Source organism: Mus musculus, chromosome 8 (genome assembly GCF_000001635.26).
Source record: "Mus musculus strain C57BL/6J chromosome 8, GRCm38.p6 C57BL/6J".
NCBI classification, from domain to species: Eukaryota; Metazoa; Chordata; class Mammalia; order Rodentia; family Muridae; genus Mus; species Mus musculus.
Window position 1 is genome coordinate 111,152,517 of NC_000074.6, and position 107,124 is coordinate 111,259,640.

Consider the following 107,124-nt stretch of genomic DNA (forward strand, 5'->3'; position numbering starts at 1 on the left):
CCAGATGAGAAGCCACGAGCTTACAGAGGGCTGTATCCTCACACTCAGGGCTGATGCTGACAAGGTTCTGGACAGGGAATTCCTGAGGTGAGGACACACAGGCCCTCAAGTTCCTCAGCCTTTCCTCTGTCACCCTTGTCTTTTCTCAGCCCCTCGGCTCCAGTGACAGCTGATGACCTGAACAGAAGCAGGTCTGAGGAGAGGCCCTGGGCCCAGCCGACTGCTTCCACACAACCATCAAGTGACACACAGACACAGTTATGCAAGAGTTGCCTGCTACCAGATATACTCCTTAGGCTGCTAACGCTGAATACCTAGATGCTCTGAGGAGAACAGGAGGGTCAGAGGTGAGGACCCAGGAAGGACATCCAGGGACTATGGCTGGCTAGGCCAGTGAAGAGAGAGAGGGGGTTGATGAAGGGGATGACAACGGTTGAGTCGGGCAGCGGCTACAGGGCCATGCTAGGCATGTGTGGGATACCCAGGAGAGGAGGCACGCCTGTGCCCTCTCCAGGACAGAGCCTTACACACATGGGAAGAATGAGTAATTCAGGAAAAAGCAGCCCCTCTCAAGAAACCCACGATGTACCTCCCAACTTGCTGCAGATCCCTGTAAAGGGGCTGCAGGTTCCCTTCCAAGTCCTGAAGTCTCACCTTGCTGGGCCCCAAAAAGCCAGGATCCGAGGACCCCATCGGCAAGGCCTGTGTCTAAGTTGGCTCACAGCTCTATAAACTTATAAACTTGCAAGGGTAAGAGACTCCCTCCACTTATTACAGAGAATATTCGACAAATACAAACCTGCAAACTCTTTATTAAATTCTCCCATTTCATCTGTACAGAAAAAAATGCACATTATGTTCAGAATCTCAGTAACATCTCAAAATTACACAGCATGAACAGTAAAAACAAGGAACTGCAGGGGATTTATACATAGAAAGGAAATCCATTTACAAAAGAGGTTTGTTAATTGTACTTTTCTTTCAAAAAACAAAAACGAAAAGCAAAGACAGGTTAGAGGCCCAAGACCCTGCACAGCATGCTGTGCGCTCTGCCTTTCCATTGCCGCTGACCTGCTTGCTGGGAGTAGCCATCAGGAAGCGCTCGGCCACGACCGTGCTGCCAAGTGACCTGGGACCTGTTCCTGTAAGGACCCCACGCTCTGAGGTTCTCATGTCAGTGTGAGCTGGGAGAAGGTGAAACGTGACATAGAGACACGGTCTGTCTGCGCACCTCCTCACCTTGGAAGCTCTCCAGTGCCTGGTGCTCAGTGCCCAGGTGAAGATGTCAGAGAAAACCCCTTGTCACCACCTGTCTGCACAGACAACCGTATCTTTGTGTTCTGGGTGACAAGCAGCCTCTAAGCCGCCACAGCAGTCTCACTGTCTGCTCAGGGGAGTGTGTCACCCTGAGGTTTAATCTTGGTTGCTTTACAACTCACTGTTGTTTGAGGTCTGGGTAGCAAGAAGGGAAATTTGGCTTTAGACTTGGTTACTATAACAGGTGATCCAGGCCTCCGTAGTGGAGAGGCCAGGGAGAAGTGGAGCTAAACAGATGGCAAACCAAAGCTACCTGGAGGGAAGGGGAGGCGAGAGGTCAGGTACAGCCCCTTGGGAACTGAAGCCAAGTGGGGCAGAGATGGGTCAGGAGACCTGGGCCCTGAAGGTCACACTCTTCAGAACTACTAAGTGTGCCCAAAGAGCAAAAAACTCAAGGGGGTGTTCGGAGCTGTGTTGAATTTTCACACTCACAAGAAGAAACACAAACTTCCAAGAAGCATGGGATTCAAAAAGCCACACCTTCTTTTGGTTCTCTGGCCCTGTGTTAGGCTGCAGGATACCAGACTGGGCCAGTTGACTTCTGAGATACTGAACTGGGGGCAAGTGGAAAAAGCTTGTTTTGTTTTGGGGTAGGGAAAAAAGAATGGAAGGGAGGTTTCTTTCCAGAAAGTCCAGAAACGGTACCATAGCCTCTAAGGGAGGCGGGGGTTCTGGAAGTCACACTGATGCACAAGAGTGGATGCTCTCTAGGAAGGCCGAGGATACTAATCACACAACTCCACCCTCGTCCTAGTGTCTGAGAAGCAGAGCATCTTCCATCAGCTGATTTCAACAGGAAGACATAAAAAGTTGGATAACTTTCTGCCAACTCGTCTGGGACAGTGGACTGCATGCTCCTATCTAAGAACAGGAGGTGGTAGTCATGGTACCTGTACTGAACTCTTTTGTTATCACCTGATCACTAGATGTCACCTCATCAGTGGCTCTGGAGTGCCCTTGCCTATTAAGGATGCATGGCTCAGCAAGCTGGCTTGATCCACAGAACCAGGACTGGAAATGGTGGCCAGAAGTTCTCTGGGAATGCAGAGAGTTAAGGCTTTCCCAGGGTCAGACTGCTAAAATACCCCCAAGAGCAGCGACAACAGTCAAGTCCAGGGACCGGGTTAAAAGAAATGTCTTGCTCCTGGAGTCCCTTCACTAGAAGCAGCCCCATCAGAAAAGAAGTTTAGTTTGTCTGGTTCTTGGCTCATTGACAGATTTCTGACCTGGTCCACAGATGCCCTGTCCCTGGCCCAGGCCCCGGCTTTTTGAAATACCAAAGGGAAATGTACCTACCACCAGTGGTCCCCAAGACACTGGCATGAGCTGGCAAGCTAGCCCACAGTGACTTAGCAGTGCCTGAGCCTTGGCCTACACCCCCTAACTGCTATTCTTAGGCAATGAAAGCAGGACAGTGAAGGGTGAGGCTCAGACTTTGGCTCGCACTGTAGGTCTGTGTTTTGTTTTGTTTTGTTTTGTTTTTTTTTTTTTCAAGACAGGGTTTCTCTGTAACCCTGGCTGTCCTGGAACTCACTCTGTAGACCAGGCTGGTCTTGAACTCAGTAATTCGCCTACCTCTGCCTCCCAAGTCCTGGGATTAAAGGCATGTGCCACCACTGCCCGGCCAGGTTGGGGTTCTTGGCAAGTTCATGTCTATCTAATTTATACCCATGACTGACTTATGAGGGCACAGAGCCCACCCTACTAAGCCCAATGAGCTACAGAATAGACAGCACTGGGCCCCTTAGACATAGCCTAGAAAAACCTGCTTAAGACCAGGCCTAGGACCATCAAGTCATAAGAACTACTCCAAGGAATATGGTCACTTCCTTGTACTAAGCAATTTAAAACACTAGTAGCTATTTTTTTTTTCTATTCTGACCATGTCTAATGGCAAATAGTTTAAGAATCAAATTCACCAAACCCACCAAACCTCCAAATCTGCTGCAGGCAGTGTGGATTCCTGTCAGTGCAGAAGCAGCAGTGCTGAGACACACATCATATGCTAAGCACATACCGGAAGGGAGCCACAGGATCAGAGCTATGATTCTACCCCCGTCTAACTGTGGAACATCAATGTGACACGGAGACTCTCGGGGGAGGGAGGGAGGGACCTTTAGATTGGCTCAGCCAGCTAGCAGTGGAGGAGGTTGCTTACAGAGCAGGAGTTTTAAGTCTCATCAAACTCAAGAATCCCAGGACAGCTGCTGAGAATCAGGAAGACTCTAGAAGCAGTAAGTAGGGGCCCAGGAAGCTTTGCAAATTTTCCCCTGGTGACTTCTATTACCCTATGCAGGGGATACACAGCTAGCCCTGGAACTCACTGCCACCAGAAAAGGCAGCAGAAAAGAAAACCACAGTATTCAAATGAATGTCAGTCAGGTGAGACACAGAGTGATTTGGAGCAACTGACAGAGCCTGCACAGAACGCATCTCAGGAAGACACATGGCTCCAGTGCGGCAGCAGCTGTAGGTGCATATGGGAGGCAGGAGCAGGGCGGCACCGAGGGGGCCTGGGTCTGTGTGGACAGTTCTAGGCACATGATTTATAATACTCTGTGGACATCTAACAGGTTAATAAAATATATATTATATAAATATATCTCCTACTGTACATGCCACCCTCTGTACAGCCACTGTGACACCATGGCCCAAACTCGCCAAAGGGGAACTGCAGTGCCTGGGCTCCTCCCTCCTATGCTCCGGCCCTGTCATCTTCACACTGGAGGAGTGAGGGAAGATGGCTGGGGATCCTGCTCCTGTAAAGCTCAGACTATGGAAGGTTGTCAGATCACCAAAATGTAACACTGAGCCAGTGCCTACTGGAGTGGGTACACGCAGCAAATGAACAGAAAGGAGGGAAAAAAGAACGAAGAAAATCCTCCATCTTTTAATGCAATCACTTTCCACATCCCTTCATTTAGAGGCACAAAGGAGCTTGTTGGTCAGGAAGTCTGCCTGTCAGTCAGGAAGTCTGCCTGGCATGCACAGAAAGTCAGGCTTCAATGCCAGCCACGCACCCGAGATCACGCTAAATCTTCAGAAGCCATCTCTTCTGGCCTGTACTATTGTTCAGCAAACTAAGTGAAGCAAGTCCTACACCTGTTCCTTCCTGCCCTGCCACCCCCACCCTCATCTTAGAAGCCCTACACCCCAACTTAGTAACTACTTCTTGTCGAGGTAGAGAACTTCCAGGGAACCCCACATTTATGAGGGTTCATCAAGATGAGGCAGCTCTATCCCATCTTGGAGGAAGAGGATGGCTGGGCCCCTGCTGGCTGTGCACCCAGGCCTGCTTCAGACTCTGCTCCCTCCCTAGTCCGCTTCCACTGACACAGAGAGGCTCACATCTGCACTGAAGTGGGCGACACAGAAATGCCTGTTGCTATGAGACTGTGGGTCGCAGTGGCTCGTCTGGGGTAGAGGGTAGAAGGCATCACACTGCAGTAGAAGCAAACAGGCCCTAGAGCAGGCTGCTTAGTGTCCCCACTACTTGCTGAAGTCCCTGCCTTGATGTGGGCCAAAGTTGCTTCTGGGAGAGGAAACAGACATGTCAATGATCAGGCACGGGATATGCATCGCTCCTCCAAGTCCTGCTGACACCTGCTGCATTTACATGAAAGAATAATCCTACTGTTTGAGTCAAGACTGAAGGAGAAGTTCTACTATATACACTTTTTCCTTTTTAAAATTTTTTTGTCTTTTGTTTTTTTGTTTTTTTTTTTTAAAAATTTGAGTTGCAGGTCAGGTGAGTCGGTCTGGAAGTACCAGCAGTTCTGTAGGTATGACAGAATTGTCTACAGGCAGGTAAACCTTCGCCAACAAAAGCTACCACCAAAGCAGCCAGCTGCCGACGCTGCAAGGGCAGCTGGGAGGAGGAGGAGGAGGAGGACACCGAGGACATGGCCAAGTCTGGATGGGAAGATGCAGTGGGCACCTGATGCTGCTCTACTGTGGGTGTCAGTGCCACCGTTAGAGGGCGCAGTGAGAGGGTACACTATACAGGACGGCTGTACAGGCGGGCCCGGGCGGTGGCTCCTTGGTGGTCAGGCCTGCGCCTCTACCTGTCCTTCAGCTCTCGTGTCACTCTCTTGGTGATCCGTCCACACATCAGGCCAATCAGGAAGAGTATGCAGATGCTCCCGCTGATCACAGACAGGATGTAGTTCTTTGAGGGAGATGTCATCACTTGCATGGCAAGATCAGAGAAGCCATCTGCTGGAGCCACCTGAAAGGAGACAGCAATATGATCCTCTGAGGGTAAGCTGGGTGGGTAGCAGGGCCATGTCTAACTTGTCCCTTGGACACCTACTAGTTCAACTATCTTTTTTTCTTTAGTTTAAATTAGAAATATTTTTAATTTTAAAAAATACTTTGGTTTTTTGAGATGGAGTCTCTTTATGTAGTTCTGGCTGCCTGGAATTCACTATGTAGCTCAGGCTGGTGTTTAACTCAGAGGTCTACCTGCTTCTGACTCCCGAGTGCTGGGATTAATGACACACAGCATAAGACCTGGCCTTTTCTTTTCTTTTTTAATTATTACTGCTATTCTTGTTCTGTGCATGTGCTTGTATGTGTAAGATGTGAGTATGTTAGTGCACACAAGCTGTGACAACCTGCGGAGGACAGAGGACCACGCCGGGGGGTCAGTTTACTCCTGCTTCTGACTAGGTTCCAGGGATCGGCCTCTGGTCTTCAGGTGTTTACCCACTCAGCCCTCATGTACATCCTAATTCATATCTTTTAGTTCATGGGGAGAGAGAAGGAAAATCAACACAGCTGTAACACTCTGGATCATAAACTGCAGGTTTCCCTGTACAAACTGAGATGGAGGAAGACACCAGGAGGTGCCATCATCCTCATGTGCCATTGACACACCAGCAGCTCCTGAAAGGCTGAGACCATGTTTATGTTTTTCTTTCCTTCTCTTTTTCTTGTGGCTATGAAGTGTCATTTTGACATCCTTGTTGCTGTTAGACGAAGGTCCTGCAGGCTGGCCTCCGTGCAGGCTGGCCTCCGTGCAGGCTGGCCGCAGACCTGTGATGCGCTCGCCTTACCCTCCAAGCACGGGGATTACAGCCGTGCACCACACTCTGGCTGGTCTCTATCAAGTTTCTTATTTTGACTTTACTTATTAACTACCACACTGTAAGTATTTCCACATCAAAAACGTTGTATAATCATCACCTAGAATGACAGACTGCGCTTTAACATACACCAATTTTGGACATTTATAGTTTAACTGTTTTTATCCTCAATTCCCACTGTCTCCACCAATGAGTCATGTGGTAGAACCAGGATCAAAGGTTTCCTAACTGCACATAAAACTGTTCTTTTGGGTACCATTCCAGAAGCGTGGTAAAGGGAAACATGAGTGCCTCCTATGTTCATGATATATATACATACATATACATACACACATATATGAATGAGCAGCGTAGGGAGGGTGCAATTAATGAGATTTGCTAGCATACAATAGTCAGTGAGTGACTCTGTGTCACTCAGCCATAATCTAAGGAGCTCAAAGGAGAGGAAGACAACAACATGGGAAGATGGCTTAGTGTGTGCTGTTCCACATAACCTGGGGCTTCACACGCGTCTTCTTTCTGTCAGGAGGAATGAAGGGATGGCTGACAGTCATGATAGGTGATAACCTTTCAGTATTGGAGTCTGGGAAACTGAGACAATGCTTTGTAGACTTAGTCTGTTGTGAGGGAGATGGTATTTCAGGGTTCATAAACAGTCCAGATTTAGAAACAATAATTTTTTTTTCTTTTGAGACAGGATACATAGGCCTGGCTGGCCTGGAACTCACAGATATGGGCATGTACACCACCACGCCTGGCCTGATTTTTGGAATATACCTACTGCTCAATTTCTAGTCAAGATAACACCAATGACATATGCCACAGAGATAAAAACTGGCAGAAGAGGCTGCCATGTCAGAAACTCTCTTGGTCTTTACCTTGGCTGCATAACTCCACATCTCAATCCGGTCATTGAGGCGCTTTTTGCACTCTGGCTGCAATCTCACTCGCTTATCTTCCAGGGCCTCCATCAGGCAGGACATCTCTGTGGAAGCAAATGAGTAAGAAGTTTGCAACTGCACAGAAAGAATTCTATAAAATCTGGGAGAAGATCCCCAAGCATCTGAGAACTCAGCTCCTTAGGACTAACAGAGTCAGATTCTCTCTAAAAACCTTTACCAAGATCCCACAGGTGTCAGCTGCTCAAGGTCTCTAAACACCTTCCATTTTCGTTGGGTGTCCCTGGCTCAGAAACAAGCTGTGTGTCACCTGAGTTCCAGACGCTGAGGAGCTGCCACGGTGACGTTATGGCCCCTGCGATGTTCAGCGTGGGAAAGGGGGAAAGAGGGCAGGATGGTGATTGAAGACAGAGTTCTTATGTCGTTCTGGCTTTCCAGGAACTCTCTATATAGACCATGTTGGCCTTGAACTCAAAGAGATCTGCCTCTCTCTGCTTCTAAGTGCCGGGATTAAAGGTGTGCACCACTATGCCTAGCTGTACCTGAATTATTGATTCTCTAATAAATATCTCAAATTTATTTTTTCACGAAATCTCTGGCTCTGGTCAGTTCAAACCTGCACAATTGTTCCCATACCTAACACCACAAAGCCTGGCTTTACCATCGAACAGACATACAGAGATGCTGTATATGACTGGATAATAGCCACAGAACACAGTAGCTGCAACTGGTAACTCAAAGGTAGCTTTTGTTCCACTCAAGGAAGTTCAGATGGGGGCAGACTGGACAAACATTACTCACGACGCCCGCGGCCAGGGGTGATGGCTGCACAGTGGTGTTTAATGTCCAAGGCACATGCTGTGTGAAGAACGGGGTCCACAAAGATGTCTGCTTTGCTTTCCTTCAACATGTTTAACACTTCCTGAAAAGGGAAGTTCATTGTGGAGAGAGCTTTGTAGAACAAAGGTATCCAATCTGTTGTTGTAATACTCTACAGAACATGCAAACAAACAAGCCAAAATTGAAGGTGAACCAGAAACTATTCTGGGCTAGGAGGGTGGTAATATGATTCAGTATGTACAGAATGTAGACTTTTGGCATCTGATTTAATTTGCTAACTACCTCTGAGGAATCCAGGATAGTATACAGAGACTGGATCATCAGGCAGGGTTCTTGGATTCTGGCATGCCACATTAATTTAAAGTATGTATACGTTAATATTTTATTGATATAGTCTGTTACTTTTGAAAACCTGAACAATGTGAAACTCAAATATTAAATTGAGAACTTTAATATACACAGCCTGTAAGTTTATCCTTGGAGGCTGGGGCAGGTGGATCTCAGAGTTTGAGGCCAGCCTGCTCTAAAGAGAGCATTTCAAGTCAGCCAGGGATACACAGAAAAACCTTTGTCTCATTAAAAAAAAAAAAAGTATCCAATACAAAATATAAGCCTTTCTACCCAGCATTCTATGCTGTTATTCCTTTCCAAACCATAATATGGTCCTTGACCATTCTTCTATGTCTCTCTTCCAATAAATAATGTAATAGAATTAAAAGACAAAGAGAAAAGGAGGCAAGAGATGAGGCACGATGAGGGTGGCTACCTTTTTACACAGCTCTGTCTTGATCTTGAGCAGGTTGACCTTCAGGCACTCTTCCACTTGGCCTGTTTGCTCCTGGGCTGCTGCTTCTTCAGCACATAGATTGGCAATCTACTCAGGAGACAAGGAAACAGGGCTATCCTAAAGAGGAATAACCAGCCGGCTTCCAGAGAAGACCGACTCTGTCTAACCAGCCCTGAAAACACAGTGCCCGTTGCTGACTCTGAATAGGCCTGCTTCTCAGGGACAGCTGAGAGACAATGCCACTGTCTTTAGAAACACGGGCCTCTGAAGATAACCATGTTGATTCTCCCAAACATGCACCCGAGGGTCAGCTTAACAGCTTCCCAGTGGACGGCGCCCTCCCCACACCTGTACTTGATGCCGGACGCCCAAGTTCTGTTCTCCTTTCAAAGTTCACTGTCAATTCTGAAAATGAGTTACATTTTCCTCTGTGATTCCACAGAAGGAAGGTCAACTTGACATGTGTTGCATGTCATGGACTTTCCAAACAGGATCTTCAGAAAAGAGAATAAACCATTTTCTTTAGATAGCTTTAAGAGCAATCTAAACAGGGCTCCTCAGGTAGCCTTTTCTAGCTGAGTAGACCAATGATTTCTAAGGACAGGCGCTTAGAGGCATTAGAGAGCACTCTTATTTTTCTGGTAAGACTTGATGGGTTCTGAATGGCTCTCCAGAATAATCAGGGAGGCTCACAGTGCATGGAAAAGCAATTATAAAAGAATATTCTTATTCAATAGTAGAGTGTGGAAGCAGTACTGCAGTGTAACAAACTAACGCCAAGTCTGGTTCAGGGTTATGTAGAACTTGGAAGTCTTACCTACAAGACAGGCCTGTAGGTAACCCCGAGTTAGGAAGAATATATGGTATAGAACTTTCTTGTCACCTTTTGGGGGAAGCCCTCCTTTGCATGCATAGCCTACCTCATCTGAGCAGTGCAGCTGGAGCTGAGGGTCCAGGCGGTAATCCAGAGCAGACTCCTGGATGATGATACGGATCTGGTCCTCACAGTCTGAGGACAGGCGCTGGAGATGACAAAGGGAGACCAAATCAGCATACCTGAGAGCATCCGATTTTTACCTGAGCCCTCACACCCCATTTTGGGGAAGGCATAAAAATGGCAACAGGAGTATGCTAGTGATGTCCATGGAAAAATGCGCATCAACACAGCTCTATAGAGCCTGGCCAGCATACCTGGTCAGCATATCTCAGCTTGAGGCATGAGATAACTTGGCCTTCTAGCTCTGAATCGTCCTTAGCCTTGGTCAGGATGCCATGACAGAACTTAGGAATGTCAGCTTTACAGGCCTTCCTTAGCACAGGGTTTAAGCGGTAATCTAGAATAAAAACATGTTAATATATGAGAAAATGGTTCACCTGTAGATTTTCACAAATTTTTGGAAATTCATCTTTCAAAGGGGGCATATTAATTGGGGTGCAACTAGCTGGGGTGCATATTAGCAAAGAGGGAGGTGGTGGTGCAAGCCTTTAATCCCAGCACTCAGGAGGCAGAAGCAATTGGATCTCTCTGAGTCTGAGCTAGTCTGGTCTACAGTGTGAGTTCCAAGACAGCCAGAGTTACAAAGAAACCTTGTCTCAAAAAAACAAAAGAGGGGTGGGGGTGGGGGTCATAGGGGCACAGTATGTCAATAGTCAGGAATATAAATGCTGATTTGTTAAGTTAGCTAACAGCAGATGAGATATCAGGCCAGGACTGCTGTTGTTTTTAAGGAGGGACGGACTTCCTGCAGTTCAAGGAACACATCCCTTCACAGGGGAAGGTATGACAGCAGGCATGAACTTCACAATCCTCCTGCCTCAGTCTTTCATGTGCTGGATTAAGTGTGCCTGTTACCAGACCTATTCTCCCCAACACCAGCAATGTGACTCAGCTCAGGGCACCTGACTCCTTCTCAGGAAGCCCTCACCTCTGCAGGGGTCTGTGCTCCAATACTTAAAAACAAACGGTATCATTTGGACAGCAGAAACCTTGTCCGTAATAGATAATTTTGAAAGAAATATCTAACAGTTTTTGTCCACTAAGGTACAAGGTTTCCCAGGCAAGAGCTGAAATTTTCCCTCTGAAAATTATTGACTGTGCTCATGAAGTTTGAAATTCTAGAGTAAATCTCTAGAATTACTGTCCTAGGGACTCTAATGCTGATTTATTTTTTGTTTTTTAAATTCGACCCTTTCCCTTTGACCTTCATTCTATTTTTCTGGAACGCCTGCAAAGGAGGAGAGTGCACGGCTCAGATAACAACACGTCCTGCAAGTTCGACTTGGGATGCACTCAACAGAAGCAGTAGAGCTGAGCAAGACGGTACCTGTGTTCTGGGTGATCTGGCGCTTGGTTATCATCTGTTTGCATTTGGGATCCATCAATTCACTGTTCTTATTTTGTTTTAAACACTGCAACATAGTTTTAGAATCTGCTTCTGGACAGAACCGCTGCAAAGAAAATAAAATTATATGAAAATGGCTATCTCAGACTGGCAACTAATCTACCCGTGATTGCTTTTCCAGTTACCAGGGAGCTCACAGAAGCACAAGTCAAGGCATCACTTGACGTAAGCAGGGAACAGCTAAGCATCAGTAAGTGCCCAGCCCCGGTGCCCCTCTTTACTTTTTATCTCCTGCATTTCACACATTTCTCTCTGCCAACACTGGACATCAACCACACAGGATGTAAATTCTGCTCGGGCTTGGTTCCTATTACTATGGCTATGTTACAGTACAGGCCGTTTCACACATGTCATTACTTGATGAGTATGAACAGAACAGTCACCATGCCCTCGGGCCATCCCTACCCAGCCACAGAGGTAGTACTTAGGAATAACTGTTAACTAATGTGGACAGGGATTTGGGGTGAGCACTGTAATCCAAATGTGAGGTTAGCCCCTGTACACACTCTGCTCTCCTCCCTTCAATTAGAGCTCAGTCTGGGGCTGGTAATGAACTCCATCTGTACTTGTCAATCTGCACGTCTGGTCACGGCAACTCAAACTCTGCTTAGGATCCTTCCTTCACCATAAGGTCTCCCTTTCTTGTTTTAGTGTTTGTGTCCCCCCTCCCCCGCCATTCTTCTCTTTGGTATGTGCGTGCACACACACACACACACACACACACACACACACACACACACACACAAATAAACAAACATTAAATTCCCACTAACAGTTATTGGTAGAATCAGGTATTTTAAAGGAAGTGAAAATTTTATTAACATTTCTTTGCACTTCCTTAATTTTAATTTTCGTGTGTGTGTGTATGTGTGTGTGTGTGTATAGGACCATTAAGAAAATTCACTGGAAGCCATGTAGTGGTGGCACACACCTTTAAACCTAGCACTCAAGAGACAGAGGCTGGCTGATCTCTGTGAATTTGAAGCCAATCAGTTTGCAGAAAAAGTTCCAGGACAGCCAAGGCCACACAGAGAAACCCTGTCTTACAAAACCTAAACCAATAAACAGTCACTGGTAGATTATTTGAAGCAAACGAATATATAGAATACCTACACATTTTGCAGGTGAGAGATGGCTAATGGACAAGGGCATTTGCTGTAATTCTTACAGAGGATCTGGGTTCAGCTCACCACCCCCACGTGGCAGCTTATAACCACCTGTAACTTTAATTCTAAGAAACCAATGCCTTCTCCGGTCTCAGTGGGCCCCAGGCACATATACTGTATCCATTCATACACCCAGGCAAAAGACTCATACACATTAAGTAAAATGTAAAAATCTTGAACAGAAAGCAACATCTTGAGAGTGTGGGATATGATCTGAAAAAAACACTGGATTGTGGCTTTTTTAGCCCACCTTTCCTGGCAACCTATTTAGCTGAACTTTGTTCAAAGCAAGCTAGTTAGTTCAGTTCTGTAATTTTCCCAACATGAGCAGCATCCATGTTGCTTAGAGGGCTAATGGACACTCTCACTGTTCCACTCCCAGAGACTCTGGAGCTCAGGAACACACAAGTTGGCAGGTGAAGACAATGCTATTGGACTGTAGACCCACAGCCGAGGGCATCACCATGTTGGCTGTGTTTAACAGGACACAACGGGAAAGGATCACACTGCTATTGTCACTTAGGTCGCCCTTGGTCTTTTACCTTAATCATCTGCTTGCAGACTCTCATCAGAGTATAGTCTAGCTCTGGGTCCATCATCTCCGTCTCCTGCAGCTTAAATACTTTCTGGTGGCAACGGGTACTCAGCTGCTTCTTGTTTTCTTTTAGACATTCAATAATCTGCAACAGAAGAGTTCCAGCTGAGTTAGGAAATAGACGAGAAATTCACAGTTCATCTAGTAAACAAACAGTCACATGTAACACAAGAGTTATGGTTGTGTTAGGAAGTGTGTCGGGTTGAAAGTCATCGATTCTGACTGACACACTCACTGTTTTTCTAACCCAGGACCTTTTGTTTCTAATTCCAGGCAATAGGAGTAAGGATTCTCTCATTAAGGAGAATTACTCTCATGCATTTATATAACCTTAGGGCCAACAGTGAACCAAATTACAAAAATTCAGAGTGATTAGCAGGCTGTACTGGAATCTAAAAAGAACCCATTTAGGCTTTCTGATTTCTTCTGCTTTCCTGAGCCACTCCTTGTAAGGATTCCTCGTGGAGCACACAGTTGACTTCTCTGACTAGAGAGCAGGTATAAAGTCTAGAAATTTGATTAAACTCAACACATATTTTATAAGAACAGTGTTAGATGTTAAGTGTGAATTGTATCCAATGCCATCTTCAAGGCAAACTATGAGGAGCTGTGACAGCAGAGGTGGAGTGACACTATAAAGAGCGTCATGGGATGGATTTTAAGGTAAGCATATACTGAAGTAGTCTCCTTACTATACCAAATGTAAGACATGTAACCAAGGAAAGCAGGTGGGGAGCAGTGCCAAGTCAGGGCTGCAGCATGAAGTCACAATACTTCTCTGAAGGACGTTAGGCACAACTAGAAACCATTAACTTGTTAAATCACACTAACACCTTAAGAAATGATACATAAGCCAAGAACTCAAACCTGAGAGGAAAAGGTAATAGACCACTCAAAGGAGACTGCAAAAACACATGTAAATGCCCTAGAAGCAATAAGTAGAAAATGATAAACAAGAATCTAGAATATATAGTTATAAAAAGAAGCAAGCAGAGATTTAAGAACTGAAAAAGCTCAATGGTACTGTTTAAAGAATGAGAGAATTGGGCTGGAGAGATGGCTCAGCGGTTAAGAGCACTGACTGCTCTTCTGAAAGGTCCTGAGTTCAATTCCCAGCAACCACATGGTGGCTCACAATCAACTGTAATAGGATCCGATGCCCTTTTCTGGGGTGTGTCTGAAGACAGCTACAGTGTATTCGTATAAATAATAATAAATAAATAATATTAAAAAAAAAAAGCTGGACAGTGGTGGCGCACACCTTTAATCCCAGTACTTGGGAAGTTGAAGCAGGCAGATTTCTGAGTTTGAGCCAGCCTGGTCTACAGAGTAAGTTCCAGGACAGCCAGGGCTACACAGAGAAACCCTGCCTGGAAAACAAACAAAAAACCAAACAAACAAAAGAATGAGAGACCTGTCTGGCAACAGTGGCACAGGCTTCTTTCATCCCAGTGCTTGGGAGGCAGAGACAAAGGGATGGGTCTCTCTGTAAATCCAATGCCAACTTGCTCTAAATATTGAGTACCATGACAGCGTGGGTTACACAGAGAAACCCTGTCTTAAAAAGCAAACGGGGGGGGGGGGGGTTGGGAAGAGGGAAGGGAGGGAAGGAGAGGGAGAAATTGAAGAATAATTTTTTTTTTGTTTTGTTTTTTTTCGAGACACGGTTTCTCTGTATAGACCTGGCTGTCCTGGAACTCACTTTGTAGACCAGGCTGGCCTCGAACTCAGAAATCCACCTCCCGAGTGCTGGGATTAAAGGCCTGTGCCACCACGCCCCGGCACCCTGAGCAATTGTAACAAATGTAACACAAAGTAAGCAAGACTGGAAACCATTAAGAAGGAGATGGAAAAGGTCACTAGGGACAGACCTGGGTGCAACACCTGTCCACAGGATTCCGCAGGAAGGGAAAGCAAAGCTGTATCTGAAGGAATGGCACCCAGAAGAAGAATCTGTGCTGACAAGTGCCCACCGTGTTAGAGAGCAAGATCCTGCCCGATCTCATTTCCATCAAACAGAAACTAAACCTAATAGAAAGACTAACTACAAAAGCGGGGAAACGGAGAATTCAGACTTTAGACAAAGGCAAAGTATGGACAGAAGACAGGGAAGAAAGCCTCTCAGAGGCTAAAGAACCTAGCTTGGGCCTTGGTAGATGAATAAGCAAACCTTAAAAAAAAAAATCATGAAAACCTTAAGTTCAAACCCTGGTGATTCTGGGATTTGCTTCTGTGTTATTTGAAAAAGTTCATGGGTGATTTTACTTGATGTCTAATAAGGATTCTGCTGCTGGGCAAGGTGTTTTGTTTTGTTTTGTTTTGTTTTTTGTTTTTGTTTTTTTGAGACAGTGTTTCTCTGTATAGCCCTGGCTGTCCTGGAACTCACTCTGTAAACCAGGCTGGCCTCGAACTCAGAAATCCGACTGCCTCTGCCTCCCGAGTGCTGGGATTAAAGGCGTGGGCCACCATGCCCGGCTGGGCAAGGTGGTTTAAACCAGGTTGACGAGCAGGTGAAGACCACTCACCCTAAGCTACCTAGGGAGTTTGAAGCTAGCTGGGAAACATGATACCTTGTCCTAAAAATCAAACATACAGAGATTTCTGTGTGAGGTGCTATCAGAAGAGCACATACAGACCATGGGCAGGCAGTGAGAGCTGAATAAAGAAGCCAATATGATCAAGGTATATCACATGCATATAAAAGTAAAAAAAAAAAACCACTTTATTTTGAACAGGTAATATCTTCTAATTACAAAAGGGAAGAAAGGAGCAGGGACGCAGCTCAGTAGAATGCTAGCCCAGCACTCATGAGGTCCTAAAAGAGAACTGTGCAGTAGAGCCCTGGGAGACGCCGAAGTGGAGTCACTGGGAAGCTGTGTGGAGGAAACAACCAGGAGCCTACTAGGCAGACAGGCAGAGTGCATGCAGAGGAGTAGCAGGAGAAAACAGGCAAAGCACTCTGGGACAGCCCAAGTGCACAATGAAAGGAAACGGTGAGGAGCTGGGGCTGCAAGGGTGCGCTGACTTGAGATCTGTAATCAAAGACAGTACCTGAGCATTTCCATATTGCACTGTAGAACAGTAGTTCTTGATGTCACTCTTGCAGGCTTCATACAGATCTGGTTCCAAACGGATGTCCTCTGTCTACATGAGAAGGAGCCCAAGTGGAAGAGAAATGAGAGGATTTTAAGCTGGAGATGTCAATATTTTCTTAAAGGATGACTTTCATTATTTTGGGTGCTGAGAACTGACCTCGGGTCAGTTTGTAAGAGTGTTAAGTGCTCTTAACCACTAAACTATCTCTCTAGCCCCATGGAGATGTCAAATTGTTATAGACTTGTCTGTTGACTAATGGCTCGGATAGGTGACTAAGCACTAAGTGGTAAAACTTCCTTTGCGACTCTGTCTCATGCTTCACAATGGTAGCTGAAGTTGTCCCCTTATCCCCCCAACCCCCACCACCCCCCGCGCGCTCAGTTGTTTCAGATGGGCCACTTGTGCAGCAACCACAGCTCCCAAGCTGACACACTTAGATGTAAGGGAGAAGGTTTTATTTCAAGGCAAAGAGAGACTGCCCTTCCCTCCTTTCTTGCTGGAGATGAAAAGTGAAGTAGACAGTCTCATTGCTTCTCTGGCAGCCAGAGGATCAGACAAGTGATGCCAACGACAGCTGAGTGCCCAGGACAACAGCACTGATTCAGTGGCTGCAGTGACTGCACTTTGACTCTGTCCTAGTTTGGAGTCCTGTGTTGTGTGGTTAAAAAATGTTCTTTCATTTAAAACCAAACTCAAAACAGTAAAGAAGCTAGTGGCACAAGGAAAGATTGCTAACTGTTACTGCATGTCCTATGTAGTCCTGTGGTTTCTGGAGGCATTACCATCTCCAGCTCTTCCACACGAAGCTGCTTGCGGCACTTGAGTGATACTCGGTGCTCCTTGGCCTCCTGCAGAGTGTCGTTGCGCACAGTGGTGCTCAGGCAGATCACTACGTCCACCCTGCCATGGAAGGAGAAGGCTTTAGACTGTCTGCCTAAAGGGGCTGAATGCCCAAGCACTAGGCTGAAACAGGAGCTGGGGCCACACTGTTTACTAAGAGTTCATTCATAGCCGGGCAGTGGTGGCGCACGCCTTTGATCCTAGCACTTGGGAGGCAGAGGCAGGTGGATTTCTGAGTTCAAGACCAGCCTGGTCTACAGAGCGAGTTCCAGGATAGCCAGGGCTACACAGAGAAACCCTGTCTCGACCCCTCCCCCAAAGAAAAAAGAAAGAAAAAAAAAAAAAAAGAAAGAGTTCATTCATAAACATATAGCTGTGTTTTTAAATGTCTCTCTTGCAAGTCTTGCTGTTGTTTTAAATAATTCATCTGTCGCCCTTATTAACAATGGCTCAAAAAGCCCAGACCCTGGATATGGCAAATAAACACTCACAATCACACCCTTTGATTGAAAAGGTGAAGTTCTAAATTTGAAAGGGGAAAAAGTATGCCGAGATTGTTATGGATATAGCTATAGATGTTATATCTACATTCACATAATTTTTTTTTTTTTTTGAGACAGTATAAGCTTGGCTATCCTAGAATACCATATGGAGACCAGGTTGGTCTTGAGCTCAGAGATCCACCTATCTCTTCAGCCTGAGTGCGGCTGGGATTAAAGGCATGTGCCACCAGCTTCCACTATATATTCATATGACTATATAGAGTATATTGTTTTAAATTTTTCTTACAACAACAACAACAACCAGGATTTCACAATGTATCCCAGAATGCCTGGAACTCATAGTCTTCTTATTCTGTCTCCTGAGTTCTGAGATTATAGATGTGTGCCACCCTATCTGTCCATATAATTAGTACCTGTTATTTTCCTTCTGTGGCTAATTTATGTGCTAAACTTTGTCATAGGTATGCAAGTATAGGGAAAGGTTTATACAATGGTTGGTACTATCTGTAGACTTAAGCACTCACTGTGGCTTTAGAACATGGCCCCACTGCACCTTCAGAAGTCAGGCAGTAGCCTGAATGATGACTTTAGTTCTGACTGGAACAGAGGCCACACACAGCACTTGTGATAGGACAATTCAATACTTATTAATAAGAACTCCAAAATGGGAACCTGATCACACACAAAAGGGAAAATATGTCCAAGCAACATGGCTCTCCTCCCCTTACAACCTGTAAGATTTGTGCTGTCAAAGCTGAGCAGTCTCCTCATTGAGACCTAGTTCCCAAGAGAGTCAAGGTCTACTTCCTCCCCAAAGCTCTACTTCAGTGAGGCCTGTGCTGCTTCTCTGCAGAGATGACACACTAGGGTGATGCTGGGAAAAGGCTGAGCCAGCAATTGCCTTTTCCAGATGCTCCCTACACCTGACTCAGACAGGCAGTCTGAACCTAGAAAAAAAATCCAGAGCATTCCCTCCTTCCAGGAGCTTTTCTTTTGATAATACCTATGGTTATGGACAAGTGTGACTGTAGGCAGCTGTGGCAATGGTCTGGCAGACAATGCAGTTTGATTAGACTACCAAAGAGAGACACAGGAGGCCTCTGGGCCTCACACCCTACACACCCACTCTGTAGTCGAGGGAAGCTAGGGAAACAGAACAAATCACTTAAAGAGATACATACTTCTTTTTTATGTTGGGGCAAAGCTTTAACACATCCTCCTTGCAGGCCATTTTGAACTTGTAAGAGAATCGAAAATCCTTCATCTGTACCTGAAAGATGAGAAAGAAAACCAGCTCTGTGGAAGTCATGATTAAGAACAATGAGTGACATGTCAGACAAAAAGCATTCACAGGCTGAGGATGTATGCAATTGGCTAGCATGCACAAAACTGGCACGACATAAAATGCATGCCCTTGACAACAGCACTTGGGAGACAGAAACAGCACAGGAAAATTAGAGGTTCAAGGTCATTCTTGGCTATAAAGCAAGTTTGAGGCTGGTCATAAGACCTTTCATAGTCTGCTGAGATCTCACATCTCCCTGTGACAGCACACAGGTCCTCCTGTACTTCAAATCACACTTCTGAGCTCACTATGTCAATTCCTGCTGCTATCCCCCAGGGGATATCTTAGTGTGTCTTCTCGAAGTCCTTTCATTCCACAGCCCCTGTGCTGGCTTTGCTTTCCTTCCTTGAACCTGCCCTGCTCACGCAGCTACGATATAGACTACACCTGTTCTGGCATCTTTTACTAGAGTCTAGATGGCCGCAGGGCAAGAGAGCCCATTAACATAATAGAATGCAAGCATATGGGCTCCTGGCTCTGAGAAAACAGTTAATAGCCTCAGCTGACTGACAAATCGTCCTCTCTGAACAGAGTGCTTGCTATACCCCACCTCCTTAGCTGCTGCTTGTTACCAAGAGTGTAGTCAAACCATGTTATTCAAATGGTAAATCTAAGTTGAATGATTTAAAAAGAAAAAAGGTAGATATGCTGTGAAGGGATTTAGAGCAGCACACTGTGTGTGGGGGAGGGAAGAGAAGGGGGGACGACAGTAGGGACAGAAGAGAGGCGTCAGGGTCCAGTGTACTGATGTACACCCACCACACAGAGCTACAGATCCCCGTGACGTAAGTGACACTTAATGTGAGCATTACAGCCAGAGCAGGAGCTGCTGGCTCTCTTGTCTCTATCCCTTCTGTAACGAATGTTCCCTAGGACTAGGTCTCATCTCACCACATGCTAAGCTGTTGAGAAAAGCCCAGTTTATTGAGAAGCTGGGGAATAGCAGAGCTGCATGGCTGCTGTAAAGCAGGGGCAGCTATCCCACAGTCAGCACAGCAGACAAGACAGGAAGGGCACTGACCAGCTGGAAGTGAGTGACGCCAATGGCACACTTCTCGTTCATGTCCTTCTGGTGCTTGTTCTGGATCAGACACTCCATCAGGTCCCCAGAGTCGATCTGGTTGTCTGCCACATCCTGGGGGAGACAGCACACACTTACACTTTATGTGTCACAACTAACAATACAATCTAGAGTGCCATCCATGAAAATGTGAATAGGAGTGACCCTCCAAGTCTTCAAAATAAAGATATGCCATAAATTCAAAAACAAGCCTGAGAAATCAGGAACGATAGCAATTCAGCAGAATAAAATTCATGAAGCAGGAACCTTTGCCATGAGGACTATCACTATGTCCTTGTATAATGCCAGCAGCAGCTTCCGGGACCGTTCCTATCTCTCAGATCTTAACAGTTACTAATTGTACTTCCCTCCTGTGAGTAAGAAACAAGGTAAGTGATTCCCTAAGCACCAGGCGTAATGGACAGTTACTAGTTACTACCACTGCAATAGCTCCTGAGAAGCAGCTCAGCCACACCCTGGAGTTTCCCTCTTGTATCTTTTCCTATGAAATCATCTCACACACTGCTCCACTACAGAGTGCTACCAACTGCGGAATTAAGTTGGACAATCAAACAAGGTTCTCAGATGTTGGCCTCTCCCTCAATTGTGTTTATAGTTCTAAATTTTACTTCCTAAGCTGGTTATCACTCAACAGTAATGTATGCTGAAGAGAGAGACACCCTTGGGGCCCAAAGTCCCGCTGAACTTGGTTATGTTAGTAACCCTCGTTCCTACAGACATCACTTACGTGGCAAAAGTTCTGAATGATAGGCTCACAGGCTCTCATCAGCAAAGCTTCTATTTGTATATCCTGTAGAAGATAAAATAGATTAGTTACTCTGCTATGCAAAGGCCAGGGAAGGAGGAGGAGGCTATCGGTGTGTGTGTCCCTGTCTTAACTATGTAGCTGCAGTTAGAACTCAGAGATCCACTTGTCTCTGCCTGAGTGGTGGCATTAAAGTGCCTGGCAGGGAGAGCCTTCATCAACTTGAACAACTGAAGAGGCAGAATTAAGAACAGGGAGATGAAATACTTGGCAATAATATTAGAGCATGCAACTTCTCTGGAGTTTTTATGGTCTTTCTATTTCTAAACAGTATCATCTATCCTAATTGGGATTTTTAACCTCATGTTTTATATTTTAGTAGGTTTCAGGCTATAACAGGGATAAATACAGGTTCAATCTCTCATGTATAACTGGAAGTCTCAAGATTTTATTAAGCATAGAAATAGTACCAAATGACCTCACTACAGAGCTTCAGATTAAAGAGACCATGGCTACTTAGATTGCTTTTAAATGTGATTAAACCTGAAATGCAGGAGCCATGTTTTCTCAAGTGAGAAAAGCTCTAATAAATGATAATTTTGAAGAAAAAAAAAAACCTCAGAGCTAAATGTATAGACAGTTATACGGCTTCTGGAGCAGTGATAGAAGGGTCGGGCTTCAGCACAATGGGCTACTGTCTTCTTTTCCTTCTCATCTTCCTTCTTCTATAGCCTCCTCCCCCTCCCTTTTGTTTGTTTCCTTCTTTTGTTTTGTTTTGTTTCTTTCTTTTGTTTTGGTTTGGTTTTTTTGGGACAAAGTTTCTCTGTAACAATTTGGGTTGCCTTAGAACTTGCTCTGTAGATCAGCTGGTCTCAAACTCAAGAGAGCCACCTGCCTCTGCCTCCCCAGTGTTGGGATTAAATTGACAAGACAATCTGCTCTCTCAAGAGTATGGAAACAAAGGTGCTAAGTAATGCTGGCGGCCCCTCTCCTCTAGGACTACTCACTACTTACCTCGGACTCTAACTCGGTGAGGTTGCCCACGATGTCTCTGCATTCCACAGCTAAGTCATCGAGATGGTCCTGAAGGCACTCAAGCTCCTGCACATAAGAGGCAAGCCCTTCAGTCATGGGAGTGAACAGGTGAGAGGGGCTCGGTCTCTGCTTCCTTTGTACTCAGCTTCCCTTTAAAACTCCCTCACTAAACTGAACACAAAAGCTTCACGTGACTAAAACTGAGGTGTAGCATGTTTCCAATGTAACCCAGGTGAGGGCCAGGCAGTACTGTAAGCCATGCAAATTCACAAGGCCAAGTTTACAAGCCCAAAGAGAACTAACTAGTCAGCTGGCTTCAAACTATAAACCTCAGGTTATAAACTTTAGCAGGCTGTTTTTTTAAAATTACGAATGTTTTGCCTGCATGTATGTCTATGTGCCACATGTACACTAGTGCTGAAAATGATATTCAACAGCCAACACCCTTGGTAACTAATTACAGTGCTTCTTTAAAATATCCAACTCCAATGTGACAGTTTCTTGGTATCTCTGTATGTGACCCAGTAATTAGTGTTGTTTATTGAGGCGTATGTACAGGCTTATTTATAGAAGCATGGTCTATACTACTGCAAGGCCCTGAGTGGCCAGGCCCAGCTTCTGAGGACAGCCAACCACCAGGCCCACCCTCTCAGAATACAGCCAAGCCCAAATCTACCCTCAAGAAACTTCATAGAAAGCCCATTTCCAGCTCCGGTCCTTGTTGCCACCGTCCTGTGTTTTTCTCTACTAAACTTATATGGTGTGATTTTATGGTACTGCCTGGAGCCCACCTGCTAGGATACTTTAATACTACTGAATAAATTTTTCATAGCTGGATGTAGTGGCACACACTTTAAATTTCAGCACTCAGGTAAGCAGAGGCAGAAAGATCTCTGTGTGTGAGGCCAGCCTGGTCTATGTTGCAAGTTCCAGGCCAGCCAGCGCTACCTAATGAGACCATATCTCAAAAAAAAGTTAAGAAATAAATGAAGCTCTTTAAGCGCTCACCTTTTTTACTCTCCTCTCTAGCCCTCCTTCTCTCACTCCCTTCCCCCTTCTTTCCAAGTGGCCAGGACCAGTGGTCTCCCTCTTTCTACCTTCTCTCTTTCTCCCTGCCTTTCTACAATAAAGCTCTAAAACCATAAAAAATAAATAAATGAAAAAGAAAATTTTTCTTAATGGTCATTTACTGGCTATAATCTTCAGGGAATGGTAGCTAGGACCAGGACCTTCTGTCCTCTTCCTACTATATGTATGTGTAGGCATAACATACATGTATAGATATAGCATACATGTATAGGTGTGTGTGCACATGCATATGGAGACCAGAGGTCAATCTTGGGTGTTGTTTAGTAACTGTCCAACCTGTTTATGAGACAAGGTCTCTCACTGGTAATGGGTGAGAGATTAGGTTGCCAATTTGGTTCGGTTGGTTTCAGAGTGAGCTCCAGGGACCTGCCTGTTTTTCCTTCCCAGGGGCTAGTATTATAAGCAAGAGCAACCTCACACCGCTTTCACTTGAGTGCTGAGCCCCAAACCTATGTTTGTATACTAAGCACTTTACCAACTGGGCTACCGGTCTAATCCCTGTTGTTTGAAACAAAATTTCATGCATCTCAGCTGGCTCCAAATTCTCTATGTAGCCAAAGACTATCTTTTCCTGTTGTTTTAGTTTTTTGAGACAGGATCTAACGTTTAATAAAGGGCTGTCCTCAAACACAGAGTTCTACCTGCCTCTCCTCCTGAGTGCTGGGATTAATGGTGTGAACCATGGCCGGCTGCCAAAGCTATCTTTGAGCTGATCATCCTGCTTCCACTTCCCGAGAACTCTAAGACTTACTAATCTCATGTGCTAGCTCCCATATCTAGCTATATGTGACTTTGAAAATTCCAGAAGGGGTCTGTTATGGTATAAATGAAGCCCAGAGGCCTAAGTTCAGTCCTTATTCTAACATTAAGATCTTTCTAAGCAAGCACCTGCTCCTAACTGATTACCTTGCTCCATGATGAAGACACATTGCCTTGCTCATAAATTTCAGTAACACTTTCCCCAAACTAGACACACAGTCTTAGAGGCCAGTCACAGAAGGCACATAAGTATTGAGGCTACTCTTTTCTGGTTTATTCTTTGTGAAAAGGTTATAACGAAATGAATTCTTAGTTAGAATTCATCTTGAGATTTTAGTAAGGAAGATTTCTTCTCTGAGTTTCAATTTGATCAACTAAGTAGAAAAATAATTCCATTTCCATGTATCTTGTAGGGCTGCTTTAGGCCAAGCACATTATCTACTGGTATATACCAGACATGTATGAATATATTATACCTTGCTATCACAAAAGGATTTAATGTAATCTGTAAATGTTAGAAAATACATTAAAAAAAAGAAGAAGAAAAGAAAGAATTAAAAATGAGACACAGGGGTGGAAAGATGGCTCAGAGGTTAAGAGCATTGACTGCTCTTCCAAAGGACTTGAGTTAATTCCCAGCAATCACTTGGTGGCTCACAACCATCTGTAATGGGATCTGATGCCCTCTTCTGGTATGTCTGAAGATAGCTACAATGTACTCATATACATAAAATAAATAAATACTTAAAAAAAAAAGAGGACTGGTGAGATGGCTCAGCGGTTAAGAGTGCTGACTGCTCTTCCAAAGGTCCTGAGTTCAAATCCCAGCAACCACATGGTGGCTCACAACCAGCCATAACGAAATCTGATGCCCTCTTCTGGAGTGTCTGAATACAGCTACAGTGTGTTTGCATATAATAAATAAATAAATAAATAAATAAATAAAGAGAGAGAGAGAGAGAGAGAGAGAGAGAGAGAGAAAGAGAGAGAGAAGGAGGAAAGAAAAGGGAAAATGTGCTAAGGAAGATGGAATGTCTAGCACAAAATCTTATATTTTCGTCAGACCAGGACATATTTTGGCTCTAAGATTTTCATTTTAAAAAATTTTTAGATTTTCGTTTAAATATATGTGTTTTTCCTAAATTAACATGTGCAACATGTGCATGCCTAGACCTGCAAAAGTCAGAAGAGAGGAATCAGGTCCTCTGGAACTGGAGTTACGGATGACTGTGAGCCAGCATGTGAGTGCTGGGAACAGAACCTGGGTTGTTTTCCAGAGCAACAAGTATTCTTAACCTCTGAGTCATCTTAGATCCTTTTGCTTAAACTTTAAGCAAAGAGGGGAAATAATCAACTCTAAAAATACAGAAACCATAACATTAAAACGTGAAAAATGTAGTTATTCTTAGATATAAAAACAAAAAACTCTGATGGGTTTTTTTTTCTAGGAAAGAAGACTGAAAAGATAACAAACCCTACCAGCAAACACTGAGCTGGCCGCCATGGGGACTTTAGGAAAAGCATGTGGACGCTGTCACTGACCTGCCCAGTCTCCGTCTTCTCACTGCACCACTTCCCTAGGTCTATGAGGCACTTGTCCTGGAGGGCAGGATCCAGCTTAACATCCATGGCTCGCTGGTGCAGGATCCTCTGGACTTCAGCTCGACATTCTCGTGAGAGCTACAGAGAAGGAATGAGCAAGAGACTTTAGAGGTAACAGAAATAAATACATGAAGCCCCTAGGTGTAGCAAACTAATAACCAGGTCTGTAGTTACCCCTCAAACTCTATAACAAATGCTATCTAGGACAAGAACTAAATGCTTTAGGAAGCTACTAAAAGGTCAACTCTACAAGAAGTTTGTTCTGAGTCAGCATTTTCATTCCATGGTGGAAGAAGAAACAAACTTCCCCAAGTTGTCTTCTGGCTTCACACACACACACACACACACACACACACACACACACACGGAGAGGGAGGGAGAGGGGAAGAGGAGACAGAGAAAGAGAGGTAGAGAATAAAAATATACAAATTGGGGGGCCAGGCTTTTAGCTATTATGATATTTTCTAATTGTACCTCCTGGGTCTGACTCTTAGACACTTAGACTGGGCTCAGAAGGGGTAGCTGTACTCAGTATAGAAAGTACAACACCTGTAACATGCAGAAATAAGATTCAGTAAGGTCTCAACAATGAGACCCAGCAGCATGTGTAGGTGGCACCAGAAGACAAGAAGCTCACACAAGTATCTTACAGAGCAGCAACTGGGCAGGGAGACGCCAAGAAGCTTGTGTGGAAGCTTCTCCTCCACTCAGTGCATTGCCAGAGAAGTCTCATTAATATAAAGGTTTTGTGTCTGGCTGCCAAAGGTGTAGAAACCTAAAGAACCATTTGTATCCCAGCTAAAAGCTTCTAATGGATCTTTAAAGCGAAGTAAAGTTAGAACAGCAGAATTTAATTGTCCATTTGTAATTTGGATTTTGAAAATTTAAAGAGGAAACCTGGACTGTTTCCCCACATCCTTTGTTTAGAACAAAGACAGACTAACACATAGGAGAGAAGCTGGACAGACAGCTGCAACAGCAGGGATGCTCAGCCAAGGACTGCTTTTCTAGGAGTGGAGCATCCTCCCACTCTACCACATATACCTGCAAGGCTTCCTTGTGTTGACAGAAACCAGAACAACAGTAGGAAACAAATGACAGTGGGGAGAACCAAGAGTGATGGCATACCCTCCTTCCTTGCTCTTCTGTGCGGTAGGCATGTCTGTATAGGCAAGAAAACACAGCTCCAGGGGGCATAAGTTCACTGGTCTCATTCCAACCATGGGTATGGCAAAGGCGGGAAGCATCTCCCTGGCATTTTCGGTATAAAACAGGGTCCAACCTAGAAGGTTAAGGATTAAAAGAGAAGCTCTACTTTCTGTATTTTCCTTCTCATCCATTGTAAGAGTTTTTGCGGGCTTTCCCCCCACCCCTCCTTTCAGACAAGGTCCTATATAATTCAGGCTGGCTTTGGAGCTGCTGTGTAGCTGCTGGGGATGAACTCTTGATCACCTGTCTCCACTTCCTAAACTGATCTTACAGGCATTAGCAGGCACACCTCACTCTGAATGCTGCTCATAGTGACACAATAGTCAATGTATAGACATCTTCATACAGAAGACGTACTCTTCCTCAAAGACTCTAAGGTACACACTGCTACTGTAAGACTGAGTAGGCCCAGACAGCAGAAAGTAAAACTGGTTTGCCGCTAGCCTAGGCAATTCACAATGCAATGCAACCCTATCTGATATACCAGCTTCAACAAGATTAGAAAATGACAGGAACTAGTCTCCTACTCAGAACACTCAACAACAAAACTAATTTATCTATCTTCTTATGGAAGATAAAGCAGTGGTTTCTTCAATTAACCTGAAAATTGCTCATCAAGTTATAAAGCATTTCATTCCGAATCATCTGTGGACATGATGATGTACCGAACCTGCTTGTTTCTCTAAATCAGACTGAGGAACGTCTGATTCTTCTGTTCACATTCCATTGTAAACTGTAGGAGACCTATTTAATGGAAGGAGAGACGCTAATATTAAGCTTTTATGAGATTATGAAGCACATTTTGATCACAGGAGAAAGAGTAAGGGGGGAGGAGAAATCACTGCCTTGATTGGGGAGAAGTGCAGTAAACTCAAGTTATCTCAGTTCAGATAGCTTGAGGAAGCTCAGAAAAGCAATCACCCAGTTTCCTTTGATCCCTTTCCATACCTATTTATTTGTTTGAAACTTGGTCTTGCTATGTTGTTAAGGGCTGCCTTGAACTTGCAATATTCTGCTCTAGCCCTCATTATACACATATGCACTCATATGTCATAGTGCCTGACCTTCCAGACTAATCCATAAAAACACATCAAACCTCAAGTAACCTTTTTCCATTGACACATGTCAATAAAATATAAATTAATCATCAAAAAAGAGTAAAGGTCATAGGATATTGACGTAAATTAGTTAAAGAGGAAGCAGCTTATGGGAAGTAGAGGCAGCAGTGGAACCCAGTGTCAGCAGCACTAGATGGAAAAGAACAGTCCAGAAAGAGTACAGAAGAGGAGGAGGTAACACAGCCAATAAATAACAGTGACTCTGACTAAGAGCACGCTCCTAGTTCATCCTTTCTTTAGACAATCAAGCTGTCATTTGTGCAACGTTATCCTTTTAGAGTCAAAGCTGAAGATGCTCTTGCTATCTGTACAAGTACCAGGGCTGTTTCTCAATAGATATTTGTGTTATTAGAAACTGTTTTGAGTCCAGCATCCAAAGTAGTGGTGAACAGGGATGCTTGGTACAGGCTGGTAGTGGGTTGACTCTGCTTTTAGATACTGCTCTAGGAGCAGTAAGAATAGGTTTTCTGAGGGTTGGAGATAGTTAGCTATCCAAGAATTTAAAAAGAATGTGTTAATTTGTTACTTATTATCATAAACTATAAAAGTGGGGTGTGGGGACACAGCTTAGTAGAGGAGTGTACACTCTACAGTATAAAGCCCTGGGTTTAAACCTCATGTGGACTGCTGAGATGGTTCAGTGGATAAAGCACTTTATGGTTTAAGCCTGGTGACCCTAGTTTGATTCTCAGAACCTATTTAAGAGTGGAGGCAAGAGAACAGACTCTATAAAGTTGTTCTCTGACTCTCAACTGCTCGCTGAGGCAAACAGACACATAGCATGCATATGTACACACTGATAAACTATTAACTTCTTCCCCATACACACACCCATTCTTTTGATATTGACCACACAAGGGAACAGAATGAGGCAGTGCCTTCCACTATTTTTAAAATACTCACTTCCAATCCCGAGAGATAAAATACTGTAGCTCTAAGAGCCGGTGTTCACAGTCTTCCACCATCTTCTCTGTGTATAAATGCTCCATCAGACATGAGAGAATCCTGGTCATTAAAGAGGTAGATTGTAATGAAGAAGTGTTTTGACGACAGGCTTCTAAAATCATTTCAATACGCATTCCCCAGGGTGACATGATTGAGAATCACACAAATTAACTGATCTTGTCAGTAATTATTTCTTCTACCAGTTTAAAGCCATTTTGGACTTCAAACTCTGCATATGTAAGACCTATGTAGCAGCTTTATTTTTATTTAGTATGAAAACATTCCAACATATGCAAGAGTAGAGAATAGTGTACAGGCCACTTCTGTTCTCCAGAGCTTTGGTGATCCTGCAACTAAATGTGTTTTAACTCAGTGTCTTCTGCTGATATTTGAAGCATAGCTCAGTAAATACTTCAGTCTATTTCTCTAAAATTTGAGATCACTGTCATATCAATAACAACAATAAAAAGGTAAACACATCATATAAAATAAACACCTAGGGCAGGCAGTGGTGACACAGGCCTTTAATCCTAGCACTTAGAAAACATGCAGGAGGATCTCCATCAAGTTCGAGGCCAGCCTGGTCTATAGTTCGAGTGGCAGGACAGCCAGGGCTATACAGAGAAACTGTCTCAAAAAACAAACAAAGCAAGCAAGAAAGCAAGCAAACATAACCTTGTTGCCCCACATCTTAAATATTTTCAACTATCTCATGTCTTTTAAAATATTTGTTCAAATCAAAACCCAGCAAAGCGCCACATATCATATTTAATTAAAGATGCTGGGGATGGAGAGATGTGTTAGTGTTTAAGAGCACAGATTGTTCATCAACAGGATTCAACTCAATTCCCAGCACCCCCATAACTGTTCTGGTTACAGGAAATCTGACACCATTTTCTGACTACTGTGTGTTACCAGGCAAGCAAGTAGTACATAGACATGCATGCAGGGAAAACACCCATAAATGTAAAATGAATCTCCTTCCCTTCCCCTGTCCCTCTTCTGGTTGCCATGGCTACTATACTATAAACATTCTATCTATGCTCATCTACATCTATACATCATCTAAACACAAAAACTGTAAGATGCTAGGTGTAGTGCACACCTTTTATCTCAGCACTTGGGAGGCAGAGGCAGGCAGGTCTCTGAGTTTGAGTTACAGGACAGCCAGGGTTCACAGAGAAACCAAGTCTCGGAAAACAAACAAACAAACAAACAAACAAACAAGCAAGCATGAGACAGTCACAGTGCCAAGTGTTTCACTTTATCCTGATGCCCTGAGAGTCTCTGAATTACAGGAAGTTACTCAATGACTAATAGGTCCTATATGCCCAGTCACTGTCAACAACTGCCATCATAGTTCTGGGTCTGAGTGTCTCTATATCATGGGTAAGGCAGATCAGAAGTCTCAGTCTCAATATTAGTTTTAGCAAAAGTTTGGTGTGTGTCCATGTTCAACAAAATGTTAGTCAAGATATTACACTACTCAAAAGCCACTCGAGGGGAATGTTCTCTGTGTTGGCAAATAAAACACAATATGGAGAGTGAACCTACATTGGGTCTCCGGATCGTATGTGTTTGCAGGCTGTCTGTATTACAGACTCACAAGCTTCATTCAAAGCTCGATCAATGCGGTAGTCTGCACCAGGGTCAGTCTCCTGAATCAGTGTCTGAAGCTGGATTGAGGGAAAAAAAGGTAGTTTAGGCACAGAGAAGAGCAATGTCACCCAGCAGATGCTCAGTCCAACCATCATAACACAACCCAAACAAACATCTACAGATGTTACTAGCTATGTTGGAAAACACTGTTGTAACATTTTCCAATTTTTTTCTCCATTTTCCACTTGCCCTGGGTTTTCTGTTGAAGTCATTGTGGAACTTGAAGATTTACTTGGTCATCTGCAAAACAAGTCTGAAAAACATGGCTATGCAAGTTCACTCCAAAGGAAGCCAGAGTTGAAACAAGTAAAAGAAAAGACATCTCAATTAGAGAACAATTTGATCCTAAAAAGGCTGTAAATGTTGCTGCAATGACATCGGTGTCATAACAAGCATACTATGTTTTATTAAGGTAGATGTGAGAGATTTCAATTAACTCATAGCTGGAATTAGAAAACAAGACTGTGCTGGACAGTGGTAGCTCACAACTTAAATCCCAGCACTCTGGAGGCAGCAGCAGGAAGATTTCTGAGTTCAAAGGCCAACCTGATCTACAGAGGAGTTCCAGCCAGGGCGGGTACACCGAGAAATCCTATCCTAAAAAGCAGACTGACAGACTCAAGAACAAAAACGAGAAAAGAAAAGAATGCTTACAAGTTATTACCTTTTACCTACTATATTTATACCACAAGCATTAGCACAGAATGCTTGCTGTAAAATACCTAAGAATAAAAGTGCACTCTTCCCATCTACTTGCACTTGGCCCATCCCTTACTGGAGATAAAGGCAGGAAACAGGGGCCTCAGAGTGGAGGACTGAAGAGACTATGGATCAGAAGACCAAGTGCAAGTCCTGGTCTGTTCTGTGCTACCTGAGCTGTGAGAGTTGGACAGTCTCATGTGCCACTGAGTTTTTTACTCCCTCCCTCTTTTTTATTTTTATTTTTATTTTATGTGTACAAGTGTTTTGCCCACATGTATGTCTGTCTAACCTGTGCACATACAGTGCCTGTGGAGGCCAGCAGAAGGCATCAGGTTCCTTGGGACTGGAGCTACAGATGTTTTTAGTTATATGAGAATGCTGGGAACTCAACTCAGACTCTCTGGTAGAGCCACCAGTACGAATTTTAACCCCAGAACCATCTCTCCAGCTCCAAATTTTAGTTCTTTCAATTACAGATTTTAAGAAATGGCCAAGTGTGGTGATGTATGTCTTTAATCACAGCACTCAGGACGTAGAGACAGGTGAGTTCAAGGCCAGCCTGGTTTAGAGTTCCAAGACAGCTACACAGTGATATTGTATCCGAGAACGGATAGACAGACAGATGTTGATACCACATGAAACAAAGTAAGGTCAACTGCAAAGCATTTTATAGATAGAAGATCACTATTACCACAGATGGGTAGCAGATGGGGCTGTGGAGTGGGAATCTTAAATAGAGAAAGAAAAATAGAAATTACAACCCTTACTGTTTTAATTTCTTTTCTTTTTTTTTTCTCCATCCTTAAGAATTAGATACTTCAGCACGGGAGGTGGGGGCATGGGTGGGGGGGAAGAGGAGGGGAATGTGCCTTTAATCCCAGCACTCAGGAGGCAAGGCTGTTGAATCACTGAGTTCCAGGTTAGCCTGGTCTACAGAGTGAGTTTTGGGACAGCCTGAGCCACACAGAGAAACCCCGTTTTAACAAATAAACAAACAAACAAACACGTTTAGACATGCTCTGTGTCACTGGTTTACCCTTTCTTGGAGCCTTTTCTGATCTGTACACATCTGACCTGGGATCCCACAATGGTTCATAACAAAGCTCTGGCCCCTTTACATACATACAGATTTTAGATAAAATAAAGATCCCAATTCTATTATCCTAGAAAAAAATCATTAAGAGAGAAATATAGGGAAAATGTCAATATTCTGGGATAGAAAGTATTTCTATAAATTATTGTTGGTAATTTGGAAAAGCTAAAGAATATTATAGCTTGCTGGTAGAAAAATAACTTTGTGAGCAAATTTTGACACCGGATGACCAAGATCAAGATAGTAATATCTTTTTTCTAGTATCCCATGGCATCTAGTAGGCTAATAATTCAAGGAATTATTGCCATTCTAGAATTCAGTGTAGGGAGTGAGGAAAATATGCAATTGGAATACAAACTGAGCCAGGTGCAATGATGAAGGAACCCCTTTAATCTGAGGCTTTGGGAGGTAGAGGCAATTGGATCTCGGTGAATTCGAGGTTAGCTTGATCTACATAGCAAGTTCTAGGATAGTCAGGGCTACATAAAGAGACCCTATCTCAAAACAAAAACAAAAACAAAAACAAAAAAAAAAAAAAAAGGAAAAATAGACTATAAACTGATGTTATGATTGTATATACATTCTGGCCCCTGATATTAACAAAAAAACCCCGAGCAAAGCTCCGGAGAGACTTGGTCTGGAGAATGCATTATGCAGCCATCCTTGATGTGAGAAGCATAGGCTAGTCATAGCCCTGTCGTAACTGTGGTAAATCTGGAGGAGTGGACACTCATTAGGATAATAATTATCCACATACTTTACAGTTCAGCACTTGCTGATAACCATTACCAGTTCATTAAATTAATCTAGAGACAGATGTTGAAGTCTGTTGTGTCAAGGAATAAAACTTTCAAAGTAAAAAGAAACCCACCCAAATTGCTCAAAGATATTCTTCAGTTTGACTAAGGCTAGATAATATAGAAGACAAAGGACGACTCTATCCTTCTGGAAAAATTGCCTTTAGTTTTTGTGAGAAAAGGCTTTTAAAAAATAGAATCCATACAATAAAAATGAAGTGCTTCCTTCCTAAGCAGTCTTAATGCAGTCAAAACCACACAGTTCACTATTTGTGCTTGCCCTCTGGGTTTGGAAAGCACTTTCTTCTTCTGGGCACAAAGGGTGGTGTAGGCGGAACTTATTTATCTTTGAAGCTGAGTCACTAGTTCTTTTAACGAAGCTAACTTTCCAAAAACCTCATAGTGAACTATGTGCCTCAAAACAGAGTTGAGTCCAGTCTATTTTTTTCCTGAACATTTTTACAATAGGTGTAAGCTTACTATAGATAGATTCCTTTTTTCCTATCCTCCTTCCACAACCTTACTAGATGGAATTAAGGATGAAAAGCAAACACAGCAGAGGCCGTCTCCTGATTCATCCTGGACTGCAGCCAGGCATATTCACTGGCACAAAGGGCACCCGGGGCAACTGCCAACAAACAGGACTGCAGAGGAGCACAGCACACTCATCCTCACAGTCTCACTGCAGCCTCCAGAGCAGCCCTCCAGCTGATTCTGCTGTTTGAGAGAAGAGGCTGCACTGGTCTTCCCATCCCAGCACCGACATGCACAATGTAACTGCTGTTAGTATCTACTTTGGGTCATGGTTAACAAAACCTGACTCCATATCTAAAGCTCATGTAAACTTGTATTTCAGACTATAAAATTGTTATAGACTGTACAAAAAAAAATTTTTTAAAGATTTATTTCTTTATTTATTAAGTACACTGCAGCTGTCTTCAGAAACCCCAGAAGAGGGCGTCAGATCTCATTAGGGATGGTTGTGAGCCACCATGTGGTTGCTGGGATTTGAACTCAGGACCTTTGGAAGAGCAGTCAGTGCTCTTAACCGCTGAGCCATCTCTCCAGCCCAACTGTACAAATTTGATTTTACATGATTAACTAGAAAATAAAATTTGCTCTTAAGCTCTTGCTCTCTCCTTGTCTCTTACCTCTTGCTCTCCTTCTCCCCTTTCCTTCCCCCCTCCACGTGGCTGCCTTTCTACAATAAATGCCTTCAAACCATTTTAAAAAAAAGGAGAGAGAAGAAGAAAAGAAAATTCAAGTAGTATTTAGTGTTTAATAAAAATAGCCAAAACAAAGTAACAAATGAATTGTGGTTTCCTAAAGCGTGACTTAGGTTATAAAACTAAAGTATCTTTCCTGCTTTAAAAGGGAAAGTCATTGCAGAGAGTGCTATGTTGTAGAGGCTTGCACCTGGTATGCTAAACTGCAGGAGATTTAACCCATACAAATAACAAACATGGTCAAAGGCAGGAGACGATGTTCTGCATGCACTGTGCTGACTCTGTACTGTGATCTGCAGGACTGCGCTGCTCATAAACACAGGATCAAGAGTCACTTCATTTTCTCCCAGAAAAAGCAAGTCCTTTTTCTGATGTAGGGGACTGACCTCATGGTTGCATTCATGTTATATAGCAATACGAAAGCTAAGTGTTTGTGGAAAAGACTATCTTTATATTCTTGTTTGTAAAGTTTGGAGCTGGTGAAAGACAGATCTTTCTGCTTATAGTTTCCCTGATTTAATCAATAAAGACACTTGATTCTGAGGATGATCCTTCAGACTTGTGGCATATCGTAAAAAAGTAAACTGGCAGAAATTTTCCATTCATGTCAACTCTCAATTTCAACTCAATCAAACTTGTTAAGACAGGCAAGTTCTCTTCTCCTAATAGCCTCTCATTTTGAAGAAAGTGATTTGCCTTTATTCTGTCTTTCGTAATCCAAACTGGCAAGTTCTTTAGAAACAGGAAAACAATGGATTTCCTTTACCTAGCTCCACAGCAATTTTTTTTTTGTTTGTTTTTTTTTTTTGGTTTTTTGAGACAGGGCTTCTCTGTGTAGCCCTGGCTGTCCTGGAACTCACTCTGTAGACCAGGCTGGCCTCGAACTCAGTGCTGGGATTAAAAGCATGTGCCACCACACCCGGCTCAGCTCAGGGGCATCTTCTTAATTAGCAATTGAGTGCCCAGTTCACTGTGGGTGGTGCCACCTCTGGGCAGATGGTCCTGGGTTCTATAAAAAAGTAAGCTGAGCAAGCCAAAGCCAGTAAGCAGCAATCCTCTATGGCCTCCATATCAGTTCCTGCATCCAGATTCCTGCTTGAGTTCCTGCCTAGACTTCCTTCAATGATGGTGGAGTACGATGTGAAAGAACAAGCATTTAAAATAACCCTTTCTTCCCAGCTGTTTTGGTTATGGTGTTTCATCACAGCAATAGTAATCCTAAGAAAACAGTCAAGTGGCAGCAGAAATATTTTTCCTTACCGCCTGTTGGCAGTTCATTCCAAGGTTCCCCTTTTCACCCCGAACCACTTTCATCAGACAGTGGAGGGTTCGCCCTTTCCGATGTAATCCAGAACAATGGTGTTCAATCTCCCCTCGACAGCTCAGGATGATCTCGGGGCTCAGAGAGAAGTCTTCCATCAGCATGCGTCGGTAATCCAGCATCTCACCTTGGCACTCACTGCTCACCTGCCGCCCTGTGTCAGGGGTAAGTCAGACAGTTATGAAATGGGAGTCTGAGGACCAGAAAGCTCTACATGTTAAACTACGTTTCTGTCTGGAAAAGAATAACCCACAGCCTTTCCAGATGGAATTACTATCTGGACTGAAATGCTTAGAACATGGTAAAACTTTTGCAGCATAAAGAAAAAGAAAAAAAAAAAAGCTTAGACCCAGGTTTAGCCTGCAGGGTTGTGCACTATAGATCTTATCAACCATAATACAAATGTTCTGCCAAAGCAAGTCCTTTTTCTGATGCAGGGGATTGAACTCATGGTCACATTCATGCTACATAGCAATACGAAAGCTATCGGGGCAGTAAATAAACTGAGAACAATCGTTATTGCCCTATACAGCTAAAGTTTGTGGAAAAGACTATTCTTCCAAAATTCATGATGGCTCCCCATGTCTTGGAGCTATAAATGTGAACAGGGAGAACATAAAAAGCAGCAACCACCCCACTCAGTCCTCAAGTCCAAACAAAAAAAGTTACCCAGTTACTTTAGTAATAGACCCAGGATTTGAAGTCACATCACTCTGACCAAAAACTCATGTGACATTAATGTTCTCCCATTCTTCTAAAGACTGTTCCAGTAGTCATTCTAAAAATCAAAAGGTTCAAAAAATGCAGAAGAAAACTACTAATTACAGGTACAAGAAGCTTTGGAATGTGAACTGAAGAAGGAGTGAAAGGAGAAAAGGAAAAAGAACATCACCTCTGTGCACTGCTGACTCCAGGCACATCAGAAGGTAGGAGAGCCTGGCTTCCCGGGACCGAGGAAGGTTTTCCACATTGCACCGGTATTTTTTCAAGTCACTCTTACAGGATTTGGCTAATGAGTAACTGACTTTATAATCCTGGGCAATGAGCTTCTGGCGTGTAGTTAGTGCTTCTCTACACTGAGGAAAGAGGATAAGGAACGAAACCTTAAGTCTACCCTGAGACTTACTGTGGCTCAGCTATCTCTGAAAAGCAGAAACTCAGAACCAAGCAAGTTGCACTTTTTACCAAAACACCTATCTGTACGTTTGTTTTGAATCTGGCTCTAAGGTCTGGAGATATGACTCAGCAGTTAAGAGCTCTTGCATCTCTTCAGAGGACCCAGGCTCCATTCTCATCACTTACATGGTGGCTCACAGCCATCTACAATGACAGTTCCAAGGGTGCTCTATGAAGCCCTCTCCAACTTCTGCTGACACACACACAGTGTATCTACATATATGCAGGCAAAACATTCATATATGAAAAATAATAAATGAAAATAAAATGATAATAAAAAAATCTGACTCTAGTATGGAAAGAGTAAGGAGTAAATCACTGGGAAAGTGAAATCAGGCAGTAAATTAGTAGCTAACTGTTGCTAGGACATCACATAGGTTTTTGGAGGGTTCAAATATACTAAACTTGACACAAAGTATTCTTCCTTCTTCAACCATACTTCTGGTATAAATTTCACAAGAACTAATATTATATTTGGCTGTTCTATTATACAGAACTTTCTATTACTCTGAACACAGTAAATACTTTACTATATAAGAAAACAAAAGTTAGAATTACAAAACCAAAGTATTAGAAAGATTCTTGTATCCATTCAGTGACAGGACTAATAGTAATAAGAATATTTAATGAGATAATAATGAAAAATTAAACAACTGGCTATCTATGAAGGATATTGGTGTGGTTAGCCTATACTACCCGAGTATGCAGAGCTAGCATTAATGTGATCCTGGGTAAAATTTTTTCTTTGGGTTGGAGAGATAGCTCAGTGGTTAAGAGTACTGACTGCTCTTCCAGAGGTCCTGAGTTCAATTCCCACCAACCACATAGTGGCTCTCAACCATCTGTAATGGGATCTGATGCCTTCTTTTGGTATGGTTGAAAACAGCTAGAGTGTACTTACATAAATAAAATAAATAAATCTTAAATTTTTTTCTTCAATTTTACTCCCAAATAACATTTGATTATATAGGCATCATGATTAGAGGTTCTTCCCTGCCTCCCTTTTTGGTTTGAGGCAAATATATTATTTTTTACATTTATTTATTTATAGTGTGTGTGTGTGTGTGTGTGTGTGTGTGCGCGCGCGTGCGCGCGCTGGGGGTGGGTGAGTGTACTATAGCATGTGTGTGGCCAGAGGACAACCTGCAGAGATTGAGTAATCCTCCCTCCAATCATGTGGGCTCTGGGATGAACTCAAAGTCATCAGGCTTGGTGACATGTGCCTTTACCCTCTAAACAATTATGCCAGGCTTTACTTGATTTTAAGATGGAGTATGACTGTGTATTCAGACTGGCCTCAAACTTTAAATCCCCCCCCCCCCCCCCGCCTTAGCCTTCTGAGTGCCATCATGTGCTCTCACACCAGTTTATTCAAATATACTTCATGTACTTAAACAAAGGTGTCTCAATTCATCAGTCATTAATACCCAGAACGTCTCAATTCATCAGTCATTCATACCTCGATAAAGGCAATTCTGTAGAATCAGAGTTTGAAAATATTTGGGAAAAAGAAAAATGTGTTTGCATTAACTATAGACAAATGATTTTGTAACCATTATCCCCTAAACAATATAACGTAGCAATTTCGTTATAGCAGCACCTCATCTGCATTATGTGAGGTATTTTAAGAGATCTAGACACTATTTAAAATTCACAGGAGATGGGGGCTGGTGAGATGGCTCAGTGGGTAAGAGCACCCGACTGCTCTTCCGAAGGTCAGGAGTTCAAATCCCAGCAACCACATGGTGGCTCACAACCATCCGTAACGAGATCTGACGCCCTCTTCTGGAGTGTCTGAGGACAGCTATAGTGTACTTACATATAATAAATGAATAAAAAAAAAAAATAATAAAATAAAAAAAAAAAAATCACAGGAGAAATTGCTTAAGTTATACACAAACACCGTGCCATTTTATATAAGAAACACTAAGTTTCTCGGTGTTTGAGTATGTGGGTAGTGTTTTGAAATCAACCCTTTGTAAATACCACAAGAAAACTATATAAGAACATGTCTGTGAAAGCTGGGAGTGGTGGCGCATGCTAACCCCAGCACTTAGGAGGCAGAGGAAGGAGGATCAGAATTTCAAGAAATTCCTTGGTTCCATGCTGAGATTAAGGCCAATTCGGGCTATGAGACTGTATTCCAGAAACAATCACTCAAACCTAAACCAAAAAAGGAAGCAAGAGTTTGTGAAAGCTTTATGAAATTAGTAAGACTTAGTTCTTTTCAAAGAGGTACCTTTTCACTCATGGATTCTTCAAACTTATGGTTAAATAGGCATTTATACACTCTTCCTTCACCAGCTTGTGTCTATAAGATAAAACATACATATTATTACTATTAGCTAAGTAGTTTTGCTGTGATATATCCAGTCTTATACAGAACTTTTATTAAATACACTGTTAATTCAAAAACTCAAGGACATTATCAGAGGGACTCTCTTACAATTTGATACCACAGTCAATAAAACTTTATAATCAGTGGCTCTGATAGTTAATTTTAAAATTTCAAAACAGCAGGCAGAAGGGGAGGGCATACGTGAGTCAGAAAAGACAGATAGTGCTAAAGTGTATACAAAGATCAGGGATCCAGCATGTATAAGGTACTGCATTCAATCTGCAGCACAGAAAGGAAAGAAGGAAGCAAAGGAAGAAGAAAAGCAGGAAGGAAATGTAGACAGAGAAGAACTAAGAGGTGTCTAATGAATCATCAGGCTCTATCCAAGGACTTGGCTTTAACATTAGATAATTTCTCTTTCCCTTTTGTTGTTTGTTTGTTTGTTTGTTTGTTTGTTTTGAGACAGGGTTTCTCTGTGTAGCCCTAACTGTCCTGGAACTCACTCTGTAGACCAGGCTGGCCTCACAAGAGCCACCTGCCCCTGCCACCACATCCAGTCACATCTATTTTATTAACCTTAATCAAAACCATATAAAAATGTAATGTAACAGAGCTTTAGCCATAGGATATGAACAGGACTTCCTGGTAGAGTAAGGTTCCTATAGATAAAATAGAGTTTGTTTTTTCTGTTTTTCTTCAGACAAGGCCTCTGTATGTAGCCCTGGCTGTGCTGGAATCCCTTCTATAGAACAGAACTGTCAAACTCAAGATGTGATAGCCGCTGCTCCTCAGTGCTGGGGTTAAAGCGGTGTCCCACCTCTGCACCACAGATCAGTCTTCAACTGACACCAGCATGGTGGTCTACACCTTTAATCATAGCATTTAGAGAACAGAATCAGATGACTTGAGACTAGCCTGGTCTAAATAGTGAGTTCCAAGACAACCAGGGCTATACAGAGAGTATAAAAACCAACCAACCAACCAACCTAAAAAATGAAAGATGAGGGAAAGAAGAAAAAATAATGTATATACTGAGTGTCAGAAACAAATTGTTAACTTGAAGTTACATCTTCAAGACTGAGCATCAATACTATTTTTTGTATCTTGGGATTAATTCCATCTTCTGCTTCCGTTGTTTTCCTATTGGTGAAGGTTGTGCTGGTATATTTCATTCTGGAATACAATAATACAGATACACTTGAAAAGAAAGGAAAAACAGCTTTTTAGTAACTCACATTCTCGCAAAAGCGCTCCCGATCATCTCGGCAAGCAAAATACAAATGCCGGTCTAAATGAAAGTCATCCGAGGACAGCTCAGCCACCCTAAGAATGGCTTTCTTGCAGAGTTCTGAGACTTGAATCTTCGGCTCTTTTTCTTCTGCCTCTTTTACCAGGCCTTTTTCCAAACATGATACCACCTCACCTTGTGAATGTGCATCCTAAAATAGCAAAAATATTTAAAAACTTTCACCCTACAGTATTCAAATAAACATTTAGTTAAAGAAACGGGTGCAGAGAGACTGGACAGATAGCTCAACAGTTAATGAATTAGTATGGTTTAAATGTTAGGATACCTCCTCCCCCCATTAAAGCGGTAGGCTTTAAATTTTTAAATTACATCAGTTATTTAGTTTTGTACATGTATAGCTAGAAAAAATTGTTTGTTTTTTTCTTTTTTTGAGACAGAGTTTCTCTGTGTAGACCTGGCTGTTCTGCGCTTGCTTTTGGCAAGAAATTCATGAGAAAATAACCTATTGTTACAAGCACAGTTTATGTGAATACTGAAATAATACTGCAAAAGTACCTACTCATTTACCTCTAAGAGTTAGATATTTACAAGTTAAAGTGCTTTTATAGTCAAGTTTGAAAGACAACTGATGGGTCTAGTGGGTAAAGGTGATTTGCCACCAAACCTAATGTTCTATATTTAATCCCTGGTATACACATGAAGGGAGAGAAATGACTCCCCCAATTGTCCTCTGATCCTCATGTGTGCCAACACACACACACACAGACAGACAGACAGAGACAGACACTCTGTACTTAAAAACAAGCCAAGCACTGGGATTACTTCGATTATAGGTATGTGCCACTATCCCAGGCTATTGTTTTTTTTTTTCCAAAATAAAAATGTTTGCAAAGGTACCCTGAGTTTCTTCTGCCCATTTAGTAACTGAATTATATACAAATATATTTTGGTTGTGAGCCTAGCCTTTAACGGCTAAGCCATCTCTCCAGCCCATATACAAATATTTGACAACGAGAACTATATGTCTGAGGCTGAGGATGTAGCTCAATGGTAGAGTGTTTGTCTAGTATACACAGCTCATGGATTCAATCCCTAGCACTGGGAGATTGCACATGTAAGGTAACACTATAAGGCTCACTGGGCATGTTGGCACAGATTTATAATCTTTGCACTAACCTGGAGATGGAGGCAGAAGGATCAGGAGTTCAAAGCTAATCACACTTACATAGTGACCTTGAGGCCAGCCTGAAATCCTATCTATTTACAAGCAAACAATAAAGAGAGGAAGGAAGGAAGTTAGGTAGGTAGGTGTACTGAGATTGTGGCTGGATGATAGCATGCTTAGCATACAAAAGGCTCTAGGTTCCATTCCTGGGAGTATGTAAATCAAACAAGGTTGTCTATAATCAAACAGGATGAGCTATAAAATTCTATCACACTGGGAAATAGATGCAGATGAAACAGGAGTTCAAGGTCACTTTGAACTCCTCAAAAAAGTTCTATGCCTGTGCTACAGGAAGCCTGGTTAAAACAAAAAGAACAAGTCTGGGAGATGTCTTAGCAGATAAGCAGGTAATGTGCTTGCTGTGTACACATGAGGACAGAGCTCAGTGTCATCCCTAGTTCTCAATAAGGGCCAGGTGGACAGCAGCCCACATGTAATCAATCCCAGCATTATAGAGGCAGAAGAGATCTCTAGTGGCAAGCCAGACTAGACCTAACAGTAAGATTGGAGTTCAAGTCAAAGCCTGACCCAATATTTAAGGACAATGACTGCCCTACACAAATGTTCTTACACATATAACCACACACACACAAGAACAAGCATACATAACACAAACACCATCACATACACATGGGAGGAAAAAGGCTAGTTAGAATGTCACATCTATAACAAAAGAGTCAATAAAACTTTTTCACTTGTTTATCAGTTTTTAAAGCCAGGGTCTCACTATGAAGCTCTGACTGCCCCAGAACACATTATGTAGACCAGGCTGGCACTGAACTCAAAGATCTGCTGGCCTTTGCTTTTCCATGTGCTGGAATTAAAGGCGTGTACCACCACAACTAGCTATATTTTCTAATGTCTTTGGTGTTAGAAATTAAAGCAAAGCCTGTGTGTGTGTGTGTGTGTGTGTGTGTGTGTATACATTTGCTTATGTGTCATGTGAAGATCAGAGGATAACTTATGGAAGTCAGTTCTTTCTCCATGTGGATCTGGAAAATCAAACTCAGGTCAGTAAAAAGAGACTTATTCTACTTTTAAATTTTGTGTGTGTGTGTATGTGTGATGTGTGATGTGTGTGTGTGTGTGTGTGTGTGTGTGTGTGTGTTGGGGGGCATATTATACATGTGAGTGCTGAAAGTCAAACATAGGTCTTCTATAAGAGCTGCATGTCCTCTCAACTCCCAATAAATATTTATTAATTATATTGTGGTCAGAAAACGTTGGCCTGGGCTGGAGAGATTGCTCAGCCGTTAAAGGCTAGGCTCACAACCAAAATTATAAGAAAAAGTTGGCCTGAGAAATACTCATGAAGTTTGATGGTTTTATTTCTTCTCTCATTCCTTGTCCTCTAACCAACAACAATAATACTAACTCAGATGGTAAGGAAGGCTGGGCTTTTCCTTTGCATAAACCATTTTCTAGTTTGAAGTTTCTGAGGTTTTCTGTGATTCCTTCCATGGACTGAAGAACAAGACTCCACTATTCCAGGTGTTTGGTTAGAAGCAGAAACACCACACTGATAAGTCAGTAAAAGCACAGAAGCAGCTGCACAGCACAGCTCCACAACTGAGCAGTTCTGCTGGCTCATCCTACCGTCCTTCACGACATACATAACGACACATTCACTTCTAGATACCTGCCCTTTCATTTTGACATTCACTTAGAAAGCCCAAAGGGATTTGATAACATATCTTTGCTCTAAAACTCACTTTGGAAAAATAAATCACTAAGGTTGAGCGTCGTGATCTTTTACATTGTTATACAGAGTAAGGATGAGAACAGATTGACCATGAATCCTCTCCTCTCTGATCGTTGGCGGTCAGTTGCGGTGGCACCAAACTTGAAGTTTGGCTCTAAGAGGTTTTAAACATGTCTGTGGCCCTAAAGGACACGACATAGGAAGGAATATTATTTTTTCTATGAGGTAGACTGAGCCCCTATCACTGCCCTTTATGCATAAGAAAACCTGGTATGTAAAGATGGATCAGTAATGAATAGAAGTTTCACTTAATTGGTAGTTATACCAAAAATAAAAATGAACTGGGTGTGTTGATATACACCAATAACCCTGCATCTGAAAAACCCGCCTCGGCTATCTACATACAAATGCATTTGTTGTCCCCAAACAAGCAAAAACGACAAAAAGGTGAAAATGATAAAAGTAAACCAAAGGAGGTTCAAGGGAGCAGTGGTGATTTTATTAGAACGGAATAAACAAGCTGTCTTGGCTTTCAGCTGCAGCCACTGCAGACTTAGGGCCTGGAGCTAAGAGTAGGTCTTACACTGGTAATTCAGAGAGTGGGGAAGCCTATCAGCTCTTGCTCTTATGGGCAACCGACAGATCTCCCATAATAGAACTATAGTGTCACCTGGTAGTGCAAGCGCACACCTTTAATCACAGCACTTAGGAGGGAGAGCAAGGTGGGTTTCTGAGTTCAAGGCCAGCCTGGTTTACAGAGTGAGTTCCAGGACAGCCAGGGCTACACAGAGAAACCCTGTCTCAAAAAACCCAGAAAAAAAAAAGAACTATCCTGTCTGGTCACTGAACACAATGTCAAACTATCCAAGATTCCTGGGAAGTGTGTCAGCAGCACTAGTGTGGAAAGTTTTTACAAAGAGTGAGGTTGGAATCAAATGTAATCCCCAACACCCTAAACAAACTCAGGGGAACTTCCTAAATCTATCAGGGTGACTCAAATGTTTTTGTGTCATTTCTAGTCTGTTAAGAAAGACAAATACACTCTTTCCTAAAACCAGCCTTTTGTTGATTGCCTCAAATCTTCATGTCAAGATCACAAGAGCTTTTAATGTTTATGCCTTAGGACTGACCATATTCTTTGCATGTACCTAGAATGGTATAAAAGCAGACTGGAGAAAAATAAACCCCAGCCCCAGCACTGGCTGGTGTCAGGTTATGTTTCCTAAGTGTCTTTCTTTTCAATGCTCACTCCCTCAATACCCTGTTGACTGACTGAGCCAGCTTGGTCAAGGATTCATAACAATAGCAACATTGCAGTTATGAAATAGCAACAAAATAACTTTATGGTTAGAAGTCATCACAACATGAGAAACCTTGTTAAAGGCAGAGCAGTAAGAAGGTTGAGAACACTGGACTAATTAATTTTGAATGGAAGATCAGTTGTACTAAGGAAGGAGAAACTAGTTGAGTAGTTACTTCATTTCTGTCTTTATTATAAGCTTTTCTTTAGTTATTCAGTTACCAGGACATTGTTCTCCTGAGAGTGAGAAGTAGCTTTACCATTCTTAATTTCTCTTGCAGAAAACAAAGGTGATGAAGAATATTAACTGGCAGTTTGATGGGATTTTGAGTCTCTTAGGAGGTAGCCCTCTGGGCACGTTTGTGAGGGTGTTTAGCTCAAAGTACTGAAAGAAGAGCAATTTTAAAAAGTGGCAAAGGTCCTGTGCTGAATAAAAGAAGGCAGCAAGTGGAGCAGGCTATGGTCTCTCTCTCTGTTCCTCGATGTGGGTGGAATATGACCAATCGACCTGTATGGCATCTGCTCAGAAAGCCCAAATAAATCTATCCTTCCTTCCATAAGTTGCTTCTGGTAGGTATTTTGTTACAGCAACATGGGAAATAGCTAATATAAATATTGAAATATTTTGTTACAACCTCACAAAATGTTCTAAGTCAATCAGTCTTGGACTAAAGGAATTGTCTGTACAAGTTTGGGTTTTTTGGGTTTTGTTTTTTTAAAATTTGACTTTAAGATGACTTCAAGCCTAGTTTTCTCTGATGTGAGTTACATAATGGTTTTCATTTACTAAGTTCCCCAGTTCATTGGAGAAGTACATGGGTTAAATACCTTTTCCCCAAGACGAATGCTGCCACATTTCAAGAGGTTGATATCATTTTTGCAGTCATCCATGAAGCCGCAGATCAAGCGATAATCACTGAAAATGATGGCCGTCATCTTGGTAATGTATTGATGACACTGATACTCAGTGATGTTGCCTCGATGATCCACCAAGCAGGAAACCATGTAACCTTTTCCAACTGGTTCTTCCGCACATTCTTTAATCTGTTCCAAAAAAAGAAGAAAGAACGTGGCTGCTTTACGGGTGTAAAGTCAAGATATCACATTTAAGTCAAGAAACTTACTTTGCTGTTGTTACTGCTAGAAATAATTTCTTACTATGGAGACCTGCCTGGCTTGGAACACTCAATATATCAGGCTAGCTGTCAACTCAGAGATCTACCTGCTTCTGCCTCCTGAGTTCTGAGATTAAAAGCTCTTTACATAGGGGTCAAAAATGTTTAGAAAGACACTGGTTTTAAGGAACGACAGTGTCATTCCGTCATGTGGCTGTTGCCTTCTCTGAACTCCTGGTAGTAGGTCATGAGAACCCTCCAACTCCATGGAGTCATGCCAGTACTACAGAATGCTGCAAAGGCCAAGAAGAGTGCTGACAGGGCTGGCTGGATTTCTCCACCCACTTTATATTAGTTACACAATGAAGTCTCCATCTCCATAAAAATCTGGAAGAACAAGGTTTAGAAGAGTTTCTAGATCCCTAGACACAGACGCCCAGAGCATCCAGGAGCAGGGCAAAGAGCTTGAGGCCTTGCTCCTGTACCTTGACTCGTGTATTGTTTCATCTCTATCAATGATTCTCAACCTATGGGTCGCTGCCCCTTGAAGGGAATAGGGGGTCAAATGACCCTTTTACAGAGGCCACCATGACCATTGAAAAACAGATATTTATATCACGATTCATAAGAGTAGCAAAGTTACAGTTATGTAGTAGCAACAAAAATAATTTTATGGGTGGGGGTCACCACAACTAAAAGAAGTATTAAAGGTTGGCAACATTCAGAAGGTTGAGAACCACTAATCTATATTCTCTCAAATGCCATTTATAAGACAGCAGTAATTATGTTTTCCTTAGTCAACCATTCAAACAGAGAAACTGTGGAAATCCCCCATTTTGGGAGACAGGGGAGATAGCATCTCTCTATAGAGCTCTAGCTCTCTTGGAGCTCACTGCGCAGGCCAGGCTGCCTCTTCGTCCTAAGCGCTAAAATTAAAGGTGTATACCATCACACCCAGCTGAACCCCAATTTTCTCTTCCATTTATTCTTCTCTTTTGTATTACATCCTACTGCATTTCCCCTCCCTCCTCTCCTCCTAGTCCCCTAACACACACACACACACACACACACACACACACACACACACACACACACACACACACACCCTCCCTCAGATCCAAGCCTCCTCTGTTTCCCTTCAGAAAAAAAGCAGACCTCCCAGGGATATCAATCAAACATGGTATAACAAGTTACAATAAGACTATATGAGGGCTGGAGAGATGGCTCAATGATTAAGAGCACTGACTGCTCTTCCAAAGGTCCTGAGTTCAAATCCCAGCAACCACAATGGTGGCTCACAACCATCTGAAATGAGATCTGATACCTTCTTCTGGTGTGTCTGAAGACAGCTACAGTATACTTAGGTATAACAATAAATAAATCTTTAAAAAAAAGCTAGGTGAACCCCAATTTTTTTGAAGATGAGATTCCTTTATTTGTAGCTACTTGTTTGGCTTTTTTGAACCCCAATTTTTTAACCAGTCAGAAGAACTAGTGAAATCGCCAAGGAACCATGTATTGTGGTGAATGCTTATAATATCAGCACTTAGGTGCTATGGGGGATTCTGAGTTTAGAAGTGAGCCTTGACTGCATGTACAGTCATGGGGGTTAATTGTCTTGGTTTCAGTATAATCTTGCTGTTGGAAGAAGAAAAGTGTCTTTGGTACTGGGATGTTTATAACCCCACAAAAGACTACTGGGGACAAGAAGGGTAGCCAAATGCCAGGAGGGATCTCAGCTCTCTGGAGGTAGAGCCAGGCAGAGTTCTACATAGTGTGTTTCTGACCAGCCAAGGCTACACTGGGAGGCCTTATATCAAAACAAAACATCCATACAGAGACATAAAATTTCATTAACTGTTTTAGTTGTTATATTACATTTGTAGTTATATAAAATTGATAATTTTTAAATACTAATACCCATTATCTGATACATATGCTCAACAGGCCCAACTGCAGAGTCAAATCACGTAGGAAGGTTTATAGACCTCCAGGGAAATCTACTCTGATAACCTCAGTAGCTGTACTGTATATCTGGGAAACAACAAGAGCCTGATCTCACCCTACTGTGTTGGTGGGTAATCACAAAAATTAGTCTAGTTACACATCCCTGCTGAATCACAACCAAGGCAGATGAGAAAGAACTCCAAGAAAAGAAAAGCAACTGAGTCATTCATTCTCCTAACGAGGAGTGGGTCAACAGACTCTACTTTGTCCTACAAATCACAATAGCCACACAATTATTTCACACTTTACCTCGGAAATAGTTGACTTGCAAACCTCCCTGGCCACAGATTCAAATTTGGGATCAGTAGTCAGGTTCAGCTTGTAATTCCACAACAACTGGGTTCAAGGGAAGAAGAAAACAAAACAAACAAAAACCTTTTGGTTAGACCACCATGAAATTTATCATCAGTGATAAATGACAAAACTAATTATACAGTCACATAAAGCACATTGACATTTCCAGTAGCTCAAAAGTCATCACCTTCATAGACAAAAGCGCAAAATATTTACAAACATAAAGCAGCACCCAGCATTCAGGTGTTTTCTTTTTTCCTGCTAAATGACATTTTTAAAACTATGAATTTCCGGGCAGCGGTGGCGCATGCCTTTAATCCCAGCACTTGGGAGGCAGACAGAGGCAGGCGGATGTCTGAGTTTAAGGCCAGCCTGGTCTACAAAGTGAGTTCCAGGACAGCCAGGGCTACACAGAGAAACCCTGTCTCGAAAAAACAAAACAAAACAAAACAAACAAACAAACAAAAACTAAGAATTAAAATGATGTGGCACAGGGCTAGAGAAATGGTTCAGTAGCTAAGAATAGGTACTGCTCACGCAGAAGAAGTTCCCAGAACTCGGGTTCTGAGGCTTATAACTACTTAAAAATTCAGCTCCAGGGCATCTGACACTTTTTTCTGACCTCCACAGACACTGCACCCACATACACAAAACCCACAGATAGACGCATTTAATTAAAAGTAAAAATAAAAAATTAAGTGGTATTAAGAAAAACTAAACATTAAAGAAATCCCTGATAAAGTTTTGGAGAAAATATTTGCTTCCAAAAGGTCTGCCCCAAATGCTCACATGTGACAGGGTTAGTCTGAGCCTTCACAAGCTAGTGTTTTCCTTCGAGCAGCCTTAAGGAAAGCTGCTCAGATTTGAGTTTCTAGGAATATCCATCTTTACTCCTTGAAAACACCTGTCTGATCATTCACTACCTGGTTTAGGTTTTTGGTTTTGCTTTGTATTTATTTATTTAATGTATACAGGTATTCTGCCTGCTGAGATTAACCACCACGGTGGCATACCCCTCTCCTTTGAAGGTGCTATTACACAGTAGATATCTTAATGACAGTATGTTAACAAGAAGTTGTTGACTTGATAAGCAGGGAACTAATTCTTTTTATATGGCAATTGCAGTAAGGAATATCATGGGTAACTAGTATTGGCCAAGCCTAATGATTCGTACAATGAAATGGTGTTTATAAAGTTCTTTAAACAAGGCTTATTTTACTATCCACTTAAAACTAGTAGCATCAGAGAAAATATAACTCTTCCAGAAAGAAATGAAAGAGCATCCCAAAATCTGTCACCGTATTTATAAAGCACATATGGTGAGTCACTGAACATCCACACTTACATGATTGCAGTCTGAAGAAATCTCGTTCTCGGGCTAGAAGTAAAAAAAAAAAGCAAATGTTTAAAAAAACCAAACAAACACTAAAATACCCAACCCATAAAGTTTTCAAATATCACAAAAATAAAGTCAAAACCAAACTCTGAATATTTAATCAAATGTCTTTTCAGCACAGGAAGTAAACTGAAGTTGACACACCTTCCAGATCTCTGAGGGCAAATTTACCAGAAAGGTACATATGAGAAACAATCCCAGCTGGGTAGTGGTGGCGCATGCCCTTAATCCCAGCACTTGGGAGGCAGAGGCAGGCAGATTTCTGAGTTCGAGGCCAGCCTGGTCTACAGAGTGAGTTCCAGGACAGCCAGGGCTACACAGAGAAGAAACCCTGTCTCGAAAAACCAAGGGAGAAAAAAAAAGAGAGAGAGAAACAATCCCTTCTCTATCAAATGTATAATATGGAAATGGGAAAATATACTAATACAATATTTCAACAGCAACACTAGTATTCTTTAAAAAAGAAGAAGAAGAAGACATTTTCTAATTTTGAATGCTTAAGAGTAGAGTCTGGAGAGATGGCTCTGTAGTTAAGAGCACAGGCTGCTCTTCTCAAAGACCTGGGCTCAATTTCTAGCACTCACATGGCTGCCCACAACCATTTGTAACTCCAGTTCCAAGGGATCAAATGTCCTTTTCTGGATTCTATAAGCTCTGCACACATGTGGTGCACAGACATACATGTACACAAATCACAACACACATAAAAGTAAAATTAATTAAAAAAGAAACTAGAGGACCAGCTAGAGGCAGGTGCACTGACACTCACACAATGAAGGCCAGTATGGGGGTTTCTTCACTAACGAGACTTTACGTGCAGTTCCCAGCACCTCCAGCTCCATGAACCCTGATGTCATTTTTCAACCTCCAAGGGCAGCTGCACTCACATACACTCACCTATACATAGTTTTAAATAAAAATAAAGCCAAAGATGTCCGCACACAATCCAGGGTTCCTGAACTGGCAGATCACTCCTAGCACTTAGGAAGCTAAAACAAGAGAATGGCCAATTCTGAGGCCGGCTTGAGCTACATAGAGAGACTCTACCTCAGAACTACCTCCCCTAAAACCAAAGCAAGCAAACAAGAATGTCCTAGGCTTAACAGAGTACACAGGAGGCCCAACGATGATTCAAAAACTAATTTAGGACATTTTGAAACTAGGGCAAGAGGAGTGTGAATTGGAGGTGACTGGGCTATGTAATATAGCAAGACCATGTCTCAAAAAAAAATAAAGGTAGCTGAATACATCAGTTTGGGTTTGTACTCCCTGTATATATCTTTGTACTTACCCCTGACCGCTAAGACTAGAATCTGAGATAGACAGCTCAGGAAATACAAGTTACCGCCACTTAAAATGCACTTAGTTATATTTAATGACTTCATTCTTGAGTTCTTTTAAAAAAAAAAATTAAAGTAACTTTAACTTCTATTTTTGCCATTTTATTATTATAAATAACTAAATTTGTGCCAGTGGATAGATATTTGGACCCCTAATGTTTGATGTCTGTTGTCATAAATCTGACTGCTGCCTATTCTAACTCTAAGGTGTTCTCTCTCCCTCTCCCTGTCTGTCCTTGTCTCTGTCTGTCCCACTGGGAGGGAGGTTAATAGGGTCTCACTCTATATGTAGTTCTGGCTAGCCAGAAACTCAAAAGACATGTCTGCCTCTGCCAGCGTGATGGATTTAAAAGCATGCCCCTCCACTCTACCTTTTTTTTTTTTTAACTGAAGAACTAGCAATGGTGAGGTTAGGTAGCCTAGTCACACAAGTGACAGGGCCAGAATTTGCACCTACATGGTTTGAGATCAAAGTCCATTGACTTAGTTTACCCACTACGTGTGCTTGGTGTAGGGGAGGTAAAACTCTTGGTCAGGCTGCTGCTGTAGCAGTCCTGAGAGTGAGTGAGGACTCGCCCAGCTGAGCTACTGAGGAAGGCTGGCTTATTTGCTGTCCATGTCTCTGAAGGCCACACTTCTAGTTAAAGTGGAACAAAGTTCACTGTGAAGAGGTGCAGCTGAAAATCATGTAAAAATACATCTGTAATTACTACCTGACAAAATAGAGCAGTCTGTCCACAAGTGTAGTGACAGCTAGTTACTGCTAGGAGGAAAAGCTAGTTACTGCTAGGAGGAAAAGCATGGCAAAGCTCTTTGGAAAATGAAACAGCTTCACAGAAAAGCAAACACTAAACACTAGTTTAAAAGAAAACAATTTGGCCAGGCAGAGTGCTACCTGCCTTTAGTCCTAGCATCTGGGAGGAAGAGGCAGGGGGATCTCCTGAGTTCAAGGCCAGCCTGGTCTACAGAGTGGGATCCAGGACAGCCAAACCAAAGCAAATTTAATGTTACTGTAAGAAAAAGCTCTATGATGTGTACACTGAACTTCTATGTACTACTTTTTCACATTTCTTTCTTTTGGTTTTTTGAGACAGGTTTTCTCTGTGCAGCCCCGGCTGTCCTGGAACTCTGTAGACCAGGCTGGCCTCGAACTCACATACATCCTCCTACCTATGCTTCCTACTGTTGGGATTAAAAGTATGCACCAACACACTGGCTCAAATTGTTTTCTCCCCCCCCCAACCCCCCCCCCCCAGGGTTTCTCTGTGTAGCTGCAAGTTCAAGATCAAGGTGCCAGCTGATTTGGAAAATCTGAGTCCAAGACAGCCCTGGGAAAAACTTACAGGACTCTACCCGAAGAAAGGCAGAAGGGTCTAGAGAGGCATGGGCTCTTTCATGAGACTTCAGGGCCCAATCACCTCTTAAAGGTCCTGTCTCTTAATACTGTTCTGATGGCAATTGACCATAGGCTCTGAGCTCCGGCCTTCAGCCTGGGCCAGACGCTTCTGCATTTGCTATGTAGGCACTCTAGCACTGAGTTACTGTAATTGCTCTCCCCCGTGTGCCCTGGTTTTTCCAGACAGGGATTCTCTGTGTAGCCCTGGCTGTCCTGGAACTCACTCTGTAGACCAGGCTGGCCTCGAACTCAGAAATCTGCCTGCCTCTGCCTCCCATGTACTGGGATTAAAGGCGTGCGCCACCACTGCACCACTGCCCAGCTTTTTTTTTTAATTTCTCCCTCCCTCCTTCCCTCCCTCCCCTCTCTCTCAGATTTATTTATTTTATGTGCTTGTCCCCTTGTCTATCTGTGCACTCTATGCACGTGTGACCAAGGAGGCCAAAAGAACTAATGGTACCGGTGGTTGTTAACTGCCAGATGTGTAGGTGCTGGGCGACTTGAACTCCAGTTCTCTGGAAAAACAGTACCTGAATACCTGGCTCTTAATAAGCCATCTCTACAAGCACCTATTTTTCAAAATTCTTATGTCTATAGTATTGAAAACTAAAATGTTGGGTCAGCAAGACGGCTTGACAGGATAAAACCTCTAGCCCAGTGAGAAATGTCAACTTCCCCATCTTTAAAACTTTTACACAAACCTTTTAATCTTCCCAACATGCTAAACTTTTGTTTATAGAAAGCACTGGTCCCTCACTTTCTCTATAGTCCAGATGGCTTAGCAGCTGACCCTATCCTTCTTTTAAAACTAGCCAATCGGAAAGACTATGATGTTGGACCAAAGCTAGTGGGGAAGGCACAGTCCCCACCAGAATTAGAATAAAAAAAAGTAAGTGTGAGCCGGGCGTGGTGGCGCACGCCTTTAAAGTAAGTGTACTTCCTGCCCACCGTGTTCCTGCAACCTGGCTTGGACAGTGCTACACCCTTTTGCAAAAAGCAATTGGCTTGTTCAGATGTGTCACTTTGTTCCAGTGTTTCCTACATGAGACTACTCTTTCTTTGTTTCTATCACACAGAAAGATAGCAGACATCATAAATCCCATGGAAACCCTGTGGTAGAAGGCTAGAACCAACTCCAAAAGCTGTCCTCTGACTCCCACAAGTGTGCTCTAACAAATGCACACTTGCATGCACACACATATATAACTATTTTTTAATTTATAAAGGAATTATTAACAAGTCAAAGAATTACACAAAGTATTAAGAAGAAAACTACTTCTACTGAACTATTAATTCAATTCAGAATTTAATAGGAATTAACATCCATAGTTATTTATAAAACCTACTTAAAGTGGGCCTTATTAGGCTGATGGGTAATGATCAGACTATACTGCACTATTGTGAACGTTTACCTACTTGTCTCAATAAGAACAAACACTTAAATGCCTTTGAGTCCCTGAAATCAGCCTCCACACCCTGAGAATCGATTTTAACTTTGTTTTTAACTACTCAATTTCAAGTGATAATTTAAAACTTTTAACAGTTTATTAACAAGAATTTGTTCTTACCTTATTTATGTAGTATTCTACACTAATCCCTTTTAATTTATATACAAGACAATATCATAATCTTATCATTCAAATACATTTCAGACTAAAAGAGTATTTGTGGGCTGCTGAGATTGTTCAGAGGAAAAAAGTGCCAAGTCTGAAAACCTCAGTTTGATAACAGTGTCCCTAGTTATCCTCTGACTTCCATAGGAGTGAGGTGGCACATGAAATAAACAAGTAAAATGTAATTTAAAAATTAACAAAACAAAACAAAAACAAGAACAGGGATGGTGGCACATAGCTTCAATCTCAGTAGAGGCAAAAGGATCTCTCTGAGTTTGAGGCTAGCCTGGTCTTTATAGTAAATTCCAGGCTAGCCAGGGCTATATATTGAAATCCTATTTCAGACTCTAGGGACTCTATAGGAAGAGCAGCAGAGTCAACTAACCTGAAACCTTATGGTGGAGGGAAGGAGTGTCCCCCAAAGACTAAATCACTAACCAAAGAGTGAACGTGGGCTAAATCTAGCCCACCCGCCCACCCGCATATGTAGCAGATATACAACTTGGTTTTAATGCAGGTTCCCCAACAACTGGAGCAGGAGCTGCCCCTGGACCTGTTGCTTGCCTATGAATTCCGTTCCCCTAACTGGGCAGCCTCGTCTGGCCTCAGTGAGAGAGGTTGTGCCAAGTCCTTCAGTGACTTTCAGATCGTAGGCTTGAAAGCCATCTTATAGCAAAGGTGAACTAGAGTCATTCTTGTTTATGATTAAATCTGTTTTTCAAGGATTGAGCTATGCCCTATCTGTAACCTTAACTACAAATGGTTCTATACTGCCTGTTCCAAGAAATGGCAATTACACCTTTGCTTCAAGAGGCTGTTAAGACCACCTTGCAAGCAGGTCTTTGTTTCAGGATGTTGTTATAACCAAGTTGTAATGCTTATGTTCTGCTCTGTTTCTGTAACCCGACCTATTTGCTTGTCAAATCCCCCCATTTGGAAACCCCCCACTCCTGAACTATAAAAACCCTTGTCTTCTTCATGTCTATGATCTCTTCAACTCCACATTAAGGAAAGACAGCATGTGTACATTAATAAAAAGAGCTTGCTTTAATTAATTCAGCTATGATTTGGGTCAGTGGTATTTCTCCTCACATCTCTGGGGTTAACACTATATTCTAGTATTCTTGTCTCCTATTGAAAAGTGTGCCCGGCTCTGTTTGCATGGAGAAGACATAGGAAGCAGATACTGAATCTAACCTCCTGACTGGAGCAAAGCCCAATCAAATAACCTGCACAACCACACACAGGAAAACAAATATCCTTATGGAGGAAATGGTAAATGAGTCCTGAATCCTTCAACTAGTAAGAGAGCCAATCTACTGACAACCAGACAACTGTATTTTCATGTCACTAATAAGTTCTGATTATTTATGACATAATGAAACATAGAAGAACTTTAGAAGCCAGTTTTTTCCACTTTTTTAGTGATTTTGAGCTTTCTGACTGACACTCCCCCCCTCTCCTCTCTCTCTCTCTCTCTCTTCTCTCTCACACACACACACACACACACACACACACACACACACACAGGCACACACACAGGCACACACACACACACACACACACACACACACAGGCACACACACACACACACACACACACACACACACAGGCACACACACACACACACACACACACACACACACACACACACACAGGCACACACACACACAGGCACATTCCCATATCAGAGCAGAACTTGTGGGAACTGGTTTTCTTTCCACCTTGTGTTTTCTGGGAATCAAATTCAGTTGGTTAGGCTTGGCAGCCTATGAAAATTAACTTCACTGCCAATGAAAATTAACTGGAAGCCGGACGTGGTGGCGCACGCCTTTAATCCCAGCACTCGGGAGGCAGAGGCAAGCGAATTTCTGAGTTCGAGGCCAGCCTGGTAACAAAGTGAGTTCTAGGACAGCCACAGAGAAACCCTGTCTCAAAAAAACAAAAAAAAAACAAAAAAAAAAAAAGAAAGAAAATTAACTGGAGTAAGCATAGATGTATAGTAGGTTAGCCATTTGATAAGGAACTAAATTACAGAAATTTCAAAACCAATGTGGGTGCTAACTCTGGTTGCTTCTCAGAATGTACTAATTCCACAATACCCCAATCAAATCATTTCTACCAAACACGGTCAGGACTAAAGGTAACCTATAAGCCCCACTTGCCCAGGGACAGCTGACTTCTGGTATGCTGGAGGCTACACATGTAAGCTAACAAGTTAGATTCTTTCACCTCAGTAAACAAGGTTGGTTGCCCCAACTGCACAGGACATGCTTGGTCACAGGCAGGCAGGAGACACTTAAGCAGGACATCAGGATGTATACTTGCTTCCACTGGACTAGGACAGGGAGCATGCTGCCATGTGGGTTTTGTTTTTATGAGCATCTGACTGACCTAACTCAGCACCATTCTCTGGGAATCCTGGGTACGGACCTTGCCCGTATTAAATTATGCTTGCTTTAATTGTACAGTTATGACTTGGTCTTTCTCTTAGCGATTTTCAAGATTAAGAACACCTATTTCCTCTACACTGAATGCAGATTCCCTTTAACACTGATTACCTTTACTCCTAAAAGAACAGCACAGGACACAAACCCCAGAATTACTAAGGCAGAATATAGTTAAGAGCGTTCCTCCATTTTTCTAGCCACCAGTGAAACAATCCCCAAAATGGAATTAACCAATATTTATTTTGAAGGAACTCTGGCCAGCCGGAGCATGGCAGGTATGGCTCTGACAGGCCTTGCCTTTCTCCCAGATTCCCTATGCCTTGCTAAAAAAACATTAGATTATATTCCTAAAGCTAGCTACCAAAGCCTATGCCCTTATTTGGCTACTTCTTCCTCCTGAAAGTGACAAACAAGGTCCAGCTATCAAAGTATTGAGGTCTAGTAATTAAAAGCCCCTAATTAACCTACCCAATTAAAAGTAAACACCTCATCCTAATGTGGAGTTTCCCCTTTACCTTTATATACCACAATTTTCCTAAGGGCCCTGTCTGTCTCCTCTCTATCCAGAGGCAGTCCTTTGTGTCCCTCTGACACAAATACCCCTTCCTCCTCTCCCTCACTCTCTATTTCCTATCTTTGTCTTTTATTTCCTGCCCTCTGTTCCTCTGGGGTAAATAAATCTCGTTTGTGCTGAGAAGTTGGTCTTGGGGGTCCTGAGCCAATACTGATTAGTTCAGAATACAGTAGTATAGAAAATTTTCTAGGTCAAGCAAATGTAGGTTATGAGGCAGATCTAAATAATTACTTAGAGCAGTAGTTCTCAATCTATGGGTCATGATCTGGGGATCGAATATCACATATTCTGCATATCAAATATATAATTACAGTTTATAACAGTAGCAAAATGGCAGCAATGAAGTAGCAACCAAATAATTGTATGGTTGGGTGCCACCAACCTATGTTAAAGGATTGTAGCATTAGGAAGGTTGAGAACCATTGAGAATGAGTTATACGCAAGGACAAGTGGGAGAACATTTGGGAGGCCGAAGCAGAGAAACCCACCAAAGGCCAACCTGAGCACACAGCAGGAGACAATGCACCTAATTTCCACAAACAACATTTTTTATAATATAGGAGGGAGGGGGGGAAGGAAGGAAGGAAGGAAGGAAGGAAGGAAGGAAGGAAGGAAGGAAGGAGAGAGAGAGACAGAGAATGAGGGGGGAGGTCAACCTTGGGTGTCATTCTTCAGTATCTGCTCACCTTGTATTTTAAGACAGGGTCTCTCATTGAGACCCAAGGCTCACTGAATAAGCTACACTGGCTGGCCTCCAGATCCTCATCTCTCCATCTCCTCTGAGTAGGAGGATCACAAGTGTGCACACTACACTCACTTTTTCATGTGGGTTCACATAGTTCTCATGCTTGCAAGGCAAACACTTTCCCAAGTAGTTTCCCAGCCTCATATGTTTTAATGGATTTTAAAATATAAGTAATATTAGAATATTCATTAATATATACATTAGAGGTAATAACTAAAATCCAAGTGGCTGGGTGCACATGTGAAGGATTTTTTTTTTTTTACTTAAATCTTTTGAAGGGGGAAGATCCACCTTTAATCTGGGCCACACCCTCTGGTGGTGGCAGCCTATACAAAGGAGGAGGAAGGAGGAAGCTTGTGTGCTCTGCCTGCTTGGTCTCACTGGCAAATCCATTCCCTCACTGACATGAGAGCCTACTTTTCAGGATTCTGGCATATCCTGAAGAAAAGCTGAGTCATCCAGCCTCATGGACTGAACAACTCCTGAACTCTTAGGCTTTCTACTGGTGGACAGCCATTGTTAGACTAACTGGGCACAGCCTGTAAACCACTCTAATATTACTCTAATATTAATACACACACACACTCTCTACTATCATTTGTATTCCTCCAGAAAAGCCTGACTAACACAGATATGCATAATTTTTCAAATGATAAGGATAGAGAACTGAAATTTGGGGTAGATGGTTAACATGGCTCAATGGTTAACAGTTTCCAGCACCCACTCATAACTACCTATAACTCCAGTTCAACTGCCCTCTTCTTACCTCCGAGAGCACTAGGCACACATATGGTGCACCAACATACATGTGAGCAAAGCATTCACACACACATAAAATAAAGATTTTAAATCTTAAAACAAAAAAGCAGTAGCTAAGGGGAGAACCCAGCACACGTACCCACCCTCAACGTAGTGGGAAGTAAAATGGAGAAGGAACTTGGAGGTGTTGGAGTAACTGCAGCAAACAAAGGCAGTAAGACAGGAGAGAGGATGACCAGAGTACTTGGAGATACTTGCCCAGCTCCAATAAAAACCAACACTGGTGTATCAGAGCCTAAGCTGTCACGTAACTGATACTACATTTCTTCCAACATAACATCCTGGACACAAATGGGACTATGCACAAGTTTACAGGCAAAGTTATTTAAGTACAAAGAAACTGACTAACATAACCAGACATACTCTTGCTAAGTGGCAAACTAGGCTATAAAGAATGACGATGAATGATAATGAGAGACTTAAGGTGAGCTTTCAGTGTGATGCCACTCCCCCAAAAGATGGCTTGGTAGGGTAGTCAGGTATAATACACAAATTTAGTATTCTAGGATCTTAATTTTAAAATTTTATTGGTGATGACGATGACGACGACAAGAATGTGTAGGTATATTATTTGTGAGCACAGGCACACGGACTCCACAGTGCAGGTGTGGAAGACAGAGGACAACTTTCAGGAGCAGGTTCTCTCTTTCCATGATGAGTTCCAGGGATGTCAACTGTCAGGCTTGCATGACAAGTAATTTCACCCACTGAGGCTCTTTAAAATATAAAATGGTTTAATTTGGCAGTTAAATGATGAATTCAGATGTAGGCAGATGACACAGTTAGATAAACTAGGGACCTAGACTAGCCCTTAAATAGCCACCCTGAATTATGAGAGCGTGGCTCACCTTACTTAGCTTTTCTCCATCAGTGACTCAGAAGTTGTGGCTATTCTTGTACTTAACCTCCTCCTCAGGAAAAGCAAAACTGAAACAGTTGATTTTAAGACTTAAAATTCCTAGCCCTTCCTCAAAGCTCCATAAATTCAGAGCTGGTTGTAAGGGAAGGGATATTTGGGAGAAGAACGATGCCTAGCACCTGGGAGGCTCAGACAAGAGGACAAGGTCTTACCCAGTATGAAGACCACGCATGGAAAGGTGCCTGACTATCAGAACTACAGTCCACATCCACACACGTTTATGACTTTATGACTTGAAACTGCTGAGGGCAGGCTTTGGACTTGAACTGATTCTGTTCATAGGCTTAGGATTCATAGACTCAATATGCTTTTGGAGCCCGAGATCATCTTGAAATCCAATACAAACGTTTGTGGAAACTTTTTGTTTTAAATCCCCCAAAGATTTACTAGACAAAGGAAAATTATAAAACATTGTTTAGGAGGTAGACTGATAGCTCAGTGGTTAAGAGAACCTTCTGCTCTTCCAGAGGACACAAGTTTGAGTCCTAGCACCCATGCCAGCCACAACTGCCTATAACCTCATCTGGTCCCTGAGGGCACCTGTACACACACACATACACATAAACTTTAGAAAATTAAATATGAACTTAATAATTTAAGCATTAATTGAGGTTCTTTCCATGAATCTCTAAAATCTGTGATGTAGAATTTAAATATAGAAGTATGTTGAATTTTCAGTCTTTGTTTGTTTGGTTTGAGACAGGGTTTCTCTGTGTAGCCCTGGCTGTCCTGGAACTCAGTTTGTAGACCAGGCTGGCCTCAAACTCAGAAATCTGCCTGCCTCTGCCTCCCGAGTGCTGGGATCAAAGGTGTGCGCCACTACGCCTGGCTGAATTTTCAGTCTTTTAATGCAAGTAATTTGCATATTATCATGGCCACCACTAAGTTACTTCAATCATTCTCACTGTTCAAAGTCATAACAAAGAGTTTTCAGAATAAATTATTGAATTGGTTTAGGTCTGAATGTTCTCTATTGAACTGACAATCCCATTCACTTACATGGAAGGTTTTTATAAGAAGCATAAATATAAATAGATGTACTCACTAAGGTAAACTGGCCAAAATACTGAGTCTTGCCAGAGAAATTAACAGATTTCTAATACTAACTAAATAAAAATACTTGACAGGAATCTGTCTGCAGAGACTGGCTAATAAGAATTTCAGTACTGTGGAGATTGGAATGCTGCAGGTCCAGAGGCTAATTACCTTGGGCTAAGTGCTGGCCCTCTAGAGCAATCATTCCTTGCCCCAAGTAAGAACTAGCAGCTTGTGATAGTAGATAAAAAGCCTCTTGATTAGAATCTATAGATTTAGCAGAAAACCAGCTTCTACCAGCCTCAAAGACAGAAATGCCAGCAGATATTATCTTCAACCTACAGGAAATCTCCCTAGTAGATGTACCTGACTCTCTAATACACCCATCAATGCATTTTAAACTTGCCTTGATTTCTGACTTTTTCTGTTCTATAGAACCATAAAAAGGTTACAAAAATGTTTCCACATCAGAACATGGACTTTGGGGTAACCTATATGTGTACCCAGATATGAACACTCAAAATGGCTCCAGAATAAACAATTCCTTTAAGATGAGCACTGTGGTTTTTGTGTGGACATAACCTAGAAACTATCCCAGTTTCTGAGACAGAAACTGAGAGTTGGGTGGTGACTAGAATACTAAGCACCCTAAAGTTTTATCAACTCAAGTTGAAACACCCACCAGAAGAATGCAAAAAAAAGTTGCTTTTCCTAAGTATTAGCTACTGAATTCACAACAGATCTGCTTATCAATGAAAATGTCCTTGAAACATTTGGAAGGCAGCACAAACAGATGCCTCCTCCTGATTAGGTACATTCTGCAGTAATACCTTCAATTCATACAGGAGTTCATTTAGTGAATCCCCAATCACAGGCACAATTCATTTACTAATCTAGTTCAAAGCCTGCTCCTAAAGCAAAATGAATATAACATAATTGTTTATCTAACGGGATAAACTCTTTATAGCTTTGGAAAAACTGTCCCTGAGTAAGTCCCCTCAGATTCAAAACTACTTTCCGCTCAGTGGCTAATTTCTGCTCATGCAGAGGGCAAAGCTGAACTCTATTTTCCAGAGGATGGTGATTAGCACAGGGGTATATCCCTAACAGTGCTGACGCACTAAAGAGGGGTGCTTTTGCTGGGTACAGTGGTCCACTCATCTGCAAGGCCAGCACTTTGGAAGCGGAGGCAGTTAGGAGTTCAAGGCCATCCTTGGGCTACATGAAGACAGTCTCAACACTTCTCTCCCTAACAAACGGGAAATACAAAGTCTGGCTTTACTAAAAAGTGTAATAAATGGAAGTAAGCCAAGGACCCTCACACCACCATCTAACCATTATTTACAGTTCACAGCTAAATAAAGAGTAGAGGAGGGGGCTGGAGAAATGGCTCACCGGTTAAGAGCACTGACTGCTTTTCCAAAGGTCCTGAGTTCAATTCCCAGCAACCACATGGTGGCTCCCAACCATCCGTAATGGGATTTGATGCCCTTTTCTGGTGTGTCTGAAGACAGCTATGATGTACTCATACATACATACATACATACATACATACATACACACACACACACACACACACACACACACACACACACACACACACATATATGCCGGGGGCAGTGACACACACCTTTAATCCCAGCACTCGGGAGGCAGAGGCAGGCAGATTTCTGAGTTTGAGGCCAGCCTGGTCTACAAAGTGAGTTCCAGGACAGCCAAGGGCTATACAGAGAAACCCTGTCTCCAAAAACAAAAACAAAAACAAAAACAAAACAAAACAAAACAAAAAAGCGTAGAGGAGGGGAAGTGCTGCTGGTATTTTAAAGGAAAAACACAGCACTATCAGTACCACAGAGAAAGCAACAGGAGAGTGTGGGGAGGACGGCTACTGAGCTAACCCTTAAATGGTATGGTTCCTTGTAAGCTGCTGTCTAGATGTTGAGGCAGGTGATGCGGGCTTGTATGGGACTAAAACAGGATGATGGAGGTATTGTTGGAAAGGCATCTTCTATGTAGATACCTGAGCGAGAAAGTGAGTAACCCTATGCTGACCATTCACAGGATTATTTATTTAGTATCTCCTGATATGTAGCAGGATAACCATAAGGCTTTAATGTACCTCAAGGTAGGTTCAACTTGTTTTCCAATAATCCAAATTAACATGTTACACTAAGTCCTGAGTAATGGGTTTAACTTACTTTCATTACTTGTGTTCTTCTCAAGTGATAAGACAACACCGTGGTAAATATTTTAGTTACTCGCTTACATAGGAACATGCTTGGTTTTAAAAGGGGTAAAGGAGTCAGGCAAGAGAGATACAGGAATGGTCTGAGAAAAATAAACAGGCAAAGGTTCCGGGATATGCAGATCTTTTTTATAGGACCTACTTCAATTACAGGTACTTCTAAGGGAACAATTTAATTCTGGGACTAGTCTACCACTTGAATTAGACCAAATCAAGTTGCTACATAGTCAGCCAGGACTATGATTCTAGCTCTCAGGATGTAAGGAAAGAGTACTGCTGATGGTTGAACACCAGTTTGAGGGACCAGAGTGAAACTGTCTCAAAAATAAATAAATACCACTATTTGAAACAACAAATGCAGCTGAAATGATAGAAGCTAACTACCTACTTTGAGAAATGCTGCTAAATTAATGAACAGTAATAAAGATGCAATCTTTTATAAACATTCTCCTTAATCTCTAAATCATATCTATGCCTTCTAACGTAGTAATTTACTAATATAAAATCAATTAACTTAATAACAAAAAGAACAAAACATGATAGATACAGAGAATCCTTTTGATGGTACTCCACTTGAATTTAAGACCTACACAAATTACAATGTCCACAATGTAGTTATCATAGAAGAGAATCAGAAAAAGCAAGACATTTTGATTCCAACGGCTACAAATCAACCTGAATTTCCTAAGAGCACAAGATTACCACTTCAAGCAGGAGAAAATAACTTCAGAGAAGTAAACAAGGAGGAGGAACAGGAGAACAAAGGCAGAACAGTGACAGGTCTTTTAAAAAAATGCAGGGTGTAATGGCAGCGCCTTTCCACCTACCACTTGGGAGGCAAGGGTAGGCCTGGTCTACATAGCAACTTCCTGGACAGCCAGAGAGACCCAGTCTCAATGCTCCACCACAAATTATTTTATTTACTTATATGTGCATGTTCAAGTGACTGTGTATATGTTCATGTGTATGTGCAGATGAGTGTGCCTGTGTGGGTATGGAGGCCAGAAAATGTAAGATCCCTGGAGTTAAAGGCTCTTGTAGGACATCTGACTTGTTATGTGAGTGCTGGGATCTAAACTCCTAACTATGCAGGGATTAAAGAATTACTTGGGCTGGCGAGATGGCTCAGCGGGTAAGAGCACCCGATTGCTCTTCCGAAGGTCCAGAGTTCAAATCCCAGCAACCACATGGTGGCTCACAACCATCCGTAACAAGATCTGACTCCCTCTTCTGGTGTGTCTGAAGACAGCTACAGTGTACTTACATATAATAACAAATAAATCTTAAAAAGAATTACTTATTGTATGTATATGAGTACACTGTAGCTGTCTTCAGACACACCAGAAGAGGGCATCAGATTCCATTACAGATGGCTGTGAGCAACCATGTGGTTGCTGAGAATTGAACTCAGGACCTCTAGAAGAGCAGTCAGTGCTCTTAACCACTGAGCCATCTCTCCAGCCCCAGGAAGCACTCTTAAAATATTGTTTTAAAATAGTTCCTAAGTATGGCTGTAATTTAAACATGTGCTCCTTCCCTAGTCCAGAATGTTCCTCTCCAGCAGCCATTACTAACTATTCCTAAGTATCCATCACTGCACAGTCTAACAGTGGCTACAGAGTACAGACTTTGGAAAGAGAGATCTCTATCAAATGCAGGCTCTTCAAGAAACTCTGTGTGCTCACATGTAGGTATAATGGAACAAAACAATATAACCCTTGTTGTAAGCAAATAGATATTATCTATAGTTGCAAAAGAAATATTCTATACGTAAGAATATTAATTTTGGGTGCTTGAGAGATGGCTCAGTGGATAAGGGCGCCAACTCCTCTTCTGTAGGTCCTGAGTTCAAACCACAGCAACCACATGGTGGCTCACAACCATCCGTAATGAGATCTGATGCCCTCTTCTGGGGTGTCTGAAGACAGCTACAGTGTACTTACGTAAAATAAATAAATAAATAAATCTTTTTTTAAAAAAAGTATTAATTTTGCTATGTCCCAACAGGATGAACCAATCTCAAAAATTAAAGTCTAGACCAGGTGCAATGGCACACTCCTTTACTCTCAGTGATAGGTTTCAAACCTGAACAAATGGCTGAGGTGCCTATTAATATATCAAAGTGAACCTGGCCACCAGAGTCTCCCTGCATCCCCCAGACCTATTGGTACAGGGAGTCCTCCTGGTTGGCATAGACACCCCCACTTCTACCCCAAACTCTCTAGCACAAGGGACTAGGCTGCTTTTCCCAGTATAATCTAACCATTTTGGTTACCTGCTCTCTTTTGTACCTGGTCCCCCAGCTCTCCCCTCTCCCTCCCCATCTTCCTATGAGGCCTGGGTCAGGGTCATGTCCACTCTGGACTCTCCTAGATGTCCCTGTTTCTGGCTATACTTTTCTATATAAATGTTCTCCTACACCATACCTAGAAGCAGTCATTTCCTTTCCTTTCTATTTCTTTTTTTCCATTCACTCAGTACTCAGAAGGCAGAGACAGGAGGATCTCTGAGTTTGAAGCCAGTCTGGTCTACATAGCAAGCTCCAGAACAGCCAGAGACTACACAGAGAGAGACACATGGCAGACATATGAACCCACACATACAAATAAATAAACTTTTTTTTTCATAAACACATCTCTTTAAATCTAGGGCCAGGAGATGGAGAGATGGCTCAGCGGTTAAAGGCACTGGTTGCTCTTCCAGAGGATCCAGGTTTGATTCCCAGCACCCAAATGACAGTTCACAACCATCTGTAACTCCAGTTCCAGGGAATCTAATACCACCTCTGCTATTAGGATATCTGAGCATATCCCAGGCATACACACAGGCAAACAGCAAACACTGACCCACACACTTTAAAAAGTAAAAATAAAAAACTCCTAAAGTCAGGTACAGAGCATGCAATTGTAATTCCAGGACTCAAGAGGCACAAGGGTCATGAGGTTGAGATTTGCCTGAGCTAAATACCCAAACGATACTGGGTGGTAGTGGTGGGGTGTGTGTTGTGTCAGAAATTTCACTTCTTATAAGGTAAATGCTATGGTTTGAGTAGGTCCTTCAAAGTACATGTGTTTTAGAGCCTTATTTTCTCAGCGGCAATGCTGGCAAGTGAGGCCTAGCAGGAGGCACAGCTGAGCCCTTATGAATGGATGGAATACCATCCATGCTCGAGGTTGGTTCCCTTTTCTCTTTTGCTCCTCTCCCATTCTAATCTCTCATCCCACACATATATTAACAATCTTATGTTTGCAATCTCTCTTCCTTCCGGATATTTGGTCAGGGTGGGAAACAAACAAACAAACAAAAAGAGCACACTGGTGTAAGTTTGCAAGCACTTATGGGACACTAAACTATATTCTAAAAAGCATATATTCCTCTTTCCCACAATAGCTCTTCAAAAGCTTCTGAGACCCTATTAATTTTAAGGATGTGTTTATAATATATCAGATACTGAAGCTGGGAAGAGCTGGAAGGCTTAATTTATATGATACTGTGATGTGCCATACTCCTCAGCTAGCCTGGGTCAACATGCTTGCTTTAATGAGATAAGCATATGGGAACAGCAGCTCTGCTTCATGTCAGGCAATGTCGCTACAGTGTGTGGGTTTCCTCGTAACAGCAGTCCTACCATCTGGTGCAGCTTGTGTTGGCATTGTCAGGACAGACGATGCCAAAACCTCAACATGCTATTCTGGGACACTAAATGTGGTAAATACAAATTTAAAATATAAGCATTTTTAAAATGAAAAAGGGACTTCTGCATTAAAAATATCAGATTTACAACTTAAAGCTAAACTAGGTAACATCTCTTGATCTTTGAAATAAGACAAAGACTCAAAGAAAAGTCAAGAGATAGGAAGTAAGCTTGGAAATTTTCTGAAAAAAATGTTTTAAGAATTTAAATGAAAACTAATTCTAACTACTCTATAAATATAAAGGTGCAATGCACAAAAACAGCTTTTGCAATACTACCTCTTTTTTTTTGGAGACAGGGTCTTACTATGTAGACCTAGTTGGCCTTGAATAGACCGAGACCCCACCCTCTTGCCTCAGCTCCCCACTACCCAACCCCAAGTGCTGGGATGAACTATATGTGCCACTGCACCTGGGCTAAAGTGTGTCAGTTAGGGTTAGAGATGAAGTGCAGTGTGCAGTGCGTGAGGAACAGGGTTTGATCCTGAGCAATCCCCAACCCTCTGATGAAGTACCAGTTTGTGGAGTTGTATAAAAGTTTTGATATGTATGCAACTGGACAAGACTTAAATTTAGGTGTCTTTTTGCCAAGGCCTATGATGCTACGTAGTTTATATTAAATATATCAGGAGAATAATGGGGAGAGGAAAGGAAGATAGCATTCTTGATTTTTAAGGCTTCAAATTCATAATTCTCCTGCCTTAGCCCACTGAGTGCTGGGGTTACAGGTGTGCACTACCATTCCTGGCAGATACTGATGTTAAAATACTTGTCTCCTGGCTGGGATCAGTTCAGTGGAGCACCTGGCTGGCATGCACAGGGCACTGGTTCACTAAGCACCACACACAACAACTTTCTCTACTTGCAGGTTGTTAACAATCTCACCTATTAGCCCACGCGGTTACAGGAGGAGGCAGTCTACAGCAGAAGGTAAATTATAGCTAGAACAAACTGCAGTTCCAGGTTCTCTTTTCCTCCACCTTTTATACTTAAGAGTTAAATATTACCTGTAAAAATTTGAAGTATATATAGTTTAAGCCACTGCTATGACCTTGTTTAGGGGATATGGCAACAAGTTATATAAAACCTCTGCTAATGTGGGGCATGGTGGAGCACGCCTTTAATCCCAGCACTCGGGAGGCAGAGGCAGGTAGATTTCTGAGTTCGAGGCCAGCCTGGTCTACAAAGTGAGTTCCAGGATAGCCAGGGCCACACAGAGAAACCCTGTCTCAAAAACCAAAAAAAAAAAAAAAAGCATATCTAAAATCTACTTGAGACCAACACTGTCTTTTGGGGGTGGGTTGTCATCCTTTCCTGCAGTGCTGGGAGGACAGGAGAGGGACTGCCCTTTCACTTCACCACAGTGGGAGGACAGGAGAGGGACCGCTCTTTCACTTCACCACACTCAATCTGGGCTGTGCTTTTCATTTCCCCGGCCAGTTCTGAAAACACTCAAAATTGGATTTAAGTTCACAATTTAGTTATGGAATCTTGTTTTCTTTCTTTCTTTCTTTCTTTCTTTCTTTCTTTCTTTCTTTCTTCCTTCCTTCCTTCCTTCCTTCCTTCCTTTCTTTCTTTCTTTCTTTCTTTCTTTCTTTCTTCTTCTTTTTTTTGGGGGTTTTTCAAGACAGGGTTTCTCTGTGTAGCCCTGGCTGTCCTGGAACTCACTTTGTAAACCAGGCTAGCCTCAAACTCAGAAATCCACCTGCCTCTGCCTCCCAAAGGCTTTACTATTCAGGCATGATTCTAATATTAATAATGGCAATTCTCTGAAAAAAAAATTAAAACATGTAGACCCCACAGAAGTTTTCAACTTGTTGAAACTTAGCCTGAGGATCTAAGTTCAGCTTTGGAACCCAGACCATGGGAGGAGAAAACTGAGTCTGGTAATTTGTCCACTAACCTTTACATACATATATGCTGTGCATGTGCCTCCTCAACCAACACACAAATAAGTAAATATAAAATAAAAGAAATAATCATCTGATAATAGTGAGACTCTTACATGCAAAGATTTAGTCTACCCATCTATACTTATCATGAAATTATTAAGACTTAAGTCACTGAGGCTGGAGAGATGGCTCAGCAGCTGAGTTCTCACAAAGCACCTGGGTGCTATTCCCAGCACTCACATGGTAGCTCACAACGCCAAGGAATTCAGTGCCCTTTTTCTGGCCTCTGGGCACTGTATGCACACGGTCTACACATTTAGGCAAAAGATCCATTTACATAGAATTAAATAATTTTTAAATATTTTAAGTTAAGCCAGGAGTGATGATGCATGTCTTTAATCCCAGCGTTCAAGAGGCACAGGCAGGTGGATCTCTGAGTTATCAGCAACACTGTTCTACACACCCAGTTCCAGGATATCAAGGGATACACAGAGAAACTTTTGTCTAAAAATCTTTTAAAAAACAAACAAACAAACAAAAACAAAACAAAAACACTTTCTTAAAAAATAAAAATGCAGGGCTGAAGAGACGGCTCAGAGGTTAAGAGCACTGATTGTTCTTCTAGAGGTCCTGTATTCAATTCCCAGCAACCACATGGTGGCTCACAACCATCTGACACATTCTTCTGGTGTGTCTGAAGATAAAGCTACAGTATACTTATATACATAAAATAAAGAAATAAATCTTTTAAAAAATAAAAATAAATTTTTAAAAGAGGAGCCAGGCAATGGTGGGTGCACACCTTTAATCCCAGCACTGGGGAGTAAAGGAGGCGGATCTCTGTGAGTTCGAGGCCAGCCTGGTCTACAGAGCAAGTTCCAGGACAGCCAGGGCCAGACAGTAGAATCCTGTCTTGAGAAAAATTAAAATTATAATTAAAAGAAAAAGAAAAAGAAAAAGAAAGGCTGAGTGGCTGGGCATGGTGGTGCACACCTTTAATCCCAGCACTCGGGAGGCAGAGGCAGGCAGATTTCTGAGTTTGAGGCCAGCCTGGTCTACAGAGTGAGTTCCAGGATAGCCAGGACTACACAGAGAAACCCTGTCTCAAAAAACCAAAAAGAAAAAAAAAAAAGAAAGAAAGAAAGAAAGGCTGAGTGGTGGTGGCAAGCACACACTTTTGATCCCAGCACTCAGGAGGCAGTGGCAGGCGGATCTCCTAGATCAGATCAGGTCAGCCTGGTCTACAAATAGAGTTCCTGAGCTACAGGGAAACCGTATCTCGAAAAAGTAAAACAAACAGATTTAAATAAAAATGCTCAATCAGGTGACACTTCCTTTGAAGTACACCCTGATGACTTGCTTTTGGTGCGTACTACTGTCCTTTCCTTAGGTGTTGGCCTGTTTGTCTGTCTCTGTGCGTGTGTGTGTGTGTGTGTGTGTGTGCTGATGTGTAATCTTTATATTACCTTTTTTTAAAAACAAACACACACTTTATCTCATAAGCCCTTTATTTGCATAAAACACTAATTTCTATTCATTCTGACTCATCCTAAAATCTCTTCTGTGGCGTTAGTTGGTCTTCTCTGGGGGCTTGTTCAAGATTTTCTGAAGCACTGTTAACTTCAGTAAACCCCATTATAAGATGATGGTTCTGCAAGGCTTCAAGCTCATCTCAGCATTAGAGCCACCCACAGTCTCTACCCAGAGCTGAGAAGTTACTGAAAGTTTATGGCTTCCAGGGAAGGGAGTCAGCCTTCCTTAAAGGTGTGGTTCCACATCCATGATTATGGACAGCACAAATTTTTTTAAAAAAAGCCACAAAACTGGGAGGGGTTGGCTATAGATCTGGAAGGAGTTAGGAGGAGGAGTTGGGGTAAATATAAATACACTGTACATATGATGTATGTATGAAATGGCTCAGTGGTTAAAGCAGTGGCTGCTCTTTCAGAGGAGCCAGATCCCATTCATAGCACCTTTAGGGTGGCTGAAAAATGTCTGTAACACTAGTTCTAGGGGATATGCACTCAGTGCGCAGACAGATAGGCAAAACACCACACATAATAAATAAATAAATAAATAAATAAATAAATAAATAGAATTTATCAAGGAAAAATATTAGAAAAAAAGAAACTAGACACAGTACATACAATCAGCTATAAGAGATAATCAGGGCATTATTATTTGCAAAGTTCCTCTAATTTATTAAATTCTTTGTTCCAAAGTGATTTTACAACAGGTTTCCTCAAAATATGGGGTAAAAAAACCCTATATTTTTCCCAATTATTCCTGCTAAATATGAGGTGGTCACTTAAACTCAACAGATGAAGTTTTATTAAACCATAATGAAGAAGTACCATTAGAAGTATTTATGGATAGGAACTGGCAAAGAACATAGCTAAAGTTACTTGTTAGTGAATGAATCTTGCTAACATTAACTTCCTTGACTTGTAAAGTTACTAACATCGTTGTCTCTTGAGCTACTGCTCTCTGCCCAACACTAGACCTAACCAACCAATATATACATGAACATGAGATGCTAATATAAAAAAACCCGGGCTGGTGAGATGGCTCAGTGGGTAAGAGCACCCAACTGCTCTTCCGAAGGTCCGGAGTTCAAATCCCAGCAACCACATGGTGGCTCACAACCATCCGTAACGAGATCTGACTCCCTCTTCTGGAGTGTCTGAAGATGGCTACAGTGTACTTTCATATAATAAGTAAATAAATCTTAAAAAAATAAAAAATTAAAAAAAAAAAACCCACAGGGGCTACAGAGACGACTCTGTGAATGGAGTGCTTGCCAAGCAAGCATGAGGGCACAGGCTCAGATCCAAAGCACCACACAAAAGCCAGGCACTGCGTCTATACCTGTAATCCCAGCACCCGGGAGCAGAAACAAAGGATCCCTGGAGTTTGCGGGCCAAGCACAGCTACTAGAAAAAAATGACAATGAGATTTCTTTAAGGATGTGTCACAGTAGGTCATTCACATTTAGTGATTGGCCACATACAAAAGATTATGAATCTAGGAGTTGGGGGGGAAATAATGATTAAAATATTCTGTCTAAAACTCTCAAAGTATTAATAAAAAAATACATTAAATAAGGTTGTGAATGATGGAGGAAGACACCTGACACTGACCTCTGGCATCTACTGGTGCATACAGGCAAAATATCCGAGTGCATAAGCATACCATAATACCATACATATATTATGGTTATAAATTACAATTTTCTTTTATTAAAAGATGGATCACCTAGGCACAGTAGTATATGTCTTTGATTCCAGCACTTGGAAGATAGGCAGATCTCAACCTAGTTTAGTTTACATAGTGAGTTCCAGGACAGCCAGGATTACACAGAGAGACCCTGTCTCAAAAGAGAACAACAATGAACAAAAAAACAAACAATGAATAAACAAGCAAAAACAAGTTAATTGCAAATTTCTAAATCACAGAAGCGTCACTTTTGCTCTTACCACAAGAAAGCAAACTAGTCCTCCAGGAGATATCAGCCTCACAGAAGATATATGGACAAGATGGTAGGAACAACAACAACAACAAAATGGTATTTATGGATTACTCTGATCCCTTGAAGTGCAGAATATCAAACCCAGAACCTTCTTTACCCCAAGTTTTCTCCTTTGTTTAGTATGAATTTCCTCCAAATAATTAGTATGTTTTATGAAAAACAATTTATTTTATCTCAACTTCAATATGGGGTAAATGATTCGAAGCCCATGATCTTCGGGGGGGCGGGGAGTGTGTGGATAAATTTCTACCAAAGAACCAATCTGGCTGTTCCCAGAACCTTCAGATGTTTCTGGAATCAAGTCTTCTGACACCTTCACCCTGCTTTGCTTCCTGTCTGCCACTTGCTCAGAAGTCAAACTAAAGTTTTCAGTTTATGTTTCTCTGCACGTTTGTGCTTCTGTTTCAGAATCTGCAATTCTCTGCAAATTACCCTCACCTCAAGGCAAGTGCTTCCCCAACACATCAGCCTACATCTTGGCTGCACTCCAGACCCAGAGTTCCCAGTTCATAAAAAAACACTGTGATTACAATTTTCTGTTACTGGAGTCTTTTCTTTATTATTAATCAAGCGTGCGTGCGTGCGGACAACTTGCAGGAGCAGGTTCTCTTCTCCCACCATGTGGGTTTCAGGGCTTGAACTCAGGTTGTTAAGACTTGGTAGCAGGTGTCTTTAACCAATGAGCCATCTCACTGAAGAGCCTTAAATGCTCACTTCAGCTCAAAATAACATACAGCAGTGGATAACCATCCAGCAAATAAAAATAAAAACAAAATGAAACTTCATATAGAGAAAAGTACAGGACAGAATCTCCATGGGGCCTGGGAGGTATGACATGCACATGGTGTAAAGACATTTATGTAGAACCCTACCAAACAAACAAACAAACAAACACTACCTATGTTTTTAAAAAATAAATCTCAAAAAAAATTGAAGAAAATAAAGACATAGTAAAAGGTTTTTTTTTTTTTAGCTATCATACCAGGAGTGGTGGTACTGACTATGATCCCAGAGCTCCAGAGGCTGAAGCAGTAGGGTCACAGTTTAGTCTTCATGCACTCCAGGCCAGCTACAACTACTACCTTTAATCACAGCACATGGAGGCAGAGACAGGGGGTTTCTGAGTTCAAGGCCACCCTGATCTACAGAGACAACCAGAAATACAATGAAACCCAATCTCAAAAAACTAAAAATCAAGTGGTGGTGGTGGTGGTGCACACCTTTAATCCCAGTACTCAGGCAGACACAGGCAAATCTCTGAGTTTGAGACCATCTTGGTCTACAAAGTGAGTTTCAGGACAGCCAGGGCTACACAGAGAAATCCTGTCCAGACAGACAGACAGACAGAAAAGAAAGAAAGGAAAGACGGACGGACGGACGGAGTGAGGGAGGGAGGAAGGGAGGGAGGGAGGGAAAAAAAGAAAAAGAGAAAGAAAACAACAAAACCAATGTCCTATTTTTACCTAAGAATACCAACCTGTAATCTGATAGGCATGAGAGCACCATGATCGCCCGGATGACTTTCAGTTCTACACACACCTTCCATTTGCAAAAGGCTTAACCAGTAAGTATCCTAAACTTAGTGCCCATGTCAGATTAACAGGGAGGAGAAAAAGGTGTGTGTGTGTGTGTGTGTGTGTGTGTGTGTGTGTATCTCTATCTATCTCTGCCAGCTTTTGGCAATAGTGTGTTAGACCACCACTTGGAACAACTCTGTAAACAACTAAAACTCTAAGAAAGTGATCTTAAAAGAAGCTACAGAGTAATAACACCATTAGATAACACTGAGCCAGAGCTCAAGTAAAAAGGGGGTTACTTACCCAGAAGCATAGGAGAGGACAAAAGCTTACTCTTGTCTGGAAGGAGTTCCCTAAACTTATCAAAGTGGATCCTCATTTCTTAAGGGACTGTAGGCAGGAACAGAGCCTAAGACCTTCCAAAGGAAGGAAATCTAATAAATGAATAAATGGCCCAAACTTCAGCTAGAATCTCAAAAACTATATATTTAAGGTCAGGGCAAACCAGAAACAGACCAACATCCTTTCCACAGATCCAAATACAGACTGTAGCGTTCCAGAAAATCTTACGCAGTGAAATGGTTTAGGAGGGGCATAGAATGGTAATGGTCTGAATGTCTGGCAGAAACAAAAATTTTTCAGAAAACCATTATTTCTAATCTTGGGCACAAAATTATTCCAACAATTTGCAAAAGGCAATGAAGAACATGCAGTAAAATTAACTACACATGCTACAAAATAAGGCATCCATAAAAATGAGCAAAAAGAGAAAAAGTACCAGATCTCTAAAGACTTCAGCTGACCATGGTGCCAAGTAGACAAGCTACTGAAAAGGAAGCCCACAAGTCTGAGGTGAGTGTAGGGAAACACCTTGCTAAGGATATAGTTCAGTGATAGAATGCTTGCCTAGAATGTGCAAGGCCTAAGTTCAATCCTCAGTACAAAAACAGGCAAAGACGATGAGCATACAACCTGCTTATAAGGCCACCACTGGGGAGCTGTAACTAGATAACTGCCCCAAGTTCTACACCATGGGCAACAGTGAGACAGGCAGACAGCTCAGCACTGATGCACAGCAGCACCTCAGTTTCTATCTTCATCACTACCACCACATCCCACACACCACTCACAGATACACACACACACACCATAACACAAACACACACCCCATACCACACACACACACACCAGAACACACATACACAGAGAACACACACACATCCCATACCACACACACACACACACACACACCTACACACAGAACACACACATTCACTTCAGTTGTTGAACTTATATATGATATATATGATAAAATACTGTTTGCTACAGTTAACTGTCCATATGTAAAAACACAGTAATAAAAAGTTTTCATTTTAATTCTTTAAAGTAGTTTATATGCTATACTTATAACACATCTCAATTTATATTAGATATTTTAAAGTGTTCAACAGCCACAAGTGGCTGGTGACTACTATAATGGGCCATGATGTTAGAACAAGGGTTGAAGAAATATATTAAACTTGAAAAAAGAGATCTTTAGAGAATAGGCAGGCATGAGAAGTGGCTGAGGAAGCTGAACAGTGGCTCCGTCGTGCAGAGCATACACTGCTCCTGCAGAGGACCTGTGTGGTTCCCAGCGCCCATGCCAGCTGGCTCACAACCACTTGCAGTTCCACCTCTAAAGGACCCAACCCCTTTTGTGGATTCCACAGGCACCTGCACCCATATGTGTACACTTGTACAAGTGTAAAAATCTCTTTTTCTTTTTTTAGAAAAAGCAAACAACAAAAAGGGTCCTAAGGACTGCTCTGTGGTACATGCCTAGTTTGAATTCAATGGCAGTTTGGCCTACATAGTAAGAACCTGTCTCTAAAACAAAGTGATCTAGTAGATTAGATAGGAATGAAAGAATTTGTCAATTTTGATAAGAAAACTTGATCACTCATACTAATTTCAAACCTTACCTCAAAGCAACAGTGATTAAGAGTGTACTATTAGTAAAAGGAGCTTGGAAACATAAAGGAATGAGTCATGTACATGTTAAAACCCATCAGTTACCACTGGGAGAAAAAGGAGAGATTGTACTAATGTACTCCTTAATTTAAAAGTAGGGAAGGGCCAGGTGTGGTGGGTGGCACACACCTTTAATCGCAGCAAGCAGAGGCAGGGGGATCTCTGTATTTGAGAACAGCTAGGGTTACACAGGGAAAAAAAAAACTGTCTCAAAAAACAAAAAAGATGGAGGGATGGATGGACGGATGGATGGACAGATGGACAGACAGGCAGATGGGGTGGAGGTTACAGAGCTAAGTCAGGAATTAATAACTAAATCTTTAAAGGATGGAGAGATGATTTAGCATTTAAAAGCACTGGTTGCTCTTCCAGAGGACTCTGTTCCCAATACCCACATAGCAGCTCACAGTTGTCTGCAACTCCAGTCCCTAGTGAATCCAATACCTCTCCTCTCTTCCAAAGACACTGCACACACATGGTGCACAGACACAAAGGAAAACAGTTATACACATAAAAATAAATTAAATTCAAATTCCCTGGATTGAAGCCACATAGGTGGTTGTGAGCCATCATGTGGGTTCTGGGATGTGAACCTAGATCTTCTGCTATGCAAGAGCATCAACAGTTCTTAACTGAATAAAATAAATAAATAAAAAATAAAAAGAAAAGAAAAAAATGGGGTCAGAGGGGATAGCTCAGTAGGTAATGAATGTTCTTGCTACACAAGTGAGGGCAAGTTCAAATCCCAGCAGCTATGGCACGACTACTGTTCAATAACAATAATGAAAACCAAAAGATAGTGGGATAAAGAAAATGGTGGTGGTAGGGAAGCCGGGTGTGGTGGCGCATGCCTTTAATCCCAGCACTCAGGAGGCAAAGGCAGGCGGATTTCTGAGTTCGAGGCCAGCCTGGTCTACAAAGTGAGTTCCAGGACAGCCAGGGCTATACAGAGAACCCCTGTCTCGAAAAACCAAGCAACCAACCAACCAAAAAATCAAAACGGGGGTGGGGGTAGGAAAATTACCTTACCCTAAAACTGTGTACCCTAGTAAATGCGCATGCATACAGTATTTACTCATTCACTTACTTCCTTACCTAGTTAACTTACTAATTTATTAAAGGTGGAATTTTCCCATGTTATCTAGGAAAGCCTTAAACTCCTGGATTCAAGCAATCCTTCTTGAGCCTCTAGGGTAGCTTAAGGTATAGGCATCTACCACTGGTTTATGATCTCTATCTACATAAAGTTTGTGTGTGGGAGGGTATAAACACATGTACACAAACAAACATTTGACACCCTCTTTTGGCTTTCTTGGACACCAGGTATGCATTTAATGTACACACACATAGACAAACACTAAAATGTAAAATAAACAAATCTTTTGTTTGTTTGTTTTGGTTTTTGGTTTTTCGAAGACAGGGTTGTTTCTCTGTATAGCCCTGGCTGTCTTGGAACTCACTCTGTAAACCAGGCTGGCCTCGAACTCAGAAATCCGCCTGCCTCTGCCTCCTGAGTGCTGGGATTAAAGGCTTGTGCCACCACGCCCAGCGACAAATCTTAAAAAAACAAATTTGAAATTGTTTATTATTTGCATGTTTATGGACGTTAGAGGAAATCTGAAATGCTGTTCTTCACATTTTCTATCTTTTGTTTGAGACAAGAGCTCTAATTGGCCTGGAACTTTACTAAGTAGGCTAAACCAGCTAGCCAATGAAGTTCCAGGGATCTACACATCTAACCATTACTGGAATCACTGGTGTGTGCCACCATGCCCATCTTTTTGTGGGTATTGAATCTCTAAACTAAAGTCCTTATATTTGCAAGGCAAATAGTTTAATTACTGAGTCATCTCTCCAGCTTCCCCACACACACCATTTTTAAAGGCCATCAACTCACCCTGCTATTTTAAGCATAGTCCTGTGTACATCATATTGAGATCATCAAAAGATGGTCTAAGAACACGGGATGTAGCTCCACTAGACAGGATGCCCTCCTAGCATGCATAAGACCCTGGATTAGGTTTCCAGCACCTAATAAACTGGGTACAGTGGCACACATCTGAAAGCCTAGCACTTAGAAGGCAGAGGCAAGAATCAGGCACGGTGGTGCATGCCTTAATCCCAACACTCAGAAGGCAGAGTCAGGTGGATCTCTGAGTTTGAGGCCAGGTTAGTCTACAAAAAAGAGTTCCAGGACAGCCAGGGCAGAGAAATCCTATTTCGGGGGTGGGGGGGCCGGGGGGAGGCGGCAAGAGGATATGTATTCCAATGTCATCCTTAGCTACAAAATCTGAAGTACATGAAACCCAATCTCAAAATATTATTAAAATACTAAAATAAAATTTAAAAAGATGCAGTCTAACTTCTTTGCCTTACTGATTCTGAGCTTGGCCACCTAACTTATTATGGACCAAGAGTTATTAGCAAATATGATAAACGATATCTGAAGAGTACCTATGTATTGGAACTCAGCCCTTCTGCAGTGCTTTTAAACTTCAACTTAGCCATAACTTCATCTCCCCTATGTAATGAAGCATCCATAGACAGCCAAAAGGACTGAGCTCTATGACTTACAGAGAGCTGGTCATGGAGAAGCATTCGGACACAGAAGATCCTTATCCTGGTCTACATGCCACCCTTTGCACTTCTTCCACATGGCTGCCTGATCTCCATTCTTTTTAAAAAACATTTATTTACTATTGATTATGTGTGTCTGTGCACATGTATGCAAGTACCCATAGAGATCAGAGGAACCCCATGGAACTGGAGACCAGGCTATGAGATCCTGCTCAGTACTAAGAGCCAAACTACAGTCCTCTGCAAGAACAGTATACTTTATTAACCAATGATCCATCTCTCCACCCCATATATCTTTCTTAATATCTGTTTGACTAACAGTTTCCCAAGTTCTGTGTGCTGCTCTTATGAATTAATCAAATCCAAAAAGACCATAGAAACTGTGATTCATAGCCAATTGGCTAGAAACAGGGGAAAACCTGTTTTTGTAACTGCATCTGAGTTGAGTCTTGCAAGATTGAGCTCTCAACCTGTAGGATCTAGCTATATCCTGTTAATTTTGTTCCTGGTTTAGTCCAATAACTGTTTGCTATGTCTTGTATCCAGGCAGTCAGAGAGGACTGAAGGTTACCACTGAAGCCAGAGGTTACTTCAAGAAGACATTTAAGTGCCCTCAGCTGATTAAAGGCCAGTGAAAGGTACAGAACCAGAATGGAACAAAGTTCCAGCCGATTGTAGCTGGGGTTCACTGGAGAACTACTTATCTACAAGACTGGATGCTGCTGGGGAAAAATCCACAGACATGTGTGCTGTCTGAAATGGTAAGAAAGCCTGGTGTGCATGACTTTAATTCTAGCACTCTGGAGACAGAAGTAGGCAATCTCTGTGAGTTTGAGTCCAGAGCTATGTAGAATATGTAGAGACCCTGTTGGAAGGAAGGGAGAGAGGGAGGAAGGAGGGTGGGCAAGTGAGAGGAATGGTATGAGACTACATTTTGAATAAACAGTAGGAAAAACACATTTTCCTCTCTATCTACAAACATACAAAAAAAATTTATGATTTAAAAAGAAAAAGCAGAAAAATTACTTCAAGTACTGGATAAGAGCTATAGTTATAGCTTAGTGGTAGAGCCATGCCTAGCATATAGGAGGCCCGGGATTCACTCCTAAGTATAGAGGACGGGGTTGGAATCATGGAATATATATACACAAACATATACAGAATAAGGACAGAAAGAAAATCTGCTGGTAAACTGACACCCCAGAGATTTACTGACTTCTTTCATTATTATGATTATGTTTTTTGTTTTTCAAGACAAGGTTTCTCTGTGTATCCCTGATCATCCTGGAACTCACTCTGTAGATCAGGCTGTCCAAGAACTCTTAGTGCTGGTATTAAAAGGTGTGTAATGCCACCCCTGGCTCAAGTGACTTTCACTAAAAGAAATTCAGGGATCGAAAATATGGTTCAACAGTTGAGTGCTTGCCTACTATGTATAGTCTTCAGAATTCAATCCCAGTACTGTAGCCACTTATCAAACAAACCCAAAAACAAATCTGAAAGAATTTACTATATGTAGCTGAGATACAAGAAGGCCTAGAAACAAAGTACTAGTAATAAAGGTAAATCTATTTTTAATAAAAAAAAAAACCAGCAATGACAGTGAAAGATTAAAATATAAGTCAATGCCTTTTAATTCTCTCTAGAACTTTTAATTTGTTTAAAAAAAAAAAAAAGTGAGCACTGACATTCTAAAAACCAAAAGTCATCCTATCCCAGGCCTGTACCTGGGAGACAGGGGCAGAGATCAACAGATTTCTGTGAGTTTGAGGCCAGCCTGGTCTATATACTGAGCTTCAGTCCAGCCAGGATTCTGTCTCAAAACCAAATAAATAAAATGAAATAAAAGCTACCCTAGGTGACACTCAGGTTAAGTGTCTCTACTTTAGGGGTTGGGAGAGATGCATACTTTTAACCCCAACACTCAGGAGGCAGAGGTAGGTTGGTTTGTTACACATACATAATACACACACACATATGTATGCACATATATACTTTATTACGATGCAGCATTACAGCCGGGCGTGGTGGTTCACGCCTGTAATCCCAGCACTCAGGAGGCAGAGGCAGGTGGATTTCTGAGTTTGAGGCCGGCCTGGTCTATAAAGTGAGTTCCAGGACAGCCAGAGCTATACAGAGAAACCCTGTCTCGAAAAAAACAAAAAACAAAATAAACAAACAAACAAAAAAAGATGTACCGTTACTTCATATAACAGGGATCAGGGATAGGGTAACCTCTGCCAATTATAATTATGCCATAAAATGTTAAGTACATTCTGATTTCAAATATTGTTAAGATAGAAGTATTAAAAAATGAACACAGGGGCTGGTGAGATGGCTCAGTGGGTAAGAGCACCCGACTGCTCTTCCGAAGGTCCAGAGTTCAAATCCCAGAAACCACATGGTGACTCACAACCACCCGAAATGAGATCTGACGCCCTCGTCTGGTGTGTCTGAGGACAGCTACGGTGTACTTACATATAATAAATAAATAAATCTTAAAAAAAAAAAATGAACACATAGCCGGGCGTGGTGTCGCACGCCTGTAATCCCAGCACTTGGGAGGCAGAGGCAGGCGAATTTCTGAGTTTGAGGCCAGCCTGGTCTACAGAGTGAGTTCCAGGACAGCCAGGGCTATACAGAGAAACCCTGTCTCGAAAAACCAAAAAGAAGGCATTAAAACCAAGGAACTACAGTATTTTCCTTGGAAACCATTCATCAATTTTAAAACATTTCATCATGGTCCTAGGGAGATTGCTCAGCAGTTAAGAGCTCTATCTACTTTTTCCAGAGGACCCAGGTTAGATATCTAGCACTCACCTGGTAACTAACAACTATCTGTAACTCCTCCAATTTCAGGGGATCTAATGTCTCCTTCAGGTTTCTGTAGGTACTAGGCACACACTGTTTGTTGTACACAGACAACATGCAGACAAAACACTCATAAAATGTAAACTGCAAGGACACATGGCAATATTCAATCTGTGAACTCCACTGTGGTGAGTTCACAGTCAATTTGACTGGACTTTAGAAGGAACTAGGAGATATACTTCTGAGTGAGGGCCTTTCCTCAGATGTGGGAGGTATCACCCATGAGCTAATGCATTGACTGTGGTGGATACAATGTGACCAGTCACCTCACTTTTTTTCTGGGACAGACCTTCCAACTGTGAGCCAAACTTCCTTCAGTCAGGCTTTTTTTCATAGCATGAAGAGTAACACAAACTAACATAAACATGTTAAAATAGATTCATAAAAATGTTCACCATCAATAGCAAGCAGAAGCCTGCAAATTTGTGCACACATCAACTCTTAAAAACTCAAACTAGCCTGGCAAGGCAAAATCAGGTAAGAGGCAGTCCAGACTGGTCCCCACAACAAATTCCAGAGCAGCCAGAACTACACATAGTGAGACCTTGTCTCAAAACCAAACTCCTCAAGCTAGATTTGGGGTTTTTTTTGTTTTTGTTTTTGCTTTTTGTTTTGTTTTGTTTTTTTTTTTTTGAGGGGGGGGTTGTTGTTTTGAGATGCTCTTCTGGAATCTGAGGGCATTGCCCACACATGTTGTCCAGACGTACATGCAGGCAAAACACCCATACACATAAACTAATAAAATAAAAATTGTTTTAAAATGGGAATGGTGGGGGCTGGTGAGATGGCTCAGTGGGTAAGAGCACCCACTGCTCTTCCGAAGGTCAGGAGTTCAAATCCCAGCAACCACATGGTGGCTCACAACCATCTGTAACGAGATCTGACTCCCTCTTCTGGAGTGTCTGAAGACAGCTACAGTGTACTTACATATAATAAATGAATAAATCTTTAAAAAAAAAAAATGGGAATGGCTTTCCAACTTCAGATTGTTTAGTGTTTGTTTGTTTAATTGGGGAGGGGTGATTTTATTTTTTATCAGCAGACCTAACTAACACTGCATTTGATCTCCTCTGACAAAGAAGCCATGTTTACTGAATGAGCATGTGGATGACTCATGACTGATGAGTGAGAATAAGACAAGGAAATGAACTAAAATTGATCTCATTAAAGTAAAGGGAAAAGCTTTCCATAGAACTCAGCCAAATCACTTCTTGTTCTACAGCTACCACCCGACTGAGTACTGTTTTCAATGCCGCACTCATCACCCATTTGTTCTTCAGTTTTGCAAGACTTCTTGCTCTATGGAGTGCACTCTCAGACTATACCATGAAAATGAGTATATAGTATGAAAATAAAAGTAAGTTCTAAGAAATCCACAGAAGGGGCGATACACAACACAGTGGCTGACTGCTTAGTGAGCGTGTGCTAATAAGTCTTAGGCTCTGTCCTCAGCACGAGAGAAAAGGGGGAGAGATTGGGGATGGACCTTAAGTATTCTACTAAAACATTGGGTAAATAAAAATAAAGATTTAAGAATTGAAAATGGAAGCTTGACAATAGTGACCCATGAACTTAATCCTCCTCTTGGGAGACAGAGGCAAGTGGATCTCTGAATTCAAGGCCAGCCTAGTCTATGTAGCAAGTTTCAGGACAGCCAGAGCTACAAAGAAAGACCCTATCTTAAAAAACAAAAAAAACAACAACAAAAGGGGGGGGGGCAAAGAGGAGGGGAGGGGGGAGGGACTGGGACAGGGGAAGAGGAAGTAGAGAGAGCTGAGTAGGGAAATTACAGTTTTCACATAAAGCTGGCAGGGCTGATTATTAAAACTATATATACACACTGCTTGACTGAGAAAAGAGGGAAAAGACCCAAGTGCCTGTCAGCACACAGAGTATACATATGACTATAGGAGTATTTTCCAATGTCCCCCTGGTATCTTACTCTGGTGCACTTCAATATTCACAAATACACAAAAATATCTGCAACCCAGGATGCAGGGGACCTGGTGACCTGCCTAACCTCCTATCTCCTGAAGGCTGGAATATAGGCGTGGGCCATCACACCCAGTTTATGGGATGTTGGGATCAGACCCAGGTTCTAAAGCATTCCAAGCAGGCGCTCTAATCACTACACTACATCTTCAGCACTACCATCTTTCCAAACAAAGGTCTAGGTCATAAATAACAGTTATTAAATACTAAATACTAAAGGTTCCATGACAAAGAACCAGATTCAAAATACCACTCTTACAGGATTGAGCACATGCCTTTAACACCAGCCCCGGGAAACAGAGCAGTAGATCTCTCTGGGTTTGAGCCCATCCAGGACTACATAGTAAGACACTGTTTAAAAAAGTAATTTATTGAAATTTTTTTATTGAGATAGAATCTCTATGTAGCCCTGGCTGGTCTTGAACTCACAGAAATTTGCCTGCCTCTGAGTGCTGGAATAAAAGGCATGCACAATTACGGCCAGCTTAAAATATTATCATTAATACACATGATAACCAATTCCAGGAGGGCTTTCTGAGCCTACCAGGAAAAGGGGGAGAGCCAACTGCCAAGCCGGAGATGTAAGGAATTGTTAAGGATCACCAATAATTGCCATTTATGTAAAGTATAGATATAGCACTGAGAATAATGGCACACAGAGTGAGCATGGTGGATGGGACACGCCTGAAATCCCTTTGGTCTGGGAAGTGGAATCAGAAGAGAGACTTCAGGGCCAGCCTGGAAAAACATTGCAAGTTTAAAAAGACAAGGACCAACATCAAGGTTTTCTCTAATCATTACAGGCACAAAGGCACATATACAGAATTTACAGGGTGGAGCTGGGTATGGTGGTACACACCTTTAACCCCAGCACTAAGGAGGCAGAGGCAAGCAGAACTCTGTAGATTCAGGCCAACCTGATCTACAAGTCAAATTCCAGTTTCCACAAGGCTTGCAATGAGACACTAGTCTCAAAACAAAAAAAAAAAAAAAACAAAAAAAAAAACAAGCAAACAACAACAACCAGAAAAAAAAACAATACTTGAAGGTCATTCTTGGATACATAGTAAATTAGAAGCCAGTCTGGGATACAGGCTCAAAAAATAAAATAGATCCAAGTGGCAGTAGTGGTGCATTCCTTAAATCCCAGTATTCAGGAGGCAGAAGCAGGCAGATCGCTGTGAATTTAAGGCCAGCCTGATCTACAGAGCTAGTTCCTAGACAGGTAGGGTTACATGAGAAATCCTGTCTGGAAAACAAAACAAAACAAAACAAAATAAATAGGAGTAAAAAATATCGTATGTATTTACACACAGCCATGCATGCTTCACTCACCAAGGATGAAAATCAGAGTTAAGCATACCAATATGGGCTGATAAGATGGCTCAGTGGTTAACAGCAGTGACTGCTGCTCTTCGAGAGGTCATGAGTTCAAATCCCAGCAACCACATGATGGCTCACAACCATCAGTACAGCTACAGTGTACTCATATACATAAATTAAATATTTTTTAAAAAAGCATTTCAATACCATCATGCATGTATGTGCCACATCTGACACCAAGTTAATACAAAGTCTTTGATCCATCCTTCCTTTCTTCCCTTTTTTTGGTCATTTTTGGTTTGGTTTTAAAAACAGGGTTTCATGTAACTTAGGCTGGTTTTAAACTCTTTAAATATGGGCCTTCAACTCTTACCTTCCTTGCAATTACAGGTGTATACCACCATGACAGTTCTCTCTCCCCTTTTGTTTTATTGTTCTTTTGAGGCAAAGTTTCTTAGAGATGTGGGCCACCACTCCCAGCTAAAATGTTTGTAAAGAAAGTGATTAAGTTATGAAGTACACCGATACAAAGAGGATGCTGGAGAACACATGAGAAACTTCCCACTGTGTTCTTCTTTGATTGTTCTGTTATGTATGTGTGATATACACACACAGAGTACCTTTTTAAAATTAAGATAAACTAGCCATGTTGACATAGGCTTGTAATTTCAGCTTCTGAGAAGTTAGAGGTTCAAGATCATGTGTGTGTGTGTGTGTGTGTGTGTGTGTGTGTGTGTGTGTGTGTTTTAGTTAGGAATCTGTTTTTATCTTCTCTTGTGGATTCCAAAAATGGAACTAAGGCTATCAGGAAAGCCCTTTTACTTGATGATCTAACATGCCAGACCCCTTTTCTGTAGTTTGTTGAGATAGGGTCTCATTCTAACACAGACTGGCCTCACATTAGCCTCCCAAGTATCAAGGTTTGCCCTTCTGTTAGTTAGTTCATTAATTAAATGTTGGGTGTCTTCTTTAGTCACTCTCCATCTTTTCTTCCCTTTAAAAAATGTAATGAGGCACATGCCTTTAATCCCAGCACTTGGGAGGCAGAGGCAGGTGGATTTCTGAGTTCAAGGCCAGCCTGGTCTACAAAGTGAGTTCCAGGACAGTCCGGGCTATACAGAGAAACCCTGTTCTCAAAAAAAAAAAAAAAAAAAAGTTATGTGTATTGGTATTTTGCTTGTATATTTGTCTATGTACCACAAATATACTTGGAGTCCAAGGATGCCAGAAAAGGGCATCAGATCCTTTTGAGCTACCATGTGGGTGCTATGAATCAAACTTATTTCCTGTGCAAGAGCAAAGAGGGCTCTTAACTGAACTGAGTCATCTCTCCAGTTCCTCCACTTTATTTTTTGATTCGGGGTCAGGGCTGGAGGCATATTTCAGTGCATAAGGAACTGGCTGCTCTTCAGAAGAGCCAGGTTTAACTCCAGCACTCACATGGAAGCTCTAACAGTCTGTAACTACAGCTCCAAGGGAAGCACCAGTGGATCTGGAGCTCACCAACTTCACTAGACTGGCTAGCCGGGGAATTCCAGGGAACCATGGGTCTCTGTTCCCTGGCACTTTGGTTTCGGATGCACACTTAGGTGCTTTGTTTTGTTTTTAAAGGGTCTCACTAGGTAGCCTTAGCTGGCCTGGAATCCATTAAGTAGGCCAAAAGCCCACCTGCCTCTGCGCCAGCATCATAATCCCTGGAACTACAGTTTAACCCAAGTCCTCTGCCAGAGCAACAAGTGCTCGCTCTTAACCCCTGAGCCATCTCTCCAGGTCACCTGCTCCCCTTCTTGATGCAGTACATCATTCCATTCCTCAGAGGCACTTCCAGCCTCTCTTTACTGGTTCTTTTTTCTGTGTCCTTAAACTAAAATAGGTTCTTTAGTTGAGAGACAGACAGACAGACTGTGTCTATCAGTGGGGAGGAGTGCTGAGAGTTAAAAGTTGTGGCTGTAGACTGAATTTCCTTTATCTCAAAAGATCTTTAGCTAACTGGGATGTTATAATTATCTTTCACCAGCAAATTTCTCAAGTTAATATAGTCTCAATTAGTTGAATCTAGGTTCTAAAGGAACAGTTGTTCTATTTTTCTATAAAACAATGTCCTTGGGGTTCAGCAAGAGCATTTGATTAAAACATGCTCTTTTCTCAGTCAGTAATCTTGTTGTTGCTTTTGTTAATTCTGTTGACTCTCCTGATTACTATTGCCTCTTTTAAAAACTGCCCTGTCCTTGACTCTCACTCTGAAACTCTCCTTTCCTTGGTTTTCACAACTAAATTCTTGAAAATCTTTCAACTTTCTACCACTCCTTCTGTCCCCTACAATTCCCTCAACCAGCCTCTTTCCAACCCTAACTGTAAGCATCCCCAGGGCTCAGTCCTTGGAACCCTACACTGTATTTACACTGTATTCTTTAAGAGGCTTGGGCATTTTCATACTCCAGCTACACCTTTTTAGACTAAAATAACTGTAAATTTTAGATTCGGTTCAACATTTGTTCTAAATTTACATCCCTTTACTGGAAACTGCTTTTAGTGTCTGGCTGTCATTTGAAACCCAGCACAAGCTGAAAACCTGTCCTCGAACCTCTCTTTCATAGCACTTATCAAAGCTGTAATTTTCCAAATACTCTGTGAGTGAGTGAGTGAGTGTGTGTGTGTGTGTGTGTGTGTGTGTGTGTGTGTTGCTGGGGATTTAACAAGAGCCTCACACATGCAAGGTGAAAACTATGATGAGTTATATCCCCAACCTAAAGATATGTTTTGGTTTTATTTCATTTTGATTTTTTGGTACTGGGAATTATTACCAGGACCTAAATATATGTGGCAAGTACTCTGCCACATCATCTATGGCAGCTCTGATTGTAATAGCGTCTCTATTAGAAGATATGCCCATGAAAGTGGGGATCAGATCTTTCAGGTCATCAGGGAAGGAAAATGGCTGCATTTCCCAGTACATACCATTAGGTTTCTGAAATGCAGCAAATGGTATTTATTCAAAATCTGACCAACACATTAAAACTTATTAAACCTAATCCAAGTTTGCCAACAAATTTCAAGTCTAAACAGTTTAAAACACCTGTTTATAAACTGTTTTAAACACATGGGTGGGGAAAATGGAACAGCAGGATGGATCAATGGGTGGGGCCCTTGCTACCAAACCTTATGACCTCAGTCTCTCAAACGTACACGATAGAAGAGAAGTGATTTCTACAAGTTGTCCTCTACCTCTACATATCCTCATGTACATACATATAATGTAAACAAATATACGTAAAAATGTTTTCTTTTTTAGTCTCCAGATCACTGGCTGGTTAAACCATTTCCCAAGTCCTCTGTGTTAGGCAAATGATATTTTTGGTCTTGTCATGGCAATGTTTTATCCTAAATAATATATAAAATGAAAGGGTTTTTTTTTGTTGTTGTTTTTTAAGATTTTATTTATTTTATATATGTGAGTACACAGTAGCTGTCTTCAGACACACCAGAAAAGGGCATCGGATCCCATTACAGATGGTTGTGAGCCACCATGTGGTTGCTGGAAATTGAACTCAGGACCTCTGGAAGAGCAGTCAGTGCTCTTAATCGCTGAGCCATCTCTCTGACCCAAGGGGTTTTTTTTGTTTTTTAAGACAGGGTCCTGAAACGTGATCTCGAACCTCTAACTTCTCAGAAGCTGAAATTACAAGCCTATGTCAACATGGCTAGTTTATCTTAATTTTAAAAAGGTACTCTGTGTGTGTATATCATACATACATAACAGAACAATCAAAGAAGAACACAGTGGGAAGTTTCTCATGTGTTCTCCAGCATCCTCTTTGTATCGGTGTACTTCATAACTTAATCACTTTCTTTACAAACATTTTAGCTGGGAGTGGTGGCCCACATCTCTAAGAAACTTTGCCTCAAAAGAACAATAAAACAAAACATTTATTTGTTTTATTTTGGAGACACTATTTCTCTGTGTAGCCCTGGTTGTCCCAGACGCTCTCTGTAGACCAAGCTGGCCTCAAACTAACAAAGATCCACCTGCCACTAGAGGCCATAAAAGTGCTGGGACTAAAGGCATGTGCCACCATCACCTGGCTAATAACAATGTCTTTATGTTTATTTATTCTGTGTGTATGTGTGCAGGTGCACACATGCCATAGTACACATGCGGAAGTCAAAGGATAACTTGAAGAAACTGGTTCTCTCTATCTTATAGGCAGCAAGTGCCTACACTGAAACACTGTCTGTCCATTCCTCTTTAATTATTTCTCTAGGTTGCTTGCAATGTAAAAGGAAAAAGGCCTCCACATTTACTATACTTTTTATATACATATTCTGAATAATTTTTCAGGAAAAAAAAGATTAATGAGTCAAAAGATACATATGAACATTTAAAGATTCTCTGTGGGTTATTGTCTGTCTGTTTTTCAAGACAAGGTTTTTCTGTGTAGCCCTGGCTATCCTGGAAATTGATCTAGACCAGGCTGGCCTAGAACTCAAAGATCCACCTGCCTCTGCCTTCACCTCCCAAATTCTGGGATTAAAGGCGTGTACACCGCCCAGCCTTTGTTATTTTTAAGATGAAGTCTCATATGTCCCAGGCTGGCCTCAAACTTGCTATGTAGCCAAGGCTGACTTTAAACTTTTGTTCTTTTTATGTACTCTCACCCATGAAGAATTAATTTCCACAGCAATTGCTCTCTTTAAACCTACTATCAATTTGACAAAATAGAAAAGTACTATTTAATCTCTGGAACACTGATCTGTGCTCGCAGGAACCCAAACAAACCTCACATTATTGCTCAGTAGTGGAGGAAAATCACTCAGGAGATGTAAACTGAATAGAACTTGCAAGATAGGGCTGGTGAGATGGCTCAGTGGGTAAGAGCACCCGACTGCTCTTCCGAAGGTTCGGAGTTCAAATCCCAGCGATCACATGGTGGCTCACAACCATCCATAACAAGATCTGACTCCCTCTTTGGATTGTCTGAAGACAGCTACAGTGTACTTACATATAATAAATAAATGAATCTTTAAAAAAAAAAAAAGAACTTGCAAGATAGACAACAAAGAAAAAAAAAGAACTGGTAAACACACGCACGCATGCACACACATGCAAGCACACACATGCACACATACACACAGAGAGGAAATCTGGTCAATGCCTTCGTATGCAATAAAAATTTAGCAGACTTTCTGCAAGCAAGTGAAGGTGGGTCTTTGTGAGTTCCAAACCCAACAAGGTCTACATAATGAGACTCTGTCTCAAAGAGGAAAATAAAAAGTAATTGATTTTTAAAAAGAAAAAAGCATTACTAAAGGATATACAGAAAAACCTTTAAAACTAAAATAGAAATAAAATCTAATTTTGAGACCAAATCAAACTTCTATATCTTAAAAAAAAAAAAAAAACACACACACACACACACAGAGCCAGGCATAGTGGCAACCATCTTTAATCTCAATACTTGGGAGGCGGAGGCAGAGAGGCAGAGAGGCAGAGAGGCAGAGGCAGATGGATTTCTAATTTCAAAGCCACCCTAGTCTACATACTGAGTTTCAGGCTAGCCAATGCTATATGGTAAGACTCTGTCTCAAAAACAGAACTAACTAACTAAAGACAGTAGATGCACCCACCCAGTGTGGGGGCTGATGCTTGTAATTTCATCACTAAAGAAGCTGAGGCAGGAAGACTGAAAGTTGAGGGCCAGTCTGGTCTACACAGTAAATTCAAGGCAGATCTGGACCTTATAAGAGACCAGGACACAAACGAAACTCCTGGATAGTATTAGTAGCAGACTGGATCATATAAAAGAAAACTCCATGAACATGAAGACAAAGCAATAGTAATAACCCTGGATGAAACAGAGCAAGAAAATAAAACATGCCAGGCAGTGGTGATGCCAATCCCAGCACTTGGGAGGCAGAGGCAGGCGGATCTCTGAGTTCAAGGGCAGCCTGGTCTACAGAGTAAGTTCCAGAACAGCCAGGGCTATACAGAGAAACTCTGTCTTGAAAAACCAAAACAAAACAAAACAAAACAAAACAAAAAACAAAAAAAGATAAGAAAACATAATAAACATAATGGAGTATGTATGTACAGAAGAGAGGGCCCTGTGGCCTTTAAGACATTAGCATTCGTGGCTGGAGAGATGGCTCAGTGGTTAAGAGCACTGAATGCTCTTCCAGAGGTCCTGAGTTCAATTCCCAGCAACCACATGGTGGCTCACAACTATCTCTAATGAGATCCAATGTACTCTTCTGGTGTGTGACTGAAGACAACTACAATGTACTCATATAAATGAAAATAAATAAATATTTTTTAAAAAAGACATTAGCATTCAATCTAACATATGCACAACCAGACATCTGGAAAGGAAGAGCAGGAAAACTAAAAATAATGGGCTCCCAGTATGTATTCGAATTTTAAAATAAAAAATTTGAAAGGGTTACTAAAACACAAGAAACAAATACATTAAGATATTTATACAACAGTGAAAGCCATCTGAAAAGTGACAGGGTGACACTGAAAGACCAGCGCTTTGACTTTGGGGTTGCCATCTAAGCTCTCACAATATTATGTGACTTGGGCAAATCACAATCTGATGGAGGTGCCTGCCTGACCTGTTACTTTGGTTTTGAGATGAGGTAGTCCTATGTTACCCAGATTGACCTCAGGCTCCTGAACTCAAGCAGTCCTCCCATCTTGACGTCCTAAATAGCTGGGGTAGAAGGTATACACTAAACCTATTTTGATTTTTAAAATAATTAAAAAAAAAAAGAAAAAGAAAAAGGCTGCTACCTCCCATATCTATCAATAGCAGTGATTAAGTGTAGCAAATGAGATAATGGTTTCATAAAGTAAGTATTCATCCTTGACCAGAATAATTAAATATTATTTGGGAAAGAGGTAATTAAATAAATATTAAGGTGTTTTTTTTTTAAAGATTTGTTTATTATTATATCTAAGTACACTGTAGTTGTCTTCAGATGCACCAGAAGAGGGTGTCAGATCACATTACGGATGGTTGTGAGCTACCATGTGATTGCTGGGATTTGAACTCAGGACCTTCGGAAGAGCAGTCAGTGCTCTTAACCACTGAGCTGTCTCTCCAGCCCCAAAATATTAAGTTTTAAATAAGTAAGTTTTAAGTAGCATGGCACTTGCCTACAACCCCAGTATACTTTAGGAGCTTGAGGCAGAACAGGGAATTTGAGGTCAGCCTGTGTATATGATGAAGACTGTCTCATAAATGAAACAAAGATGGTGTAAGACTCTAATCCCAGCACTTGAGAAGCAAAAGCCTGTGGATCTCTGTGAATACTGTCCTATATAATGAGGACCAGGCCAGCCAGGGCTACATAGTGAGACCTAGACTTAAAACCCTTTCCAACAACTACCATAGTAATTGTCTGTCTAGCACGCACCACAGAAACATATAAACCCTAGAAAGTCAAAACTGTAACACTACTCTCCAGAGACCCCCAGCAGGACTCTGTATTTATGGATGTGGGCAGTTGTGTATGGAGTCAGTGCAAAGTAAGACAGGAAGGTTGGCTGAGAAATCAGGCTAATGAATTTGAGCTGTTTCCCCACCCCCTGGGAGAAAGGGAACCACATCCACACAACTTCTGACTACAGCATTCTCTGTCCTAATTTCTATTTCAGAGTACTTTCAAAATGAAAATAAAAATACACAACACTGTAAGTCCTGGAAAAAAGAGGAAGCCAGGAGGTGTGGGGCACGCCTTTGATCCCAGCACTTGGGAGGCAGAGGCAAGCAGATCTCTGTTGAGTTCAAGGTCAGCCTGGTCTTGAAAAATAAAAAAAATAAAATAAAATTTTAATATTTTTAAATTTAATTTTATTTTATTTTTTGGTTTTTCGAAACAGGGTTTCTCTGTGTAGCCCTGGTTGTCCTGGAACTCACTCTGTAGACCAGGCTGGCCTCAAACTCAGAAATCCACCTGCCTCTGCCTCCTGAGTGCTGGGATTAAAGGCATGCACCACCACGCCCGGCTCCCTGTGTTTTTAAATGGCCCGGCTTTAATATTTATTTTTATTTATATGAGTACACTGTAGCTGTCTTCAGACACACCAGAAGAGGGTGTCAGATCCCGTTATATACAGGTTGTGAACCACCATGTGGTTGCTGGGAATTGAACTCAGGACCTCTGGAAGAGCAACAAGTGCTCTTAGCTGAGCCATCCCTACAGCCCAAAAATTTTTTAAAATTAAAAAAAAAAATTGAAAAGGTAAGACAGTGTAATGGTTCATACCAATAATCTCAACACTCAAGAGGGTGAAGCACTCAGATCATACAGAGTTCAAGGTCAGCCTGGGTTGACAGGTTTGGGTTGTCTTGAAACAACACAAACAAAAAAGATTTTTTTTCTTAAATTTCACTCAAGTATGGTACTGCTCAAGAGTTCAAAGTTAGCCTGGGCTATACAATGAGAATCGGCCCTGCCCCTTAAACAAGCAAGCAAGCAAACAGCGAGGCCTAATGGCGCAGGCCTGTGATCTCAGGATTTGGGAGGTTCAAGCAGGATTATAAATTCCAGGCCTGCCTGGAAAACTAAGTGAGATCTTATTTCAAAATAAAATATAAAAAGCATTAGTTCAGTGCTAGAGTTCTCCCCTGGCATGTAGTTATGTCCTCAGTGCCATCAAAGTTTTATGTATGTGACACTGGTACCTGAACAGGACAGAAGAGGGTATCAGATCATTGAGACAGACAGTGGTGAGCTGCCACGTTGTTGCTAAGAACTAAACACCCACAACACACAAATTTAAAACTTTAAGATAAAAATATTAAGATATTAACTTGAGTTAGATAAGGCACCTTTAATCCTATACCCTGGAGGCAGAGGCAGGCAGATCTCTGTGAGTTGGAGTCCAGCGAGTGTTACATAAGGAGGTGCTGTCCCTAAAGGGGGAGTGAGGAGAGGCTGGCTGACTGGTCTAAGATCTGGTGATGTGATCTGGCCCAGGACCGTACCTCCAAAGCCCATTCTGTTTTCCTCAGCATTCTACTGCTCCTCAGATCTTAACTTCCACATGGCAATAAGTCCTTAACTCTTCAGACTTTTATTTCATGTATAATGGATGTGTGCTCAGTAGTTATATGAATTAACACATGGAAGACTCTGCTTGTTAGAACTCCCTGAGCCAGGTAGAAGTAGCACACCTTTGTCATCTTAATACTTAGGGAGACTGAGGTAGAGGCCAGCCTAAGCTACATAGTGAGTTTAAGGCCAGCCTAGGGTACACAGGAAGACCTAGTCTCAAAAATTGTACTGACACATTTAAACACACACACACTTCTCAATACATGCTTTTTCTTCCTCTTAAAATTTTCTGTCCACTTCATACTACACCATAAAACTAATATGGCCAATATTCTATTCCATGCCATGCCGTTTTTTGTTTTGTTTTTGTTTTGCTTTCTTTTTTAATGTGGCTGAAGTTATGTTTGTATATTAACCCTGCTCTCAAGCTCACTAGCTCCCAAATTTATTTTATTTATTTTGTTTGTTTGTTTTGGTTTTTTAAGATAGGATTTCTCTGTATCCCTGGCTGTCCTGGAACTCTCTCTGTAGACCAGGCTGGCCTTGAACGCAGCTTCTCCTGCCTCTGCTTCCCCAGTACTGGGGTTAAAAGCTTTGACATTCTAGCTGGCTAACCTTGAACTTTTTTTTTAATATTTATTTATTTACTATAGCTGTCTTCAGACACACCAGAAGAAGGCATGAGATCTCATTACAGGTGGTTGTGAGCCACCACTTGGTTGCTGGGATTTGAAGTCAGGACCTTTGGGAGAGCATTCAGTGCTCTTAACCACTGAGCCATCTCTCTAGGCTCCTAACCTCCTGCTTCCCTCTATCAAACGCTGGTATGTGCCTAGTTTACGTGGTGATGGGGACCAAAAGCAAGGCTTTTTGTTAAGCAAATACTCTGCCAACTAAACTACATTCCCAACCCCAAACACAGAACTTCTAATCCTTCTGCCTTCACCTCCAGAGTGCTAGTATCAGAAGCCTAAACCATTATGCTGGATTTATTTGGTGCTGGGGAATCAAACTGAGGGCTTCAAGCATGCTGGGCAATCACTCTGTTAACTTGCTATATCCCTAGTACTCAACCTAACATCATCTCATGTCAGTAAATTAATGCTGAATGAAAACAGAGGTTTGGCTCTCTCCCTTTATTTGTTTTTAGATTCCAGGCCACACTTCTTGTTCCTCCACACTCTATTTTAATGCAGATACAAAGGTTATTACTAGCTCAGCTCTGAGCTCTGAGGGACATCACTTTGAGATTCCTGAGTTTCACATTTATCTAACTCACTCAGATAAGGATGAGTCATTGAGCAATTGCAGTTTTATCCAGTGTTGTTCCTCTGGAGGAAGCTAAGACATCTCTTCATTCAGCACATGGATCAAGCTGAAGATCCAGTTTACCCATTAACAAGATCAGCAGACAGAGTAGCGTCTTCCTTTCCTGAAGGAGAGGTCAGAGACACGGGCACCGTAGCGTAGCCTACCCTGCCTCAACAACCCTACAACAATCCTGCCTCAGCAGCCTGAGTACTGAGATTAGAGGTGTACACTACCACACCTGGAAAAATGTATCTGATTTTAATAATATATTTTAATAAACTCAGTACACACAAATTATCATTAAACATATAATATAAAGACTGAAAAAAGATTGCACTGTCTTTTAAATCAAGTGTGTGCCTTACACTGTACACCTCAGTTCCAAGTAGATACAGCTCAACTGTTAACAGCTACAGCTGACTGGTGATTACCACAGCAAATAGGACAGTCCTGCTCTATAAGTGCTATAGGCATAGATAAAAGTAAGCTATCTTACAATTTACAGATTCACTTGAGGCTAGTTACTGATTCTGTTTACCTCATTTAAAATAAAGATTGTGGGGCTGGTGAGATGGCTCAGTGGGTAAGAGCACAAACTGTTCTTCCGAAGGTCATAAGTTCAAATCCCAGCAAACCACATGATGGCTCACAACCAACCATAATGAGATCTGACACCCTCTGAAGACAGCTACAGTGTACTTATTTATAATAATAAATAAATAAAAATATTTTTTAAAAAGTAAATAAATAAAGATTGTGGGTGGAGGCAAGAGAGTTCTAGGGAACTAGGGACCCTCTTTAAAAAAAAAAAAAAAAAAAAAAAAAAAAGCTAGGCACAGACCCTACTTCTAATCCCAGCACAAATGAACCCAGCAGGCTGAGGAAGAATAAGGCCAGTCTAGGTAACAGAATAAGATTCTGTCTCAAAATCAGCCCCACTATCCAGATGGTGGTGATACACACTTTTAATACCAGCACTCTGGAGGCAGTGTGAGTTCAAGGCCACCATGGTCTACAGAGCAAGTTCCAGGACAGAGCTATGAGGAGGAACCCTGTCTCAAAAAAACTAAAAATCTCCCCACCCCCAAAGTTTTTAAAAAAAAAAAACACTTTTCATTGGATTAAATACTACCTAGAAAGTATTTTGTCTCTCTTAAAACAGCGCTTATAAAAAACAAGAGTAGCCAGGCAGTGGTGGCATACACCTTTAATCCCAAAACTGGGGAGAGAGGCAAATGGATCTCTGAGTTCGAGGCTAGCCTGGTCTACAGAGGGAGTTCCAGGACAGCCAGAGTTACATAGAAACCCTGCCTTGAAAAAACTAAAGAGAAACAAGAGCTATTATCAATATCTATATTACCAACACTGAACAGTGTCCTGTACACAGGATTCAGTAAATATTTGCTGACAGATGAAAAATTAATTACCCACCAGCCATTTTAATAGCTTCTTTTTAAGAAACATAATCGTGATAATATTGCTGACTATATTTGTTGAACAAAACAGAAAATGCAGCTGTAGCATTTCCTCTTTTGAACTATTCAAGTGTATTACTTCCTTCTGCAGAACAATGAATTATTAACAACTGTATACTATGAAGCACTCCCATCGAGAGCCTTCTTGAGCATTTGCTGGAAATGTCAATGCTATTTTACAGGTAACTCTCAGTTATATAGAGGAGTATCTTTATCTCAAGTTGGGATAAAAAAAACCATGCCAGCACTTAGGAGGCTAAGGCAAGAAGACTTAAAGTTTTTAAGATTATCTTGAGCATATAAAAAAGACCATTTAAAAACATTCCATTTCTGATCTTTATTTAGAAAACCAGTTAGTAGACCTAGCACAAAGGAGTGCAGGAGGCTGAGGAAGAACAGCCCTGAGCTGCTGTGTATGTACACAATTTCTGATAGTACAATGGTGCTGTATACTTTAATATAGTACACCTATTTAGCATAATATGAATAGCACTTAAACTCTTAAATTCATGTATGTCTTGGCTGAAAGTAGAGCTAAATACACAGCCATTACTTAAAAATATATTACTTTTTTCAGTACTAGAGATTGAACCCATATTAGACAACTAATGGGGGGGGAGTGGAGAGTGTTTGTGTGTGTGTGTGTTGAGTCCTAGCTGGGGCTGGAGAGATGGCTCAGCAGTTAAGAGCACTGACTGCTCTTCTGAAGGTCCCGACTTCAAATCCCAGCAACCACGTGGTGGCTCACAACCACCCATAACGAGATCTGACGCCCTCTTCTGGTGTGCCTGAAGACAGCTACAGTGTATTTACATATAATAAATAAAATAAATCTTTGGGTTGTTTTTGACAGGGTTTCTCTGAATAGCCCTGACTGTCCTGAAACTCACTTTGTACACCAGGCTGACCTCGAACTCAGAAATCCACCTGCCTCTGCCTCCCGAGTGCTGGGATTAAAGGCTTGCGCCACCACGCCCGGCAAAATAAATCTTTAAGAAAAAAAAAACAATCGGGCTGGTGAGATGGCTCAGCAGGTAAGAGCACCCGACTGCTCTTCCAAAGGTCCTGAGTTCAAATCCCAGCAACCACATGGTGGCTCACAACCATCCGTAATGAGATCTGACTCCCTCTTCTGGTGTGTCTGAAGACAGCTACAGTGTACTTACATATAATAAATAAATAAATCTAAAGTTAAAAAAAAAAAAAAACAATCCTAGCTGTCCTAGAACTTGCTATGTAGATCAGATTGGCCTTAAACTCAGAGATCCACCTGTCTCTGCCTCCAGGGTACAGGGATTAAAGGCATGTGCCACCTTACTGGGCTAATATGATTTTTTAAAAGATTTATTTAATTTATGTATATGAGTACACCATTGCTCTCTTCAGACACACCAGAAGAGTGCATCACATCCCATTATAGAAGGTTGTGAGCCACCATGTGGTTGCTGGGATTTGAACTTAGGACCTCTGGAAGAGCAGTCAGTGCTCTTAACTGCTGAGCCATCTCTCCAGCCCCAAATAATATGATTTTTAAACTAGGAATAGCAGGGCTGGGTACGACCCAAATTTTTACCCTTGATTTGTGTTCATTTCACTGCCCTAAAAGAATTTAGTATCTATAAGACATCAAGTTATTAACACTCTGCTAGAACTGTTTCTTGTTCACAATCTCATTTATCAAGCTGTGAACAATGGTAGTATCTCAGAGTACTAATGTTTTTCCACAATGAAGTACATAATGGGAGCTCAATAATGATTTGATTAGGTGTTTAAATTGCTTCCAACCACTGGGTTAGCATGAGAAGAAATTCCATATGATCGCTAACAAAACTACTACACCCTAAAGTAAAACAAGGCTTAGATTAACCGCTGTTTATGCTATTCCTACCACTCTTTCCCTCTGAATGAGCAAGAAATCATGAGACAATTATATATGTAAATCCTAGAATCCATACAGTATATGCCTACCCAGAATATGAAAGGTAGACAACTTAGACAGAAAAATCTTCAGAGTTGGGGATCAGTCATAAAGAACTTACCTAGGGGAAGCCCTAGAAACACACATAGAAACACACACACACACACACACACACACACACACACACACACGTTTCCTAGGGCTATAGGGTTAAGAGTGCTTGCTGCTTTTGCAGAAAACCTGAGTAGTTCCCAGCACCTACACTGCTACTGACAGGCAACTGTAGCTCCAGTTCTAGGGGATCCAAGGCCCCCTTCTAATCTCACTCACTTAACACATGAAGAAACTAATTAAAAATTAAGCCTCAGGGTGGTAAATGTTTTGCCCACGGTCTTAAAAGCAGCTAATAGCAAGCCTGGCGTGTTTGCTCCTACCTGTAATCAAAGCAGTTGTGAGGCAAAGGGCAGGTTGTCAGGAGTTTCTGGTCACTGTAACTACACTGTGAGTTCTAGGACAGCCTGACTATTGAGATCCCAACTCAAACAAAACAAAACAAAACAAAACAAAACAAAACAAAACAAACAGGACTGGGAGGAGGACATAAACTTAAGGACCTGAATTTGTATTCCCAGTATCGCTGTATACTGGCTAGCCAGTCTAGCCAATCAGTGAGCTCCAGGTTCAGTAAAAAAAAACCTGTCTCAAAAAGGGAGGTGGAGCAGGATGGGGGTGGTAATGAACACCTCTAATCTCAGCAAAGCCAGGTGCATCTCTGAGTCCTAGCCCAGCTTAGTCTACATAGCAAGTTCTAGGGGGCTGGAGTCAGATGGCTCAGTGGTTGAGAGCACTGGCTGCACTTCCGAGAACCCGGGTTCAATTCCCAGCCCCCACATGGCAGCTCACAGCCATCTGTACCTCCAGTTCCAATTTTATGTGCAAAGCATCAATGCACATAAAATCATTTCTTTTTCATTTATTGTTGTTGTTTTCAAGACAGGGTCTCTCTGTGTATAGTCCTAGCTATCTGCAATTCACTGGGCGTTGTGGTACATGCCCTTAGTTCCAGCACTTAGGAAGATCTCTCTGTAAGTAAGAGGGCAGTCTGGTTTAGAACTAGTTCTAGGACAGCCAAGACTACTCAAAGGAATCCTGTCTCAAAACAATAACAACAACAACAACAACGGGAAAAAAAGGAAAGAAAGGAAAAGTGAAAGAAAAGAAGGAGAAAAGAAGGAAAGAAAATTCTAGGGTAGACAAGTTTATAAAAGACCCTGTCTCAATAAAACAAAGCAAAATAAAGAACAGTGGAATGCTGAAGATAGGGCTCTCTGGATAAGAGCACTTACTGCTCTTCCAGAGGACCCCAATCTAGTTCCCATCACTCACTTTTTTGATGACTCAAAACTGTCTCTAACTCCAGCTTCAGGGGAGTTCTCTGGCCTTCTCAGGCAAACACTCATGTGCAAATATCTAAATACAGACACATACATAATTAAATATTGTTTTTGGACAGACAGTGGTGGCTCATGCCTTCAATCCCAGCACTTGGGTGGCAGAAGCAGGCAGATCTCTGAGTTTGAGACTGCAGAGTGCGTTTCCAGGACAGCTAGGGCTACACAGAGAGACACTGTCTCAAAAACACACACACACAAAATAAATAAATAAATATTTTTAGGGGGTTGGGAAGATTTGAGCCAAGCTTGGTTGGCATGGAGCTCAATATGTAGAACAGTTGGCCTTGAACTCACAAAGGTCTCCCTCCCTCTGCCTCCTGAATTCTGGGATTAAAGGAAAAATAAATTATTTAAAAATGAATAATAGGAGGGCTGGACAGATGGCTCAGCGAGTAAGAGCACCGACTGCTCTTCCAGAGGTCCTGAGTTCAATTCGTAGCAACCACACGGTGACTCACAACCATCTGTAATGAGATCTGATGCCCTCTTATGGTGTGTCTGAAGACAGTGGCAATGTACTCATACAAATAAAACAAATACGAAGAAAAGAAAGAAAAAGAAAAAAATTAAAGCTCTGACTACTAGGTCTTTAAAAAACTTAAGATTAAATAAATAAATAATAGGCTAGAGAGAGAGATGCCTCAGAGGCTAAGAGCTCTTGTTTAGTTCAGGTTTCAGCAATTATATGGTGGCTCGCAACTATCCACATCTCTAGTTCTAGGGGACTGATTCCCTCTTCTGACCTCTCTGGACAGCAGGCATCTACACAATACACATTCATAAATGCAGGCAAAACACTCATCTACACAAAATAAAAATAAGTAAGTCTAAAATAAAACATTTTTACAAAGATGGGAGAGTGTTAGGAAAAGACATCCAATGTTGCAGGTATATATACACATGCATCAAACACAACAGGTAGGTAGGTGGGTGGGTAGGTAGGTAGGTGGGTGGATGAATGGATAGATGGATAGACAGATAGATAAATATAGAGGCAGGCAGGCAGGCACACAAAGTTAATGGTCATACTATTATGGCCCAATTCACTTTTTGTGTGGTTCAGGGAGCTAATTCAAATAACAGGAAAATATAACCAATTCTATTTCAGTAATAAAAATTCTGGTTCATGTGAGGTGGGATTTTAGATCCACTGCATTACATAGAAATTCTGTTCATGAGATACCCAGACCAGTAATTAGATTAGCATTACCTGATATTGCTGGTTTGTCTGCCTGGACAAACAATCAGCACTATTTCAGCTCACAGAAGCTGCTACTATTTAATTGTTTTGATACTGAAGAAAGGAGCTTCTGGTACTAGCTGTCCCTTCCTACTTTTTATCTATTTATACACACACAGCATCTTCAACAGCCACATAGTAATCTCCCTAACTGCAAACAGTAACTTGAAGAGTAAACGATTCCCTCTCTAAGTCAGAGGACTTGTTAAACATCAGCCTCACCAGACATAAGAAAACACTACCTGTTGGAGCCTATTCCTCATTAAGAAAGTAAAACAACAGTACTCAGCTCACAGGACTATCACGAGTATATATAACAAAGAGTGTGTCTATTCTCTCAGGTAAAGTCCAGTTAATGATTAAGAACAGAGTAGCAGCTGGGAGGTGGTGGCGCACACCTTTAATCCAGCACTCAGGAGGGAGAGGCAGGTGGATCTCTAAATTCCAGGCTGGTGGTCTACAGAGTAAATTCTAGGAAAACCACAAGTGCACAGAGAAAGCCCGTCAAGGAAAGGAAAGGAGAGGAAAGGAAAGGAGAGGAAAGGAAAGGAGAGAGGGAAGGAGAGAGGGAAGGAAAGAGGGAAGGAAAGAGGGAAGGAAAGAGGGAAGGAAAGAGGGAAGGAAAAAGGGAAGGAAAAAGGGAAGGAAAAAGGGAAGGAAAAAGGGGAGGGGAGGGGAGGGGAGGGGAGGGAAGGAAAGGAAAGGAAAGGAGAAAGGAAAGGAGAAAGGAAAGGAGAAAGGAAAGGAGAAAGGAAAGGAGAAAGGAAAGGAGAAAGGAAAGGAGAAAGGAAAGGAGAAAGGAAAGGAGAAAGGAAAGGAAAAAGGAAAGGAAAAAGGAAAGGAAAAAGGAAAGGAAAAAGGAAAGGAAAAAGGAAAGGGAAGGGAAAGGGAAGGGAAGGGAAAGGAAAGGAAAGGAAAGGGAAAGGAAAGGGAAAGGAAAGGAAAAGGAAAGGAAAAGGAAAAGGAAAAGGAAAAGGAAAAGGAAAAGGAAAAGGAAAAGGAAAAGGAAAAGGAAAGAAAGGAAAGGAAAGAAAAGAAAAGAAAAGAAAAGAGAAAAGAAAAAAAGGAAAGGAAAACAAAGGAAAAGGAAAAGGAAAAGGAAAAGGAAAAGGAAAAGGAAAAGGAAAGGAAAGGAAAGGAAAGGAAAGGAAAGAAAAGTAGGGGAGGGGAGAGGAGGGGAGAGGAGAGGAGGGGAGGGGAGGGGAGGGGAGAAACAGCTGGGTCTGGGAATTTATTGAGACCCTGTCTCAAAATTCCAAAGAAAGGTAAAATGAGGATCAGAAATACAGCACAGTTGTGTGTGCTTGCCTGGCCCCGGGCTCAATCCCCAGCACTGTTAACAGAGTTATCAAAAATGCTCACCTACTAACTTTGAAAGTTGGTTTAGGGGCTGGAGAGATGGCTCAGTGGTTAAGAGCACTGACTGCTCTCCTAAGGTCCTGAGTTCAAACCCCAGCAACCACATGGTGGCTCACAGCCATCTGTAACGAAATCTGACACCCTCTTCTGGTGTGTCTGAAGACAGCTACAGCGTACTTAAATATAATACATCTTTAAAAGAAAGAAAGAAAGAAAGAAAGAAAGAAAGAAAGAAAGAAAGAAAGAAAGAAAGAAAGAAAGAAAGAAAGAAAGAAAGAAAGGAAGTCAGTCAGTTAAATAGCCAGGGGTGTGGTACATGCCTTTGATCCCACTATTTGGGAGGCAGAAGCAGGCAGACCTCTGAGTTTGAAGCTAACCTGATCTATAAAGTGAGTTACAGGCCAGCCAGAATTACACAATTAGATCCTGTCTCAAAAAAGAAAAAAAAGAAGTTTGTAATGCTGAGATTTTTTTTTCCTGATTCTTGTATAAAACAGTCCACCTTAAATAAATACAAAGTATTTTCTCTGTACAAAGGTTTAGGTAGTGGCTATTAGTATATTCATAGAAAGTACTAAGAAATATTTTTAAGTATCTCAGACACACACTGAAGTACTCGTAAATAAAATGACATCTGGTGTATGCTTTAAAATATATCAGTCTCCCAACACTACCCTAGAAAAATAGCAGGGGAGTGACACACATACACACAAACAAGTATCTGACCCTCCTCTGCAGTTAATACTCTACCATCTACTACTTCAGAGTGGGTTTAGGACAGATCCTGAGGCCAGCCTGGTCTACTAAGCTAGTTCTAGGACAACTGGTGCTACATAGAGAAATCCTGACTCAGAAAAGAAAAAAACAAAAAACAAAGAAGTGGGTAAGGGGATCGAGGGATGGCTCTGCACACTTGCTGCTCTTATAGATGACTTTAGTTTGAGTCCCAGGGTCCACGTGGTGGTTCACAACCATCTGAAATTCCAGTTTCAGGGGACTGGATGCTGTGTGGATACTGTGATACTGGACACCTTTGAAGCAGACATACATGAAGGCAAAACACCTATACACACTAATCAAACAAACAAAAAACAGAGTGGGCCTGTAGCCTACATTGGGTCCTTTAAAAAGTCTGACTCAGGCTGGGTAGTGGTAGTGTATTTTTTTTTTAATGTACATCAGTGTTTTGCTTGCATTATGCCAAATTCCCTGGATTAGAAGTTACAGACAGTTGTGAGCTGCCATGTGGATGTTGGTAACTGAACTCAGGTCCCCTGAAAGAACAGCCAGTGCTCTTAAACCACTGAGCCATCTCTCCAGCCCTGGCATGTGCCTTTAATCCTACCTAGCACTTGAGAGGCAGAAGTAGATAGATCTTTATGGAGTTCAAGTTCCAGACCAGCCTAGTCTACAGACTGAGTTCCAGGACAGCCAAAGGTACACAAAGAAACCCTGTCTCAAAAAAGTATGTCTCATCAGAGGGGTCCAAAAGAATGCTCTACATAATGGTCAAACTACCTTCATTCAGTAAAGCTGTGATGAATTAATCGATAGCTGACATGAGTTTTACTAAGGCATAGCCTCAGATGTGGAGTTTGTTGGCAGATGACACATTAGATGAACTGAGTTAAATACCAACTGATATTACTTAAAGGTAAAACTGTGCTCCAGGGCTGTTGAGATGGCTCAGTGGTTAAAAGCGCCGACTGCTCTTCAGAAGGTCCCAGGTTCAAATCCCAGCAACCACATGGTGGCTCACAACCATCCATAATGAGATCTGATGCCCTCTTCTGGAGTATCTGAGGACAGCTACAGTGTACTTACATATACTAAATAAATAAACCTTTAAAAAAAAACAAAAAAAAACTGTGCTCCAATAAATCCTGTAAGTGAACTACATAATTTTGGACCACACTAGAGAGAACCTTAAATTCTAAACTTGTAGCAAAGCCTTTAGTTCCAGTATTCAAGAGACAGAAGCAAGTTAAAGCCAGGTTGGTGGATACAGAAAAATGTCCAGGGCTACAGAGTAAGACCTGTGTAGACCTCTTTTTTGAGGGGAGAGAGAAGGAGGAAGAAGAGGAAGAGGAGGAGGAGGAAGAGGAGGAGGAGGGAGGGTGGGCGGGTCAAGCAGCATGCCTTTATTCCCAGCACTTGGGAAGCAGAGGCAGGCAGATCTCTTGAGTTTGAGGCCAAACTGGACTGCAGGAAAGCCAGGGCTACACAGAGAAATCCTGTGTTGGTCTTGGAAAACAAAGACAAAACAACTTGAATATTCAGCTCCTTCCTTCCAACAGTGGGTCTCCAATTTACACGTCACTCCCCTCCAAGGAATATAAACGCACATCCATCAATTCACTCATCCTAAAGCAGCTAACAATATTCTCCAGTTCCAGCCCTGAACTAGGTACTCTAGAACATCACAAAGAAAATAGAAACATAGCTACCAACCATCAGTTTATATATGACCCTGACAAAAGAAAGTGAGTTTACGGGGTTGGAGAGATGTCTCAGTGGTTAAGAGCACTGACTGCTCTTCCGGAAGTCCTTAGTTCAATTCCCAGCAACCACATGGTGGCTCACAACCATCTGTAATGGGGATCCAATGCCCTCTTCTGGTGTGTCTGAAGACAACAACCGTGTACTCACATACATGAAAGAAAGAAAGAAAGAAAGAAAGAAAGAAAGAAAGAAAGAAAGAAAGAAAGAGAGAAAGAGAGAGAATGAATGAATGAATTTACTGAAATATCCTTGCTGGGAATTGGGAATTTTGAGACCGATGGTAGACCAGTGACTACATTTTCAGCTGCGTGTACTTTTCTTTATGCAAACTAATCTAAGGGGGAAAAATGGTACCACTAAGTTAAGACTCCAAAATTAGACAAGTCTGTTCTTTATGGACGGAGAGGGCCACTACATGCATGACAGAAGACCATTCAGTGCTCCTCTAAGGAAAGGTATATAGGTGTTCATAATGTACATAGCTTTAGGCACTCCTTCAACTGGACTTTTTTTGCCACTTTCCCTTAATAATATCCTATTTCTACATCAATACAGTAACAATGTATCTACTAACAGATGGGACAATCTCACCTTAAGGAAACAACATCTAGTAAGTATCCTCAAAAATCAAATAGAAAATTCCAAAAAAGTTTAACAGTTATGACTATTGGCTATGCCGGGCAGCGGTGGCACACTCCCAGCACTTGGGAGGCAGAGGCAGGCCGATTTCTGAGTTCGAGGCCAGCCTGGTCTATACTGAGTGAGTTCCAGGACAGCAGCCAGGGCTACACAGAGAAACCCTGTCTGGAAAAACCAAAAAAAAAAAAAAAAAAAAGAAAGAAAAAAGAAAAGAAAAGAAAAGAAAAAAGACTATTGGCTATATCTACTTTCCAATCTTCAAGCTATACATGTGACCCACGTAAGGTTCCACATTTCTGGTAGCTCTGGAAACTTTCTGGCTCTTGATTTTGTATGTCTTTTCCTCTTATGACTTTGGTTTTTTTAAGTCCTATTGTTACCCTGGCTGGTCTGGAACTCTCTACTTTGACTAGGCTATAGTCTCAAATTCAGAGAGAGATCTGCCAGCCTCTTCCTCTCAAGTTCCAGAATTAACAGGATGTGCCATAAAAAAAAAGGGCCTTACCTTTGCATAACACTAAAGCAAGACTAGCAAATGTCTATAAACCAGTGGTCACATCATGGCCTTGAACAATCCTGAAGATACAGTATTCCAAATGAGATGGCCAAATAGCAATTTTCTACTTGCCAGATTTTGGGAGTAATCTTGTTTATCTAAACCTTTGAAAACAAATATTTCTACCAATATGCTCACGTCTGCAGCATCAAATATAGAAAAGAAGTTGTCAATGTTTTTTAACTGGAGCACACCAAGTAATATAAGCTCTAGAAGAACTCACTAAGGTACTGTTAAAATTATTTCAAACTAGATGAAGTGGTTCAGCCAGATGCGGAAGGATGCCTCTCATAGGCGGCCAACCTGGGCTACAAGCAGATCCGGTCTCAAAAACAACTATCTTAAGACTTCAGAAAGACCCCACTACAGACCACAAACACCTTATATTTATTATATAGCATCAAATGCTGCCTGCAACTTTCTCAGACTTTATAGGGTTCCAAGGGACATGAAGGAACAGCCTAAAAAATGAGGTCCTTTACAAACTGACCACAGGAAGTGAAGACAAAAAAAAAAAAAAAAAAAAAAGCATAGTTTCAGCACCAGGTAAATAGTAAAGATTTACCAATTAAAAAAGAATGTGGTAGAAACAGTAAATTCGGCTTTTGACTACATTCACACCAGAAGAGAACCCAGGTTAGCTCACCAAGCGCCTACTGCTAAATAAACAGCAGATCGATCTTTAGCAGTTTAAATGTACCGATTTTTTTTTCCACGTTGAAATCCATTGCTACAAACTGGCGAGGTCGAAACGGATAGCAAACAAATCCTAAACTGGTTTTCCGGCGAGGAACCGCTCTGCATAGAGCATCACACAAAAGACAGGAGCGCAAACAGAAAACACGCTCCTTAGGCCTGCGCCTACTGAGGCCGTGAGCCGAGGTCCTGATCCCAGAACACCGCGACGACAGGGAGCGAACTAGGGGACCGGAGGAGGAAGGATCGGGGTGGGATCCGCTTGCCCGAACGCACCCGGGAGTGAGGGGCAGGAAAGAGAGAGGCGCGAGCACAGCCCTGAAGGAAAAGAGCAGAGGGAAGCTGCTGCTGCAGCCCGGCATCCGCGGCTTCCAGGCCGGCGACACCCTCCGGCCCGCACCAGGCTCGGCCCTCCTCCCCAGGCTCGTCCCACCTCCTCACCTCCCTCACGTCCTGCAGGCACTCGAGCACCGCCAGGTTGTTGCTCCAGGTGTGTTTGGGGCACACACGGGTCACGTCCTCCCGGCAGGACTCTTCCTCCGCCAGCTTCCAGCCTCCGCCAGTCCCACCGGGCCCCGCTCCGCCCCGCCGGGCCGGGAGCCCGCCCGCCGCGAAAAGCGACTGCTGCTGTTGCTGCTGCTGCTGCTGAGGCGGCGGCTGCTGCTGCTGCTGCGATAACTGAGGCTGCTGAGGCGGCTGTTGGCCGGCCGGGCTGCCGCCTCCACCTTGCCCTGGGAAGGGCCCAAAGTTGGTCCCCGGACCCTGGCCCTGACCGTGACCATTCTGGGCCCCTGCTGCCGCGAGCAGCAGCAGCGGCAACGCCGCCGACAAGCGGAACATCCCCCGTACACGTCCACACACCGCCATCTTGGGTTCGCGGCGAGCTCGACGCACCCGCCGGCGACGTGTATTTAAATGAGGGGGCGGAGCCGCGGGCGTGGGCTGGCGTGGCTCCTCCCCAGCGGGCGGTAGACTCGGGAGTCCGCGGCGGAGTGAAAAGCAGCGGAGGTTGCGCTGCGAAGGAAGGGCCCACGCCCTGGACCCGGCTGGCGGGAAAGTGGATAGCCTTCCCGGAGGAACTGTTGGAGCTGCTGAGAAAACCTGCGTAGGGGCACCGTGGTATAAATCTCTCGATTGTTGACACGGAAGAGAAAAAAGAGAAGTGAATTTGGACTGACACAACTAAGATGGCCGGTGGAATATTTCGCCAGTTCGGTGACTCACGGTGGGTGGAGGAGGAAGGGTTAAAAACTTTGTTGTGTGTAGATGAACTTCAAAACCGAATGTATTCCGGTATCTGAGAGCCTCATT

At 42.0% G+C, this 107,124-nt stretch overlaps 1 protein-coding gene across 2 annotated transcripts; it reads right to left on the minus strand.

The window, feature by feature from the left end:
- Positions 1–767: 767 nt before the first annotated feature.
- Positions 768–106,694, minus strand: Glg1 (golgi apparatus protein 1). 2 transcript variants are annotated; one of them, NM_001368315.1, is made up of 26 exons: positions 106,255–106,694; positions 49,010–49,042; positions 47,620–47,706; positions 45,077–45,292; positions 40,008–40,211; positions 38,674–38,745; positions 36,151–36,334; positions 35,198–35,412; positions 30,015–30,136; positions 28,419–28,520; positions 26,317–26,470; positions 25,129–25,266; positions 21,718–21,804; positions 20,686–20,748; positions 19,899–20,012; positions 18,714–18,802; positions 16,972–17,089; positions 16,145–16,237; positions 13,041–13,178; positions 11,255–11,378; positions 10,122–10,264; positions 9,851–9,952; positions 8,910–9,017; positions 8,105–8,294; positions 7,283–7,389; positions 768–5,545 (listed from the first exon to the last, which is right to left on the minus strand). In NM_001368315.1, the coding sequence occupies exons 1-26, from the start codon at positions 106,678–106,680 to the stop codon at positions 5,378–5,380; spliced, it is 3,597 nt and encodes a 1,198-aa protein (NP_001355244.1). In that variant the 5' UTR covers positions 106,681–106,694; the 3' UTR covers positions 768–5,377. The 2 variants fall into 2 exon arrangements, with proteins under 2 accessions (NP_001355244.1, NP_033175.1); NM_009149.3 differs by having other exon boundaries at positions 786–5,545; positions 8,105–8,225.
- Between the last annotated feature and the right edge of the window lie 430 nt (positions 106,695–107,124).

Coding starts and splice junctions, on each gene's coding strand:
- Glg1 (NM_001368315.1), bottom strand. CDS start 106,680: ATGGCGGTGTGTGGACGTGTACGGGGGATGTTCCGCTTGTCGGCGGCG. Junction 17,090..18,713: donor TGCCCCAACATAAAAAAGAA/GTATGTATCTCT, acceptor CTTCCATGGCAG/GGTGGACGTAGTGATCTGCC. Junction 8,295..8,909: donor AGACAGAGCTGTGTAAAAAG/GTAGCCACCCTC, acceptor CATGTTCTGTAG/AGTATTACAACAACAGATTG.